Genomic DNA, 144,179 nt, shown 5'->3' with positions numbered 1-144,179 from the left:
CATCCTAATCTGCTCTATCCAAATCTGTCTGAGTCACTCCTCTGTCTGACTGGAAAGTGGAAATCAAATATACAGTTTTAAACTCATAAAAACAATAATGCCAGTTATTTCCATGTGATTGAAGTGCATTCTTCTAGATTCGATTCAGGGGTTTAAGAAGATAATTATATTAACTTTTTAGAAATTACAGACATTTTTTATTCTTTATTTTTGGCACAGCCTCAAAATTCCAGCTTTGGTGTTGCTGAAGGATCGCGACAGGGACTGAGTTTGGGTTTAAAACTGGTTGTTTGTACTGAATGTTCTCCCTCAGATGCTTCCAGGACATCACAGTAACACTTAGTGACAGTTAATGAGGGAATGATTCAGTATTTCAGTGCTATAGAACAAAGAAAATAAAGAACAGGAAACTTAAGTCATGTGTTGGAAACCGTGCAAATGTGGCTTCACCGTCACTCTTTATTTTTTGAAACGGTCTGATGTAAAAGGAGTAAACTGTCCCACTGCAGACCATGTCGATATTAAAGAGAGGATCTTCGGTCTTAAAAATCCAGGCTTGTGTCAGACTTTACACATAAACTGAAACAAACAAATCCAAGTTTGAAGAATAGTTTTATTGTTGGTTGTTGAAGTATTTAATATTGATATTAATACAGCAAGTTGTATTTTCAATGTAAAGAGATAAACACCGGACATATGACCTCTACCTTGGACTTCTATTGTGTCATTGCTGTCTGCAGTTCCTGCTTTAATGATGCACTGCAAATCCAATTGCAGTTCCCACTTGGAGCCACTGCATGTGGCCTGCTTCTCCTCTGACCCAGGTCACTGCTTTATTTGAAACACTTCCTGCCCTCTCTTCTTCCCACCAGCATTTAGACTTCAAGTGTGCACAGGTGTACATAGATCTGACTGATCCTAATCTATAGGGCCTTAATCTCCTGTGAGAATAAGCTGAGGGTGCAAGATGCCGAAGCATGATCCAGGCCGGCCCTCTGCAGGGTGCTCAGTCCAGTCCTTCTCTCTGTGTGTAGAATTAATTATTAATTATTTAATTAATGGAATGATTTACTCTTATTTGATTTCTCATACCAAAACCAAATCCTGTCACCACAAGGATTATCAGGCATGTGGTGCAGAATGAACATTGAACTACTGTAATATGTGCATAATGGATGAACACCGACCAATTTACATCTCACAGATACGTGGGTTTTAAAGTCAAAATGAGAATAAACAAAACAAACACAACAGGCAACACAAATCAACAACAAAATAAGAACCTAATTTCAAGGAAAATATGAAGGAAATTAAATTGCAAACAATGTCCAGCTGTGTGTATATTGATGACAGTAAAGATGTGATTACTGATCAGAGGGTTTCACTTTGTAGTGCAGCACACAACGTTCAGTACACAATGTTCTGGCACATTTAGAGCCATGTGCACACGGCCTGGGAACTGATGAGGTGGAGCAGCAGAGAGCAGTGGCGCCCTCTGTCTGAGTTCAGTAGTCCTGCTGCTGACAGTCAATTCAGTTCAATTCCCTTCAGCTTTATTTATATAGCACCGAATCACAACAAAAGCTGCCTCAGGGCGCTTTTACACCTGGGCCCTGTTTCAGGAAGCCGGTTTAGAAAACTCAGAGTGAAAAACGATACGCAGGGTTGAGTAACCCCGAACTGTCCAACTCGGAATATTCGGTTTCAGAAAGGCTGATAACAATTAGTTCAGTCAACGCGGAGTTGCTTTAACCCCAAGTGAAGCGCGCGGACGAGGATACATAAAGCCCTGATCAGTGGAGCACAGATTAAGCGAGTCACCATGGAGACGGAGTGAACGAAGGCGCGGTCAATGTATTTTACAGCGCTTGAGGCCGAAATTCTGATGGCAGCATATGCCGATAACATGCAAATTCCGCGGAAAAAAGTAACACAGCCACAGCTGCAAAAGAAAGAGAGCATGCATGGCAAAACATAGCCGACAGAGTCAATGCGTGAGTGTTAATTTAAACATTGATCTAGGGATTTCCACCCATTTAACACGTTATTTTATTATATGTTATTTTATTTGTTATTTTATACATTTTATTTTGTGACGTGATGTGAGCGCAGGTGCAACCCAACAGGCCCCAAACGTTCCTGGCAGCAAGTAAAAATGAAATATAAAAATATAGTCCAAACAGGTAAGGTGTAATTGTATTATGAGCCATAGTGCTTGGTCTGTTTGTCCGATGTAAATCAATTGCAGTTAGAGGCTACATTAATTTTCTGTCTGTAAGCACTTATTGAAATTATCTGAGCACATTACAAGTACATATTTGCTTACTCTGTATGCTCAAATGTGACCCGTTATAGCCAACAGAAAAAAAGCGGAGGCCCGAAAAACAGGTGGGGGTCCTCCACCACCACCACTCACAGAGGCTGAGCAGTTGGCCCTCAGCCAAAACAGTGGGCGCCCTGTGGCCGAAGGCATCTCTGCGGGGACATCCTCTGAGTCAATAACCCCGCAAGACACAAGTGCCTACATAGGGGGTAAATTCAAAATAATACATGATGTGCATACATCCTTTCTTCACAGTCACCTTTGCAGTGCTACTCATTCATTTGATAAACTCTTTACCATAATGGATTATTTTGTAGTGAAGTTATTTTCCGACTGATTTTGCCTTCCCTCAGTCTTGGTTGTCTTTGAGAGCATAATGACAATGAAGTGTAAGGTGATTGGTATGTTTGTTAATTGCCATTTGGTCCCTTGTAAGTTATAAGTGACCTGTATAAACCTCATATTCTATCAGTTGATGGTGATGGTGTACTGCATCTGGTGCAGCCTCCTGTTGAGCCAGACCAACATGCAGTTGTGAGTAATACTCCACAGATTATATGAGTTTACAGTAGAACAGCAATGTTGTTTATTTCTTTACTACAGGAAAATAATGAAGAAACATTGACAGCTGTTACAGAGGAGGAAGCAACAGAGACACTTTATGAGGTTTACATCTTTTAATACTTTGTGTACAGGAAACACAGGCGACCAATAAAGCCAGTTGAACAAAAAATCTGTTTATTCTTCTTTCAACATGTTGAGGTGATGGGTCAAAAGAAATGATTGTGACATATGGTGTCTCTGACTGCTCTTCCATCTTGTATGTCCGTGGGAGGGTCAGGATGTTCATGGTTTGGATCACTGCTGTTTGGTTCAGAAGGACAGTGTTCTCCTCTAATTGTGGCAATGTTGTGAAGAATCACACATGCCACAATAATGTCACATGCCCTTTCTGGGGTGACCCTGAGTCTTTGCAGGCACTGGAACCGGGCCTTAAGCATTCCGATAGTCATTTCAACTCTGGCTCTTGTCCTGCAATTAGCCAGATTATATCGCTGCTGTGGGCCCGGTTCAGGGTCAGGGTAAGGGGTAAGCAAATAGGGTAAACATGGATACCCCCTATCACCAAGCAAGTAGCCAGTGAACTCTCCTAAGACAGAAGGATACACTTCAGTTCAAATGTCCCTGAAGCAATTGGTCTTTATATATTTTAAAGTATTTTCAACTCACCATGTCCAAATTTTGTGCTCAGTGTACATTCACGGAATATTTGTGAGTCATGGACAGAGCCTGGCCACTTGGCTTCCACATTTGTGATAATGTTGGCAGCATCACATATGATCTTCACAGTGCAGAGAACACAAATTAGCATCCATTACTATGATGAAATAATTTGTTAGTTTGAAATGCTACAGGGAACTATGTACCTGTACATTAATGCTGTGGAAAGACTTCCTGTTCACATAGTCTCCTTCATTTACTGAAGGAGCAATGATTGGAATGTGAGTACCATCTGTACAGCCAATCACGCCTGGGAACCGTGAAAATAAATGTAAAATTTAAGTAGTAGTTCAAGTATCACCACATCATAAATTAAGTTTTGGTCATCCTGATACCTGCAATTTTGTGGCATCCCTCTTTGATGAATCTTGTGGGTCTATGACCGGGGAACACCACAAGCGTGTACAGGAGACGTTTCAGTGCAACTGTAACATTCCTGACTGCCCGACAGACGGTAGCCTTGGAAACGTGCTCAGCTTCACCAATATTATACAGAAAGCTCCCGTTTGCAAAAAACCGAAGTGCAATACAAATAATATGTACAGAACTGAGAGCATGTCCGCGATGTGTCACATGCGTAATATATGGCCTGAGGATGTTATCCAAATAAATTATAGATTGTGCTGAGAAACGGTAACGTTCGCACAGACAATCATCAGTAAATGATAAAATGTCCAAACGCGCTCTGATCACTCTCTCCCGGCGGAGAGCTCTGCGGAGAATTTGGGCTTCACGATCTACTGGCTCTTCAAGGAAGGGACACGCCATGTCTGACACTTCCTACTGTCAGGTTTCCGACAAAGGGGCGGAGACAGTCAGGGTTAGTTGTAGTAAACCTGCTAGGGGGCAGGTTAGCTTCACGGCGTGTGTTGTCATAGTGACTCACTCAGGCTTCAGCTGAACTCGCTTTGTGAAACCGAAAACCCAGAGTTTTCGTTAACTCAGGGTATACTTACTCAGTTTTTTCCACTAAACCGGCTTCCTGAAACAGGGCCCTGGTTAAGAACCAGGTGTAAATGTGGGACTAAGTTAGTTTTAACATTAAGACAAACTATGAATTCCTGCCTGTTGGCTATGATATATAAATATATGGGAAGCTATCTCTCTCTCTCTCTCTCTCTCTCTCTCTATATATATATATATATATATATATATATATATATATATATATATATATATATATATATATATATATATACTAGGGGTGCAACGATACACAAAATTCACGGTTCGGTTCGGTTCGATACTTTGGTGTCACGGTTCGATATTTTTTCGATACAAAAAAATGTTCATGCATTTTTAATTTGTCATTTATTAAAATTATAAATAGATATTTTAACTCAAAAGTACAGTTTTTAAATTTAACCCTAACCCTTGTGCGTGTTTTTTATTTTGACAGCGAATGCGCACCTGCGGACCACTTATGTGCACCCCTGGTTATTTAGCTCATCATATTGCAGCCACAGAAATTCTTTTGTCCATGAAACCATAAAGCTGCACTTTCTTTTTGCCTTATAGTCTGATTTGTCATAACTTCTCCGTTTTGTGGTAAGCTTTTCTTTGGCTGTCACTTCTTCACCCTGACCTGTCTTATTTGGCTCTGCAGAACTGAAATGCTTTTACACACGCACTCACATAACGCTCAGCGATTCTCTGCGCGATCAACCTCTCACATGTTTAAGCTGCGGGAGATTTCACTTGTCATGTTTGCATAGTAAGCTAACGATTAATAAGACGATGTCAGAGGAATTGGTGCACAAATTATCATCACTCACAGATCAGTGCTGTCGCTCTCTATACACAGTTCGCACGATTGCAAAGTGAAAGCAAAAAAACAAGCGCAAATTCAAACGCGACTTCAATATGTCACATATTGACAGTGGCTCACCGATGCCAATGACATAATTACCCAGCTACATTTCTGAAAGAATGCAAAAGCATTGACATATATTTTTCCTACAATAGCCCGACGGGCAGGGAAGAGATAGATTTTGGTAGCCCGACTGAAAAAATCGCTAGCTCCGGGACGTCGGGCTAGCGATATTGCGAGCCCTGTATCTGATTGAGGAATCACTCATCTTTGGAAAAGAGAGTTTATTACAGAGAAATGTCTCTTTCCAAAATAAAAGCTATACTATCCGCTTCTTCTGGGCTATATTCTCAGCAGCATAAGGAGAATCACGTGCTAACAGCTGTCTAAATGACTCGGCTAGTTAGTAGCATGCTTGCTTTTTTTTGTCTGCTTCCACTTGTCTTTGCACTAGGATGATGTCGGCGTAAATGTGCAGTCATATTCGTTGTGTTCCCACTAGTGCTTTCAGGTTAATCTCGTTGAAATGACCTTAACGCCACAACACGGCAAATCTCTGTTAACGAGCTACCGCCGATCGCTCCGTGCATGGGGCTAGACGGCCAACACGTTAACGAGTTACAGAGGTCAGTAATTTGCACCAGAGGTACACTTCAACTGTGAGAGACAGAATGTGAAAAAAAAAATCCATGAATCCACATGGTAGGATTTGTAAAGAATTTATTCGTAAATCAGGGTGGAAAATAAGTATTTGGTCAATAACAAAAATACAACTCAATACTTTGTAACATAACCTTTGTTGGCAATAACAGAGGTCAAACGTTTACTATAGGTCTTTACCAGGTTTGCACACACAGTAGCTGGTATTTTGGCCCATTCCTCCATGCAGATCTTCTCGAGAGCAGTGATGTTTTGGGGCTGTCGCCAAGCAACACGGACTTTCAACTCCCGCCACAGATTTTCTATGGGGTTGAGGTCTGGAGACTGGCTAGGCCACTCCAGGACTTTCAAATGCTTCTTACGGAGCCACTCCTTTGTTGCCCGGGCGGTGTGTTTTGGATCATTGTCATGTTGGAAGACCCAGCCTCGTTTCTGTTGTAATAGTAATTTTACAATGTATGTTGAAGAGATATTACTGCCCTCTGTTGGTGTGTCTGTGCATTACAAGCAATAAAAGGTGTTCGTTAAAAACATCAGGTTATGGGCCCAGAGGTCGCCAAGGGAAGCTGCTAACACGTTTTCTTTTGGGATTCATAAACAGAATTGTGGGATTCACAATGGAAGATAGACTGTTTATTGACAAGCTGAGTGGACCGGAGAATTGGGCAACGTGGAAATTTCAACTGGAGCACCTGTTGAAGGCAAAAGGACTGTGGGGTATGGTACAGGAGACGGAGCAGTTAGCTGCGGATGCTAATGCCCAAGCGCGAGCTGAATTTGAACGGAAGAAAGAAAAGGCATTTTCAGTGCTGGTACTGAATGTAAGTACACCCCAATTGTACTTGATAACAAACTGTAAGACCCCCAAAGAAGCATGGGAGATGCTAAAAGCACAGTTTGAAAGAGATACTGTTGCTAACAAGCTATTTCTGAAGAAGAAGTACTTCCGGTGTGAAATGAAGGAAGGAGAACATCTCAATGATCATTTAAGTAAGTAAGTAAGTAAGTAAAATTTATTTATATAGCGCTTTTCACAGATAAAAATCACAAAGTGCTTTACAACACAGAAAATGGGAATATAAAACAATATAACAGTAAATAAAACAATGTAAAACAATAAAACTATAAAAACAGCATAAGAAGAAATTAATCAAATGCTTTTCTAAATAAAAATGTCTTCAGCTGTTTCTTAAAACAATCAATGGAGTCCGTGCAGCGAAGAGACAGTGGGAGAGAATTCCACAACCGTGGTGCCACAGTCTGAAAGGCCCGATCACCACGAGTTTTAAAACGAGTGCGTGGTACCACCAACAGTCTCTGATCTAATGACCTTAAAGCCCGAGAAGATGTATGTGATTTCAGCAGGTCAGATAAATATTGAGGAGCCTGACCATGCAGGGCCCTAAAGGTTAGAACTAAAATTTTAAACTGAAACCTAAAATTTACAGGCAACCAGTGAAGGGAGGCCAAGACTGGAGTGATATGCGATCTTCTCTTGGTGCCTGTTAAGAGACGTGCTGCAGCATTCTGCACAGTCTGAAGACGATTTAAGGCTGATTTGTTAAAACAAGTAAAAAGGCCATTACAATAGTCTAAACGAGAAGAAATAAAAGCATGAATAATCATCTCAAGTTCAAGCTTTGATACCATTAGTCTGAGTTTAGAAATATTCCGTAAATGATAAAAACAGTTTCGGACTAGCTGCTTAGAATGCTGCTCGAGCGACAGCTCGAGCAGAGGATGAAGGAACTTACTGATCAGCTAGGGGCAATAGGTTCTGTAATTGAAGAGGAAGATCAAATTGTCACCCTTCTAGGTAGTTTGCCACCCAGCTATGCAACTGTTGTTACTGCTTTGGAGACAAAGATGGACAGTCTGACACTACAGTTTGTTCAACAAGCCTTGATAAATGAGGAACAAAAGCGAGTGCTTACTGACAACACCACTGTGTCCAGTAGTGTATCAGCGATGTCATCTCAGATGCATAGAAATGAACAGAGTGGATCAAAAACAGTGGGAGCAAACAGCTCCGACTCATGGAGATGTTACAAATGTGGGAAGGAAGGACATATCAAGCGTGATTGTCCAAGCATTAAAAAGAAATACAAGGCCCACAAGGCTAAAAGCGTGGTGTATAAGGACAAAGAGGACTCATATGAGGGAGCTTTTGTTGTAAATGAGTCATGTAAAAGTGATGCACAACAAGAAGAATGGTTAATTGATTCAGGAGCGTCAAAACACATGACATGGAATAAAGAAGCTCTACAAAACTACCAAGAGTTTTCAGAACCACAAACAGTGAAACTCGGTGATGGCAGAGTAGTTGAGGCTTTAGGTCTGGGCAACATAACAATGAAAATGCCATTCAGAGTTAGTAATGGAAAAGATGTCACAATGTATGATGTGCTGTATGTTCCCAAATTATCAATGAACCTTTTCTCAGTGGGAGCTGCTGCCAAGAAGGGAAACACAGTGAAGTTCAAAAGGACTCATTGCTACATAAGAGGAAAGAATGGAGCTCTCCATGGAATGGGAACACAAAGATCTGACCGATTGTATCAGCTGGATATTGAGGGAAACTGCACAACCTGTCATGGAGCGTCAACTGCTTCAGTTCCAGCAAGTATGTGGCATCAGCGTCTAGGTCACACTACAAATCTGAAAAAAGTCAAAAACTTGGTAAAAGGGGTTAGCTTTACAAATGAAGAGGAGGACATTTTTTGTGAAGCTTGTGTTGAGGGCAAATTATCAAGAAAACCTTACAAATCAGTGGGAGAAATACGAACAAAACGCAAGTTGCAATTAGTGCATAGTGACGTTTGTGGTCCTTTTCAAACTGAGTCACTTGGAGGAAAAAAGTACTTTGTGACTTTCATTGATGACTACTCCAGATATTGTAAAGTGTATTTCATAAGAGAAAAAACGGAAGTCCTGAGCAAGTTCAAAGAGTTTGAAAGAATCTTCTCAAATGAATGTGGACAGGGAGTAATAAGACTCAGAACCAGTGATGCCGGTAACGCGTTGCTTAGTAACGCGTTACTCCGAATATGACCACTTTTTCAGTAACGACTAATCTAACGCGTTACTATTTCCATAACAGTAGTCAGATTAAAGTTACTTGTCCAAACCACTGTGCGTTACTATTTTTTTAAGCAAAAAGATTTGGTTTCTTCTTTTCGTCTCAGCGGATGACAAACGCATACGTGTCGTGAAACGTCACATAAGCAACAGGTCACGTTTCCCGCTCACAAGCAGCCAGCGACGTAAAAAAGTGTAAACAACAATGGAGGGAGAGAGATGTTTGTTCTTTAGCTGGAAATATGGTCACTATTTTGAGTTTCTGTCAACTAAAGATTTAAATATTAAGGTTCGTTGTACACTCTGTGTTGGCGAAAAAGTGTTATCTACCTTCAAAAACACTACGTCAAACTTAAAGAAACATTTGGAGTCGCAGCACAGCACAGTCAAACTCACAGAGAGAGTCCCACCAAGTGGTCCGAAGCAGAGAGCCGTGACTTCCGCAGAAGGTCCTACACCCCCCAAACAACAAAAGTTGGACTTTGGTGCAAAACCAGTAAGTGATGAAGAATTGAAGAAGTTGGTCGCACAGTATATTGTAGAAGAAATGCTACCTATAAACACTGTTGACTCGCCCTCGTTTCGTGCCATAATAAAAAAGATCCCTACTTCTGTTAATGCCGAGCTGCCTCACCGAACGACTTTTACTTCTTACTTGGAGAAGGAGTTTACAGAAATGGAGAGAAATTTGAAGGCCACACTGAATGAGATTGACTTTGTTTCAACTACCGCGGATATTTGGACTGCTAACAACAGAAGCTATATGGGAGTAACGCTCCACTGGATCAGTAGAACCACATTAGAGCGTCACAAGGTTGCATTAGCATGTAGGCGAATTCGTGGTAGACACACGTATGATGTCATTGGTACAGAAATCGAAAACATCCACTCCTCTTATGGATTACTCAACAAAGTAGTTGCAACAGTTACTGATAATGGATCCAACTTTGTTAAGGCGTTTCAAGTTTATCATCCTGTCACGGAGTCCGATGATGAGGCGGAGGAGGAAGAGTCCAGCCCCAAAGACGATGATGTCACTTTTTCTGATCTGTCAGAAATCCTCTCGGCTGAGAATGAAAGTGATGGTCAGCTGTCTCTTCCCCCGCACCGCAGGTGTGCTTCGCACACCATCAACATAATTTGCACACGTGATGTGGAGAAACATTTAACAACCAATGCAGAGAGCAGGGCTGTGTATAGGAGCAGCACAGCAAAATGCACAGCTCTTTGGACCAAATCGAGTAGATCTACACTTGCATCAGAAACAGTGGAAGAAATCAGCAAAAGAAAGCTCCTAATACCAACATCCACAAGGTGGAATTCCTTTTTTGATGCTGTAAAGAGAATTGCAGAAATCCCCATGGGTGAGCTGAATACTCTGTGCACAAAGCTAGGACTGAAGTGCTTCAAAGATCAAGAATACCAGTTCCTGCATGAGTACTGCATGGCCATGAAACCTCTGACTGCAGCACTGGACATTTTACAAGGCGACTGTCCATATGGAACTTTACTACCAACACTTGAAGTTCTGATGCAGAAGACCCAGGCTGTGAAAGATGACCTCTCCAGGATGACTGCAGGCCTTCCAGATGCCATTGTACAGGTACGCTCCATCTTGAAATTAGTCAGATTTTTTGCTTCATACAATTCACAAACATGGAACAGAATATTAATTATCATTGAAAAATAAGATTAAAACAATTAAAATGTTTACAAGTAACCTAAAACAAAATAAATCCATAATACTGATCTCATATTAGGCATGGTTTGCAAATAATTCAATAACATAAAAAAATTGTAGGCATAAAAATATCAATTATGTTTTTTAGGCTATTCAGACTCGTTTCGCCGGTGTGCTGGATGACAAAGATGCCCTTCTTGCAGCTGCCAGTTGTCCAAAATTCAAACTCTGATGGCTGAGAGATGCAGGAAGGAGGGAGCGAGTAAAACAGCTTCTGACAGCAGAGTGTTGCACCACTGCTCCTCTGGCAAAAAACCCTGCCAGTGTGCCCAGTGCTACTACATCTAGCAGCCAAGGTGAGATGGACTTTTTCACTTTTGAGGCAGAGCCAGAGGAGGAGACCTATTCTGCAGAAAAAGAAGTCATGGACTACCTGATGTCAGGCTACGACCTTCAGATTCTGCATAAATTTTCAAGCATAAAGACAATTTTTTTAAAGTATAACACTCCAACCCCATCAAGTGCTCCTGTGGAGCGACTTTTTAGTCTGGGAGGTTTGGTGCTCACGCCTAAAAGAAATCGACTTTCCCACAAAAGGTTTGAGAAGCTTCTGTTAATGAGGTACAACCACTGGTTTACTCGCTCCACTCTACTGTTTCCCCCATAACATGCGATGACAACATATACTGAAAAAACAGAGAATGGGGAATCCAATTTAAATAACTATTTACAAGTAACTGAATTAAGTTTATCAAAGTCACTTAATAAACTTATTAAAGTTTTCAAGTTGATTAACTTAAAACAATTACCTGCAAGGAAGTAAGGCAATTTAAGTTGGACCTGCAGTCTCTTTTTTTTTTTTTTCATAAGATTAGTCCAAAGTTACAAAAGCGGACAATAGTGCTTACATGTGGATGGTATAAAAAGTATCTTAAGGGAAGTCAAGAAAGACTCTTTGTTTGTTTGTTTGTTTTTTTATAAAAAGTATTTATGTTAAGTGAAGTAACAAGACTGTCTTTATTTTCATACAAACAAGTATTTCTGTCAGGAAAAAAGTTTTAAGTTCAACTTCAAATGTCAGGAGATATATTGTTGACATTACTGTTAAAATACACTTCTAATAAAGTGAGTATTGGCAAAATCGGTTGATGTTTTTATGTTGAGGCAGTGGGGAGTGTTATTGGCAGCTTCTGAAAGTAACTAATAAAGTAACTAGTAATCTAACTTAGTTACTTTAAAAATAAACTAATCAGTAAAGTAACTAAGTTACTTTTGGAAGGAGTAATCAGTAGTCCGTAATATATTACTTTTTCAAAGTAACTGTGGCAACACTGCTCAGAACTGACAATGGTGGGGAATACACATCTAAAGAGTTTCAAGAATATTTGAAAGCTCAAGGCATCCACCATGAAATGACTGTACCAAACACACCACAGCAAAATGGTGTTGCAGAAAGAAAAAACAGAACTCTAGTGGAATCAGCTAGAAGCATGCTATCACATGCAAAGTTGCCAAACACATTCTGGGCAGAAGCTGTTGCTACTGCAGCTTACACACAGAATAGGCTCCCAACATCTGCTTTAAAGAACGAAACACCCTATCAGAGATGGTATGAAAAAAAACCAGACATTAGCCATATGAAAGTATTTGGTTGTGTTGCTTATGCTCATGTTCCAGACACAGAGAGAAAGAAGCTGGACAAAAAGGCAGTGAAAGTTCGTTTCCTGGGATATGCAACCAATGCAAAAGGCCACCGACTGTGGGATGAGGAAAAAGGAAAAATACTGATTTGACGAGATGTGGTCTTCAATGAAACAGAGTTTAAATGCAAACAAAGTGAAAATGATCTCTGTTTGGGGAATGAGGTGACACTACACACGGGTGAAAGACAAACAAGTACTGAGGAGACTGTCACCAGTGAGGCTGCAAAAGGAGATCAGCGGATCAGAAGACCTCCAAAGAGATATGGATTTGAGGAGTTTGCTGATGCAGCTACAGTTGATCATTATGCAAACATCTGTTGTGTCACAGAACCAAATACACTAGAAGAGGCTATGTCAAGTCCAAATGCAAAGGAGTGGAAAGAAGCAGCTGATTTGGAATATGAGTCACTGCTGGAAAATGGCACATGGGATTTAGTGGCTCTACCAAAGGATTGCAAAGCAGTTGGATCAAAATGGATCTTTAAAGTTAAGCATCACAGTGATGCACAAGTGGGAAGATTCAAGTGCAGACTTGTTGCCAAAGGCTATTCACAGATTTATGGTGCAGACTATGATGAAACATTCTCTCCAGTTGTACGATTTGGTTCAATTCGTACATTGTTGTCATTTGCTGTGCAAAACAATCTAAATGTGCATCAAATGGATGTTGTGACTGCATTCTTGAATGGACACCTGGAAGAGGAAATCTACATGGAGCAGCCAGAGGGTTACATCAAACCTGGGCAGGAACATCTAGTGTGCAAACTAAACAAGTCAATATATGGACTGAAGCAGTCTCCACGTTGCTTGAGCAAAGCTTTTACAGAGTTCATGAAAAGTATTGGTTTTACACAGAGTACTTCAGATCAGTGTGTGTTTGTTAGAACAGGTCAGGAGTTGGAAATATTGGCTGTGTATGTTGATGACCTGACTTTGATTACAGAATCAGCAGAGAGCATGAAGACCTTAAAGGACACTCTGAAGAAACACTACAAAATGAAGGACATGGGTGAGCTATCCTACATTCTGGGCATCTCAGTGGTCCAAGACAAGGACAAAAACCATGTTATGCTTCATCAGAGGCAGTATATTGAAAACATACTACAAAAGTATGGAATGGACAGTGCCAATCCAGTAGTAACTCCAGCTGACACAAATGTCAAATTAAGAAAGAGTGATAATGTCAGTCAACCTGTAAACCCAAGCATGTATCAGTCAATGGTTGGAAGTTTATTGTATGCTGCCATGGCCACACGACCAGATATTGCACAAGCAGTGAGTGTGGTGTCAAGGTTCAATGCAAACCCAAACACTACACACCTGACAGCTGTGAAAAGAATCCTGAGATATTTGAAAGGAATTCTAAACCTAGGGCTCAAATATCAAAGAACAGAAACAGGAACCTTGGTTGGGTATTCAGATGCTGATTGGGCAGGTGATCAGGACGATCGACGTTCTACAACTGGAAACATCTTTCTATTTGCAGGAGGTGCAGTCAGTTGGCTTAGCAAGAAACAAGCAACAGTTGCACTTTCAACTGCAGAGGCTGAGTATATTGCTTTGAGCCAAGCTGCACAAGAAGGAGTTTGGTTAAGACGACTACTAACTGAGCTTGGAATGGAAACCACAGCAACAGTGATCCTGGAGGACAATCAAGGAGCAATTGCAATCGCAAAAAATCCAGTTGATCATGCAAGAACAAAGCACATAGACATTCGTTACCACTACATTTGTGAATGTGTGCAAAATGGACAAATCCAGCTGAAGTACTGCTGTACAGAAAACATGAAGGCTGATATGTTAACCAAACCGCTGCCTAGACAAAAGTTTGAGTATCTCAGAGGGAAGATTGGACTGTGTTCAGTTTAAAAGGGTTATCATATGCTTAACATGCCTATACTATGCTTATGTTAAGATGGTGAGCATTTAACTGTAATGAAGAATAATAGTTTTGTCTAAGATGGACACAGTACATTTTTTGTGTGAGTTCAAAACAAAAGAGAAAATTTTTATTTTCTAGTAACACCGTGATATAGGTGCATAATGTTGTTTTTTGAAAGAAATAAGCAATGGCAGTCAAGTAAGTGAACTCCATGGTAAAATTAAGTGGGAGTGTTGTAATAGTAATTTTACAATGTATGTTGAAGAGATATTACTGCCCTCTGTTGGTGTGTCTGTGCATTACAAGCAATAAAAGGTGTTCGTAAAAACATCAGTTTCATCTTCAAAGTTCTCACTGATGGAAGGAGGTTTTGGCTCAAAATCTCACGATACATGGCCCCATTCATTCTGTCCTTAACACGGATCAGTCGTCCTGTCCCCTTGGCAGAAAAACAGCCCCATAGCATGATGTTTCCACCCCCATGCTTCACAGTAGGTATGGTGTTCTTGGGATGCAACTCAGTATTCTTCTTCCTCCAAACACGACGAGCTGAGTTTATACCAAAAAGTTCTACTTTGGTTTCATCTGACCACATGACATTCTCCCAATCCTCTGCTGTATCATCCATGTGCTCTCTGGCAAACTTCAGACGGGCCTGGACATGCACTGGCTTCAGCAGCGGAACACGTCTGGCACTGCGGGATTTGATTCCCTGCCGTTGTAGTGTGTTACTGATGGTGACCTTTGTTACTTTGGTCCCAGCTCTCTGCAGGTCATTCACCAGGTCCCCCCGTGTGGTTCTGGGATCTTTGCTCACCGTTCTCATGATCATTTTGACCCCACGGGATGAGATCTTGCGTGGAGCCCCAGATCGAGGGAGATTATCAGTGGTCTTGTATGTCTTCCATTTTCTGATGATTGCTCCCACAGTTGATTTTTTCACACCAAGCTGCTTGCCTATTGTAGATTCACTCTTCCCAGTCTGGTGCAGGTCTACAATACTTTTCCTGGTGTCCTTCGAAAGCTCTTTGGTCTTGGCCATGGCGGCGTTTGGAGTCTGACTGTTTGAGGCTGTGGACAGGTGTCTTTTATACAGATGATGAGTTCAAACAGGTGCCATTCATACAGGTAACGAGTGGGGGACAGAAAAGCTTCTTACAGAAGACGTTACAGGTCTGTGAGAGCCAGAGATTTTCCATGTTTGAGGTGACCAAATACTTATTTTCCACCCTGATTTACGAATAAATTCTTTACAAATCCTACCATGTGGATTCATGGATTTTTTTTTTTCACATTCTGTCTCTCACAGTTGAAGTGTACCTCTGGTGCAAATTACTGACCTCTGTCATCATTTTAAGTGGGGGAACTTGCACAATCGGTGGCTGACTAAATACTTTTTTGCCCCACTGTATGTGTGTGTGTGTGTGTGTGTGTGTGTGTGTATACTTTTCTTCCCCTCTCGCCCCTGTGGGCAGTCTATCCTTCAAGCCTGGGTCCTGAGAGCTTGAGTCCTGTGCTATTCTGGACAGAGATCTCCGATGTTGTTTATATATATATATATATATATATATATATATATATATATATATATATATATATACACACACACACACACACACACACACACACACACACACACACACACACACTTTATTTCTTCATATGTTGTCACATTTATGTCAGCTGCTACTTGGACTGTGTAAAATATAAATTAGTGTTAAATAATCACAGAGGCTCACAGAGTTTATTGTGAAATCTAAACTGGCTCTAAGTGGTTATAAATGTATTTGGCAGCCAGATGACTTTAATGTCACAGTGAATTAAAGTCTTCTGACTGACCTGGTGGCCTCCATACGGAATGTTTCCGTACTGATAACTCTTTGTCATAAAGTACCCCCTGGTGGCTGAGTGTTTAATGTTCCCTGTTTGGTGGATATAAACCTTCATGTTTTATGGTACAGATATTGTACCAGATGGAGTTTCCAGAAAGGCCATACAAAGAAAAGTACTAGTGAACCGATGGATTTAAACCCATCAACCTGTTGCATAATAACATGGTTGTTGTACCAATGTTTGTCTAAATCCACTCCACAAAAACGAGTTTGAAACAATGAATCCAATTCTTTGTCACCAAAGTGTTTTCAGTTAAAACTACATAAGAATGTAGTTTGACTAAAGAATTTTTTTTTAAAAATATACCTGTAAAAATGTTTCCGTAATACAGACAAAACAAGACTAAACAAAGCTAAAGACAAACAAAGAAACGTGTTATTAATAGATTTACTTGTTGTTTATCTTTTCTCTCATGTAATTTTGTTCTGTCTATAAAATGGAAATGAGCTGCATTTTTTCATTTGGAAGGAACCGTAACTAATTTTGGATAGTTATCACTGTCGGATCATAAATAAATGATAAATGTTTAGTAAGTGCAGAATAACAGTGACAGCCAACATGTGCCAGTGGTATGATGTACATTAGACTGAAACAAACATATACAGGGAGTGCAGAATTATTAGGCAAGTTGTATTTTTGAGGAATAATTTTATTATTGAACAACAACCATGTTCTCAATGAACCCAAAAAAACTCGTTAATATCAAAGCTGAATGTTTTTGGAAGTAGTTTTTAGTTTGTTTTTAGTTTTAGCTATTTTAGGGGGATATCTGTGTGTGCAGGTGACTATTACTGTGCATAATTATTAGGCAACTTAACAAAAAACAAATATATACCCATTTCAATCATTTATTTTTACCAGTGAAACCAATATAACATCTCCACATTCATAAATATACATTTCTGACATTCAAAAACAAAACAAAAACAAATCAGCGACCAATATAGCCACCTTTCTTTGCAAGGACACTCAAAAGCCTGCCATCCATGGATTCTGTCAGTGTTTTGATCTGTTCACCATCAACATTGCGTGCAGCAGCACCACAGCCTCCCAGACACTGTTCAGAGAGGTGTACTGTTTTCCCTCCTTGTAAATCTCACATTTGATGATGGACCACAGGTTCTCAATGGGGTTCAGATCAGGTGAACAAGGAGGCCATGTCATTAGTTTTTCTTCTTTTATACCCTTTCTTGCCAGCCACGCTGTGGAGTACTTGGACGCGTGTGATGGAGCATTGTCCTACATGAAAATCATGTTTTTCTTGAAGGATGCAGACTTCTTCCTGTACCACTGCTTGAAGAAGGTGTCTTGCAGAAACTGGCAGTAGGACTGGGAGTTGAGCTTGACTCCATCCTCAACCCGAAAAGGCCCCACAAGCTCATCTTTGATGATACCAGCCCAAACCAGTACTCCACCTCCACCTTGCAGGCGTCTGAGTCGGACTGGAGCTCTCTGCCCTTTACCAATCCAGCCACGGGCCCATCCATCTGGCCCATCAAGACTCACTCTCATTTCATCAGTCCATAAAACCTTTAGAAAAACCAGTCTTGAGATATTTCTTGGCCCAGTCTTGACGTTTCAGCTTGTGTGTCTTGTTCAGTGGTGGTCGTCTTTCAGCCTTTCTTACCTTGGCCATGTCTCTGAGTATTGCACACCTTGTGCTTTTGGGCACTCCAGTGATGTTGCAGCTCTGAAATATGGCCAAACTGGTGGCAAGTGGCATCTTGGCAGCTGCACGCTTGACTTTTCTCAGTTCATGGGCAGTTATTTTGCGCCTTGGTTTTTCCACACGCTTCTTGCGACCCTGTTGACTATTTTGAATGAAACGCTTGATTGTTCGATGATCACGCTTCAGAAGCTTTGCAATTTTGAGACTGCTGCATCCCTCTGCAAGATATCTCACTATTTTTGACTTTTCTGAGCCTGTCAAGTCCTTCTTTTGACCCATTTTGCCAAAGGAAAGGACGCTGCCTAATAATTATGCACACCTGATATAGGGTGTTGATGTCATTAGACCACACCCCTTCTCATTACAGAGATGCATATCACCTAATATGCTTAATTGGTAGTAGGCTTTCGAGCCTATACAGCTTGGAGTAAGACAACATGCATGAAGACGATGATGTGGACAAAATACTCATTTGCCTAATAATTCTGCACTCCCTGTATCACATATATCATATATCCCAGGATCCAAATGCAGGACTCAGAGACAAAAGATAAACTAAAGGAGGCAAACTATATTCAAGATGGCGCCTGTGTGTTCGGCACGCCGTCTATCGCTCTCCTTTATTTGTTTTGTTTTATTGTTTTTAGTTAACTTTGTGTTACATGTGTGTTGTACTTTTTCCTATGATCGCCAGACATTATTGGAAATAGGTTTATCCATCCGGATGTCTGACCGGCCTGAATATGACAACCAAGGCTTTTTTCCTCCCTATCTGGAACCAATACCACCGTACTGGCGTTCCCTACCACCGTCACCAATACCACCGTACTGGCGTTCCCTACCACCGTCACCGGATCTGCGGAAGCGACGTAGGAGACGGGGTAACCGTGGAGGTCGTCTTGTGAAGCTGAAATCCTGGATTGCTCATTTTCCCCATGAGCTCCGCTGCATCCGCCGCTTTTGTCCGCAACTATTGGTGCCATTGCGTGCCTTGGATCCGGTGGACTCCTGGCTGGTTCCTGTTGTTGGGTCTTTCGAAAATGGTCCAGCAAAACTCTCTCCTCTACGGCATATGCGCTGGCGCGGAGTTGACAAGAAAAATCTTCGACCGGTGGATCTGGTTGCTAATACCTCGGAAGTTTTGGACCCAGTCCCTCTCAGGCTGGGTCTAATAAATACCAGGTCGGTGGTCAACAAGACCTTCATATTGAAGGATTTTTTTCTCTCTCGTGTTCTGGATTTACTCTTCTTGACTGAAACCTGGATATCTCCCGGTGAGTTAAGCGCTTTCATTGAACTAGTACCCGCTGACTGTACCTTTTTTAATGTTCCGAGAGCTTCTGGTCGCGGAGGAGGGCTTGCTGTTGTTTTTAAGGCTCACTTGGACTTGAAGCAGCTTTTCCCTTCGTCTCGCTACACCAGCTTTGAACTCTGTTTATGTAAACTGGGCCACTCGCCTTCGTTGTTATGTGCGATTGTTTATCGCCCGCCGAAATATAACAAGGTGTTCTTATCAGAGTTCTCCGAGTTTCTTGCAGATTGTGCATCACGATATGACCAGATCCTCCTGCTTGGTGATTTTAATATTCACGTTTGCTGTCCGGGGAAGCCCCTGGCCAAGGACTTTCTGGACTTAGTGAACTCTTTTAATTTTGTCCAATTTGTTAGTGGTGCCACTCAAGAACGTGGTCACACACTGGACTTAGTTTTATCTCATGGTTTATCTGTTTGCAATGTACGGGTTGAAGATGCAGTATTTTCTGATCATATGCCTATCTTATTTGATATTGCTCCTTCTAACGCTTTTGCAAATCAGACTGCACCTGCTCGATGTTATCGTGCCTTTGGCTCTGATTCTGCCGAACGGTTTTCTATACTGTTTGACAAATTAATGTCTTATGCCCCTGAGTTGCCCACTGCAGATGACCTACTTTTGTATTTTGATTTTGCTTGTAAATCTGTGCTTGATGTTGTTGCCCCTTTGAGAGTAAGAAAATGTAAATCAAAGATTAATCCTTGGTTAACAGATCATACCCGAGCTATTAGAAGACAATGTAGGAAATGTGAAAGACAGTGGAAAAAAGACAGATTGCATGTCTCCCTGGAAGCCCTAAAGATTAGTTGGAAAACTTATCAGAGGGCAGTTAAGGCCGATAAACACTCCTACTTTTCTCAACTTATTTCGGCCAACTCTCATAACCCTCGTGTTTTATACAATACGATTAATTCTGTACTTAACTTGGAGGGTTACAACCTTTTGCCGTCCTCTGAGGTTATGTGCAATAAGTTTATCACCTTTTTGTGGACAAAATTGCTAGCCTGAGGCCTCTGATTCCACCTATTGTTGATCCGGCCATGCATTCTCCTTGCTCAAGCTTATTCCCTGCTTTTGCACCGATTTCTCTGCGTGACTTAGAGGAGTTGGTGCTACATGCTAAGCCCTGTGGCTCCCCAAATGATGTTGTTACTCCCCGCTTTCTCCAAAAAGTATTTCCCATCCTTGGACCTTATATCCTGAAAATTATCAATACTAGTCTGTTAACCGGTCAAGTTCCTAGTGGGTTTAAACATGCAGTCATACACCCCTTACTTAAGAAACCTGGCCTTGATAGTTCTACTATGTCAAATTTTAGACCTATCTCCAAACTTCCCTTTTTAAGCAAGATCTTGGAGAGGATTGTACATACCCAACTGTTGGATTATTTGAGCGACTCGCAATTGTCTGAAATTTTCCAATCTGGTTTTAAGCCCTTTCACAGTACGGAGACAGCTCTTGTTAAAGTTATGAATGACATTCTTGTTGCTACTGATCGTGGTAAATATGCTGTGCTTGTCTTATTGGATATGACAGCTGCATTTGACACAGTGGACCACGACCTGCTGATCTCCCGCTTACATCACTGTGTGGGAATTTCTGATCTGGCATTGTCATGGATAAAATCATATCTTTCCGAAAGGAGTTTTTGTGTCAAGCTGGGGTTGGCCGCTTCCTCTGTGGCCCCTCTGCTTTGGGGTGTGCCCCAGGGATCTATCCTTGGGCCATTACTTTTCTCGCTGTATTTACTCCCCCTTGGTGCGATTTTTCGTAAACACGGAGTGTCATTTCATTTGTATGCCGATGACTGTCAGCTTTACTTACCTTTTAGTCATTTGGATACCTCCCCATGTCAATCACTGCTTGACTGTCTTAGCGATATTAAATTATGGATGGCAAATAATTTTTTGAATTTTAATGGTCGCAAAACGGAAGCAATTTTATATGGCCCGCATCGTTCTACTGATTCTCCAGATGTTGATTTTGGTGATTTGACCTCTCATCTGAAAAGTTCAGTCACTAATCTTGGTGTTAAACTTGATTCTGCGCTTACTTTTGAAGGTCATGTAAGTGGGGTGGTAAAATCAGCTTTTTATCACCTCAGACGCCTGTCGAAGGTTAAGCCTTTCCTTTCCAAACCCAATTTGGAAACTCTAATTCATGCTTTTATCACCTCACGTCTGGACTATTGTAATTCCCTTTTAATAGGGGTCGGGTCGGGCACCTTGTCACGCCTGCAGTTAGTGCAAAACGCGGCGGCGCGATTTTTAACCGGTAGTAGGAAATTCGATCACATCACTCCGGTTCTGGCTTCCTTGCATTGGCTTCCCATTGATTTTAGGGTTCGTTTTAAGGTCCTTTTATTGGTTTTTAAATCTTTAAATGGTCTGGCTCCTGTGTACTTAACTGACTTGCTGAAGTCACATGTTCCTCCTCGCTCGCTCCGTTCAGCTGAGCAGCTGCTGCTGTCGGTCCCTAAGTCGCGGCTGAAATGCAGAGGAGACCGTGCCTTTTCAATTGCGGCTCCGATGCTCTGGAATAACCTTCCCCTCCAAATTAGACAAGCGTCATCAGTGCAGGTCTTTAAGTCCAGATTGAAAACCTATTTTTATTCCCTGGCTTTTAACTCTGTAGGAAACTGACACCTTCTTATTTATTTTATTGTTTGTAATGATTTTATGGTATTTTTAATTTGGTTGTTGTTTTGATCTGTGTTGTTCAGCACTTTGGTCTGCCTGGTGTGTTCTTAAAGTGCTATACAAATAAACGATGATGATGATGATGATGATGATGAAATTTAATTCTGTTACTTAGAAACTCAAAAAGAAATATAAAAATACCAAGGGCAGGGCAGGAGGAAACTAGGAGGGGAAATATGGGACTGATGGACTACATTTGAGAGGACAACATGATAAAGAACAGAGGGAAGCTGGGGACTTAAATACATAGACAGACTAACAAGAGGATGGACAACAGCTGGGACCACAGCTAGGGCTAATTACAGACCAAAGAGACAGAGGAAGCAAACTGAACACAATGCCCACGGGATGAGAGATCAAAGTAAAACAGGAAGTAACAAACACAGAGACCAGGACTACGACGTGAACACTGGGGCTGGGGATGAACAGGCATGGAGACATAACAGACAGGGGACAAACAAAGAGAGACTGGACATACGAAGGCCCCATCATCATGAGCAACCAAGAACTAGAAGTAAAGAAAAACTCAGAAGCACAAAGAGACGATATTATACTGAATACAAAATAATACAGACGGAACATAAATCATTTTTAAAAAAACAATAAGAATGAAATACACACACATCAACAATAGATATTAATATTTGTCTAGTCTCAGCTCAGCCCTTATAACCTGAAATAATTATGTCAACAATAAACTAGCAGGAATAAAATGTTATAAAAACAATAGCTTGTATTATATGTTACAATATAACCAATAAAATTATTATAATCAAACAGAACAGCTTTTTGGTGTTATCAATATATTATTTTAGTAAAATAAATATATTCATAAGTTGTCAGTGACTTCAGTTCTTATAGCCCGACGACTGTACAATCATATTTCTTCTCTCCATAGCCTCAGCCATCAAGAGCCGGAGTCATGTGACTGTGTCCTGGCAGCACCAGCTACAGCTGATTTGGGTCCCTAATTTACTGTTTACAGGTGATGGTATCAGTCTTCTTTATGCACCTCCTCTGCATTTTTCAATTGTGCTTCTTTTGTGTTTTCCTCTTGTGTTACAACTGGGTAATGTCAAGGACACCAGCCAGTGAAGCTCCTGAAGGTTGAATAGAAACTACACAATAGAATGACAGGAAGCTTGGATGGGTTGTGGCACTGGCAGGATCCGTCTGGGAACAGGCAGGAGAGGTTGGAGATCTGGGTAGGATGCATTTAAAGCTTCAAATAAAGGTGAAGTCGACAAGATGAAGCCACTGGAGAGATCTGTCTTAGATGGGCCATCCGTGTTAGAGGGGTAGAAGAAAGACACAGGGAGAGCTCAGCTGGAAGTAGGCTCGCTGGGCTCAAGATAGAGCATTGCTCCAGCACGCTCTTGTCATGCTACTTGTTCATGTTTGCAGTATCCAAAAGTATTCTAAATAGTATTTTTTCCCATACAATAGTGTCTTTGGAGTGGCTCTCCGGTGCATTCAGCAAAGTATGAACGAGTGTAAATGTTAGATAGAAAGCACTTACAAAGAAAAAAGTGCTTGTGTGAATGGGTGAATGAGCCAAGTAGTGTAAAGCACTTTGAGTGCTCAGAGTAGGAAAGTGCTATAAAAGAACCAGCCCACTCAGCTCAGAAAATACTACAATAGGTACTCAGTTAGTTATTAACTCACCAGCTAGTGAGGATTGCACTATTCACCACTCGATAGTGGTCTTCTACATGATTTGTTTAAAATGAGGTCCTGGATGTGACGGTATCTTCTGGTCAATGTCAGTTTTAAGAATTGAACTTTATGGTTTTAATGTTACTATTACTGAAAGGCAGCAGTGTAATGAGATAAAATAGCTTATGCTCCATAAAACATACGTACTTCTTTGTACTCTCCACAGTTGTTTTTTAGCCTCCAGTCTGCCTTCCTGTAACTTGGTGGCTTGGAGGGAATCTTTTGACATATTTAGGCTCCCTAAGAGCAATTACATGTGTCTCTTATCTTGACAAGGCATGAGTTTTGCTATTACTACAAATTCATTCTGGAATGTTTATGTTTGAACAACTGTACCATATTTCTGCAGCTACTGTTTATATAGTTGCCTGTTTGATAAAACAGAAAGATATGTTCACAGTGTGTTTTAGACTAAGGGCTAAAAATATTGCAAAATAAACTATAAACCCTGTGTAATCCCAAAAGGACGCGACACGACTGCTGTCATGTTTTGTGGTTTTTATCGTTATCTGCACACAATCTCCTTTGTCACTCTGGCACTTTGCAGGTTATGCTGCCCTGGCTCCGATGCTCTCCTGCAGCAGCAGCCTCCTTCTCCCCGGCCCGGCTGCTACTGAAATAAGGAAGGCATGATTAGAAAATGCTCACCCCTGTCCCGTCTGTAACAACTGAAAATAAAATAAAATAAATAATAACAACAAAGGTCGATCAAATGGACCAATACGGCAAGGCCGTGATGATCCTTTTGGCAAAGTAAATCCATTGGGTATCCTTGTTGGTCTTCAGACAACAATTCTGATGGCTAAAGAACCAAATGGGCCAGGCAAAAAAAAAAGAAAATGCTCACCGGCTGTGAGACACCAGCTTCCCTGACACCACACCCTGAACCCGTTGCTCCATGCCTCCCCTGCAGCCGAGCCACCAACCACACCCTGTTTTCTTTTTTGTTGTTTCTTTTTACACTAGGTCTTGTAATATCGGCAATATTACTTCTCAGTTATATCTTAATGTAAAAGATTGATGTATATGTGGCTGTAGCTCAGGAGGTAGACCAGGTCATAATTGGGAGGTTGGTGGTTCGATTCCTCCAGTCTGCATGCCAAAAATCCTCGGGCTAGACACTGTGAATGTGTGTGAATGTGAGAATGAAGCAAGATGTATAAAGTAGAAAAGCGCTCTAAAAGAATCAGTCCATTTGTAAGGCATTACAATTTGTGTGTCTTTCGACATTAAAATAACAACATACCGCTCTGCATAATAGTATCACGCACAGAGGGTTTAGCTGGTGGTGCTACAGATGTCACAGTGCCTGTCATGGTCCTGAGTCTGGGGACCCAGTGTTTATGTTTTTGGTTAGTAATATTCTTTGATTCAGTTAGTTTCTGGTTATATTTCTGGTGATTTCTCATTCTTTAGTTTTGTCTCTGTGTCTCCTTGTGTTACACGTTTCTTGCCTAGGAGAGCCACCTCCATGGGACAAGACTCAGCAGTCCATCTGTATCTAAAGGTCAAAGGTCACATTTTGGACAGATGGTTTGAAAGAGGAGTGGCGATGCCATATCCTCTGATGGAAGGATTCAGGTTACTGCGTTATACTGAGTTACACTGTGGCAGCCACTGAAGTGCTGTTTAAAACTGTATGCTTTCATTTTGGAAAATGAAGTTTGATGAATTAACTACTGGTTACTTTTTGCTGTGTAGCTGTGGAAATTCTGACAGTTGTCACTGGATTATTTTATAGTTGAAGAAATCTTAGAAACTGGAGGATTCTAAGTTCTAAAGCCTCTGCGCTCGTGCACCATCAGTCTGATTTAATGTGATGCTGTAAAGTTCAGGAGCCACTTTAAGGTCAGGCTCTCTCACACCCCAGCCCGTGCTGGGGGGCAGAATCCCTCACTCCAAATCTGCATCAACAACCGTGAGAATTTCACCACACCCGTGTCTTGCATAGACGACAAAGGATCAAAATTTAAGCATGGATTTTTGTGATCTGACCTGTGTCCAGCTACTGTCCAGGGATCTCATGTGCAAATCAAACATAAATGTGATCTCCTGTCATAATGGCATCACCAAGCTGTAAACAGATTTGGACTATACAAAGGTGAAATACAGCCCTGCCATCCCAGCTTTTGCTTATGAGTGGAAGCTGGGAGACGGGTCTGTGGCAGAGCACTTTGTGCAGGCGGTGAACCATTGTATGTCTCCAGATCACTGCTTCATGGCTGTTGGAGACCTCCACTGTATGTTGCATTACTCCCCACAAGGCCCTGATGACAGATTTGAGGTAGTATGGTGCAACAGAACCTGCGACTGACAGGCTACAGAGGACCCCACAGTGTTATTCTCCCTAGACTAAATACTTACAAGAAATTTTTGTTGTGCACATTTCATTGTGTTTGCTCAGTCGAACTGGTGGACACAACGGCTTCACAATGTTTGGTCCAAACAACACACCCTCCAGACTTTATGCAGTCTCACCCACTGCTGGTAGAGGTCCCAGATGGACTGGGCCTCGTTAAAGTATGATATAGGATTGATTAAGATTACAATGGGCTGAGGAAAAGCCATCTGTGGGAACCTGGGAGTTCCTGTCCAAAAGGATTGCCGCATGTCAATCCAGACCAAAAATGATAAACAATTGTTTTTTCTTTTCAATTCAATTCAATTCGGTTTTATTTATATAGCGCCAAATCACAACAAAAGTTGCCTCAAGGCGCTTCATTTGAGTGAATGTGTGTGACTGGACTGATGATGTGGACTAAAGGTTTGACTGACTTGACACTGAGACAAAGACTGGACCAAGTTTAGGATTAGTAAATGTTGATAAACAATTAACCAAGTCGGGAAGAGAAGGGGGAATGCTTTGCTTTGCTTTGTTTTGCTTTTGGCAGGAGCAGGAGGAGAAGAGAGACCAGAGGGGAAGAGTGTAGTTTCACATGAGTGTGGAGCTGCAGACTTAACCTTTTGGCTGCTAATTTTGGGTTGCTGATGTTTGTTTTAAGAAAATTCTGTTTTATTGACTGGGTTTATATTATGGTATTACATTATATTGTTGGGGAAATGCCAAATGCTAATGGGGAGAAAATTTTTGATATAACTCATGTTACCATTAACCAAAGCAGGCCACTGTAGAAGTCAATGAAATTTTATAGAGGAAAACAGTTAGAACCAAAGCAAAATTTAGGAATTATGTAGGGGATTGGTAGAGTTCTTACACTGAAAATACAGTTAGGGGATAACAAACACTGGTCCAAGGGACCGAGGTTTATTCACTTTAAAAAAGTAAATTATTGAAAAGAGTACAATTGGGAAGGGTATGTGATACTAGCTGGCACTGGAGGAAAACAGGAGCAAAGTAAGGAAAGCAAATTCATTTTGGTAAGCTCCTGATTACCATGACACTCAGAGGATCAATGTGAAATTAAAATACAGGAAATTTTGCATGAAGCACATGACTGATAACTGTTCTGTTTTAAGTTTTGTTTCTTATAGCACAGATTGGATCACAGTGAAAGAAGGACAGCCATCCATTGGACGTACAGCATACAGCTTATTGCACCAGCATGCATCTGCTCTTATATAACTATCATTAGCTTACAGCTTTAAGTGTTTAAGGTATGTGCTAACTAAAAATAAAGACAGGATGATAGTTTATTACATTTTAATGAAATTTTCAGATTGTTTCGGTGAAGTTTAATAAACTCCTTGCTATCTAAAATATAACAGGACACCGGAGTATATTCTCGAGCATCTCACACTTCTGATAATCAGTTGTCTGCTTGATGTTTATTCAGCTGTGTAAAAACTATAACTTTAATCTCAGCCAAACCGATTTACTCAGGAACAAATAAAATACTAAAAAAAAAAAGCCAAATAACATTTTTAAGTTATCTAAGTGACTTATATATGTTTAACCTGAGTAGCAAAAGACGGCGGTGGGTTTGAAAACGATTTGCCGGGAGTCCGGTGTTCTCAGCGGCTCTAGTGAGCTTTGCCCCCGGCTAGCTATCGAGCTAGTGGGTAACAGACGTCTCCGAAAACGTCGGAGCGCTTTTGAAAATATGTGGTGTCTTGATAAACTGAGCAGATATTTGAGGTTTACACAGCTACATTCTCGCCTGAAAATGTTAAACGTTTATTTTGTGACCCAGAAAGAATAATAAGAGTAATATTAAAACTAATTAGCTGCCACCATTGTTGGAAACTGAGCTGGGCTGCGCTATAAATTCTGGGACACAGCTTCTTCTTCTTCTTCGGGGTTTAACGGCAGCTGGCATCCTTGTACATGCAGTGCTGCCATCTTCTGTTTCAGTCCGTTATTACACTCTTAAATCCTACTACCTGCATCTTTTGGGATCTTACAAAGCTTCAAACGACGCGTCGACTTTTAAATCAGTCGTCGACGATTTTGATAGTCGAGGTAATCGTGACCAGTCGACTAATCGTGGCAGCCCTAATGCACATGCGCATGTCAACCAGACCTCCAGCACACCTTAGCCCCTACGGGGTGTTGTATGGACGTCCTGCCAGAATGAGGGCAGAACCCCCACAATGGACAGGCATGTCCACCCAATGGCGTAACAGTGAAAGCAGCCCTGCCCAGACCAGAAGAAGGACCTCTACACCTGTTTAAACCAGGCGACTGGGTTCTGGTGAAGGACTTCAGGCTGAAACACTGGAAGGCGAGGTGCGTCCCTGCTGATACTGCTGGGAGCAGCCCTCTGGTGGATGAATGTGGTAGATCCCAAGCTGCCCACAACACCAGACAACAACGGGCCCAACTCCACACTCACCACACTCACTCCTTTGGAGCCCAGTGGTTGGACAGCAATTCCCAGAGTGGGTTGCTCCTCCACACAAGTGCAGCCGTATTTCTCACTGACCAGAGCTCAGGTGAGACAAGACGCAGCCACAGGAAAGGTAAACCCATTGATTCTAACAATCAAAACTGCAACACAAGTTCGTTTCACGACAGATTGCCAGAACAACGATCGAACCTACTTCATCCTGGGCATGCATTTATTACTTCTAGGTTGGACTACTGTTATTGGTATTATCTGGGTGCCTTGAAAAACTCCCTAAAATGCCTTCAGGTGATCCACAATGTTGCAGCAACAGTACTGATGAAACCTTTGTGTCAGAGCAGTTAGTGTAAATAGATCTTATTGGACATTATTTATCAAGTTCAGATCAGAAAGTTTAATAGGAAAGAATATTTTTTAGGCCTGTATAAAATAAACAGAGCTGTATTTTCCTGCTCTAATCCTTCATGTGTTGGCCTTTATGTCCAGAACACATAAAAATGATGCTTTACATTCATCTGGAGAGACTATAAGCCTTTTTGATTTAGGATGTGGCTAATCTTCTGCAGGGCTCCAACAGCTCCCACAGATGGTATTACTTTATCCTCAACCCAAGAGGATGGAAGGATGTTAGATGTCAGTGTATTAGAGGATGTTATTCTGTTATTTTCAATTACTTAACATAACATAAAATCTTTTGTAAATGTTGATTTTCAGTTTCTGGTGAGAAATCATCTCTTTGTGTTGCCACTGGTAAAGATAATCTCATGAATAGAAATAGCTGTGGCCTTTCTTAATTTTCCTCATGGCATATTATCATGTCAAGGTTTAGCTGTATCACTTTGACACATTCGATCTAACCTGGGAAATTCTGGAAAGAAACTGCATTTTCTCTCCAGTGCTGAGGAGCTCTCCAGTATCAAACACAAAATTATCACTGCAGCATCACCACAAACCTCATACAACGTACAGCTCTGGGGTACGTATGAAGTGTTGGGATACTCACAAAAATCATCTTTGTATTACATGTTAATTGTTAATTTTTTAAAAAGTAATGGATTATATTATACAATTTTTTTACCTTACTTTTTCAATAACGTGGCACATGCATCGTCACATATTTTCTGTTTTTTTCCTTTCAGCTGCTTCCTTTAGAGATTGTCAATTCAACCTAGTTTTATACTAACAGCCAGCCAAACAACATGGCAAAAATGCTGTTTTATTTGGAGCTATGTGAATAAAATTGAATTGACTTGGCTTGAATTGAATTTAAAGTGGTCATAATCGTGTGGAAGGAATCATCCAAGGACCTCCTCAATCCCACTGACATGAGACTTTGCCTCCTCCTGTGTCTTATGTTTTACGGAGTCGTGGCTCTGCGAGGACATCCTGGACAGCGCGCTCAAGCTGGAGGGCTTTCATCTGCTGCGCGCGGACCGGCAGGCCTCTCTCTCTGGTAAGACCAAAGGTGGAGGTGTCTGCTTCTACATTAATAGTGGCTGGTGCACAGATGTGACAGTGATTGCTCAGCACTGCTCTTCCTCTCTGGAATACCTTTTTATTCACTGCAAACCGTTTTATTCTCCGCGGGAGTTTGCTTCATTCATCCTGGCTGCTGTTTACATCCCGCCAGATGCGGATGCGCAGGCAGCTCAGTGCGCACTCGCGGAGCAGATACTCCACATGGAGCGGACATTCCCGGACTCTCTCATCATTGCTCTTGGGGACTTTAACAAAGCCAATCTGAGCCATGAGCTTCCCAAATACAAGCAGTATATTAAATGCCCGACCAGAGAGGAGAGGACATTAGACCACTGTTACAGCACGATCAGCGGGGCCTATCGTGCGGTGCCCCGCGCTTCACTCTGACTTTCTGACCACGTCATGATCCACCTAATCCCCGCGTACAGACAGAGGCTGAAGCTCTCCAAACCTGTCGTGAGGACCAAAAAACTGTGGAGCAACGAGGCTGTGGAGGAGCTTCGCACGTGTTTGGAGTTTACAGACTGGGACACAATGAAGGCTGCTTCTAACAGCTTGGACGAGTTTACGGACACTGTCACCTCCTATATCCACTTCTGTGAGGACAGCATTGTGCCATCACGCACCAGGGTGAGTTATAACAATGACAAACGCTGGTTTACTCCTAAACTCAAAAAGCTGTGGCTGGAAAAGAGAAAGGCGTTCAGAAGCGGAGACAGGGACTGCTACAGAGAGGCCAAGTACAGGTTTACTAAAGAAGTGGACGTTGCTAAACATCAGCACTCTGAGAAGATGCAGCAGCAGATCTCAGAGAATGACTCGGGCTCTGTGTGGAAAGGTTTTAGGAATATCACCAACTACAAGCCTAAAACCCCCCACTCCACTGATGACTTGCTCTTGGCCAACACCCTCAACGACTTTTACTGCCGTTTTGACGAGCCATCAGGCAGCCTTCACACCTCCAACGGCCCCAACAATAGAGACACTTTGGACACTCATTCCCCCACCTCTCCCCCCTCCATAGAGCCATCACCACCTTCAAACACTTCACCTACAACACCCCCCTCCTCACCCCACACAAAAGAGGATTTCACACCACCTCCTCCCACCACAACTCTTCATATTCATGAAGCAGGTGTGAGGAAGCAGTTTAAGAGTCTGAATGCTCGGAAAGCTCCCGGCCCAGACGGTGTGTCTCCTGCCACCCTCAGACACTGTGCAAACGAGCTGGCCCCAGTGTTTTCTGGCATTTTCAACTCCTCACTGCAGGCATATCATGTGCCTGCCTGCTTCAAGTCCTCTACCATAATCCCTGTCCCCAAGAAACCTAGGATCACTGGACTAAATGACTACAGACCCGTGGCTCTGACATCTGTGGTCATGACCCTCACGGCCCCCCTCCTGGACCCCCTGCAGTTTGCATACAGAGCCAACAGGTCTGTAGATGACGCCATCAACATGGCCCTACACTTCATCCCGCAGCATCTGGACTCCCCAGGAACCTACGCCAGGATCCTGTTTGTGGACTTCAGCTCTGCCTTCAATACCATCCTTCCAGACCATCTCCGAGGCAAGCTTTCCCAGATGAATGTGCCTGATCCCATCTTCCGGTGGATCACTGACTTCCTGACGGACAGGAAACAGCACGTGAGGCTGGGAAAGAATGTCTTGGACTCTCGGACCATCAGCACCGGCTCCCCTCAGGGCTGTGTTCTTTCTCCTCTGCTCTTCTCCCTGTATACCAACTGCTGCACCTCCACCCACCAGTCTGTCAAGCTAATCAAGTTTGCAGATGACACCACCGTTATTGGACTCATCTCAGACGGGGATGAGTCTGCCTACAGGAGGGAGGTTGAACGTCTGGTGTCCTGGTGCAGCCACAACAACCTGGTGCTGAACGCCCAGAAGACAGTGGAGATTACTGTGGACTTCAGGAAGCACACAGCCCCACTCCCCCCCATCATCCTGACTGACACCCCCATCACCTCTGTGGACTCATGCCGCTTCCTGGGTACCACCATCACCCAGGACCTGAAGTGGGAGCCCACCATCACCTCCGTCATTAAGAAAGCCCAGCAGAGGATGTACTTCCTGAGGCAGCTGAAGAAATTCAACCTGCCAACACGGACGATGATGCAATTCTACACTGCAATCATCGAGTCCATCCTCACCTCCTCCATCACCGTGTGGTACGCTGGAGCCACTATCAGGGACAAACAGAGACTGCAGCGTGTTGTGCGCTCTGCTGAGAAGGTGATTGGCTGCAGACTCCCATCTCTGCAGGACCTGTACACCTCCAGGACACTGGGGCGTGCAGCTCGGATCTCAGCTGGCCCTTCTCACCCTGGACACAGTCTGTTTGACCTGCTCCCCTCAGGCAGGAGAACCTCTCGCCATAAGAACAGTTTCTTCCCCTCTGCTGTTGGACATATGAACAATAATCGTATGACTGTTCCCACCACTAACACATGACCCTACGCTGTGTTCACTGCATCATTCCATGTTTGGCACTGATCACCACCTGCACTCATGTATATATCTATCTACTTAGCACTTTTAATTCTTATTCTTATTTTTATTTATTTATTTATTTTTCATGTCTATTTAAGCGTAATTTATGACAGTATGTTTGCACTGAAGCACCGCAGCAATTTCCTAATGTTGTAAACCTGCTCAACATTTGGCAATAAAACCCTTTCTGATTCTGATTCTGATTCTGATGTCCTCTGTAAATGAATCAGAGTCTGGGGACGAGGGGAACGACTCTCCCATCACTAGGAGCGAGGTCACTGAGGCAGTTAAATAACTTCTTGGTGCCCAGGGCACTGGGGTAGATGAATTTCATCCTGTGTTCCTAAAGGCTCTGGATGTTGTAGGGCTCTCCTGGTTAATATATTGCTACAATATTGTCTGGAGATCTTGGTGGTGCCTCTGGACTGGGAGACTGGGATTGTGGTCTCCATCTTTAAGAAGGGGGACCAAAGGGTGTGCCCCAACTACAGGGGGATCACACTCCTCAGCCTCCTTGGGAAGGTCTATGCCAGGCAGTGTTGGGAAGGTTACTTTTAAAATGTATTCCATTACAGAATACAGAATACATGCCCCAAAATGTATTCTGTAACGTATTCCGTTACGTTACTCAATGACAGTAACGTATTCTGAATACTTTGGATTACTTAATATATTATCATGCTTTTTACAACAATGTGAATGTACTATTACTGTGTGATTTATTACTATTACTGAAGGTCCGCGACTCCGAACTGTAGTAAAGGGACCTCTGACTAATACGGCGGGGTCCCTGTCGGCTTGTAGCCGAAAAATAGCTTTACTTTGTTGTGTGGGTCAACTTTTCTTGCGAGAGACAGAGAGAGGCATTGAAAGACTGCTCCAACGGAACTTATTGTTTTCGGAGGAAAACACGAACACGGTGTACAGTCGAGTCTTAATAGCTTACTTACAACTGGGCTCGTCAGGCTCTCTTCTTGGCTGAAGTGGTTATTATTATATTTACATGCTTCCAGCTCCCGTTTTTCCTCGATGACAACTCGTACCTTATTCCATTCCCCTTTTTCTCCCTCCTCGCGCTCACAGACCCATAACGTGTATGGCAGTCCATTCTCCCTGCAACACAGACTACACTGCCCATGATGCTACATTCTTTAGAGCTATGCTTGTAGCATTCTGCCTGTTAGCTTAGCACAACAACAACGAAAAGGCGCTCTCTCACCCAGGAAGCACACAGTCGCAGAGAGAGAGAGAGAGAGCGTCGCCCTGTAACCATGGCAACCGTAACGCTGCCGCCTGGAACAAAAGAACGTAGCTGTCAAACAAAACCCAAACAGTCCTGACCTGCGACAAAATGAAACAGGAAAGTACCGCAGTGTAATCCATTTATTTCAACAAAGTAAATGTATTCTAAATACCACCTTTTTAAACGGTAACTGTAACGGAATACAGTTACTCATATTTTGTATTTTAAATACGTAACGGCGGTACATGTATTCCGTTACTCCCCAACACTGATGCCAGGGTACTGGAGAGGAGAGTTAGTCCATTAATTGAACCTTGGACACAGGAGGAGCTCTTTTCACCACTTTTCATCCTGGTTGCAGGGTTTGAGGGTACATGGGAGTTTGCCCCTACATGTGTTTTGTGGACTTGGAGAAGACAACCATGTTCCCCTGAAAATCCTGTGGGTGCTTTGGGAGTATGGGCTGTCTATTGCTAAGATCTATTCAATCCCTGTATAACCATTGCAGGAGGTCTGCACTGCAATAAGCTGGACTCATTCCCAGTGTGTGTTGGACTCTGCCAGGGCTGCCCTTTGTGTTCATAGTTTGTATGGATAAAATTCCTGTGTGTAGCCAGGTGTTTTTTGGTGGCCGCAGAATCTCATCTCTGCTTTTTGCAGATGTTGTGGTTCTGCTGGGTTCATTAGGTGGTGGCCATCAGTCTGCGCTTTTCACAGCCAAGTGTGAAGCAACAGAAATAAGAATTAACACCTCAAGTATGAGGCCATGGTCCTCAGCCATAAAAAGGTGGAGTGCCCACTCTAGATCAGGGACGACATGCTCAAGCGGAAAGTAGCCTGTTGAAGTTGCTCGGGAAACTCACAAGGATGCCTCCTGGGTGAGGTGTTTTGGGCATATCCAACTGGGAGGAGGCCCCCGGGACAGACCAAGAGAGGGATTACTCTTGGCTGACCAGCTGCAGGAGGTGGCTGGAAAGAGGGATGACTGGGCATCCTTATTTAGGCTGCTACCCCCTCAAATAAGCAGAAGACGATGGATGGATGGATGGATGGATGGATGGATGGATGGATGTATGGATGGATGGATGGAAGGTATAAAAATGGTTATAATTTTTAAACAGTAATAGAGTACTTTTGTTAAGTCTCTTGAATTAAAGTTGAAAAATGTGACTTCAAATTTGCTGTGGTGGCGTACAGAAGCAAAGTTCCAAAAAGCTATGGATCTAACTTTAACTACATGACCTGATTTCAGTACTTGCTTCAGTTATAATTAATAAAACTCTAAAACTCCATCTGTTCATCTTGCCCTGGATTAATCCCTCTTTCTATGCAGACGTCTTTGCAAACCCAGAGACCCAAAATGTGACAGCACATGCGTTTCTGTCCACGGAGTGTCTGCAATACCATACCGTTTGCCTGGAAATATAATTGACTGTGCTATCCTGTTTCTCATTCATTCTCATTCACCAACTTGTAAATAAACTTTCTCTCCATTTATGTCAGAATAGACCTGCTGACACCAGCCACTGTTCTGACCCCATCTCCCCATTGAAAGAACAGGTTGAAAAGCACGAGTCAGTGTTTAGTGGCCTTGCCACAAATCAGTACGTTCTCCTTCCAAAGGTAAGAGGCTCAGCAGAATGCTTCAACTTTGTTTTGGACAATCTCAGCCGCTCCCCACAACGTTGCATGCAGCTTTCTGTTTGCTCCATCTGCTTTGCCTTCTCCTTCACCTCAATTTTCTTCAATGCAGCATCCTAAGTAACTTTACACATACAGTGTGTATGTGGAGGAAAAAGATCTCTATTGGGGTGATAGTGCACTATAAGGTCATTAAGTTCCCCCATGTGTCATTTCAGCAGGTCAGTTTGACTTAAGTTTGTTTGAGATTTTGTTAATTGTTATCTTGAGTTTATTGAGTTGACCTCTTTTATTGGTTTGCCTGTTTAAGTTTTTTGGCTTTGTTAAATATCTTCTCATATTTTGGGGTCAATTAAACCCCTTTTTTAAACACCTGTGTCCTTTATGCCTTACTGCTTGGTCCCTGACAGTCTGGTTAACAAACTGATAAAAAACAAAACATGCTTCAGATGAGTCAGTATCTAATCTGTTATGTCTAGTCAAGTGGTCAGGTTTCAAATTAACTGTGGCTATTTACTGTTAAATAAGTTGTTCAGTAACTATGTAGCTGCTGAGGCTAACTGGACGGAGAAGTACTGCAAAGTCAGCAGAATGCCAGGAGTTAAAAGTACTACAACAGTGTGTGCACCTCCCGAATGATTGTAGCTCTAAACAACTGCATAGACAGTTTATGCCAGTGGTTTTTCAATCATATCTATGTAATAGATTCCAGTTTGATCATGTAAATGGAGAGTCCTCTTCACACACTGAGGTTAATTATGGATTTCCACAGGGTGCTAGGAATGATTTGTTTACAATATACATGCAGAGCATACGTTTTCACTGCTATGCAGATGACACACAATTTATTGACCCATTCAGCCAGATAACATACACCAAATATTGAAATTGCAGGAATGATTTAGGATATAAAGATCTGGATGGACTCTAATTTTCTGTTTTAGTTTTACTTGCTTTGCAGGTAAAACTGACGTTATTGTACTCAGCTCTAATAATCTTAGAAATAAGGTGTAACTAGATGCTTACTGTGGATGACATGCAGCAGCATCAGTACTGACAGGGACTACAAAGAGAGAGCAGATTTCTCCCTTATTGGCTTCACTTCATTGGCTCCCTGTTAGATCCTGAACCAAATTTAAAATCCATCTCATCACATACAAGGTTTTGAATAATCAGACCCCATCTTATCTTAATTATGTTTGTAATTTCTCTTGGTCTGTGTGATGGTAAGCTCCACACCTCACCACCAGTTAATTCATTTTAGTTTACTTTGCAGTCACTACTTTAAATATATTCTACTTATTGTTCAATATCGTTTCTTTATTACATTTATTTTTCCATCACACCTTCCAATGTTTGTATGGTGTGCACACATATTAACACTGCAAGTTCTGTTTTATGTTGTATTAATACATCTTTGTTTGACTTTCCTGGGGTTTGGCTTCTCCTTCCTGTCTGGCAAAGGCTGGGAGAGCTGAAGTACCACCGACTAATTGGATGAAACCACATGCTTTATTGCCTTGGGGGTGTTTCAAGTTGTTTAATTGTTTTGTATTAGTTGGTTATGTGGCAGCCATTTTGTTTCCCCCATGTGTGTCATTTGGTTTAGCTAAGCCGGTATTTAATAACCAAACAACCTTTTTGATTGCCTTTAATGTCTTGCTTTGGTTGTTTGTTGTTGTTTTGCAACTTAGAATTGGTTCTTAATTTTGAACAAATTAAATTGAATAGCCACAGTTTTTTTTTTTTGTTTTTTTTTTACAATTTTCAGCTTTACTTGCTATTTGCTTGCCAAATCAAGGCACAAGAACATCATGTATAATTTAAAATTAGACCTCTGCCTTATGGTTTATGTCTCTGCATTTCTTAGTTGCTGTCTCCACTGTGCCAAGTTCACGTCTCTGTGTCATACTTCCTCTTTTACTTTGAAGGTCCGTGTCTTATATGAATGTGTCCTGCTTTGCTTCCTTGTCTCGTCAGTCCTGATTTCTCCCAGCTGTGCCCTCCTGTGTCTCATTCCCCTCGTTACTTCCCAGTGTATTTAAACCCTGTGTTTCTCTGAGTCAGTGTTGCGTCGTCCCTCATGCCGTGTGGATCTCCCTGTGAGTTTAGTGTGTTATTCCCCAGTTTAATTTAATTTCCTTTGTATGCTCGTTTTTCTGCGGCCAGCAAATAAAGCTGTGGTTTTGAGTTCGTCCCTCGAGTCTGTGAGTCCTGCATTTTGAGTCCTCATCTCCTGCCTGCCACACAGCGTTTCATGACAGTACAACGCAACCAGACATGGACTCAGCAGGCTCCTCCCGGGAAAGCTATTTGGCCCGCATCTTCAGCCTGTGGAAGCGCGTTTCCCACGCCTCGGACACTAAAACAATGTCACTGGGATAAATGCCATCGAGGCAATTCTCAAGGGGAATCCCCATCTTCGCGAGCTCAGGATTTTCGGGCCTACTTTCCAATCTGCATAAAGCCAAGGAGGCAGTACGAGCTCGCGAGCTCGCCATGCTGCAGCAACAGTCGCTAATGGAGCTCGTCATACCGCAACAGCGACCGCCACAATCGGAAAACATTTCCACGCCGCTGCCACAGAACTTGTTTCGAAGGAAGGAAGGTTCAGGGCTTAAGCAATTAGCGTCATGGGCTCATCCGGTTAGAATAAGAATAAACAGCCATCTAATTCAGAATTATTCACAGGGTTCTCCTTTTATTCTCAACTCAAATCAATAAGGCAAAGAAGGAAGGAAAGAAAGACACATGGACTGCTCTCTCTCAGCTGCCGCCCCATGTGGGAGTGAAGAAAGAGTGAGGGGTAGGTGAGTGCAGTCCTTATATAACGAGTGACAGGTGAGTGCAATTAAGGCCAAGCACCACACCCAATCAAAGGTGAGGAAAAGAAACAAGGTGCATCTGGTGAAGTGAATGTGCTAGAAGGTGAGCCTTTACAACAGCTGCCCCCATATTTCTACTGAGAAATATGTTCAAAGGATTAAAGATGCTCCTTTTCACAAAGCGGGGGCAGAGGAATTAGACATGCTACAGGTCTACTATAGGTTCAGGGGGTCGACCTAGAGATCGACAATGCAGGCTAGACAGTTCAGGGGGCCGACCATGTAACCAGCGGTGACGGCAAAGCAGGTCCAAATGCCAACCGCGTGGGATGCAGCGGCAGGCCCAGACCTGCAGACCGTTGGGCAGTTTTGCAGGTGCTGGGGGCAATGTACGGGGCTTGGCTGAGGCAGGACCAGGTGATGCAGGAGCAGGCAGCGCCCTGACCACTGGCGGAATGGCAGCCACAGGTGGTGGAACTGGTGATAGTGGCACTGCCGGTGACGACATAGGTACTGCTGATGGTAGAGTATGAGGTGGCTGAATGAATTCAGAGCCATCAGCGGACACAAGGATGTGCTGGAGCGGTTCTCCTGAACCTGAACTGGAAGATGTGAACAAACATTGGGCATGCGTGGAACTGCTCTGGGGTTGGAAGTCTGTGATTGGACCTTGGAGTGTCCATCCTAAGCGGGTTTTGACTGCTGCAGGAGATCCAAATGGTCCATGTCTAACTGGTGCAATAGGCGTAATAAGGTGGGTATGATCAGAGCCTATGAGCAGTAGTGGAGCTGCTTTGTTAATAAAGGTTAATGGGATACCTTGAAGGTGCTTGTATCTCCGTTGAAGAGAGGATACGGGGTAGGTGTGGTCTGAAAGTGCTAAGTGACTTGTAGTGAAGGCATTGTTAATTGTGTAAGTTTTCTCTGGGTGTGCGATGGGTGAGATTTTGAAACTTACAGAAGAACCTTTAATAGTTTCAACTTCTTGATGGACAGTTCTGAGTGATAATTTTTCTGCTTTCCCAGTGAGGTTGAGATGCTGTGCAGCTGATGTTAGAAGAATGGTACGCTGGGAGCCATCGTCAAGTACTGCATATGTTTCAAGGGTTCTTTTGCCGTTTCGCAGGAGCACTTTCACAACCTTTAAAAGGACACTAGGACAATCACTAGGTCTATCAAAGTACAGTGTCCTCACTACAGGATTAGTTTCAGTTTTAGATCTCTTATTTACATCACATAGGATCTGTAGATGTAGTCCCATACAGGTGGCACATGCTTTCCTCAGGTCACACTTTGCAGCCTGATGAGTCCTAGCACAACGCCAACACCATTTGTTTCTCCTTATCCAGTTTATTTTCTCATCCTTTGTCTTGTTAATGAACTCAGGGCACTTGCTAATGTGGTGTTCAGGTGAGCGGCAATATGCACATGTTGCCTTAGTTATGATCGGTTGTGCTGCCTGTACAGGATCATCAGATGTATTTGCTTCATGTAATATTGTTGTAAGTGGAGAGGTGTACTTACGGGCAGGTCGTGGCTGGTTAAAGGATGAAACAGGACTGTCCTCTCTTGGTTGACACTTGCATTCCATTTGCAACCAGGATGAGAACAAAGGTAAGTCATACATCATATCTCCTTGTTCCCTGTAAATGTGCCGTTTGAAGCGACTGGAATGCTCTGGGGGCAACTTTTCAAGTAGGCGATCGACATGGGAGCCACAATTTAGTTCTGTCCATCCTTGATCACCCATAGTGCTAAGCAAACCAACTAAAGCTTGCACACGAAGAGCAAAGTTATCCAGAGTCCGACCATCACCTGCTCTGATAGGAGGAAGCTCCAGTATATTCCGTAGCTCTTTCAATGCTAGCTGTCTTGGTTGCCCATAACGCTCATCAAGAGCTTTGATGGCTTGAGTGTATGGGTCAGGAGCGTAGGAAAAGGCAAGAGCTAATCGTTTAGCTTGGTCTACTTTAAGGTGATCAAGAAGGACATGATATTTGAAATGCTCCGTCTCATGAGGGTCAAGCAGGTTAGTAAGGGCCATTCGTAACAGCCTATACTGGATTTCATCTTCTCTGGTAAGGTCTGGGAAAGAAGGACCCTCAAGTTTATACACATGTGTTCTAGTGCTAACAGGGTGACTAGAACTAGCAGTAATGGGTACTGAAGGGTTTTGTGCATGCAAACCATCAGATGTAGCTGGTTGCTGCTTTAAAGGAGGGTGCTGCCTTGGTTCTGGAATGCAAACAAGAGGTTGAGCGGGGTCTTCATCTAGAGGAACAGCAGGTTGAACACATGAAAGCTGGTGGGGACCTTGCAGTGGCGTGGCCAGGAAATTAAAAGGAGTCTCGTCTGGTGTAGGAAAAACTGGTCTAGGCAAACCACTTGAAGGAACAGCAGCATCTAATATTGTTGAATTAGGGAAAGGAGGGCTAGCAGCCAGAACTGCACCAGAGTGACGGCTAACCTGGGGGGGCTGAGAGGGTGATTGACATGTTGCTGGATCAATCACTGGGAACTGCTCATGTTGCTGATGTGTTTGGGGAATGGCTTGTAAACCGCAAACAGAGGATTTGCTTTCATCAGAGACAGTGTGAATTGAAGATCTGGGGGAACTGCGAGAATGGGGAGGAGATAACTGAATCATGAGTTGCCTAATCTCCCTCATTGTCATCAGGATTTCCCTCATCACCTCATCTTGATTGGTGGGTAAAGGAGCAGGGGATGTCTCTGGTTGTCTTTCTGACTCTCCGACAGGATCCTGCAGCCCATGTGTGTCTGTGTCACTATGTTGGCATTCTGTTTGGCTCTCTGTCTCACATGTAGCTCTTCTAGCTCCAGGATACTGAACGTCATACTGCTGCAGGTAGGCAGGAGGTTGACTATCACGACTGGATCTTCTCAAACCTTCAGTCAATGGCTGCTTTGAATCCATGACGCTAATACCACTCCGCCTCGGAGGACCATGTTTCGAAGGAAGGAAGGTTCAGGGCTTAAGCAATCAGCGTCATGCGCTCATCCGGTTAGAATAAGAATAAGCAGCCATCTAATTCAGAATTATTCACAGGGTTCTCCTTTTATTCTCAACTCAAATCAATAAGGCAAAGAAGGAAGGAAAGAAAGACACATGGACTGCTCTCTCTCAGCTGCCGCCCCATGTGGGAGTGAAGAAAGAGTGAGGGGTAGGTGAGTGCAGTCCTTATATAACGAGTGACAGGTGAGTGCAATTAAGGCCAAGCACCACACCCAATCAAAGGTGAGGAAAAGAAACAAGGTGCATCTGGTGAAGTGAATGTGCTAGAAGGTGAGCCTTTACAACAGAACTCCTCTCCATCCACCCTCCGCTCTGACTGTCACTCACCCGCTGCTTTTCTCGCAGCAATGTGGTCGGAGGATGAGGAGCCGGCCGTGACCTCTCCGTCTTTGCCAGTTTCCTCCATCCCCGCACCTCCGGCTTCCCGAAGAAAACGGCATTCACGCCACCGACACCCACAGCCGGACCCCGAGACTTCTGAGGTACCAGCTGTGGTGAGTGGAAGGGACAATCAAGATTTTCCTGACTTTGGGACTGTTTATTCTGGAGCTGTGTTTGCTCACTTGGCTGCCCAGCCAGAAGCTCACTTGGCTGCCCAGCCAGAAGCTCACTTGGCTGCCCAGCCAGAAGCTCACTTGGCTGCCCAGCCAGAAGCTCACTTGGCTGCGTCTCCTGTGTCCCCGCTAGCACAGTCATCAACTCCACTCTCACCACCACCGTTACTACAGACATCAGTTCAGTCCCCTGTGCCAGTGCAGACGCTCTCAGTTCAGTCTCCCGTGCAGTCATCTACTTCACCACCATCAGTAGCTCAGCTCCCCGTGTCTCCAGTGTTTGAGTTTCTTGTTTTCTGTCACTCTGTATTGTGCATTATGTTCTCATGGTTGGTCTTTTGTTACTCCCTCGAGTCTAGTTTCTTGTGTTCAAAGCTTAGTATTTCCCTCTGTGTATTTTGGTTCTTAGACCTCTGCCTTATGGTTTATGTCTCTGCATTTCTTAGTTGCTGTCTCCACTGTGCCAAGTTCACGTCTGTGTCATACTTCCTATTTTACTTTGAAGGTTCGTGTCTTATGTGAATGTGTCCTGCTTTGCTTCCTTGTCTCGTCAGTCCTGATTTCTCCCAGCTGTGCCCTCCTGTGTCTCATTCCCCTCGTTACTTCCCAGTGTATTTAAACCCTGTGTTTCTCTGAGTCAGTGTTGTGTCGTCCCTCATGCCGTGTGGATCTCGCTGTGAGTTTAGTGTTATTCCCAGTTTAATTTAATTTCCTTTGTATGCTCGTTTTTCTGTGGCCAGCAAATAAAGCTGTGGTTTTGAGTTCGTCCCTCGAGTCTGTGAGTCCTGCATTTTTAGTCCTCATCTCCTGCCTGCCACACAGCGTTTAATGACAAACCGTGATCGCCTTTCCACAGAGTACTCACTCAAGGTCAGAAAGTCTGGTTGTCTACCTAAAATATTCAGCTCCACACAGAATCTAAAAAAAAAAGTCTCCTCGTTTCATCAGCCCTTTTGAAATCTTGTCTGCTGATTATCCCCTAAACCTTCTGGGTTACAGGACAGAAAAGGCTTTGCACCACATTCCTAGTATATGCTAATGAGTGTCTCATTTCACAGGCGAGGGCATCTTTACTAATTAACTGATGCAAATGTTCTGTCCTCGTCAGTGATTGAGGGTAATGGGCGACTGAGTCACTGTGCCTGTTGTGAGCATTGGCACAGTCTCATCAGCTGGCCTGGTCTGCAGGGGTGAAGGACATTTAAAAGGTCTGATAAGAGGAGACCATCACAACAAAGGCAGAGGACTGCAGATCACAGGACAAAGGGGAACACTCAACGCAGCTCAACTGTAATCTTGACTGAGAGCACATGAAACCAGTAATTAAGACTGCTGTGCATTCACTGGTATTATTAAGGTGGCTAAATATAATTACGATTGGTGAGATGGTGTGGACAGAGGAATATGATATGAAATGAGTTGCAGTGTAAACATGGAAGCAGAGAACGATTACCAACTAGCTGCACAAACAGATATTGTAACTTTTCTGTTAAAAAAAATAAATGAACGTTTCTGGTACTTTTATGGCACCTTTCTACTCCAATTGTGCACTCACAGTTTTCTATTGCAAGTGCTTTGAGTAGACAAGAAAAATGGAGTAGTGGTAATTTTACACTTTGATTGCAGCACTTTCATTAACACGCATTCATTGATATACTTGGTGCAACTGAAGGTTGTGCCTAAACATGAGGACTGGAGGAGTCAGGGCTTGAGCCACTGCCCATATTCCTGACAGATAACCCACTCTACTACCTGAACCACAGACACGTGGAGCTGATTGAGGCAAATAGGTTTGGAGATTTAAGCTCCGTGCTGATGGCCCTTCTCCACCAGTTCATCAACAACTCTATGTTGGTAACCAGGCCTCATGTTTCATGCTTTCTATCCCAAGTGCATTACTTACCTTGTTGTCTTGTGCTCTAGTTTCTTCCGGAAACTCCACGGCTCAGAACTACTCCTCTCTTGGATTCTGGCTTCCTTACCTGCTCTCTGGAAATCTTTCAATACCTCACCTGCCTGCCCTCCTGTAATCTCACAATCTCAGAACAAACAGAACTCACATCAGCCAGTTCACATCGTCAAACTCACCCGGACCTACACCACCTCTCCCTCAACCCTTCTGTCACTCGTCCTGCAAAGTAAGCTGGGAAAAACTATTATCCTCCCCTTTTCTGGAGCTCACTGCTGGTTGCATTCTAATTCCATTCTCCTCTCTCCTCGGTATGTACCCGTCACGCCCTAGTTGCCTTCCCGGTCTTGTTTCTGTTTTGCCACAGCCACGCTACCACGGCATGTTCACCAAGCCACTGTATATTTTGTCACTGCCAAGCGTTAGTTCTGAAATTAAACATTGTTAAATCGTTCCTCCCATCTCTGCTCTGGGTGCACTTCAGTTACCGGCCTCCGGCCTTTTAACAGATATTGCTGTTGTTCTTATTGCACAAATAGACAAGTGTGCAAAGGTAGAATGCATACTGCATCAAGGACAGAAATAACAGCCTTATAATGCTAACACAACTCTCTCCCCTCTTTGCAAGCATCTCTGCAGACTTCATGCTAACAAAAAGCTAGCCAAGTAGTATAGCAAACTACTTTCTTAGGTGAGTTATTATCTGAACATGCGCAACACAATATGATTGTGTTGAGAATATGGCCTCTGGAGTAAGCACAGATCTCAAAGGTGTTCTTTGGACTCTGTATCCTTGTCCAGTGTGTTATGGCATTAGTGATATGCCCAAAGTTAAAATCTGCTTCTGATGCTTTTGTGCCAATGGGAACTACTCTACAAAAACAAAGTAAGAAGAGGTGAGCGGGAAGTTCTGTCCTGAGGCAGCTAAAGAGAAGTGTGAAATGACCGGACCCACACAGCGTACAATTAGCATGGTGTAAGCTTTATTTTTGGCCACAAGCACTCTTATTGAGTTCGACATTGTCTCTCTGCTCTGTCTGTGGCTTCCTCCGGGGCTACATCTGGCCGAACCTACTCACCTTTCCCCTCCCCCGCGAGCATGAGAGGAAATCAGCCACAACCATCTTTGTCCCTGGCCTACAGACCACCTTGAACTTAAAGAGCTGTTGGCATCCTTCATGCGGTGGAACCACTGCAGCGGGGCGTGGTCTGAGCAGAGCATGAATGAGCACCCTAGGAGGTAATAGCACAGCCAATCAACTGCCCGCTGGATCACCAGAAACTCCTTTTCTATGGTGCTGTATAACAGGTGTGAATAACAGTGGCTCCCCACAGAGAGCCTCTTTGACCCGCACAAATGCTGCCTGGCACTGCCCTGTCCACTAGACCAGATCTGGGGCACCGTTACAGGTGAGATCAATCAATCGACTGGTCAGGTTGACGAATTTTGGCACGAACTGGCGGTAGAACCCTGCCAGCCCCATAAGCCGTCTCACCTCCCTTTTGGTCTTGGGTTCGTAGGCAGGATGTGATTGTTGCTGTTTTCTCCACCTGTGGGTGCACCTGCCCACCCCCCAAGTGGTACCCCAAATACTGTACCTCCCTCCGACCAACTGCAAATGCCCATGGTCTGCGTGCAGCCCGTGTCCACCAAAGCCTGGCGTACACCCCCCTTGACACCTTACCAGAATGCGGTACATCCTTCCTGGGCTGAGGGGAGGGTGAAACACCTTGCCCACCTCCATCAGCGGACACTCCCGCCTCAGTTGTCCTGGTCATCTGCACTTCCAGCACTCCTGTGACTGTGCCGCTCCCAATGGCTCGGGGTGTAGTGCCAGGCGCTTCCAGGGTCTGGAAGGGAGAGAGACAAACTGGTTAGTTGCACTCTCCGTCTGCGTCTGATCGACCGGGGCTGGGCCAGGGGGCTTCCTCTGAGGGTCCAGGCTGCAGCCACCTTGCAGCTTCCGCACCCAGGAGAATGGCTGTTCCTCTCCGGACATCCGACACCACCGATGGTCTTCCATGGAAAGCCCTAGACGATGGAGCACAACACGGCAGATGTCATCAAACTCCCTTCAGGATGCCGGCGGCAGACTCAGGGCTGTCATCTGGGCCTCCCCCCGACAGCAGCCGCGGCAGCCATTCCACCGCCGGCCAGCAACACGCCTCCAGTGTGGCATGGAACGTCTCCAAAAAGACCGCATGGTCAGTGGCGTTGTTTTTGTTTTTTTTAAATTGTCTTGTTGACTTGTAGTAATGTCTTGATGCCTTTTGTTTTAATAAAAGGTTATTGAAAAATCTAAAATCTCTCTGTCCCTTGGCCTCTCTCTCTTTTTCTGTCAGTATTTAGTCAGTCAGGACTTTGTTTACTTTTTGTCTGACAAATAACAAAACCTCTATTAACACACTCACAAATAAGCGCACAGCTTTCTCCATGCCCTTTATTACAATTTATATATATTTATATATATATGCTGAAATGCAGTTTGTCTGGCCACCTTAAAGTGTGTTCAGTTTCTGTTCAAACACCTATAAAACTGTCATCAAATAAAATTTTTCTAAACCATCTTGTAAGTTGACCAAAACCTCCAGAACTTTAAACAATGAAACATATCATAAGGATAGTCAACAGGGTCATACTTACTCCTTCAATAGTGTGTTGACAGACGGCCCCTTCTGATGTAGCCACAAGAATGTGATGTGTGTAGTTGGTGAGTTGCACTTTCAGAAATGTACAGAACAGTTTGCATATAAAGAAAACAATAACAATCCCAAAACGCGATTCCCACAGCCATGTAGGCCAAATCAACAGGTGCCAGTAACTAATAATAATAAAGTTTATGTTGACAGTCTCCACAGCCTCTGGGTATGAGCAGCTCTTTATCCGCTTCAACTCTCTGGGAGTTGTTGAGGATGTTACAAGTAATTTCAAATCATTAACACTGTAAGAATTGTGTGTTTGGTATGAAAGACTGGTGAAAATTTCTTTTATCTTTAGTGCTTTGAGATGTTTGTGTTCAAACATTGCTGCAAATTTCAGTGTCTGAAAAAATGGTTTGAACATGAGTTGGCCAACCATAGTTCAAAAACTTTGTCTTGAGAAGTATTCAAAATATGAAGATACAATTTCACTGCACTTATTATATATGTTTAACATTTGGACCATAAAACCTTTATGCAAACCGATTAAGCAGAAAATGCTCTAAAGTGATGAGAGGTAGAATGATCCGCTCAGTCATGAAGCTCTGAGTGGAAAAAAGCTGTTAGTACTTTTATTTCTGTATGCTGGTGTAAATACTGTTCAATCAAAAAATCAATTTGGTTTCAGTGCTCAGTTTGTTTTTTCCACCACATGTTCTGTCACCCAGGTTTATTGGACCTTTTAAGATCACCGATCCACTTACCTGCTCCATGAATATTCATCTCATCTTTCACGTTTCTCTTCCAGCCCTCACAGTTGGCCTGTTGCATGTGCTCCTTAATCCTACAGGGAGTGCAGAATTATTAGGCAAGTTGTATTTTTGAGGAATAATTTTATTATTGAACAACAACCATGTTCTCAATGAACCCAAAAAACTCATTAATATCAAAGCTGAATGTTTTTGGAAGTAGTTTTTAGTTTGTTTTTAGTTTTAGCTATTTTTGGGGGATATCTGTGTGTGCAGGTGACTATTACTGTGCATAATTATTAGGCAACTTAAAAAACAAATCTATACCCATTTCAATTATTTATTTTTACCAGTGAAACCAATATAACATCTCCACATTCACAAATATACATTTCTGACATTCAAAAACAAAACAAAAACCAATCAGCGACCAATATAGCCACCTTTCTTTGCAAGGACACTCAAAAGCCTGCCATCCATGGATTCTGTCAGTGTTTTGATCTGTTCACCATCAACATTGCGTGCAGCAGCAACCACAGCCTCCCAGACACTGTTCAGAGAGGTGTACTGTTTTCCCTCCTTGTAAATCTCACATTTGATGATGGACCACAGGTTCTCAATGGGGTTCAGATCAGGTGAACAAGGTGGCCATGTCATTAGTTTTTCTTCTTTTATACCCTTTCTTGCCAGCCACGCTGTGGAGTACTTGGACGCGTGTGATGGAGCATTGTCCTGCATGAAAATCATGTTTTTCTTGAAGGATGCAGACTTCTTCCTGTACCACTGCTTGAAGAAGGTGTCTTGCAGAAACTGGCAGTAGGACTGGGAGTTGAGCTTGACTCCATCCTCAACCCGAAAAGGCCCCACAAGCTCATCTTTGATGATACCAGCCCAAACCAGTACTCCACCTCCACCTTGCTGGCGTCTGACTGGAGCTCTCTGCCCTTTACCAATCTAGCCACGGGCCCATCCATCTGGCCCATCAAGACTCACTCTCATTTCATCAGTCCATAAAACCTTAGAAAAACCAGTCTTGTGATATTTCTTGGCCCAGTCTTGGTGTTTCAGCTTGTGTGTCCTGTTCAGTGGTGGTCGTCTTTCAGCCTTTCTTACCTTGGCCATGTCTCTGAGTATTGCACACCTTGTGCTTTTGGGCACTCCAGTGATGTTGCAGCTCTGAAATATGGCCAAACTGGTGGCAAGTGGCATCTTGGCAGCTGCATGCTTGACTTTTCTCAGTTCATGGGCAGTTATTTTGCGCCTTGGTTTTTCCACACGCTTCTTGCGACCCTGTTGACTATTTTGAATGAAACGCTTGATTGTTCGATGATCACGCTTCAGAAGCTTTGCAGTTTTGAGACTGCTGCATCCCTCTGCAAGATAGCTCACTATTTTTGACTTTTCTGAGCCTGTCAAGTCCTTCTTTTGACCCATTTTGCCAAAGGAAAGGACGCTGCCTAATAATTATGCACACCTGATATAGGGTGTTGATGTCATTAGACCACACCCCTTCTCATTACAGAGATGCACATCACCTAATATGCTTAATTGGTAGTAGGCTTTCAAGCCTATACAGCTTGGAGTAAGACAACATGCATGAAGAGGATGATGTGGACAAAATACTCATTTGCCTAATAATTCTGCACTCCCTGTATTTGAGCTTAGATATCAGAATCAGAATCAGAATACTTTATTGATCCCTGGGGGAAATTATTTTTTGTTACAGTGCTCCATTTTAAACCAACATTAAGACAAGACAGACAATACACTAACTAAGAATAGTACAATATATACATATATATACATACATACATACATACATAAGTCACTCATAAATAAATAGTTGGAAAAGAAACATGTGTAGTTGTAGCAGCAAACAGTGTGTTAAGTGGATGCGTTGTACAGGGAGATGGCCACAGGCAGGAATGATTTCCTGTGTCGTTCAGTGGTGCTTTTCGGTAATCTCAGTCTCTCACTGAACGAGCTCCTGTGACTGACCAGCATGTCATGGAGTGGGTGGGAGGTGTTATCCAACATTGTCTTTATCTTGGACAGCATCCGCCTCTCCGACACCACCTTGAGGGAGTCCAGCTCCATCCCCACAACATTGCTGGCCTTACGGATCAGTTTATTAAGTCTGTTGGCATCTGCGACCCTCAGCCTGCTCCCCCAGCATGCAACAGCATAGAGGATCGCACTGGCCACCACAGACTCATAGAAAATCCTCAGCATTTTCTGGCAGATGTTGAAGGACCTCAGTCGCCTCAAAAAATAGAGACGACTCTGGCCCTTCCTGTAAAGTGCTGTGGTGTTTTTAGCCCAGTCCAGTTTATTGTCAATGTGTACTCCAAGGTATTTATAGTCCTCCACAATGTCAACACTGACCCCCTGAATTGAAACAGGGGTCAAGTGTTTCCTGGTCTTCCTGAAGTCCACGATCAGTTCCTTGGTCTTTGCCACGTTGAGCTGCAGATGATTCTGCTCACACCACGTGACAAAGGAGTCGACCACAGCCCGGTACTCTGTCTCATCATCCCTGCTGATGCATCCAATCACCGCAGAGTCATCAGAAAACTTCTGAAGATGGCATGTCTCTCAGATATGACAGTTTCTCCATCACATGAAACATTTAGGTCGCATTACTGAACACCTAAGTACTCTACTACATTTGAACAGGGGGTGGTTGTTCAACCTGCTTTATATCAATTTGTAGAGCAGACTTTTTCATTTCACAACCTACAGCTTTGGTGTGGATGATTTATGTCTGACATATCTGCTGTTTACCAAGTCAGACCCACGTCAGTACAGCCTCCTCCTGTGAGACTGAAATATTGAGATTCAGTCATTTTTTCAGAATTCACATTTCTATCCTAATAACAGGTTTTTGTCTAATTAAAGTCAGAATTCAACTGAAAGCTAAAAACCACATAAGTATAAAGTAGTATTCCTGATAGTGTAAACACTTTCAGAGACTATTCTAAGCCAGTACTCCTCAACCTTCCACTACAAGTTATGAGATTTATTAAAATCCAAAGCACTAATATAATTACATTTTTGAAGGTACCACTAATGCTTGACAGCAGCTACTTAAGCAATTACTTTTTGATTGAAAATTTTCTTTAGTTTGTTCTGTATGTTCAAACAATAAAATAAAATAAAAAATCTTCTTAAGTACAAAATAAGCAGTTGGTGATAAAGGATTTGAAAATGTCCCAAGTATCAAAAAGATCCCTGTTTGAAATAAAGATTTATAAGTTTGCAAGGTGCCATGAATTTAACTCCATCCATTTGCTTCTGCTTATCCTTTTCCAAGGTCGCTGGAGCCTATCCCAGCTGTCATAGGGCGAAAGGCGGGGTACAACCTGGACAGGTCGCCAGTCTGTCGCAGGGCTAACACATAGGGACAGACAACCATTCGCACTCACATTCATTCGCACCTAGTGACAATTTCAATTATCCAATTAACCTATCCCCACAAGCTGCATGTCTTTGGACGGTGGGAGGAAGCCGGAGTGCCCGGAGAGAACCCACGCAAACACGGGGAGAACATGCAAACTCCACACAGAAAGACCCCGGCCTGATGTTGGAATTGAACTCAGGACCTTCTTGCTGTGCGGCAACAGTGCTAACTACCGTGCCACCTGAATTTAACTCATTTAACTAAAAAAAGCTAAAACTATCTAAATATTGGGAGGTCTGTTGACTGCCAAAACCCGGAGTTCCTGAAGTCGGCTCTTTAGGCTGACTTCAAAAACAAATTAGTCCTCAGTCTGATGAAAACATTTATTACTCTGCAAGCAACAACTAGCAGGTATCTGTCTGCACTGTGATGGCTAGTCTTAGCTCATAACTTCACCCTAATAATTAAATAGGATTGTTTTTCTAGAGAAGCTGGCATGGCAGTGGACAAATCCTAAATGTCAAAGTGGAAATTAAGTTTAAACAGGCTTTTATTGCAGACTAACAGAAATCTGCTTCCTTGGTCAGCACTAGACTAAGGCTATTCCTGATTTAGCTAAGCTTGTTTCCTGAAGGAAGATTAGAGCTAGTCTAGGCATAAATTAAAGTTTAAATGAAACCTCCCAGCAGGCGGGTTTAACTTCAGATTAATGTTGTTTGCTGAAGAAGACACATGAATCACTTAGAGCACAGGTGTCAAACTCCAGGCCTCGAGGGCCAGTGTCCTGCAGGTTTTAGATGTGTCCTTGATCCAACACAGCTGATTTAAATGTCTGCCTAAGTGCTTTCATGCACACTCCAATAAAGGCATCTCTGTCCTCCTCAGGAATACTGTCATGCAAACTGGAGCAGCGTTATTTAGTGTTGGTTCTGCCAACACTTCAGATTAGCATCACTTGGTTGACTAAATTTAAATTAAAGATATTGAGAGTTAACATGTCACATAGAAGCTCACACTCAAGCCTTTTAATTCAGCTGTATGTTTTTAATGAATACATTATAAATCGATCCATTTGCTTATCCTTTCCCAAGGTCGCTGGAGCCTATCCCAGCTGTCATATGGCAAGAGGCAGGGTACACCCTGGACAGGTCACCAGTCTGTTGCAGGGCTAACACACAGACAACCATTCACACCTATGGGCAATTTGGATGAATCAATCCCTACAAACTGCATGTCTTTGGACGGTGGGAGGAAGCCCGAGTACCTGGAGGGAACCCACACAAACATAGGGAGAACATGCAAACTCCACACAGAAAGACCCCGGCCTGATGGTGGAATTGAACTCAGGACCTTCTTGCTGTGCGGCAACAGTGCTAACCACCGTGCCACCGTGCTGCCCTACATTGCAGATCTGTATTTCTGAGTTGATTCAGATCTTTTTACTTAGAGAGGGTCCCACATGACTGCATTACTGGAGATTAAACAGAATATAAATTGTTTAAAGTGAGCAGTGAGCAGAAAGATATATAAAGATATAGAAATTGAAATCGATACCCAGCCCCAGGACTTGTCGAAAAAAGTGCTTGTACCATACTTTATACAGTTAAGTTACAGCAGGATACAAATAATATCAGGCTGATCCTGCCACAATTTGTTCCCTGGTTCAAACCACGGACAAACATTATCCCACAGCTGTTTATGTTTTTAAACCTATTTTGCACAGAGAGGCATTTTTTGAAAAATGTATTGATAGCAATGTTGAATATTATTACACAGGAAAAAAAACTCCATGTTAAATAATTACACCTTGACGCCTCTGCCTTTCTAAATGGAGGGACAGTAACTGCCTTTGTGTATGTAAGCTTGTAAAACCTGCAGATAGTCAGATTAACAGTATTTTGTCTCTATCTGCCATTCTGCAATTCATCTCATGTAAACAATAAGGTGGCGCACAGCGTGACGTGAAAAAAGGCGCATACCTTTGACGTTGCATGATGAACTCTGTATTCCTTGTTCACACATAAACGCAAAAGGAGTTTTAAAAAAATCTCTGTTTTCGGTGATTCAAAAACGCAGTTTCCGTGTGGACGAAACAGCTGCGTTTTCAAAAATATCCGTGTGGGTGTGGACGTAGCGTAAAAGAGTCAGTAGTTTATTTTATTACTACCTGCAATTTGCAGATTACTTGTATTTGCTTAATTGTTTACTAAATGTTTGAGGTATGACATAAACCGCAATGGAGCAAAATATGGGTGTGTGTGGTTGGAGGATGTGTCTGTGCGCGCGGGGGGGCGCAACATTTTTCTTGTAAAACAAAGGGGGGCGCAGCAAATAAGTTTGGGAACCACTGGTCTAAGGTATAGTGCAAAATGTATTGGTCCCAACACAGAAGTCTGTTCAACATGTGATCAGATATGATTGAACCACTGCAGCTCTAAATGTCTTTAAGATAATACGGTGGTCAGTGGTATAAAATGCTGCTCTGACATCTAGAAGGACAAGCATTAGTCACTAATGCTGTTTAGTAGTACAGCCATACTGGTTATTAACAGGGCAACACATTTAATTTGACCAATGACCATTTGTATAAAGGCAAGGCAAAAATATTTTATGTCTGTTTTTCATTTAGTCATGACAGTAAAATCAGTAGTGTCAGACTGAGGAAAGATGCATGGACACAGGCTGTTGTGATAGAAGAAAAGATTGCACTTTAAGCCTAATTTTTACTACCTCTGGCTTAGATAGCAGCAGAATAAAATGGTCTAGTGAAGTGATGTATCTAACAGCAGTCTGAGGGCTTGTGTCTGTCAGCGTAAATGGAAATGCTCAGTGAGCTGAAACCAGCATCTGTCATGACGACAGTAAATCAACTGATCTGCAGTGTCTGCCTTTTACTCCATGCTTGTTTTTGAGTTGTTCACGTGTGTAGAATGAACCTAGCACTTAAACCTGACATCATGCAAGTGTGTAACAGGCACTCTGGTCCACTGTGTGAATGTCACAGTTTGACTCTATTTGAAGCTTGAAATGTGCACGCGTGCTCAAATCGCAGTAAGCTGCAGTACCAGCAGAGGGTGATATTTTATTTCAAACCAACATGAAACGAGTGATGGGAAAACATTTAAAGGGACGATACAAACACATGTAGATGTATATACACATCAGTCACCTAACTTAATGTTTCTGGCATAGAAGGCCTGTTATTACAATCATTATTGAATTTTCTTATTAATTCTATTGGTTAAACTTACAGATGATTTTATGATCAGTTTGTAAGCAGTTAAGGATAGAATAGAATAGAATAGAATAGAATAGAATAGCCCTTTATTGTCATTGTACATGTACAACGAAAGTATGGGTGCTCCACGCCAACTGTGCAGGAGAAAAGAAATGTATACATATATATATATATATATATGTACACAAAAATAAGACATCCCAGATCTGAATGAATGAAATATTCTTATTAAGTACTTTAAATACTTTGTTTCAAATCACACAAAAATGATCAATGGAAATCAATTGAAGGTCTGGATTTGGAGTCACACCCAAACTCAAAGTGGAAAAACACACTACAGGCTAATCTAGCTTTGATGTAATGTCCTTAAAACACATCAAAATAAGGCTCAGTCGTGTGTGTGGCCTCCACGTGCCTGTATGACCTCCCTACAACACCTGGGCATGCTCCTGATGAGGTGGCGGATGTTCTCCTGACAGATCTCCTCCCAGACCTGGACTAAAGCATCTGCCAACTCCTGGACAGTCTGTGGTGCAACATGGCGGATGGAGCGAGACATGATGTCCCAGATGTGCTCACTTGGATTCAGGTCTGGACGGGCGGGCCAGTCCATAGCATCGTGTTGCAGGAACTGCTGACACACTCCAGCCACATGAGGTCTAGCATTGTCTTGCATTAGGAGGAACACAGGGCCAACCGCACCAGGATATGGTCTCACAAGGGGTCTGAGGATCTCATCTCGGTACCTAATGGCAGTCAGGCTACCTCTGGCGAGCACATGGAAGGCTGTGCTGCCCCCCAAAGAAATGCCACCCCACACCATTACTGACCCACTGCCAAACTGGTCATGCTGGATGATGCTGCAGGCAGCAGAACGTTCTCCACGGCGTCTCCAGACTCTGTCACATGCACATGTGCTCAGTGTGAATATGCTTTCATCTGTGAAGAGCACAGGGCACCAGTGGCCAAGTTGCCAATCTTGGTGTTCTCTGGCAAATGCCAGCACACTCTCCTCTGAGGAGCAGTAGAAGGCCAGCAGCAACTTCTGGTCCAGTTTATTTTTCCTCAGGACAGGGAGGAAGTGCGGCTGCTGCTGGGTCTTCTTTATCTGAGCGATGTTGTTGTGGGTCCAGGTGAGAACAGCAGAGATGTGAGTGCCCAGAAACCTGAAGGTGGAGACAGATTCCACCCATTTTCCATTTATATTCAGAGGAGAATGGACCTGTCTGTGCCTCCTGAAGTCCATTATGAGATCTTCTGTTTTAAGAACATTCAGCTTCAGGAGTGGCCTCAAACTGAGCAAAGAAGTTGTTGAGCTCCTCTGCGAGTTTGAGGCTGCTGTTGGAGGGCTACTTTAGTTAGTTAGTGAGAGTCTGGATAACTCTCCACATCTGGCAGGGGTTGTTGTCAGTGAGGAAGCCCTCTATCTGCCTCCTGTAGGCCTCCTTGGCCTGTTCGATGCCCCTCCGCAGGTTGGCTCTGGCAGTGCTATACAGGGAACTGCCTCTCAGCCTGAAGGCTGATTTATGAGTTCTGATCAGAGCCTGTACTTCACTTGTCATCCAAGGTTTTCGGTTAGGAAAAACCTAGATGGTTTTTGTCACTGTCACATTTTCTTAAAACACTTTATGAAGAAAAGGACAGACTGAGTGAACCAATCAGAACAAAACAGTCCTGTAGTAGAAGAGCATTTGCTCTTCTACTACAGGACTACTATTTATCTGGCCATGTTTTAATGACCCAGATGCTTGGAGGGTCTACTGATAGTTAATAGCATGATGAACTATCAGCAGATCCCTCCGAGTGCTTTGAGGGGTCTGCTGCATTGAAATCATTATAAATTATGATTCTGTGTTTAGCATCTACAACAATTTTAATACCATTTTTCTCACTCAGAATTGTGGATAATGCTGGGTGGAGACTCGTACTATCTTATCTTTCACATTCTTGCACTCACACACACACACACACACACACACACACACACACACACACACACACACACACACACACACACACACACACATCTGCCATTTCTCAAATTGCATTTCTCATTCAACACATTAATTAGATTTATACTTTGATTATATTTTGATTAGAGATGATTTACCTCTAGCAAAAGCACATATAGATGACATCTGTTTTAGCACGCTGTATCATTTCTAACATATAAATAAATGAACTGATTCTTATAAAGCACTTGTCTACTCTCTCAGGGCTCTCAAAGCACTTTGTAACACATGCATCATTCACTCAGGGATATTTGGCCTGCAGACTGGAGCAGATGATTCGTCTCGATGACCTGACCTGAAAGTTTCTATAAACATTTTCTCATGATTATTTCATGTTGGCTTAAAATAAAAATATCTCCCTCTGCTTGTACTGTAAATCCTTGTTAAAAACATACCTGGCAACACAATGGACAATGCCAAACAACAATGCCTTGTGTAACTGGGGCAACTCAGGGTTGAGTATCTTGCCCAAAGACACTTTAAGATGCAGACTGGAGGGACTAATCCAACAACCTTCAGAAAGGTGCACAGCCTGTCATGGCTGGCAGGTACACAGACGTACCTAATTAATTCAATTCAATTCAATTTTATTTATATAGCGCCAAATCACAACATAAGTCGCCTCAAGGCGCTTCATAGATACAGAGAAAAACCCAACAATCATATGACCCCCTATGAGCAAGCACTTTGGCAACAGTGGGAAGGAAAAACTCCCTTTTAACAGGAAGAAACCTCCATCAGAACCAAGCTCAGGGAGGGGCGGCCATCTGCTGCGACCGGTTGGGGTGAGAGAAGGAAGACAGGATAAAAGACATGCTGTGGAAGAGAGACAGAGGTTAATAACAGATATGATTCAGTGCAGAGAGGTCTGTTAATACATAGTGAGTGAGAAAGGTGACTGGAAAGGAAAAACTCAATGCATCATGGGAATCCCCCGGCAGCCTATGTCTATTGCAGCATAACTAAGGGAGGATTCAGGGTCACCTGGTCCAGCCCTAACTATATGCTTTAGCAAAAAGGAAAGTTTGAAGCCTAATCTTGAAAGTAGAGATAGTGTCTGTCTCCTGAATCCAAACTGGAAGCTGGTTCCACAGAAGAGGGGCCTGAAAACTGAAGGCTCTGCCTCCCATTCTACTTTTAAATACTCTAGGAACAACAAGTAGGCCTGCAGAGCGAGAGCGAAGTGCTCTAATAGGGTGATATGGTGTCCACAATTTCTCTGATCATTAATGGGAGCACTGCTGTTAATGGGTGAGGCTAGTAACTGTGCTTAAGGCTACTCAGTGAGTGTATAAGCTCAGCTTCAGGACGTAGGCAAATAGAACTAGGCATGCCCCTCTGACATCGGCGTAATTAAGTCCCTAGCAAGTGATATTTAAAGAGTGACTCTTTAAATGGAGAGACGGTCGAGACTTCTCGTACTGGGGTTACTGGGAATTTAACAAGAGCCAGAGAAATTTAAAAAATAAATAAACAATTTTTTTTAGGTGAATTCTTTGAAATAAATAAATACAAAAATCTAAAAATGTAAAACATACATCTCATTGGTTGATTTGGTGTGAAAATTCTGCCTACATGACAAACGGTGTGGGAAAGAATAGGAAGCATAATAATAATAATACGTTTACTTATACTACTACTACTACTACTACTAATAATAATAATAATAATAATAATAATAATAATAATAATAATAATAATAATAGAGAATTCAGCTGACAGCAACATATAGTGAGATGTATTGCTTTGCAACCAATTACATTTTTTATTTGTTTTTGTTATCACTAGATTGATAATTTCCTGCTTCATCTCTTGTCCTTTTTACAAAAATGTTGCATTTTCCTTTTTATGTTTATCTAGTTTTTTTTTTTAAACTTTTGCACGATCTCATATTATTTGATAAATTGAGTTGCTTCGGGGATGTAACTGACTTTAAAAATCAAATAAACCAAAAACAAAAAAATAAAAACATTTGTTATGTGTTAGGTAAGTGAATGGATGGATGAGCTGACTGAGCCATGAACAGCACTGCTATTTTGAAGCATGGAAGGCTGATAGTCATGTATGTATGTAATTAGAAATGACCATATGCATACAACGTTTTTTTTTTGTTTTTTGTTTTTGTTTTTTGTGGTTCCTGATTTCGTCAGGAATATTTAAAAATAATGCATCATTTTAAAAAAAAAGAAAAAAAAGAAAAAGAAAAATACTGCTACTAAAATAAAATAGTGAGAAACAGCGAGATTAAGTCCGTCCAATCGGCTTCTTCTAGATCCAGAATTAAATTAAGCACTATAAGAAAAAATATACCAGTTTATACGTTTTTAACCAGCATGCTACACAAGCCTTTCAATATTTATTATTTATTTCTAGAATTTAAGGCAGACTACCCAAGAGGCGCTGTTAATCTCTGTCCACGCTGACAGGAAGCTCTCTGGCTGTGGCAGATAAGAAGTACACGCACGTGTTTTTATGACTTCACGAGCTTTGGTAAGAGATAGCTATTTTTAGACAGAATACGTTGTGAAATCTGCTCTCACTCACGCCTGCATTTTACTCACTAGAAAACGTCTCCACTTAAACTATTATTCTGAAAAGCGGAAGTTGTTTTTGTTGTTTGATACACAACGCTAATGATTCGTCTCCCTCGTTCACGGTAACTAAAGATGGAGTCGACAGAAAACCTGCATGGTCCAGCAGTCGGTGTCGCGCAGGATGCTACACCAACCACCGTGGACGTGGACACCGCAGTGTTTCTGCTGGGAGCGGGTGTAACAACCCTCACACACCCGCTGCTGTACGTCAAGCTGCTAATACAGGTAGCCGATGTAGCTAGCTAACAGTCATCATAGAGGCTGAATATGAATATACAGCTTCCGTGCTGTTTTTGGAAATATGTCAACTCATGCTTCTATTTACTCATTTAGCTTAGCAGTGAAATGTAATCGCTTGCTGTGGGTTACATTTATAACCGCTATGGGCAGAAGAGTCTATAGTGTTGTCTTGTTTTCCTCATCGATACGAAATTGCGTTTGACTTTTAAATCCGAGCCTCACCTCAAAAATACTGTAAATCTAAGCAGTTATTTCTGTTCCGTCGAACCATTTACAAATGTACTGTTTATACAGGTGGAAAGCTGCAGTCAGCTGAGACTGAAGATGCCACTAATGTTTCTCCCACTAAAACGTCCAGATGAACAGAATAAACTTTTTAGGATTTCCTTACCTGGATGATGCATCAAGACATTCTGTTGTGCTCATTCTGTAAAACCCTCCAAACTTAGAATGAACATCCAGCATTGTTTTAAACACTGAAAATGTATTGCAAAAGCTGGATGACAGGAAAAACTATAAGCCCAGAGTCTTGTAGTCAAAGACTCTGATGGCTCTACTGTGAGGTCCGTTTTCCATTTTCTCAAAATTTTAAACACACTTGACTTGGAACAAGCTACATCTTTATTTTGGGGCCATGCTTTTGTTTACTTAGCCAGATGTTACAACTTGTTAAGGTCTGCAAGCACCCTCTTTTCACTATTTTGAATAATTATATATATATGTATGTATATATATATACATACACACATGTGTATATGTGTGTGTATGTGTGTGTATATGTATATAGATAGATGTGTATAACTCCCTGCTCCCCCCTGCGGGTGGTCTATCCTTCAAGCTCGGATCCTCTACCAGAGGCCACTTCCTTTATCTGTTGGTGGTACATACCGTGCTGGGGCCTGTCCTTCCATGATTTTATGAGACAGATAATCTCTGAATAATACTTAAATCTATTAGCCAGAACTAACCAACCAAGTCGGTGATGCCATGTGGCACAAGATGGCGCTAAACGTGTTCTGCTTTTGAAAGCAGGTCTCCTAAATGAACCTTTACTCTTGTAGTGTTTCATGTTCACTTTAATTAAAGCAATGTGATTTGTTTGGGGCCTCTTTAATGAAGCCAGTTCTTAAACATAAAATAGCTTCGATCCACTGCAGATGCTTGTGATGGACGACCTGTCCAACGTGCACCTTGGGTGTCACTCTGTGACAGCTGGGTTGAACTGCGTGGACTGATAGTTTTGTGTCACATCTGTAGTTTGAGGATGTGCTTTCAGAGTTTTTACTGTGTTTTACTTTATTCAAATCAAGGTTGGTGATTCCATAACTTTTGATAGGACTGTAGACTGTACACCTCACAGTCATTAGATTTCAGCGATCGCCTGTGAAATATTTTTGAACTCATGTGCCCAACAGCTCTCTTCACCATCTGTATTTAAGATTTATTTAAGTTTTTTTCAGTGCAGACTTTAATGTGAACATGCTGTTCTGGCACACTGATGTCCAAAAACGTGGAAATTTTACACTGATTTTTCTTTTAGCTTGTCATCTGTAAACCACATCACTTAACATGATTGGTCCTTTATTGTGATTTTTGCCTCTAAATAACAGCAAAACAAATTTAGTTGTTCTACACTTTATCTAGTTATTGGTGATTCTGCTTTAATCGTCTTTCAGGCGTCAGAGCAGATGACATTGAAGGAGACATGAATCTGCTGGTTCAGGATAAATATAGATTCAGTAAAATCATAATTCATGTTGGCAGTAATGACACTGATCACATCAATTGGAGGTCACTACAATGAATATTGAATTGGTGTGTAACTTTGCAAAGCAGTGTCAAACAGTTTTTTTTCTGATTAAATCCCTTGAATTAGATTATCTAATGAACCCACTCTGAGCTAATGCTGAGTTTTCAGATCTTGTGAGGAAGAAGGTTGGAGAGACAGTGAGCACAACTGGATCTGAAGATGTACTCATCCTTTTGTTCCGTGTTGATTGGAAATCCAGATCCTAACCCAAACCCGGATTCTTTCATCTAACACCGGAAAAATAAGCAAAAGGGTAAAAAACAAAAACAAGCCAGTGTGCAGGTTCACAGTGTGGACAGCATCCCAACATCCCTTTAGTGTCTTTGCTGGAATTTTCAACTGTGAACTGTTCCAGTCAGCTTAACTGCTTATCTTGCAGAAGACAAAGGGATAAACCCTGAATCTCTTCTTCACCTAATTTTTATACCTCTGTTACAGAATGGCACAGCTTCTCAGGTGACATCTGGCCTCACCCATTGTGACATCCAGTCATGTGGTTGACAACTGATCAGCCACCCTTATCATTCTCTCTCTATCTGTTTGACTTTTCCACATAGCTGATATAAACCAAAGTTTAAACCTCCATCCACCCATTTCCTTCTGCTGATCGAGGCAGCAGCCTAAGCAGAGAAGATCGCACACAAACATTTGTACAGAATACACAGCACACTTACACACTGTATTTAAGAAGTCAGACGTCCTTTTAGATTAGTGCCTCGTTGGTGTCACTCACTCCCACACACGTCACATCTTTTCCACACACACATGAACACTTACTTTCCAAGGTTGTTTCTACACAGCTTCTCAGTAAGAGGACTGTGATTGGAATCATTGTTATAGATTATATTTTCTTATTCATGATATTGGTCAAAGCTACACCTGATTAGACTCTGATTAGCTTTAAGCTATAATTAACTATCAGCAAAAACACATGTGTTATGGTTCAACACCTGATTCAGAGTCACACTGCTGCAGTCGTATGCAGACGCTAATCTGCACGGGCCAAATCTGGATCATGTCTGCAAAAATCCAGCCATGAGAATAATTTTCATACTCAACCCATTTCTCATTTGACATATTAGTCAGACGTGTACTTTGTTTTATGTCTTGATTAAGAATAAAGCTGATTTACTATTAGCAAAAGCACATCCAGATAAACTGGTTTTTATTGAGGGTGGCGTTTTTATTCCAAAAGGCAAATTGATGACACGTTGCTGAGATGGTCATCTTTCTTTAATTTCATCTCATTCAGTGTTTACATTTTTTACTCTTTCATTTTGGCTCATTATGTCTGTTTTTCAAAACCTGAATTGTTCTGTCTGTCACTGATTTAAAATAATGATTTAAATGTATTTTGGTCAGTTGTTTAAGTCGTCCAGTCTGTTCTTGGAAAGCAAACACCCGAAGCTGTAGTTGAATAAAAGAAAATGGTCATGTAGAGAATCTGTTTAATTGAAACTGCTGTTGTCTCCAGGTGGGACATGAGCCTCTTCCCCCGACTGTGGGAACAACTATGTTTGGAAGGAGAGTTTTATACCTGCCCGGCTTTCTCTCTTATGGTGAGTGAAGTGGGATTAATGGATGACTTATCGTCTAACTGGACAAAGCATGAACATTTTACAGGACATGAATTTGTTTTCAGCGCAGCATATTGTGAAGGTGGATGGAAAGAGAGGACTTCTTCGTGGCCTCTCACCACGTATTGTATCCAGTGCCATCTCTACTGTGGTGAGGAGCAAAGTTAAACAGGTAAGCAGGAAATGAGATTAAGATGGTACAAAGGGTACAACCCTTCTTGCTAAGATGAATAAGCAGATGTTTCTCTATAGCTGGATCCATCAGAGGTGCCTGTATAAGTCATTTGAATTAGCAGTTCTGACAGTGTGACCTCCATCAAGAATCTCTGTGATTCAACTTGAACTTAACATTAAACTGTTAAAACTGTTAAAAATTCCCTTTGTTATCTTTAGATTTCAACCTGGACAAGCTGGAGTATTGTATTGATTGTAACTCTTTAAAATCTGAAAGATAAAGAACAAAAACGGAGCTGCATATGTTCTATATGTTCTATTGCAAAGGCTTATACAGAAGCACAATGATGATAGCCAATGATGAGGGCACGCTCTGTACTTTACACAGAGTGTGGGAACCAAACTGTTAAACAGCTGATATTAGACTTTTCCTACCTGCCTTCGTATTAAAAACGAATACGTATAAACACTACACTCTGACTTTTCCCATACTGCAGTGTTACTGAATTATTACTTTAACATGCTGCTGAATGTTTCACGTCACAGTGTTTCAGATACAGCACAGGGTCACTGTGCTTATATTTATGTGGCCCCAGCAGGGCCATGCTGCAAATAAGATTTTCCCCTGTGTATTTAAATGCCTCTAAAACAAGAGGCATTTGCCAAGTGTGTGAAGATTACAGGCACTCGTCTGACACTATACTGCACTAACACAAGTACAGTTTTATGAAATGAAATCAAATTGTCATTGTTTTCCAAAAACCTGTGGATGGAATTTAAGATGATTAAAACTCGAGACATGCCTGTGGTCTCAATGATCTGTAATTGGCTGAAACAGCTCGAACAGGAAGTGATTTATTTACTGCCACCTTATTATTAAAGCTAAATTAATAATATTCAGTGTTGAATAGAAACCTTGGGTTTTTATCGTTCTCCTGTATGAATCACTAACAGCAAGCTCTCCCAGCTTTGCAGGCTGCTTTTGTCTGGAGGAAAGTCTCCTGAATCAGTGGGATGCCATTTCCAGTGTTTGTGTTCCCTTTTTGTTGTGATGTCCTGACAGAGGACAAGTTATTTCAGGTTTCATGCCAATGTTGTGCTAATGTTTTGGGGTTTTTTTTCTTTAAATAATATTTTTAATTTGGTTTTTATTGCTGCTCAGTGTTGTTGTCATTACTGGTTCAGTTTTTGACAAAAGCACATTCAAAGCTTTTTCCCATTCAGTGAATTTTCATAATGATAATAATCCTCTGCTGTCACATTGCTGTAACATATGGATTTTCAGCCAGGGCACAGTTTGATAGCAGAAGTGTTACAATAGGAATCAATTTCAATTCCTTTTTATTATCAATTAATTCATTTTTGCCTTTCATGTAAACATGGTCTGTAATTTTCTGTAATCTTGCTGCAGTTTGTAGTCAAAATATTAGTGAAGTTCAAAGGACTTACATGTTGTTTATTTGTTACCAGTTACAAATAAGAACAGCTGATGTGCTTGAATAGGCCTTTGAGAGATGACAGGCAGTAAAGTGTAATCACTGTGCTCACGCATATGATTTTATTTAAAACATGCATAAGAATTTGGTTCTGCAAAAATAAACTTGGGTTTTTAAGTGATTGTGCAGGTGGAGCTGTAGATGATTGATGTTGTCGATGAATGTTATGTTCTTTAAATATCTGATTACACAATAGTGTGTTTTGAAGGGTAATCGGAGTTCTTTGTTCAGCAGATAGACGTCCTGTTTAAGAACGGCGACCAGCAGAATTCACTCAGGAAAGTGGTCAAAGAGGTGAGACAACTCTGTGAGGGCTGTTCTTCACTTCTTTCATTTTGAGTGTAGCTGAACTGATGTACAAATGTTTCCTTATTCATAAGTTGTGAAAAAGACAGAATACGATGATTTGAAAATCATTTAAGCCCTAAATTTAAAGGGTAAATGGTTCAATGATGATCAGTATCAAATGCTGTAACTGATAGATTTGGTTTTATTTGAAAACAATATTGGATCCTTTTTGATTAATCAATGCATTTCCAGAAAATTGTGAGGGCACAGTGTAAAACCTGAAATGTGGTATCATGCCACAAAATAAAAACCTTGCAAAACATCTTAGAACTAGTTACTACAAGTTTTCCACTACTTCCTACTGGACCTGGTTTTTAAGGTTTCCCATTGGTTTCCCAATTTGCAAATTAATGATCAAGAAAAATGACCTCAACGCCCACTGTCCGTCAGTAGTGCTAATTATAGTCATTATAAAAAAATGTAATATTTATAACTTTATACTGTTTATATATGGGGAAACCTGCCGTCATTTGCAGGACCGTAAATGGACCAAAAGCGAGTTGGACCTCCTTTTGCCTTCAGAATTGTCTTAATTCTTCATGGCAGATTTTCAACCAGGTCCTGAAAGGATTCATCAGAGATTATGTTCCTTAAAAAATGCCAAAAAGTGTCTAGAAACAACCTTCATCCCTAAAATACTTTTTTGAGAAACCAAATGTTGGTAGGGACCAGAAATTGTGCATAATTCCTGTTAGGAAGTTCTTATATTTTCCCTGGAATTTCTCTGGGCAAATTTGAGACAGGCAAGTGGTGATCAAGTGAAAAATCTGGAAAGCAGAGGATATTTGTAGACATTGTCTTGCTATTTCTGGCTTTGAAAAACGTTCTCTTTACATTGCTTTGTCTCCCAGACCTCACATGAGATGATCATCCAGTGCCTGTCCAGAGTAGCCACCCATCCTTTTCATGGTATGTCAGCAACCGGAAATGTTTATTCTGCCATGAAACATTTCTTTTGAGTAAATAAAAAAAGCTAGGCAGAGATTAGTAAAATAAAATAGTGCTGCAGTCACCTTACAGGAAGAGATTTCCTGGTTTGAACTCCAGCTCCTGAGCGTCCAATGGGTTCTGTGGCTCCGCCCACAATCTAAAGAGACGCATGTTTGTGAGTCTAAAGTGAATGTAGGTCTGAGGTAGATAAAGTGCTCAAAGTTTATAGAACAAAGCACTCTGTCAACATATGATTAAAATGTGACTGTATTCTAAATAAATGTGTGTCGTCAGTATAACTAAAAAAAGTACTGTGTTCTTTTTCTGTTGTTTTTAACTACTGATTAAGTATTTTCAGTGTTGGGAAGGTTACTTTTAAAATGTATTCCATTACAGAATACAGAATACATGCCCCAAAATGTATTCTGTAACGTATTCCGTTACGTTACTCAATGACAGTAACGTATTCTGAATACTTTGGATTACTTAATATATTATCATGCTTTTTACAACAACGTGAATGTACTATTACTGTGTGATTTATTACTATTACTGAAGGTCCGCGACTCCGAACTGTAGTAAAGGGACCTCTGACTAATACGGCGGGGTCCCTGTCAGCTCGTAGCCGAAAAATAGCTTTACTTTGTTGTGTGGGTCAACTTTTCTTGCGAGAGACAGAGAGAGGCGTTGAAAGGCTGCTCCAACGGAACTTATTGTTTTCGGAGGAAAACACGAACACAGTGTACAGTCGAGTCTTAATAGCTTACTTACAACTGGGCTCGTCAGGCTCTCTTCTTGGCTGAAGTGGTTATTATTATATTTACATGCTTCCAGCTCCCGTTTTTCCTCGATGACAACTCGTACCTTTCCACTCCCCTTTTTCTCCCTCCTTGCGCTCACAGACCCATAACGTGTATGGCAGTCCATTCTCCCTGCAACACGGACTACACTGCCCATGATGCTACATTCTTTAGAGCTATGCTTGTAGCATTCTGCCTGTTAGCTTAACACAACAACAACAACAACAACAACGAAAAGGCGCTCTCTCACCCAGGAAACACACAGTCGCAGAGAGAGAGAGAGAGAGCGTAACCCTGTAACCATGGCAACCGTAACGCTGCTGCCTGGAACAACAGAACGTAGCTGTCAAACAAAACCCAAACAGTCCTGACCTGCGACAAAATGAAACAGGAAAGTACCGCAGTGTAATCCATTTATTTCAACAAAGTAAATGTATTCTAAATACCACCTTTTTAAACGGTAACTGTAACGGAATACAGTTACTCATATTTTGTATTTTAAATACGTAACGGCGGTACATGTATTCCGTTACTCCCCAACACTGAGTATTTTTAATTGAATTCTGTCTTTACTGCGTGCTTTGAAAATTTGTAACTCCTTTTAATGCCTGATTGTGAACAGTGGCCTAAAATGTGAAGGTAGTGATTTGAGTCGTCACATGAAGCAGGAATCTCATGTTGGACTAACAGACTTGTTTACATATTGAACTATTCTGAGGCATCAATCTTTGTTTGCAGTTTACAGTATGTAGCATGTTCCCAGTCCTCATGAAAGTGTTATGTTGTCTGAATGAAATGATCTGATAAACCTTTCTGCGTTGGCAGTTATGTCGGTACGCTGCATGGCTCAGTTTGTTGGCAGAGAAGTCAAGTATGGGTAAGACTTTGGTTTATACATAAATTTCATACAAGTGTTTTGTAGATGAAGAAAGTGGATTAAAAGAAACATTCTACACTCACATCTACATAAAAAAGCAAGATGATATTAAAGGTCTGTCTGATTTTTAGTGGGATGCTCAGCTGTATGGTCAAGATTTTCAAGGAGGAAGGAGTTGCTGGCTTCTATGTGTGAGTCATGCTTTTATTAGTACAGTCTGTCCTGCTCAGATATCGTGATCTTTCACCTCCAACCATCATAGCAGTGTTTGTGTGTTTGCAGTGGTCTCATACCGCATGTCCTGGGAGAGGTTCTGTTTCTGTGGTGTTGTAATCTCCTGGCTCACTTTATTAACACCTATGCTGTGGATGAAAGTGTAAGTCTGTCACCTTTACCTATTTCAACAAGCTTTGACAATAAATATAATTTTATAATAGTACTGTATTTTTATTAGGAAAACTATTGTATGTTCTAGGTGGGCACTTGAAGAGCATGTTCAACACCCGCTCTACCTCCTGAGCCACACCTACCTTTGAGGTTGTGCCTCAGAAGGTAGAGCGCCCTTATTTTCCACAAAGCAAAAAAACAGAATTTAAAATGTAGTCAAAATGCAAAAATTAGATAACATTAAGTGGCTCAAGTGTAATGGACAGTACAGTGCAGTAAGGGGGATTAAACAATGGGAGGTTGCACACTTGACAGATTAACAGATGAATCTCTGTATTATACGTATTATCCTGTTCATGTGGTATCAAAGATTTCCTGTGTACATTCAAAAACATACCGTAAGAGCTACAATGTGACAAACAAAAGAGCTCTCATGCAACTTTAAAATTCCTGTCATAATTTAAAATCTGTTAATATAATCCAATTTGTATCCCTTCAACAAAATAAGACCAGATTCCTGTCAACAGAGCAAAGGCCCGGAAGTACACCGGAATATTATAACACTTAATTTAGAAAGAAATCTAAACTTTATATAAATGATTGCAAATCTTAGAAATCTATTTGGCCAATGCTGCTAATCATACAAAACACAAAATATTTTCTTAAAGTTGACACTGGCTATCCTGATGTGATAATGGACTTGCACTTATATAGTGCTTTTCTGCTCCACTTGGCCCATTTCCACACACACAATTTTACAAGTACATTTTTCTATGTCTGAGTGCTTTCTATAGAAAAATATATTTTTGACATCTGACGTTATTAGCCATTTCAGGGTCAAAACTCTTCTTTAAAGAGTTAAAAATGGTCTTTTATCTTCTATAAAATGATAGGTTTGGCTGTTCTCCCAGATGTTCCAATCAAATTTAACACTGAGGCATCCATGAAAAAGAGGATTCACAAGGTTCAAAGAAAGTTATCTCACTGAAAATGATATGCCATGTTCTGACTGAAGGATTTATAAAAACAGCTAAAAGTTGTAGCTCTGCTATCACTATGAATATAATACAAGAAACAAAACATTCTCATCTTAATGTAACAGTTGAAGTCTTAGTTAGTCGAGTGGTTCAGGGGGTTGGGAAGCTCATCTTGTAATCGGAAGGTTGTAAGTCTTGGTCGTATTGGTCGTTGTGTCCTTGGGCAAGACACTTCACCTACCACCTACTGGTGTTGGCCAGAATGGCCGATGGCGCGATATAGCTGCCTTGCTTCTGCCCCAAGGCAGCTGTGGCTAAAACTGTAGCTTGCCTCCACCAGTGTGTGAATGTGAGAGTGAATGAATAGTGGAATTGTAAAGCGCTTTGAGGATCTTGAAAAGCGCTATATAAATGCAATCCATTATTAGTCTGAGAGTCCTTTTTTTTTTCTTTTCTTTTCTTTTTTTAAAATTTCAACATTCAAATATTTGGCGTCTAGCGGACTGTGAGCCCATGGATTCTAATTACATCGTAAGGTTTCAAAAACTGAGCTTAAAAATGCAGTGCACATGAATAGTGCTAATAAAAAAGCAGAGAGGCCTACAGTGAACATAGATTATTTTTAAGGGGTTTTTTAGTATTGTTTGTATTAAAACAAAATACAAAGCATTACAATACATGAAAAAGACAATAGCATTAAAAAAGGAGGAGTTTGGACCCAGAGGCAGGGTTGTTACATCATCACTTAACAAGTGGATAGTCTCATAGACAAAAAGCTAAGCTAGTGTTTATGGCAGAGGTATTATTATCATCATCACCAGCTAGACAAAAGCCTGGGCTAGGCTAATGACAAAGTTGCCTTATTGCAAATAAACAACATACAGAAGAGGCACACTTGATACATGCAGACCATTAAGCAGTGTTGGAACACACTGTGGTACCATACGCTCGAAAGCATCAGTTGAACAGAAAGTAGTGTGATGGTACAAGAATGGTGAGAAAAAGGTGATTAACAATGGAAGAGAGACAGACCTTCATATAAATGTCGGTCTGTCCTACAGAGAAACTGCAAAGAAAGTCAAGGTGTCAGTGAGTTTAGTTTCCTTCAGCATCCAAAGGCTCAGAAACAAACTGACAGGAAGAGGTCTGCAGACCCAAAGACACGACTCAATCAGAGGACAAGTTTCTGAGAGTTAACAGCTGTGTGATAGGCGGCTGACAGGACAACAGCTTCAAGCACAGCTTAATAGTGGTCGTAGTAAGAAAGTCTCAGTTTCAGCTGTGAAGAGAAGACTTTGAGCTTCAGGTTTGACAGGACGAGTTGCAGCAAGAAAGCCAGACGTCAGAATAAGACAAAGAGGCTTGGCTGGGCCGTGAAACACCACCATTGGACTACTGAAGACTGGAAGAAGGTATTATGGACTGATGGATCAACATTTGAAACCTTGTGTTCATCACACAGGATCTTTGTGGTCGAGTAGGTAAAGGATGGTTCCACAGTGTGTGGTATCAACCGTCAAACATGGAGGAGGAAGTGTGATGGTCTGGGGCTGTTTGCTGGATCCAGGGTCGGTGACTTGTACAGAGTGAGAGGCTCCCTGAACCAAAACACGTACCACAGCATTGTGCAGCACCATGCAGGACCCTCTGGTATGAGCCTAGTTGGTCAAGGCTTCATCCTACAGCAACATAAAGACCCAAAACATAGATCCAAGCTGTGCCAGAACTACCTCAGGAACAAAGAACAAGGTGATGAGCTTGAAAACATGGAGTCCAGCACAGTCTCCAGACTTAAACCCCATCGAGCTGGTTTGAACTGGACAGAAGAGTGAAAGCAAAGCAACCTACAAGGTCCACGTTTATGGGAACTAACCCTACAGATATGGGAGAATATTCGATTTCTATTGTAGAAAGAAGCCACGACTGTCTTCAGCTGTTATATCTGCCAAAGAAGGCTACTCTGATGGGTTAAAGGTTAGAATACACTTTGGTCTATAAACTGATTCCATGATTTCTTTTTTAACTCCAATTACTTATTTGTGCTATGCTTTCATTTCAGAGTGCAATCAGACAATAAACTGCGTAATTTTCAATAAAGAACTTGAAAATGTGGTGTTCTAAAACTTGTTACTGGTAGTTTATGAGGATTGCTGTGAAATTTTAGCTTCATATACTAGTTGTCTTTTGCATTTTACCAGATAGGTTTATTTTTTCATTTTTTTAATTACCCATTACTCAGACATTTTTATATATGTCTCCTATAATACATACAGTACATCTGGAAAGTATTCACAGAGCTTCATTTGTTCCACATTTTGTCATGTTACAGCCCTATTCATTGTTCACTGCAAAATGTTAAATACAATAACCTATAAAAGCAATTGCTTGAAATTCTTGCAAATTTATATTCATAAAGAGAAAAATATAACAAGTACTTAAATATTCACAGCCTTTGCTTAATACTTGAAACACCTTTGGCAGCAATTACAGCCTCATGCCTCTTTGAGAGTGATGCTACAAGCTTTGCATACCTATTTTTGGGCAGCTTATTTCCCATTCTCCTTTGTGGAACCTCAGCTGGGGAGCAGCAGTGCACAGCCATTTCTCTCCAGAGGGTTTCAGGCAGATTTCAGTCTGGGCTCTGGCAGGGCCAGACATTCACACAGTAGTCAGGCAGGTTCTCATGTGTCTTTTACTGAGAAGTAGGCTTCACCCTGGCTACTTGGAGTACAGGAATGGTTGTTTCTGAAAGCTTCTCCTCTCTCCACAGAGCAATGCTGGGAGCTCTTTACTAGAGTGCCCATCGGGTACTTGGGCATCTCCCGAATAAGGCCCTTTTACCCAGATCATGTAGATTGACATGGTCAGACAGTTCTGGTGGTTCCAAACGTCTTCCATTTACGGACAATGGAGGCCACTGTGCTCATTAGAACCTTCAGTGCTGCAGAAATCTTTCTGTAGCCACCCTCAGATCTGTGCCATGATACAATCCTGCCCCTGAGGTCAATTCCTTGGTCTTTATTGATTACAAAATCATCCAGTGATCTATAGTATCCGGGTACCATGCACATGTTCATATGTCTTATCAATATTTCATTCCTCTGCAGCCCATCCTGTGAGAGTGGTGGTCCCACAGTAAACCCACTTAGCTTTTTCATGCTGATCCTTGCCAGGCTGTGAGCTCAGGCTTGGCCAGCAGACGTTCACCCATAAGCCTCTATCCTGTTCCTGGTGACAGGGTAGGATCCCCGCTGACCCTGTCCCGAGCAGGCTACATTGAACCTTTATTAGATTTATTATACTGCGTAGGGTGTCTGGCTCCTCACCCAGGACCAGTTTGATTTCGAAGACCCTACCAGTAGCAAATTGCACTTGACAACAAAGCTTCTGGGATTACTGGAGCACACAAACCCATCACCCTCACACACCAAAAACGAAAATGATGAATGAAAGAAAACGTGTAATACCGGTGTTTCAGAGACACTTGTATATGCTTACATGGTAATTTGTTGTTTATTATACAAACGATTGTAACTATTGAACTTTAAGTGCATTAGTTTTAGTTTCTGGAAACATGTAAATTCCTTCAATAACATTTCCCCCTCTCTTTACATTTCTTTGCAGTTCAGTCAGGCCTCTGCAGTGAGAAGCTACACTAAATTTGTGATGGGCGTAAGTTCTCTCTTCAGACCATGAAAGGTTTCTCCTGTATGTCATAATTCAGTAATAATGCAGTGTGCGTTTTGTGCCTCATTAGATTGCAGTAAGTGTCCTTACATATCCATTCATGCTGGTTGCTGATCTTATGGTGGTAAACAATTGTGGGTGAGTCATTAAGCTAAACACAGTTATGAACTTAAAATGTAATATTGATTTAAACCTGATGCCGTAGACTCTTTCAAGGTTTATAATTAGCTTTTTATCGCACTCATATTAAATGGTTTCAGCGATTGTTTTTTTTTTTTCTCTCACCAACTTGAAACATGATGCTGTGATTGCAGGTCTGTGGAATACAAAAGAATAAAAAGACAAAAGTTGCACAAACCTTCTGGAAAAGGTTAAATTTAGTCAACAAAGATTAGAGAAACTGGAGCTCATATCATTTATAACTTTTTAAGGGTAATTTCAATCAGATGGCAGTTGGATTCCTGATCTCATAGATTTTTTTCATACAATGATTAAGAACAAAGTGGTGAAATTCTAAATGAGGAACTTCCTGTTTTTCATATGACTGCCACATACATGTTTTCTAGCAGCTTCGATTTATATATATATATACTACGAAGGAAGGGCTTTAGTATGTGCTTTCCAGGTTATGTCCAATAATTTCAGCAGAACTGAAGTTGTAGAAATATTTCAAGGACCACTGGTAGACAAAGGACAAGCACCAGTGCTCATAACAAAAGTTAAAGTTTTAAATATGTTTACAGATTCCTCCATGAACTGCTCTTGTGTTACCATGTAGGCATTGATTGGAGTCTGACAGCATTTCCAAATCACTAAAGATCTCGAAATCTGACTAATGTGAGGCTCATACAATAAATGGTTCATCATTTTTACACTTGAAGTTTGTCTCCAGAACAGGGGCTTTTTGTGCTACATTAAAGTCTTTATTATGTTTACAGTAAATATGCTTTTAATATTTTTTTGCAAAATAATCGCTGATGCTTCAGTCTGACTGCTGAGCTTTGTCTTGTCAGACTGGCTGCAGGACTTCCTCCTCTGTCGCCCGTCTTTAGCTCCTGGCTGCACTGCTGGAATCACCTGAGCAACAAGGTACACTCACTATGTCACATGGCATTTGATTCCTTAATGCCATTTTATTATTCCATGACCAATTCACTGGAACTCAAAATAGAGGTAATAGAGATGCTGATGGATGCAGAAGCTTTAGGAATGTTCAAATTAACAATCTGTAAAAGAAGGAATGCACTGGCTGGTTCAGCAACACCAAAAGGCCTAAAGAGGTAGAATTTTTCCTTAGATCAGAAAAAACATTCACAGTATGTAGCCATGTCAAGAAAGGAGGTAGTCGGTCTATCACTGTCAAAATCTATAATCAAGAAACACCTTTGTGAAGATAAATGCAGAGGGTTCACAAAAAAGTGGAAACCACTTGTACACTACAGTAGGATAGTGGAGAGTAAGCAGGACACTGCCTGTCAAATAGGGTGGAGGTAGTGATGCAGCATGTGCATGTATGGATGCTAAGGGAACAGGTCACTTGCTGATAGAAGTAGCAGGGTGAACTGCGACGTGTACAGGCCTATGCTCTCTGCTCAGGCAAAGCATACTGCAAAAGCCAGTCAGAAGACCAGAGCTGGAGTTCCCCAGTGCACTATATATTTTCCTATATTCCTTCTCTTTGTCTCCCTCACGCCAGGGTCACCTCTTTAGAGGATCCAGTTTCTTTTTCCGCCGAGTGCCCTTGACCTCCATCGAGGACTAACATGGTCATCGCCACCACCTGCTGGGATGTTCTTCACCTTTTGCTCAGAAACATTTTCCAAAGATATCGATCCCTTCCTTTGTCATCAGCCTGCTGTATCCATCCAGACAGCTGGAGCAGCAGAACCTTTTTTGAAGTATGAGAAGCACATTCATTGTTATGATTATACCAGCTTCTACTCCTTTCCTCCCTGCTTCCAAACAATGCACCAACTATGGGCACCGTTTTGTTGCTGAGACTCACAAAGACATTTTAGAAATGATTCTCACATGAAATGATTTATTTGACTGACTTGCAGTGAGAACAGTACTTCCAAATTGCACCAATATGTTTGTTGGTACCTCTGCTATAGTCTGCAGCACTTTAAACATCTCTGGTTGTTTTAAAACTTGTCATTTTGCTTGATTTTAGATGTTATTAATCCACTCCAGTGTTGCAGCTGAACAGATGATCTGTTTTCAGTTTCTTTGCAATTAAAAACCTCTGTCTTTTTCTTGATGTTGCTCTTGCAAACTGAGTAAAGAGGTAATGCTATTTTTTTAAGTAAAAAATATTTTCTTTAAAAGAGGTTGGAGAAATGTATGAAAGTCAAGAAGCTCAAGATATTATATATGCCAGAGTCTAATAAAACGGAGAAATATGATTTTGAAGTTTGTACAATGTTTTCTTTTTTATCAGTCAGCCTTTAAACCTTTAAACCTGCCAATCGAGTGGTTTAAAAACCTGTTAACAGTCTGTTAGTTCTGAAAGCGTCCATGTTCGCTGATACATGTGACTGATAAATGAATTCTGCTTTATGTGTGTGACTCTAGTAACAACCCCACCTGCCTGTTTTTATTGATAAAAAATAAAATCTTTGCCACAACAGTGTTCACTTCATATTCAAAATGTGAAATATTATATAAGTTGTATACTGATGCTTTAAGATCCAATCTTAAGCAGTAAATAAGAACATATTGAGGGTTACTAGATATAGAATAGTAGATATAGAATAGTAAAGAATAGTTCATTGCCTGGGCCACTTTTTTTAACATGAATAAATAACTCACCGTTTTTCTAAGGCGACAAGTTTACATACTTTTTGAAGTTCTCTGAACTAATGAGGTTTTACAGTGATGAGCAGATAATCCATAGGTAAGTTTAAATTAACTATTCATTAGCTTTCTAACAGCCTGATATTCTGAGGCTTTGTAATATAAACACTGTAATAAAGGTTGCGAGCTTGAGTGCTACAGAACATCAGAGCTGATAATAAATTACGCCTGTAGTGTTCCCCCAACACAGGACGGCTCTGTTTAAAAAGTCCCAACCTCTGATCAATCAAGACTTTATTCGCCACATGCAGGTTGCCCTGCAGTGAAATGGGACCCCCCCCCCCCACACATACACACACACACAACACATATCACATGGGGTTACAGGTCGGAGATCGGTAGCGTTACAGAAAAAAACACTGAAATATACACTACAATGGGAAAGTACAAGAGGAAACTCCAGAGGAGCATGAGAACAGGAAACAAAAAAACTCCTCTGCACAAAAAGAAGCACATGAATGTCCACAGCACAACATTATGGAAGACGTGACAAGCCACAGGGTTGGGTAGGGGGTGAGGAATAGTTCGAAGCAACGCAGCAGCCATCCTGCCCAGCGCTACCATTCCAGCGCGGGCTCAGACCCGCCGTGTTCCCCAAGAGGGAGCAAGCATCGAAGGCGTTTGGAAAGGCAGGGGGATGAGTGTGTCTGCGATCCTGTGGGACTTGAACAGTAAGTAGTATAGAGCCTGATGGAGCCCAACATTTACTACCTCTGTTGTCCAGTCGTCTACCCTGACTCGTCTGTTAAGAAAAGAAAAAGCCAGTAACACCTGTTCACTTGGTAATTAACTGGGCCCAGTTTAGTGGCCTGAACAGCAGGCCCTGAGGTTCTGTAACTTTTAAAAGGCTCCAGTAACCTGTAGGAGCTATTTAAACTGAGGATGAATATTCAGGGTTTGCTGTTTCACAAATGATTAAAAGGAGAATGTCTACAATTTAGACTTTGGTGGATATTACAGGATATTTTATTAAAGCAGTTTGGCATGAGCAGAGCAGAAGCAGAGTCAAATAATAATAAATAATAAGCTGTTTGCATCATGGTGTTTCATATCCATGTTTTTAATCACAAGCTGGAGAATAATACTCAGACGAGACCCAGACACGGACAATGTCAAGGACTGGAGACTAGTTCGTGACATCGGTCATTCGACCATGGTTCTTCTTAGAAAGAAAATAACGACAACAACAGTGTTTAAGGGTTTCAGCACCTTTGTGTTTTTTGCATTTGACAGTGTTGTGATGGCTGCCTTTACAGCAAAACAGCACTCCTGCTTCCCAAGCTCTTCAAATAGCTGCACAAGCTGTCAAATTGTATTGTTTTGGTTTCAAAGAGACATGAAGCGTTCTTTCCAAAGTCTCACCTGCATCACCCCATTGTGTTCAGAGTGAAGGTAGGGCAGGTAGGTGATCTTTCCGATCCTTTTTGGATTTCCAGTGAGCAGTGGATAGGCAGCAGGTGAGTAGTAGCAGATAGCAGACCAGCTTCAGACAATCTGAGGAAGTAACAGGTTAGCGTGGGGAGTGATCCAAAGCACCGGTGACAGGAGACACAAGGAGCAAAACACTTAGCACAGAAAGTTACGAGGAGTTTAAAGCAAGCATAGAGGCCGATTTAGCAGTACAGAACATCTGACGACCTGGCGAACGTCTGAGGAGGTCCTAAATACATCCAGGGTGACTGCTGCAGATGACCAGGACTATGACAGATGTCACTTTGAGACAGATGCCCTCGATCCGTGTGACAATGATTGAAAAGATTTTAAGGTGCCAAATCTATAAAGTTCTAATCTCAACAGGTTTGTCCAATAAGAAAAGATAGTTTCATAAGAAACTAAATTCACTTCCAGCCCTATTTTATTGAACAGGAAGCGTTTTCACAGGGTTACACATCCATAAGATAGGGGGTGTTTGCCGTGTGATGGAGTGATACTGTGGTTTAGTCTCAGGTCATACTGCTCATTGAACAAAAAACACACAAATCAGGTGTTAAAATGCTAAACCTTGGGTTTTACCTCCACTGAGAAGTGAGGAGCAGCAGTTTTGAAAACTGAGCTGAATGTTAGCGGGAACGAACATCTCCAAAAACGTTGGAGCAGTTTTACACATGGAGTCTGTCTTGTTAGACTGACCAGAAGATTAGATCATTAATTTCTAGACTAGAAAATATTCATTAATATGAATTAATAATTAATTGAATGTTTAATAATAAAATTAACTGATATTTATTTAATTATTTATATATACTTTAATTGATGCCATATTTAATTAATACTTCATGATGTATTTATTTAATTCATTTTGGCACACATGGCCCTCTGTATTTGTCAGCCTGGCTAAAGCTCTGAAAACAAAGCCGGGGTTATTCCCATCTTATCTTTTTCAAGATATGTATTTACGAGTTACACCAGTACTTGTGATTTGTGGATTTCTTTGTTAGTATCCAGATGTATGTAACACTAATAACACAACAGCTGACCTCTGTGAGAGCAGAGTTGAGGTGGCTGCTCTGCACTGTGTTGGCACATGAAGAAGATAACACTGGAGGGATTACATCCATACACTCAGTTACAGCACTTTCAAAAAGACATCTCCTATAATGTATTCCCCGCTGCAGTGTAATTCATTATTGTAAATTTAAAGTTATTAAGAAGTGATTATGCAAAAGACGGTTTTCAGGAAACACTGTTAAATATTCAGTTTCTATCAGAACGAGAGCCAGAGTGTGATCGGAGAGGTGGGTGGGCTAATTTACACTTTGAGAGAGGCCAAGTGAGTCACAGTATGTTCAACACTGAGGCTGTCATTTTCAGCATCTACGTGTAACTATTTTATCTGAACTGTTCACTAAATTAGATAAAAGACAGATGGAAGAGTAAAAGAGTTCCTCTGTGTCCACTGTGAGTGTCCATCATTGAACAGCGCGGCGGCTGACCACACCAGCTGTCTGCCACTTACAGTGTAGTTTTGACCTTAATAGGTCACATGACAGGGTGAGGCAAGGTCTCACAGTGTTTTCACCTGAAACCTCAGGTGATCATTACAGACGCCTTTTTCACTCCTTGGCTCAAGTGACGAGGCTCGTGATTAATAGTGGGCCAACAATCCTCTTAAGAGACAACCCCCACTAGGGTTTTTTTTTTTAAAATTTAATTTGTATTTACATTTTTTTAATCATCTATAAGAAGATGTACATTGAAAAAAATGTGTGAATAATTTCATTTTTTAACTTATTAAATGCATCTAAGACTAAATCAGTCAGTGAATGTATTACAGCTCTGAGACTTCAGCCCTAGGATGTCAACATCATGATAGTGCTGCTTTGCTGGGACCTCAGCAGCTCATTAAGATCCACTTAGTGCTGACGTCACTAAGCTGCTTACTGCTGCAGGTGAATGGAGGAAGGAACTGAAAAAGATTTGTTTACACTGATTTAGGACTCAAGTCTAGCAGGCAACATCATGAGCACTGTTTTATTGTAGATAGTAAATTACCTGACTGATTACTGACAATCCGGATTTTGGATTTTGTGGGCTGCCATGGAGTGCAGTGGCAAGGTAACTGCTGCTTGATTCATACAGGATGAAGATTTTGTTTGTTGAAAAAAGAAATAGGTCAGGAATACAATTAAAAGGCTCCAGTGTTTAATCCATTATGTGGCAGCACGTTTTCACAGCAGACACCATGTCATAGTGAGTGAAACAATAACTTCAGATATAAAAATTAGGATGTTTTAATGGTGTGTTTGACCTAAATTCAGCAGCACAGTCAGGACTTCTACTCCTTTTCTTACAGCTGTAAGCAGTGCTTCCATTTTCTTATTACACCGTGAGATAGTAGCAACAGAAGATAAATTTAGTCTTTGTCTTACAAATGTTTTGCATAAACACTGTTTTACAACAAGTGATTCAAAATTTATGTAAAATAATAAAGTTTGATCAGTCTTAAACTGTCAGTAAAGAAGTAAAATTGATGCATTAATATGTGGATTAGTAGTTTTTTAAGATGGTCTGCGTTTAAGGATTTAAGTACTTTTATACAGCATGCCATGCAATCTTGTGTAAAGTTGTGTTACACATCATAGGATCTGTGTACATTCGTACTATATATGCTGATGTATTTGACTGTACAGCAGAAGCAGCACTCCTGACATGACAGGGATTAGACTTTAATTTTATTACAGGCTTAGCTATAATAATAGTTAGCTTAGAAGCTATAGCCCTGCAAATGAAAGAGCAAGCACACAAATAAATATAAACTATATAAAACAAACTTTATTATAATTACTATTATTATTAATTTCTTTCCTTCACCCTGTCACATACACAATGATACAATGCTTTCATCTACACTGATAACACTTTGAAAACAAGTCAAGAAACACAGGATGTCATATTGTTAAATGGAAGGTAAAAGTATCAGCCTACAGATGGATGAGATCAGTGAAAACAAATCAAAGTGAAAAGAACAGGGCACCACTGAAGTCACTGGTTGGTGGGAGACATTACTGGCCTTCTGGTGGTCATTTTGTAGGACTATGGCAGCACTCACCCAGTTCCTGCTTGCAGAAAGAGGCAGATACCAGTACTGCTGATGGGTTTTTACCTTCTATGAACATGTCCAGCTCCCCTGTATGCTCTTGAGTCTGTTCAGGGAGACACAGCAAACCTTGTTTGCCTTGTTTGTACCATCCTGGAGGAGGTGAACTGCCTGTTCAACCTCTGTGGGGTCCAGGTTTCCTCATGCTACCAGTGGTTGCACTGACCCTAGGCAAATGTAAAACTAATCAAAAATAGTCAGAGAATATGAAGAGGGACAGATGTATTCATATTTTGGGAGTTGTCTCAGTGCTGCCCCTCTAGTGCACCTGTTGTTAATTTCATTAACACCAAAGTAGCTGAACCTGATTAACCACCCCCTCTGCTACTTAACTAACCAGATCAATAGATATATTTACACATGCCAATCGATGCATCAGGGATTAATCCATCAACGATAAACATCCTGCATCCATCCATTCAAAGTTTACACAATATTTCAATTAGAACTACAGTGCAATTCTTCTGCATTTCTTCTAATAATCCAAAATAACCTCTTTGTTCACCTAAAAAGTCTTGAAGCCATGTCTGAGTGTCAGCATCTAACTGCAATACTTCAGTCCTCCATGAAACACTTCTGTCACTCTGATGTGCTCTCTGGGGTTTGATCAGCTCACTAAGTTTGTCCATTTTGTTAAATATACACCTCACATTCCTGATGATGCTTGCTGAAACAGCTCGATTGAAATCTCATTGTTTGCTATGAAGTTCCTCCAGGATTACGATCCTCATTCTGGGTACCACAACAGTCAGAGCAATCAGCTGTTGCTGATTTCTGTTTCCAAGAGAGTACGGGAAAACGAGTAGCAGCCTGGTAAAACCTGACTTAACCAGTCAAGGTAGTGCAGGTTTTCTTCTAAATGGAAGATTGATGCTTTGATCCCTTGCTCCTGGGCAAGATACTGTACACCATGTTTCCACAATCCATCCATCAGTGAGTGTGTGAATCGTAGACAAAGCAAAGGCATATATTGAAAATGCTGTGCTGATGCATGAACGAGTTTTGCAGCTAGAGAAATAAAGTGCTACATAACTACAAAATATCAAAAGAAAATGTAACTTTTGCATGAATCAAAATGATCGAGAGAAATGAATGTTATCAAGTGATAAAGTTAATAGAATAAAAAATTGCTTCAAGAGAGCTCCAAATTTGATCTTTTTACCCACACACAGTTTTAGGAGGGTTGTAACATGATTAAAAAGGGATTTTTCCTCTTCCAACAGTAATTATCAATCTTCTCTTTCTGTCTTATAACAATAGGTGACGCCCCAGCTGATGATCACAGTAGGGACAGCTGTGATTGGCTCGCTTCAGTTTGGCTACAATACTGGCGTCATCAATGCTCCTCAAAATGTGAGAGTTTCATTGTCTGAATGAAGAATGTAAAGGAGGAAAAAATATACATATTTGAAAATGTGTGAGAACAAATGGAATTAGAATAGCGATACAGTAGTTAGTTTCACTGATGAAGATCAACTCTTTTTTTTTTTCAGTTAAGGTTTTGAAGCTGAATCCATGTGGTATATTTACTGTTTTCACATGTATTAATTTATGTGGCTTAAACATTCCCATCTCAAACAAACGCGTCAGTGTTAAATGCTGTTAACACATAGTGAAAAGCTCCGATGACTTAAAAGAACATTTTTATGAAATCACAATGCCAGTTGCACTCCACACGATGACTTCAGCAGGGTTAGCAGTTGTCCTCTGAGACCCACCACCCTGCAAGTAGATAGCCAGTGGTCACTCCAGCCTCTGCAACTCTGCTGCCTTTAAGCTGTGGCATATCATAGGCCCTGGCCTGCACAGAGAGACAAAATAACACCTCCACTATATAATTCATAGCACAAAACCCATCCATCCCAAATATATCCGGTTTCATCACATTACATACCTGCACAGAGAGACAAAATAACACAGCAGTGTTTGTAGTGTGGGCTATAAGTAGACCAGTGTATCAGTGCAATCAATTACACCTGCCTAGTAGTCCAACCACATTACAGCCATTGGCTCACCAGAAATGTGACACACACACACACACACACACACACACACTCCCAACCCAGTGCAACTTCACACAATAATATGGAGATGAATTAAAACAGGCACATTAGTGTACCATGTTACACTCTGGGTCTCTCCTGAATGACTGAACTTCTCACCTTATCTCTAACGCTGATTTCAGAAAACTAATTTTTACTGTGTGTATCTGCAATCCGATTCTATCGGTCATTACCCAGAGCTTGATGCCATCAGTGAGAGTAGGGACATAGAGTGACCGGTAAATTGACAGCTTTACTCAGCGCTCTTCATCTCAACAGACCAGTAAAGCACTCAAATCTGCAGTGGTGTGGAATCTCATTACCTCCCCCCTTACATGTGACCAAGAACCAGAAATACTTAAACTTCTCCACATGAGCCAACAACTTCCCGACCCTGAGTGGGCATTCTACCCTTTTCCTGCTGAGAACCATGGAGTCACATTTGGAGGTGCTGATTCTCTTTCCCGCTGCTTCAAGCCACCACCTGGTTAAGGCAAGAGAACCATGTCATCTACAAAAAGCAGCCACAAGATCCTGTAGAAGGCGTCTACCAAAGTAGAAGCCTGCTGCCACTTGGCTCCACCTACAAATTCTACCCATAAAAATTCTGAACAAAGTGGTGACAAAGACTCACTGTAAACAAGTCAGACTGAATTCAATCCCAATCATATAGCACCAAAACACAACAGTTGCCCCAAGGTGCTTCATATTGTAAGGTGAAGACCCTACATTAATACAGAGAAAACTGCAATGGTCAGTAAACCCACTTTGAGCAAGCACTTGGCAACAGTGGGAAGGAAAAACGCTTTTTAACAGGAAGAATTCTACAACTGTGCAAGAAAGACAGATAATAAATATAACTAAGGATTAAATGAAGAAGAAGAAGTATTCCTTCCATACCACTGATTTTACTGTACCACTGATCCTCGGTTGAAGTCCGCGGTGCCTATACTATACAGTGTGAGTAGAGCACCCCTCCTGAGTTACCTGACATTTAGCCAGAACTGCTTTAACCTCCTAGAACCCTGCGTCCACATATTTGGACATCACATTTTGGGTTATTTAGACCAAAATACTCAATTTTGCTCTACAATGGCCTGATATCCACTTGCAAGGACATTATACTGCCACTGTTCTATCGAAATTTTAAACGAATATCCTCATTTGTGGCTCTCATTTTTCTTAGAAACAAAAATCAGGTAAAAAAAAAAAAAATCTGGTAATTCTTTGTTTTTACATTTATCGGGCCCCAATATGCCCAAATATCAAAAAGAAATTAAAAATGCATGCTGTGGAAGACTTTGGGTCTTAGGAGGTTAAGGCTGAAGAAAAATCATCTTTAAATTGTCACTGGGTCCCAGTGTTTGTGAGTTTCTTTGTATTTTGTTATTCATTTGTGTTCTTCATTTCAGCTTATCTAGCTAAATTCTGCCACACCTAGGTTACAGTTCATGGTTTATCAGGTTCCCCTTGTGGCTCACCCCTGTGTTTTAGTCTCCCTTATTGGTTAGTGTATCTAATCTGTCATGTCATGTCTGCGTCTTTTTATGGTTCCTGTTTTACTTTGAGGGGGTCTTGGGGTCCATGTTCATTGTTTTAGTTTCACTTCCACTGTGGCATCATTAGGTTCATTCTTGTCAGCTGTTTTTCCATGTGCCTCCATTTCCCCTAATAACCTTATGTGTGTGTTTAAGTCCTCTGTCTTCCTTTGTTCTGTATCTGTATTCTGCGTTACCTCCATCATGTCACAGTTCTCATAGTCATTATCTTGTTTCAGTCATAGTAAAAGTCATGGTTTTCCCAGTGTGTGTTTAGATTTTCCCTCATTTTGTTTGTTGTGTTTTATGTTTGTGAGTTTCAACCCCAAAATAAAGGCTCGCTTTTTGTTCAAGTTTAGTTTTGGCTCCTCGTCTGCGTCTGCACCTAGTCCTCCTCACACACTCCACACGGTCTGCCTTTGCAGGCCGTGACATGAATGTAGCTACATACATGCGCATGAGGTATCATGTTCACCAAGTTAGAATGGTATCAGAAGGATAATGACTGACTGTATTACTCTTACATATGACCTGTTGATGAAAGTTCTGGAGAGAAAGTTAAAGACCACCCAAGTCATGAAGTCTGAAAGAGTTGGAAATATTAGACTCTGGAAATTAAATGACAACGCAGTGTATCCAATATTTGTCTTCGTATTTCACCCTGAGCGTAAAGTATTAAATCACCAAGGGTCACTAAGCAAAAGTTGGGATTAAAGTGCTGTTGTGTACATAAGAGCTACTTCACTTTAATCTGTCTTTATGTGTCTTACAATAAGACTGTTACTGCGTACTGTTTTATGTTTTAGATCATTGAGAGCTTCTACAATGAGACATGGAGCAGCAGGTTTTCAGAGCCCATCCCTCAGACCACTCTAACAGCTCTGTGGTCTCTCTCTGTGGCCATCTTCTCTGTGGGAGGGATGTTTGGCTCCTTTTCTGTCGGTCTCTTTGTTAACCGCTTTGGCAGGTATGACTCTCTCCGTTGCTAACAAGATCTATATACATCCATATTTTTTTTTAAATTAAATTTAAAAATTAAATTTTTTTTAAAGTTTTCTTATTAAAGAGCATTTATGGTAAATTATTTTTTAAAGGAGGAACTCCATGCTCATGGCCAATGTGCTTGCATTCATTTCTGCAATATTTATGGGATTCTCCAAATTGGCTGCTTCCTTTGAGATGCTCGTTATTGGACGTTTAATTGTGGGTGTCTATTCTGGCCTGTCCACTGGTTTTGTGCCCATGTACATTGAGGAAATCTCACCCACATCTCTCCGGGGAGCATTAGGAACGCTGCATCAGCTTGGTGTAGTGATCGGCATTCTCATGGCACAGGTGAGAGCCTTACATTTTTAACCACAAATACTCCCACCATTTACCAGTTTGAGTAACAGTTGATTAATAATGCGTATAATCACTTTCATAAGTTCCTAGATAATGACATATTTTTTGTGATTTTTGCCTCTGTACACTCTGCACACCACCACAGGAGAGTCCAGTGTTACAGGGCTATACTCTGCTCACATTCAGCTAAATGCTGTAAAAATATTCATTATCCACGTGCATTGTTTCGCAGTGTAGACCGCAAAAGCCACCCAAGTGTTATTCAAGGCAAAGAAACTGTATTCGCTATGACCAAGAGAGTCACCTGATTTCAATCCAATAGATTGTGCTTTCTAGTTAATGAAGACAAAATGAAGGCACAGATGCCAACAAACAAGGCAGCTGCAGTGAAGGCCTGGCAACGCATTGACAACACTGCAGTTTCTACAGGATAAGACACAACTATACTGTAGATAATTTTAGTAACTTCCAGGTAAACAGTAGAACAGCACCACCAAGGTTGGAGATGGGACAATACTGGAAGAGCATATGGGAGAAGGACGCAACACATAGCAGCAATGCTCAGTGGCTAGTGGATCTAAGAGAAGACCACAGCAACCTCCCTGAACAGGGTCCAGTAACCATCACACTGGCAGACACCCAAGATTCTCCAATATGAAGAGTCAGACAGCACCGACATAGTTCGCGCCTACTGGCTGAAGAAGCTGACTGCACTCCACAAGCGTCTGGCTGCAGAAATGAACCAGCTGCTAGTGGATGAGAGACACCCAGAATGGCTAACCGAAGGCCGGACAGTCCTGATCCTCAAATACCCCCAGAAGAAACCAGTCCCATCCAATTACCAGCCAATAATCTGCCTCAGTACCACATGGGGGTTCTTGTCAGGCATCATAGTGGCTAAGCTGGATAGGCACATGGGTCAATACATTAGCAGGGCAGAGAAAGGAATTGGTAAGAATACCAGAGGCACAAAATACCAGCTACTGGTAGACCGAGCAGTCAGCCAAGACTGCAAGACTGACCAACCTATGCACTGCCAGGATTGATTACAAGAAGCCCTATGACTCGATGCCCCATACCTGGATCCTGGAACTATACAAGATCAACAGGACCCTAAAAGCCTTCATCAGGAACTCAGTGGACAAGCAGAAGAAGACAGCTGTAGTGATAGACGTAGAGATACCAAATGACAGCAAGATTAAGAAGAAGGAACACAAGAAGCTTGAGAAGTACCAAGGGCTCAGAGAAGAGCTGGAGAAGATGTGGTCCCAGTGGTAATCAGAGCACTACATGCAGTCACTCCCGAGCTCGGCGAGTGGCTCCAGCAGATCCCAGGAACAACACTGGAGATCTCTATCCAGAAGAGCACAGACCCAGAAACAGCTAAGATACTGTGCAGGACCCTCAAGCTCCCCAGCCTCTCGTAGAGGACCCGAGTTTGAAGGATAGACCGCCCGCAGGGACGAGAGGGGAATTTAATTTTTAAAAAATATATAAATGCTGACACTTCAAGCATTTGATGTCGTTACTAATTTACTGTTGTGTATATTCCAAGTCTGAAAGGGGCTTTCAAATAAGGAGTCTATTGTATACATTGTTTAGATTTTTGGGCTTGAATCCATCATGGGGAATGCATCCCTATGGCCCCTCCTACTGGGTTTTACTCTGCTACCATCTGTGCTGCAATGTGTCCTGTTGCCTCTCTGTCCTGAGAGCCCCCGATACCTCCTCATCAACTGCAACGAGGAGAACAAAGCCCGCGGCGGTAAGATGAACACACTGTCATGAGAGACGACGAAAAAATCAAATGCAATCAAACAGGAACATTTGGGGATTATAGATTACAGTACAAAGAGGCAGGCATGTTCTCAAATGTCCTGACTCCCAATGTCTAAAACTAAAAATTGCTATTCATTAGAATAAACACAGAAGAATACACACATAGACACTCAAATACACAATAGAGACTCATTGTAAACAACACCTATATCTCAAGTTACACAAATAAATCTTCTTTTATCCACACAATTTCTGCCAAAACCATCTAATATACTGCTAGACAGTTGTAACATAACATCATAGAAATAACTACTTTCTTCCAGTCCTAATTAAACTACGGGGTACTGATGACGTGAGTGAGGAAATGGAGGAGATGAAGGAGGAGAGCCAGCAGATGATGAAGGAAAAGAAGGTGACCATCCCTGAACTTTTCCGCTCCCCCGTGTACCGCCAGCCCATCTTTGTTGCCATCATGCTGCAGCTGTCACAGCAACTGTCTGGTATCAATGCTGTAAGTCAAATGAGCAAAAGAGAACTTGTGCATTCTATTGTAGTGAATGCCATCGAGTATAAAACAAAGGGTATAAGATAAAATGTTTTACATCTCTTAAGCTACATAGATTACAAATGACCTAAACAATAACTTTAACGACCATTAAGTAATGAGATCCTATTTAGTAACATGAACTACTGCTACTACTACTGTACTACTACTACTACTAAAATGATTAGTCATAACTCGTGTTCTTGAAATCATTATTCATTAACAGTGCATTCGAGTTGAAGTGGAAGGTGTAGAGAAGAAATTCATGCACAGAAAGATATAAAGTTCAAGTATCGCACCTGTGTCTTGTGTCTGTCATCTTCTGTAGGTGTTCTACTACTCAACTATGATCTTTGAGCGAGCAGGCGTGTCCCAGCCTGTCTATGCAACTATCGGCACAGGAGTGGTCAACACTGCATTCACAGTTGTTTCTGTAAGTTGCAAAAGAACAAGTTGAAACAAAAAATAAGCTCTATGTATATATACATATATAAATCCTATATATATCCTAGGAACAGCTAAAATACTGCACAAGCTCCCAGGCCTCTGGTAGAGGACCCAGGCCTTAAGGATAGACTGCCTACAGGGACGAGAGGGGAATTTTATATTCCAGAATGAGAGAATCTCGGTCGGAGGGTAGGCGGCTAACAGAGGTGTGCAACAGTATCATTAGAAAACAGGTCCTGTATGAATAAGATACATAACTGTACATAACTGAGGATCTATAAACTGCCAAACAAAATACCAGAGGTCAAAAGAATAAATAGCCTGTCCTCCAAAGACCTATCCAGGGTACAGTCCCAGCTGCATGGGAACAATAGTACAAGAGCAGACCCATGAAGAGCTAATACTGAGCAATGTTGGAAAAACACACAGGAGGAAGGAATTCTCGTGGAAGACCTAAACCAATACCAGGTGGATAGCTGGGAAAAATGATTAAGGAAGAGAAAAGATTTTGGTATACCGCGGTGTTCTTTTTAGCCTCCAGAGCTGTAAACTGGCTACATTTATTAAATGTATCATTTATACTAAGGAAGGCTGAGTACCTAAACATGTAACACACTGAGCAGGAAAGTGCAGCTAGCTAGTTGGTTATGAACTAAGCTAAGCTGACAAATCCCTAAAGTCACAGTGAATGAATACTGTGAATATTAGATAGATTCAACAGAGAGTGTGCTTTGAATAAGGCACATGAAGATTAAACTATAATAATAACAATAATAATAAAAATACATGTTATTTAAAGGCGCCATCCTCCTGCAAGTCCACCACCCGCAGGAGGCGCCATAGGGGGTCGTGTGCGTGGTGGGCAGCGGCCAGGAGTGGAGGCCCTGGTGGACTGATCCAAGACTGGCATTTGGGACATGGAATGTCACCTCTCTGGTGGGGAAGGAGCCTGAGTTAGTCCGTGAGGTTGAATGTTCCTGGCTAGATATAGTCAGGCTCACCTCAACGCATGGCTTGGGCTCTGGAACCAGTCCCCTGGTATTTTAATATCTCCTTGGCTTACTGCCTGTATGTTGGGGTTCCTCCCGGTGGATGAGAGGGTTTGTTCCCTGCACCTTTGGGTCGGGGAACAGGTCCTGACTGTCATCTGCGCTTATGCGCTGAGTGGCAGCTCAGAGTACCCAGCCTTTTTAGAGTCCCTGGGTGGGGTGCTGGAAGATGCTCCGCCTGTTGTCCTAATGGGGGACTTCAATGCTCACGTGGGTAACGACAGCGAGAACTGGAGGGGCGTGATCTGAACCCAAGTGATGTTTTGTTATTGCACTTCTGTGCAAACCACAGTTTGGCCATAACGAACACCATGTTCAAACATAAGAGTGTCCAAAGTGCACGTGGCACCAGGACGCTCTAGGCTGCAGGTTGATGATCGATTCTGTAATCATATCACCAGAGCTGCGGCCATATGTTCTCGACACTCGGGTAAAGAGAGGGGCTGATCTGTCAACTGAACACCACCTGGTGGTGAGTTGGATTAGACGACGGGGGAGAACACTGGACAGACCCGGTGCACCTAAACGTATAGTGAGGGTGTGCTGTGAACGCCTAGCAGGCTGTGCTAACTGTGCTGTGGCTAGGGTTGCCAACTCCCTGAAAAATAAATAAGGGACACCTCGTGGCCAGGGCCGGGCGACCCAGTTGTCTTCACCCTTCCCAGTGTGGTGAATTTTCTAGCTCTTTTTTTGTGTGTGAAATTATTTTTTTTAACCCTTTGACTTGAATTTGATTTAAGTAGATGTGTATTCTTTGTGATATGAACACATGTGAAACAAATGATCATTTAGCCTTTTATTTTTAGCTCAAAATGACAACATTAACACAGTAAAACAGGTCTCTTTCTTAAACAGAAGCCTGTCATGCTTAACTTTTGAGAATATAAGTAAATCTTTCTTTAAAAGAACTGTCCTGCTTAACTTAAAATAATAGAAAACAATAGAAAGAAAAATATTCTTGTAACAGTGCACATTTAGTGCATTTAGTACAATTGGCTTCAGCTGAGGTATTATTTCAGCTTTTCTAATGCTAATCAGCTGCTCCCGTTTGAAAACCCGCTTGTTCCCATGATTACGCATCTTAACTCATCATCATTATTCATCTATGTATTACTTTTATGTATTAGTCATCTATTTGTTGTAATCATCTATCCTTGCAGTCGTTTATTACACAAAATAAATTATATTATCACACTTCTGGCCACATAGCGCTGATATTCACTGCACATGCCCATATTAACTTTTTCCAGCCAGGTGTTTTCCTTTTCCCATTATTCCCTTTGTCTGAGGGGAACAAACATTGCTGCTCTAACGCTGGGCTCACACTGTGCGGTTTTAGGCCCATTTTGAGCCGATTTTTGAGTGATCGGACCGATTTTGGCCTTCATCGTGTAGTATACGTGGGGTAACGAGAAGTGATTAACACCTCACGACCAGCTCCCGATCATCAATCGCTCGTGAGCCGCTCACACTGCTCGCGCGCAAACACGTAAACGCCGTGAAAAAGATGGAGCAGCACGGCTGTGCAGCGTGTGATCTGGACACAAGCGATGGAGGCACAACTTGTAGAACTTTGGAAAGCTCATCCGAGCCTTTTCGATGTGGCATCACAAAATGATCACGACCACAACAACCGTGAAAATAGTTGGATCTGCATCGCTGCTAAATCACAGCTGCATGATCATGTTTTTCATTAGCAATTTAGCAAAGTTGATGGTGGTGGTGTGTCTGTGTGAGTGAGAGACAGAGAGCAAGCGACAGATTTTCTGTTATAACCTTAATTTTATGGACGCACAGTGTGAGCACTCAGGTCGCATCAGAGCATCGGGCGGTATAGTGTGAGACCTGCATCGTGACCTACCAACTTCTAACCCCTGCGAGTCAATCGTGCAGTTTGAGCAGGAGCTGAATAACGCGACTGAAAAAATCGCACAGTGTCTGCCCAGCTTTAGGTGTACTGTCGTCCGAGACTTGCACCGCAGTGACGGCGTTTGTTTCCCTGTTGGCCATGCTTCTTGTTGTGGTCATCTGTTGTCTTCCGGTATTTTCTCCGTAAGCGACCTTTCCTCGACCAATGAGATGAGCGGTAATCTGAATTGTCATACTCGAATTGTCATAAGTGTGCTGTCAGCTCATTGGTCACAAAGCAGGAGAGGGGCTGGGAATTATGTTTTCAAACAAAGCGTTAATTCCATTAAAAGTTATAGACTACTTTTGATTCTCACTGTATTACGGGACAAAGTGCGTCCCTTATTAGCTCAATACGGGACGTGTACTTTTGTTTCTAAATACGGGACGATTCCGTATTTTAAGGGACGGTTGGCAACCCTAGCTGTGGCCGCAAGGTGGTTGGTGCCTGTCGTTGTAACCCCTGAACCAAATGGTGGACACCAGAGGTGAAGGGAGCCACTTGGCTAGCCCAATAGGACAAGTGGAATGTGGCTCCGGCAGTGGCTGAAGCAAATACTCAGGTGTGGGAGGAGTTCGAAGAGGCCATGGAAAAAGACTTTCAGACTGCCTCGAAGAGATCCTGGCAAACTGTCAGGCGACTCAGGAGGCTGTATGCGGTACTGCGTATAGTGCTGGTGGAGCGCTACTGACTTCGACTGCGAAAATTGTTGGGCGGTGGAAGGACCTCCTCAATCCCACTGACATGTCTTACGAGGAGGAAGCAGAGTCTGGGGATGAGGGAGGTGACCTGCCAATTTTGGGGGGTGAGGTCACTGAGGCAGTTAAACAACTCCTTAGTGGCAGAGCCCCTGGTGTGCATGAGGTCCGCCCTGAGTTCCTGAAGGCTCTGAATGTTGTAGGGCTGTCCTGGCTGACACGCCCCTGCAATGTTGTGTAGAGGTCAGGGGCAGTACCCCTGGACTGCAGACCGGGGTGGTGGTCCCCATTTTTAAGAAGGGAAGAAGGTAACTGGAGATCAACAGATGGATTGGTGCTGCGGCTGCAGTGATGCAGATGCTGTACCGGTCTGTTGTGGTGAAGAGAGAGCTGAGCATAAAAGCGAAGCCCTCAATTTACCGGTCGATCTACGCCCCTACCCTCACCTATGGTCAGGAGCTGTGGGTAGTGACCGAAAGAATGATATCGCGGATACAAGCAGCGGAAATGAGCTTATTCTGAAGGGTGGCTGACTTCTCCCTTAGGGATAGGGTGAGAAGTTCAGTCACCAGAGAGGGGCCCAGAGTAGAGCCGCTGCTCCTCCACATTGAAAGAAGCCAGTTGAGGTGGTTCAGGCATCTGACAAGGATGCCTCCTGGGCAATGTTTCCTCTAATTTAACTAACTCCCTGAGCGGTCCCTTGGACCACTGTGAGCAACATTAGACGTGTGCACTGTGGACACGCCGCATCGAATCCATCCAAGTTACATGGTTTATTAAAATAATCAAATTACAGCATTTACATTTATGTTAGACTACTTTTAATTAACTGCTTTAGTCCACTTACAATGAGAATTAAAAAAAATCTTGTTCATGACCTGTGTAGTATGTTAACACTATTACAAGTAAAAATAACTTGAACTCCAATTTTGAAAACAAAACTTTCTTTCTTTCTTTCTTTCTTTCTTTCTTTCTTTCTTTCTTTCTTTCTTTCTTTCTTTCTTTCTTTCTTTTTTTATAAAGCTCTGACTTGTATTATGAGTCTGTGGTCTGGGAGAGAGTCCTGTAGCTCTCTGTCTGCAAAATACAGCATATTCAATTCAATTCAATTTTATTTATATAGCGCCAAATCACAACAAACGTCGCCTCAAGGCGCTTCATAGATACAGATATAATGAGCAATGCTGGGCAATTAATTATATAGTTACTTCTTCAAAAAAGTAACTGAGTTATGCAAACAACAAAGTTTTTTGCAGCAGTTTACCTAAAGATGCAGCCAAGGCGTTTTTTAAAATAAACATTTTAAACTATTTACAGAACAATCAGCTGTTCTGCATCAAATTTGATGCCACACAAATTATTTGTGTCACTCCAAAAATAATTTCTGTCCACTATGAGATAAAGGAGAACATCAAAAGCCTGATACCTGCAGGCCTGACAACAGGAGATGTATCACTCCTGTAACACCTGTAACATTCAGTAGTCGCCGTATTGTTCTGACACACACAACAAAACTATTTACTACACTACACACTAACTGCACAAGATTTTCCCTAAATGTCGCAAATCTCTCACATCTCAAAACACCGCAGTCACTCCTAAAACTTCCCCCTCCATAAACAACTATGTGCCATGTTGCCATAACATTTTCTGATTGGTCGACATGGTACATTTTACGACCAATAGGAAAGGGTGGGGGTTTTTCTTGGATTTGGCTTTGACCGTTTCTTCCCGCAGTAAATATAAACAATGATAGTATTCAGGAAGAAAACCAAACATTGCATATATTTTTATCTTTGGTTTTACGTGGCCTATCAACACAATTTAAAAACTGGTAAAGTCAACACATTTTCCGTCAATTGTTCTGTCTGTCCTGCTCACATCTCCAATAGTTGTACACGTTGTCATTTACGTGGCTTCACTCCACATCAGCCACGCCGCTTTGCTATAGCTAAAGCACCGGTGTCGGCACATAAGGACGCTGTCATAGACGAAGTTGATTAGCTGCCTATATACGTATGTGAATCGCATAATTGGCTGGACTATGGGATAAGGTGACATCGTTCTAATCCCATACTGGAGCAGCCAGTCACTCACTGACTAACACTGCAAAACAGAATTGTTAAAGTATTAATTTTAATTTCAATTCAGGTTAGATTTTCTGTGCGCAGAGACCGTGCCACCAGTGCGCAATTATGCATGCGCGCAGCTTAGAGGGAACATTGCTCCTGGGCGCCTCCTGGGTGCGGTGTTCCAGGCATGTCTCACCGGGACGGGACCCGGTGCACACCCAAGACACACTGGAGAGATTATATCTCTCGGCTGGCCAGGGAACACCTTAGTGCAGCGGTCCCCAACCTTTTTTGCGCCACGGACCGGTTTATGCCCGACAATATTTTCATGGACCGGCCTTTAAGGTGTCGCGGATAAATACAACAAAATAAAACTAGTACCGGTACCGAAAAAAAAGAAAATTTATTCATAACACACGTGAAAAGACCCAGGAAAACAGAGTAAATGATAAAAACGATAACAAAATAACGCTGAAAACCGATAAAAACCCTGAAAACTATACATTTCATACCTGAGCCTCAACTCTCGCGGCCCGGTACCAAACGACTCACGGACCGGTACCGGTCTGAGGCCCGGGGGTTGGGGACCGCTGCCTTAGTGTTCCACCGGACAAGCTAGAGGAGGTGGCTGGGGTTGAGGGAGGTCTGGGCTTCTCTACTTAGGCTGCTGCCCCGCTACCAAGCCCCGGATAAGTGGAAGAAGATTAATGGATGGATGGATGGATGGATGGATGGATGGATTGATGGATGGATAATATGAAATAAGATGTTATCTAAAAGTTTCAATGAAATGGGCTACACAGATAAACAACACAAAACACCACTGTGCATTGCAACAGGAACAGGAAGTGACACTGTGTCGCAGAGAGAGCCAACACCAAGTGAAACTACCCAATGAATAAGAGAAAGGAAATCTGATTTTATTAAATGAAATATGGCATCACAGAAGTTCTGGCACAATCTTGTGCTTTTAATGTGTAACATTATAACATATAATGGAGTCATTATATGCTGGAGTCAGTGTCCGATGACCTCGAGTCACTGAGCGCAGCACAGGCATGACATGTCCTATCTGTGGTTTGGTGAATTAAGGTTTGCATGAAGCCCAAGTCCACTTGTGGCTCTCGTGAACCCCCTTGGCATCTTACTAGAACGCTATATATTCCTCTCAGCAACACAGAATACTGGACTGAACGTAGCATCTCAAGCTGGTGCTGGTTCACCACCACCTGCTCTGCTGCATAGAGGCTAGCTCTGCTACCATCTTTGCCAGTGCCTGGACTGGCTGCGTGGGTTGTGGGTACATCATGTTGCACTGAGTTTTATGAGTTTTAAGTTTTATTCCATATATTTTGGGGGATTTTTTAAGTACTGTTGAACAGTAGATGATTATATTACTGTTTTTATGATGGTTTCCTTTGGGCATTTTAAATATTAAATTTTTTATTAATGGATTACAGTTATGATCCATTGATATTGCCTCCACTGTGAATACTGGTATTATGTTTGGTTTATGTTGTCATTTTGTAACATCTGTATGTCTTGTAGTTGTTTGTGGTGGAGCGTATGGGCAGGAGACCCCTTCACCTCATTGGTCTGATGGGAATGGCCGTTTCAGCAGTTTTTCTAACCGTGGCCATGGCATTGTTGGTAAGTGTTTGTGGTCACCATTACTGAAAGCAGGCCTTTTGAATTAAAGGGTAGGAGTGCTACAATGTTACTGTAGATCAGGGGTCCCCAATCCCATACCACGAGGGCCGGTGTCCCTGCAGGTTTTAGATGTGTCCCTGATCCATCACAGCTGATTTAAAGGCTAAATTACCTCCTCAACATGTCTTGAAGTTCTCCAGAGGCCTGGTAATTAACTAACCATGTGATTCAGGTGTGTTGACCCAGGGTGAGATCTAAAACCTGCAGGGACACCGGCCCTCGTGGACTGGGATTGGGGACCCCTGCTGTAGATCAAGAGTAATAAAAATCTGACCATGTAAAAAAAATAGACCATGAAACTGATCATTTTCTGTGATATGCTTTGCTCTAAGGACCAGCTAAAGTGGATGTCTTACATTAGCATTGTGGCCATCTTCAGTTTTGTAGCCTTTTTTGAAATTGGCCCTGGCCCCATCCCATGGTTTATTGTGGCTGAACTCTTCAGCCAAGGGCCCCGTCCTGCTGCCATTGCAGTTGCTGGTTTCTCCAATTGGTCTGCCAACTTCTTAGTGGGGATGTGCTTCCAGTACATTGAGGTAAGACAGCTTTTATTTAAAATTTTGTTTGTTTGTTTTGGGGCTCCTATTTTCAGTTGTACAACTGAGTGCTTTTGCTCCATGGATTAGACAACAACAGATTCAGTTGGCTACAGGTATAATCCGGTGAACATAAAAACTCTGTAAATATGCACTCTAACAACAGAAGATCCAATCAGAATTCATAATTCAGTTTGAATTGACTGCCCTTAAAAGACAAAGAGCCAATTTTTTTTTTTTAAATAAATTTGGTATTCAAGCAATACACTCTCAGCACCGGTCTAGGAAAGTCCTGTTCTGTGAGTGTCTTGCGGACCATTTGTATTTCAATTTCTATAGCTCCAATTCATACACACACACACACACACACACACACACACACACACACACACACACACACACACACACACACATATATATATATATATATATATATATATATATATACACACATATATATATATATACATATATATATATATATATACATGTGTATATATATATATATATATATATACATATATATACATATATATATATATATATATACATGTATATATACATGTGTATATATATATATATATATATATATACATATATATATACACATGTATATATATATACATGTGTATATATATATATATATATATATATATATATATATATATATATATATATATATACACATGTATATATATATATATATATACACATGTATATATATATATATATGTGTGTGTATATATATATATATATACATGTGTATATATATATATATATATATACACATGTATATATATATATATATATACATGTGTGTATATATATATATATATATATATATATATATATATATATATATATACACATGTATATATATATATATATGTATAATGTAATTATTAGCTTGTTGTCTGCAACAACAACAGAATTGAGCCTTTCCCTTTAATCCAGCAACTCTGTGGCCCCTACGTCTTCATCATCTTCACCATCTTGCTGCTCGGCTTCTTCGTCTTCACCTACTTCAAGGTTCCAGAAACTAAGGGCTGCACTTTTGATGAGATTGCAGCGGGCTTCCGCCAGACAGCAGGTCAGGGATCTGACAAGTACTCAGCTCCGGAAGAATTCAACACCCTGAGGGGGGATGACCCTGATCTTTGAAAGTTTGTTCATGTAGGGACCACTGTTGTCCATGTTTTAGATATTTCATCCATTAATGTTAGAGCCAGTAATCCACAGTGTAGGGGCTTTCACACAGAGTTACCATGGGCTTGATCTGTAGCACAGCAAACTGTTGGTCACTAGTAAAAATGACATCCCAGTAGGCATTCAAAATGAACCAAGTGTCATTTTGTAACAGAAAAAAGCCGGGTTAAGTATATGGAATCACTATATAGAACCCTCTCCTTATTTATTACAGGAAATAGAGTTTTGAACCTTTTTTTTCTTTTTGCCCACACGTCTCTTTCAGTTTTGGAGTTAATGATATAAAACATTAGATGGACTGTTTCATGTTTGATAGGTGACAGAAAATCTTGGTTGTGTGCTTTTTTATATACATTTGATTTTGTTTAATAATTAAGACTTTAGTCAAACGTAATATGTTAGAACTACAAATGTGTTTACATGTGTGTCAAACAGAGAAAATGAAACTTAACAAAGTTTAATAATTGATTTTTTTTGTCTTTCTGAGTTATTAAATTAATACCTATAAAATGGCACTGGATGTGATGTGACATACATGAAGCTTGACTTCTGCATTGTGTGGCCTCACTGCAAATGCATGTTAGTGTTTCGTCTCCCTGTACGCTCCCGATGTTCCCACTCTGCCTGCAGAATATCTTTGGAGAGTCTCCAATGCTTTTAAATGTTTTTCCTTCAATTCAAGTAAAAAGCATAGACGAAGAATCTTGTTGAAAAGAAGTTAGTCTTCTTAGCCTTTGGTTTATATTGAAAAATGGATTTTACCCTCAACTATAATCTCTGGGAAACCTATCCAATTATTTTGGTGCCTAAATCTAACCACACACATGTTGTTCAGCTCCATGATGACAAAGCTCTAACTATTCCAAACATTAATACTTTAATCAAACATTCAAAAAATAGAAGTGCTAGATCTCCATCACTCATTTTCCAATTCAGTCTTATTTATACAGTGCCAAATCACAGCAACAGTGATCTCAAGCCATTTTGTATCCTAAGGTAAAGACCCTTTATTAATACAGCCAGATGGCCACCTCTGTTCAAGCACCTTTGCAATAGTGGAAAGAAAATCTTCCTTTAAACTAGAAGAAACCTTTAGCTGAACCAGGGTTCAGGGACAGGGTGTCTGTCTCCCGAATCCAAACTGGAAGCTCGTTCCACAGAAGAGGGGGCTGAAAGCTTAAGACTCTGCCTCCCGTTCTGCTTTCAAATATTTAAATAATATCATTAAATATACCATACTAACGTTACAGGACCAAAACTTGTGTTTCAGTTTCTCTCCTCTATGTTAAGTACATTGCTCCCTTTATCTAGAAAATAGACATAACAGTGAAAACACCACTATTCTCATGCTAACACACGTTAGCATGTTGGACACACTGAGTGTGAAAGTCAAGCATGCTGTAGAGGTATTTTACAGTTGTCAGAGAAAACACTGCAAACATCAATGCGTGTGGGAAGGAAACTATTTACTGAGACCACTAATCTACATAAACACATTAAACATCTTTTTCAGCAACATTATCTTACCCATATCGTATATTTAGACATTCAAATAATATATTTGGCCCATTTAAATGTGTTTATTTTATTATAAGTGAACAAATAGACCTCAAGCATGAACTGTGAAAATGCCTGAATATAGGCCTTTTGTGTTAACCAAAGTCAAGTCACTGTCATTTATATAACATTACGTGTATAATTACATGGTTCACATGCTGCTCCAAGGCAGAGCTGAGCTCTCTGGAGCTGCACGGCTCCCCCTGCTGGTCCTTAGAGCTTCTAGGGGCAGGGGGCCAACCACAGCAGAAGTATACCTGATGGGACCTGTAGTTCTTTTGATGGGCCTGGACACGGTGATTAGAAACACTCATCACTCATACTTGTTGAACAGGTTCAGTTAATGAAATACTGGGAGTACCCGGAATGGGTAGACTGTACAATTCACATTCATCTCACATTATGACCACAGGGTATGTATGTCTGCATTTTACCCAACTCCTCAGCAAGTGGGCAAACGAAAACCAATTATTTTGTCCTTTTCTATCATGCTCAGCATCCTCATGCAAGGGCGATGTTGGTTTGTCTGTTTGGATTTGTTGAAAGCGTTACATTCAGTGTGTGTCACCTGTATGCAGTTTTTGATACGGGCGACACGGGCGGTTGCCCGGAGCGGCATCGTGGTGGGGGGCGGCATCACGGGCATCGGCAAAAAATAAAAATAAAAAAATGCTCGTACTCATGCTGCCCCGACGTCAGCCAGCACATATTGGGAATGGTACAGGCACCAATCGGTTTTCTATTGCCCATTTGCTGGCAGTAAGGGCGCCCTCCGTTTGCGAGGTGCCTGCTGCTTGCGGCACAGGGAGGAGAGGGCGGGGCGGCGGGGGATTCTCTGACTGGCTGGAGCAGCGTCTAATAACCAACTCGCAAAGTAAACAAAATAAAAACAAACCAACAAACACAAACACACCAGACATCATGATACAGATTTATAATTTGCTCGGTGCGCCTGCTCGCTGCTGAAGTCAAAGTAAACTTTATTGTCATCTCCGCTACATACAGTCCAGTATATAGAGAGACAATACGACGAGGCTCCAATTACAGCAAGAAAACAATAAATATAAGAAGAGTAAGAAAATAAATATACACTTTAGGACTCGGGGTAAAGGGATCAATAACAATTTAAAATTTATAATTTACAGTTTGATGATTTAAGGTCTCACACACAACCCGTTGAAAGGGGAGGGGGGGGGGCTGCTTTCAAATAGAGCACATTTCATTCATAATGATGTAAATCCAAGCCCATTATGTATTCACGATTTGAATCCTGGGTTGTGTGAAATCCCAGAAATGCACCTTAGACAAAGTGAATCTGTGAACTAAGGTGTAGGTGTGTTAGGTTATGTTGTGGTGATCCTCGAGTTGGGGGATGGCTGTTCATGGAGTGTAAAATTAAAACCAATGGAAGATGGACAGGAAAAGTTCAAAGCCATCAGGTGCTCAGTTTAGAAAAAATAGAAAAGGAGGAGAAACGAGCAAAAGATACAGGTAAGCAGATGTGTCATTGGATTATGGCAGCTCATCCTGAAACAATCAGTCAGAATACTTTATTAATCCCTAAGGAAATTATGTGGGTTACAGTTGCACCAAGAAGAATTGGTAAAAATAGCAACAGTTACAGAATAAACTCCAAAAAAATACCTTATGTTACAGTTTTTAATATTAATTAGTCATTGTTAATTGTTGATTTGTCCTGTTCTCATTGTATGACGAATTATGATGGCTTTTTGGTAGCCGTTTGCATACCATGCATATCTGTCTCTCTTCATATGTGTATGTTTCTCTGGTGAAATACAGTATGGTTCCAACAACAGTTTTATGTTAATGTACAATCCTTAATAAGGTGTGTGTGTGTGTGTGTGTGGGGGGGGGGGGGGGGGGGGGGGCGCCAGAGGGAGTGTTCGCCCGGGGCGCCAAACAGGCTAGGACCGCCACTGCCTGTATGTTACTGACCAGTCAACATTTATATTTGCAATAGATTTTGAGTAATCACTAAAAATGGAACGTAGATTTAGAAACTACACTGCAAGCTAGTGCTGATTATTCTGACACCCATTCTAACATGTCATAAAAGCTTATACAGATACAAGAACCCAGAAAACTAACTTAAACTGGACTTTTAAATAAAAAAAAAAAAAAACTCACTGGAAAATACATTTTGCAAAATGATAGAAATTTTAAACTTTAATTGCTTCTTCCATTACTAATATTTTTTGCAGAAATACAAACTATACTTTAAACGTGTCTTCTGCTTGGCTCAACATGATGTAGGTGATCTGGTCAATAAGCTGTGACATGTACATTTACACGTTGAATTACTCAATATGTGGAAAATCCCCACATGCCACTTGGCTGCTGGAGTGTCATGTACTGTATGACCTGGACTTTGAACTTGACGTTAGCACTAGCACCTAATAAAGCCACTTGTCACTACAGACCAGCGTCGATGCCCAGCTCCATACCTCCCACCCACACAGTTACTGGACAAGTTACGTAAGTGAAGGAAAAGTATTTAATAAGTATTATTAATCATGTACATAAGGCAGCAGGTGCTTTAAGTGTGACTCTTGTCATGACATCAAGTTCATCATAAGGTGTAAGATTTGCACACATCTTACATATATTTGATCACTACACTAGGTTCTCACCTATAATAACACATTAATGCTCATTCTTACATGTAGGCCATCTGAACTCTTTGTAAGAGTAAAAGTGAAATGTTCACAATTCATGTTCTGAGGTCATCGTTTGGAGGTTTAGTTGTTTAGCACAAGTTTCCCTTTGAACAAATGATCAGCTCCACATATGTAAAAACAAAACAGGTTAATCTGCCTGACAGTGACATTACTCATCAGGAGCCAACATGACCGCACAATTTCATTGATCATTGTTTCCTATTCACTCAAAGGTTTGAAAAATCAATAAAAACATCTTTACAGTTTGATATTCATACTCTGTAACGTTAATGGCATTTAAAAAAAAAAAAAAAAAAACTCAACTGTTCTTAGTGTTTTCTTTTTTTTTCTTAAAAAAAAAAAAAAGACTTTATTCAGACAGTTTCTTCACTGTGAAGCTCTGGAGGAGCGTCGAGCAGCTCAAACATGTCATCGATGACTTGCCACAGGCAGTTCTCCAGAGGGAAGTCATTGTCCACCAAATTGACGAGGAAGTAATTGTCATGGATATATTTAATTATCATCCGAGAAGGAGACTCGTCTTCATAGAGTTTGCCCCACTGCTCAATCCACAAGGCAAACGCCTCATCCTGAGAAGATATGAGAACATCTGGGTCAACACAACATGCCAGAGCTTTTACATCACACTGCACTCTGTCTTTAAAGTTAAAGATTATACAAAAATACAGAGAAAACAAACAATCAGATAAGCCCGTATGAGCGAGCAGCTAGTGACAGTGGGAAGGAAAAACTCCCTTTTAACAGGAAGAAACCTCCAGCAGTACCAGCAGCAAGGAGGGGCGGGGCCATCTGCTGCGACCGCTTGGAGCTGGTTCCAGAGCTCCGCCTCCTACTCTACCATTAAACGCAGTCATACTTTATTATTACCCCTTTAAACCTTAAATATTTCAGTCATTTAAAAACACGACACAAGGTTTAACATTCCCCAAACTGTGGACAGAAAGAAGACAGTGTCTCACCTTCCAGTACATGAAACTAACTGGGTCCACTACAGTCGGCTGAACAATCTCCCTTCCGGCGAAGATCCCCCAAGTCACAGCATTTGGTTGCATTTCAGGGGCGTTGGTCAGGTTACGGCCCTGCATGCAAAATGTTCACCATGACCAATGTTTACACACACACAACCATGGAGTGACTGATGCTTTGTGAACAAACTTACATTCACATTAACAATGTGATAATTCACACGGGGCTCGTACTTCTTCAGTACTTTAAGAAGAGCGGTCACATTTTCACTGGAGGTGAAAAACTCCAGATAGGCCTGTCGGTTGAATAACATCCATATTAACAATAGCAGACTGAGTATCCCATCTGAAGGTACTGAAAATACTGTTAGTGTTTGTACCTTCTGGAAGACATAGCCCCCTGGAGGTCCCCAGCCCACAATGGGGTCTGTGGAGGGTTTGCCATTGATGTTGGGCTGAGAATTGATGGTGAGGACTCCTCGCCTGTTCACTTTCTCCAGTTCATCCTTCAGAAGGTTGGTCTCTGGGGCCAGAGGCTCGTCATTCCAAGGCAAACACATCACCTACAGCAGAAGAGAAAGCCTTAGCCTGCTGTTACTGCTGCTATATACAGAAGACTTGCTGTGGAAGAACGAGTGGCTACGTGGGGTATGGTTAAAAACAAAAACCTGTTCTCAGAGTGAGTGTCAGTGTTTCCAGTGCACTCAGGACAGGATTCATTTAAACAGAGTAACAATGGCACACCAGCCAACCACAAGGTTAGTTTTCACACTTGACTTATCTAATTTAGCTGGAACATACAGTAGACAACAGCTTTGTATACTTAAACCAAGGACAGATATAGGAAATCTGTGGTGCCACAGGCTGGGAAAGCTACGAGTGACCGAGCTCCGTGGTTCATCCTGGATACCTTGTGTCCGCAGCGATTTGGCTGAGCTGTAATGTAGCAGGTAAAGACTTCGAAGACGCTCTCCTCATTTTGTAGCTCTTCACCCCACATTTGCAGCAGTGCATCTTTAGATGATTTGCTCTTCAGGTAGAACAGGTAATAGTCATTCAACTCCCCAAAAGCTGGAGACGAGGAATTTCCCCTGAGGACGAAAACAAGACTCTGAGCTAAAGTTCAATAAAAGCTGAACGAGGTTCCAGAAAGTGATTAGATTAAAAAAAAACAAGAAACAATAATAATACAATTTAACGCGTGTGCACATTTCATAGTGTCAATGTGAGCGCTCGAGCAGAGTAGGAAACAACCAGTCCATCTGAAGAATGAGTCACATATTTAACCTCCTAGGACCTGGCGTCCACATATGTAGGAATCACATTTTTGGTTGTCTAGACCAAAATACTAAATTTTGCTCTACAAGGGCCTGATATCCACTTACGAGGACATTATACTGCCTCTGTTCTATTGAAATTTTAAACAAGTATCCTCATATGTGGATCTCATTTCTTAGAAACAAAATCAGGTTTAAAAAAAGTTAACTCTTTGTTTTTACATTCATCAGGTCCCAATCAGCCCAAATATCAAAGATAAATTAAAAATGCATGCTATGAAAGCGTTTGTGTCTTAGGAGGTTAAAGGAGAAATGCATAAACAAGCAAGCAACAGGGTCTTCTGATGGTGAGCTTTTGAGCAACAGCGAGCCTAAAACCTGCATCATACTTCCCACGTCTGCCAGTCTGCCAGGGTCCACTCAGCTCAGAGTGATGGCAGTTTTCTTGTTAACACACAGTGAATACAATGGTCATGAGGACATCAGTGTGTTTGCCGGTTTAATACCGAAAAAGAAAAACTGCAGCTACAAGAACACACATTAGAAAACTTATCACATAGAACAGCTGTTAATGTAACTCCAGTATGCACTTAACAGAGTCAAAGGCTGGAGATGAAGGATGATCCCTGTGGACAACAGCACGACTCACAACTCGTATGCAAGTTCTTACATACACTTATGCAATAATTTGCATAAATTGAGGCATTCAACAAGAACAGCCCTCATTTAATGTCTGAAATGCAACAATGAGGACATCGTGATAAATGAACCCTACCATCTGCCATTGGGGAAGTCGTCCCAGTCCTGGGTTCTGTAGATGTAGCTCTTGGGCCTGGAAGCCCAGAAGATGGGTCGAACATCTTCTACCTTCCGTTTGGGATGGGCGCTCACTGCCCAGGGCAGAGGCCGCCTGGCACAGAAACACACTGTCAGCCTCTACAGCACTCTCTCAGGGCAGGAAAAGAAATAAAGGCCTGCTCTACAAAAGACACTGCTCAGTGAAATGAAGCAAATACTTTGGTCACTACTTTGATCACACATGAGCTCTTGATGAACGAAGCATTCAAGCTGAAATACTTTACTCATGTAACACTGTAATGTAATGATAATAAAATTGTCAGTGGAGATGTAATAATCAACCTTTTAAGCAGATTCAAAATTACACCTAAATTGGAGTTAGAACTTACAGTTTGATTCAACACAGTGTTAGCATGTCAACATGTGTCACGAAAGTTGGTGTGAGGCAGTAATGTTTATGGGAATCTCCTCCCAGACTTTGAAAAAGGCATCAGTGAGCTCCTGAACAGTTAATACAACTTGAGCAAATCTCACTGTGGAATCAAATTCCACCCAAGATGACTGGTATAATATCCTATTAGAGCGATTAGAACATGCTGGTAGGTATTACAGGTACTGCGCTGCAGTGGTTTGTATCATATCTATCTAATAGACTCAGATTTGTTCATGTAAATGGAGAGTCCTCTTCACACACTGAGGTTAATTATGGTGTTCCACAGGGTTCAGTGCTAGGACCAATTCTGTTTATATACATGCTTCCCTTAGGCAGTACTATCAGAAGACATAGCATACATTTTCACTGCTATGCTGATGACACCCAGCTCTATCTGTCCATGAAGCCAGATAACACACACCAATTAGTTAAACTGCAGGAATGTCTTAAAGACATAAAGACCTGGATGGCTGCTAACTTTCTGCTTCTTAATTCAGATAAAACTGAGGTTATTGTACTCGGCCCTGAAAATCTTAGAAATATGGTATCTAACCAGATTCTTACTCTGGATGGCATTACCTTGGCCTCCAGTAACACTGTGAGGAACCTTGGAGTCATTTTTGACCAGGACATGTCCTTCAATGCACATATTAAAAAAATATGTAAGACTGCTTTCTTCCATTTGCGCAACATCTCTAAAATTAGAAATATCCTGTCTCAGAGTGACGCTGAAAAACTAGTTCATGCATTTATTACTTCCAGGCTGGACTAGTGTAATTCATTATTATCAGGAAGTCCTAAAAACTCCCTGAAAGCCTTCAGCTAATCCAAAATGCTGCAGCAAGAGTACTGACAGGGACTAGAAAGAGAGAGCATATTTCTCCTGTATTGGCTTCCCTTCATTGGCTCCCTGTTAAATCCAGAATTGAATTCAAAATCCTGCTCCTCACATACAAGGTCTTAAATAATCAGGCCCCATCTTATCTTAATGACCTTGTAGTACCATATCACCCTATTAGAGCACTTCGCTCTCGCTCTGCAGAACTACTTGTTGTTCCTAGAGTATTTAAAAGTAGAATGGGAGGCAGAGCCTTCAGTTTTCAGGCCCCTCTTCTGTGGAACCAGCTTCCAGTTTGGATTCAGGAGACAGACACTATCTCTACTTTCAAGATTAGGCTTAAAACTTGCCTTTTTGCTAAAGCATATAGATAGGGAGGATTCAGGGTCACCTGGCCCAGCCCTTAGTTATGCTGCAATAGACGTAGGCTGCCGGGGATTTCCATGATGCATTGAGTGTTTCCTTTCCAGTCACCTTTCTCACTCACTATGTGTTAATAGACCTCTCTGCACTGAATCATATCTGTTATTAATCCCCGTCTGTCTTCCACAGCATGTCTTTATCCTGTCTTCCTTCTCTCACCCCAACCAATCACAGCAGATGGCCGCCCCTCCCTGAGCCTGGTTCTGCCAGAGGTTTCTTCTTGTTAAAAGGGAGTTTTTCCGTCCCACTGTCGCCAAAGTGCTTGCTCATAGGGGGTCATATGATTGTTGGGTTTTCTCTGTTGTATTATTGTAGGGTCTACCTTACAATATAAAGCGCCTTGAGGCGACTGTTGCTGTGATTTGGTGCTATATAAATAAAACTGAATTGAATTGGTGAACACTGAGGAACCCAGCATGCCATAATCATCATTTTACGTGACTGGAGGCCTCTCACATAAATCATCACTTTAAACAGATGACATCATCTTACACGGTGCAAACCCCGTCTCGGCAATTCTCAACACACCAACTCGATTTGGGAAACTCTCAGGACACAAAATTAATTTTAGTATATTATTATTATTTATTTATCATATTACAGGCCCAAACGTGTCATATCGCATAGACGAGGATCTGTCTGACAGAGGTGAAGTATGGCTGCGAGTCGAAAAGGCAAGACAGTAATGTGCTTTGGGGAGTCTATCGCCATATCCTCTCATTATACCCACATGGTCAGGGTTTGATTTCCAGTCTTTAAAGTAGTAAATGCAGCATCATTCCAGACTCCTTACAAGCACGTGTCAAACTCGAGGCCGAAATCATTTTATACAGATTTATTATTAGTGTTATGCATGGTGATATGAGGTGCTAATAACACAGAAACTACAGATCCCATAATGCAGCGCTGCAGCCTCCTTGCCGAACGCTAGGCTAACTGGGAACATTCCTGCGTCAATCAAGTCAAACTTCTGTTATTACAAAGCTAGCCACTCACAATGGCGAAGCGAAAAGTTGATTCTGAAAGCAGAGCCTTTCAGCACCGGTGGGAGGCTGAATATATGTTTACAGACATTGCTGGTAACCCCGTGTGTCTTATTAGTGGAGCTAATATGCTGTAATTAAAGAATTTAATTTAAGACGGCACTATGACAAAAAACATCAGGATTAGCTGAAAAACCTAAATGCAGAAACTACAGAAGGTAGAAGAGCTAAAGAAGAATCTAACATTTCACCAGAGAAAAATCACAAAGTGAAGCTGTTGTGAAAGCAAGTTTTATTGTAGCAGAGGAGATAGCCAAATCAGCCCGGCCATTTATGACTCTGAAGAGCTGCATGATGAAGCTGTGCGACGTCATGTGTCCAGACAAAACGCAGATTTTGGCAAATGTGAGCCTGAGCAGAAACGTATGTCAAAGTGTAACCGACATTAGGGATGGGCCATATTATACCGTTCACGGTAATACCGGTATAATGTTAGGCAACGATAGGAAAATGAAATATCGCGATAGAATATGAGTAAAACGCGCATGCGCAGTGCCTTTGTTTTCATACGCACATGGCCGATTGTTGAGTGAAACAGATGAACCAGAATTGGTTTGTAAAAATGGTGCAACTTCAGTGATGTGGAACTGGTTTGGTGTTTGTCCACAAAGCACATTTTTTTGCAGAACATGCAAGCGGCCGTCGGACTAAGATGCCCTTAAATCTGGGAGTAATCTGGGTCCTAAACTCCGTCTTTTTCAGGTCAAACGAACACTGCAGCATCACTAAGAGTTAAAAACTGTCTAAATTCTTTCATCTTTAATAAAACGATCAGCATTGCTGCTTTACCAGGTGTAACTATGAAGTTTAACTTCCAGGCATCCATGAAAACAAAATGTATTACATTTAACGGAGTTAGAAGCTAGCAGGAAGCTAGCGGAAGTTAGCTCGCTAGTTACCTAAGCATGATATTGCATGTTCTGACTGAGAGATTTCTGAAAAAAATCAAACGTACAGCTCTGCTATCACTTCCAACATAAATGAAGACAGGAAACTAAACAGCAGTGACGTTTGTAGGGTTACTGAAGTTGGGCTAGCTGGTATATAATGATGTGCTACGTGATCGCTAGCGACACAGCTATGTTAGCATAACATAAACAGTGAAGCTGGAGGACGAACACTAACACTTTTCCACTTATAAAAGTTAACGTTAAGGTTCCTCATGGTTAGAGACAAATGCAATCGCATGGCAGGATGCTGTAAAAGGACCAATCTTCAGTCAGGAGAACAACTGAGATAATCCATCCACAATATGAGGTTAGTCATTAATATACTGCAACAACATGGGAATAGAGCCGCTGCCAGAGAATTCAACATTAATGAATCAATGGTACAGAAGTGGAGGAAGCAAGAAGAATGAGTTTAATAAAGTTTGATTTATCTGACTGCTTTGTTTCGCTTAATGTGCCTTATAATCCCGTGCACCTTATGGTCCGAAAAATACGTACTGCACACTGCAGTTTAATGTTGCAAAGCACCTCTTTTTAACTTCAGTGGATATTATACATGGTTGTGCTCAGGATATGTCAGCCCATTTCTACTGGAAATGCCTTTTGGTTAAACTTTCAGCAAGGAATTTGCATTTGCACTGTTACATTTTTATAAAGCTTTAATGTACATAAAAACCAGCTTCTTGTTTAAGTGAAAATAAATGATAGGTTGTCTTTTTGCGCTAGTAATGTTGTGGAGTTGTATTTTGTCTCGCATCAATTATATCGTCAGTTATATCGTTATCGCAAATTTTCAAATATATATCGTGATAAATACTTTTGGCCATATCGCCCTGCTCTAACCGACATGAAACTGCCCCGGGACAAACAACAGATCTCACTGTGTTGTCGTCAGGATGCGAGTAAAGATGCAGGAGAACTGTATCGGCGAGTTAACAGCATACTGCATCACACACCAGGAAAGGCTGTGTGGTAAAGTCCTAAAAATGGAGCATGTAATGATCACCGTAACGCAAACCGTAAATTTTATCTGAGCTAAAGGTTTAAATCACCGTCAATTTCAGTCTTTTATGTGGGAAATAGATTCAGAGTTTGCTGACATTCCTCATCATACAGAGGTCCGTTGGCTGAGTTGGGGAAAAGTTCTCAATAGAGTTTTTGAGCTCAGCAAGGAAATCTGTCAGTTCATGGACATGTATGATGTGGTGAAGGCATTTCAAGTGAAGCTGTCACAAATGCACCAGTGCAACCTGCCCCACTTTCCCTGTTGCCAAGTAACGTTGAACCAAGTCAGCGGACTTTGCTGATAAACTGAGCGCACTGCGCACGCCCGGCGCTTTGGTGACTTTGAAGCACAAAAAGAGAATTTTGAGCTGCTTCGCAACTCATTTACGTGGAAACTGCACCTGTGCAGATTCAGATGGAGCTGCAGTGTAATGATACACTCAAGGCAAAGTACGACACTGGATGGCCCGCACAGTTTATTAGTTCCATTCCTGAAGCAATGCCCCAGCTCCATCTACATGCGGCTCCAACCTTGTATATGCTTTCATTTATTTTTTCTGTGGTTTTTGGCAGCATGTTCATATTTCTAACTTAGAATCGGAGTTAATATTGTGTGGAGATGGTTGACGAAACTACATTTTCTTATTAAACTCGACTGAATCTCACTTTTGCTCAAAGCACTGGTGTTTGATTGACTGACCTGGGGTCTTCTATCCACAGGCCCAGCTGTCGAAGCACCTCCATGGTCGCAACTTCACGGTTCAGCGTGTAAAAGTGGACACCTGGCACCTTGCCACTATCCAGCAGCACACGGCACATCTCCACTGCTTGCTGTATCCCATAATTACGGATAGCAGCATCGTTGTCTTTGATAGGCTCGATGACTTGGGTGATCTCCTCTGGGACCTCAAGCTTGGAGAGCTTGACAAGCTGACGCAGAGACTGGTAACCCTGAACAACATGAACACACGAAAGTTGAGATCCACTCCTGTGCAGCTCTAACAGAACGTACTGTTATCCAGCAGCTTTACGTGTGGTCAGGACGCACTGCTGTCACTGTGAGACTGCTAATGCTACAATGTCTGTCTGAAACATTAGCTCCATCGAGTCGTCTTTCCCTGTGTGGAAGGCAAAAGGGAAATCTGGACCATGACGAGTACATTTAACACTCTTTAGTATCACTGCAACCAGCTACCCCTTTGACTGCTCCATGGTTCAGATGACGAAAGAGGAAAGCACAATCACAGGGAGTGTAAAGAGTAACAGAACACAACACTATCACTTCAAAGAGGAGAAAATTGCTTTGAAGATAAAGATAAGAGGATTCCTGTTCCTAGAAGAACTTAGTTACCTGAATGGGGAAGATTCCTGGTAAGATGGGACATGTGATGCCAATGGCTCTGCAATCATCCAGGAACTTGAGGAAAGTGTCGGGCCTGAAGAACAGCTGGGTGATGACAAAGTCTGCTCCAGCATCCACTTTCTCCTTCAGGTGCCTGAGATCAGCTTCATAGCTCTCTGCTTCAGGGTGGCCTGTGGGGTAGCCTGGACACACACATTTAAATTAGCGACAATCCACTCAAACTGCATCCTGCTGACCTCGACGGTGAGAACATACCAGCGACGCAGATGTCAAAGTAGTCATCAAACTCTGAGCGGATATGTTTGACAAGGTCGATGGCATAGTTGAAACCATCCTCCTCTTCCTCCCAATCTTCTCCTATTGGGTCTGTGAAGATATTTGGCACATGCCTAAGGTTTAAAAACATGCACAGCTGGATGAGACAGGTCGCATCCTTGTACAACAAACTAGATGAGCTTTGAGCGCCGATTAAAACAAAGAGGGAGATCCATTAGTTTGTATGAATCGGGGAAAGTGCAGCTGAATCGAGGACGTGTTACGGTGAAGGAACGTCTCCACAGATTGGGAAGCATTAGCAGTGGGAATGCATCGATTTTAATTGCCAAAGAAAAACTCGTCCGTCAGCGATCAGATTGTTGACATTCAGCCATCAGCTGATTCAGATGTAGCGTGTGACATCACTCGCTGCATGTAGCATGCCTGCTAACGCAGCATTTAAGTGCTTTTATGGTTGTGACCGATGATTTTAACAAAGTGTCACAGAACATTAAACAGGACATAAACTGTCCGCCTCTGCAGAGCACTGCTCGTGCATGCGGCGCTGTGTTAACAGTCCATTGTAATGTCTTGATGGATGTTCAGTCATCCAGGTAAAGAAATCCCAAAAGTTGATTCTGTTCATCTGGACGTTTTCAGTGGGAGAAACGTGTCGTCACTCATCCAGGTGACTTCTTCAGTCTCAGCTGACTGCAGGTTTCCAACCTTATAAACATAATGATCATTTGCCTGAACTGAAACTAGCACCACTGAAGGAACAATGGGCCGGGAGGTCAGTTCCTTAATCATAATTATGCAAATTCTCATGAGCATTGATCAGCAACCATCAGGCCAGGACTCTGCAGTCTATTTACACCTACAGGCCAGAGGACACTCTTTCAATGATGAGGATGAACACATCCTGGACAGGGAGGAATGCTGGTTTGAGGGCGGAGTCAAGGAGGCCATTTACGTGAAAAGGGAAAGACCATCTCTGAATGGAGGAGGGGGTCTAAGGGTACATCTGTCACCATCTTACAATGCTGTGATAGCTGCCATTCACCAACTCTGTGAATCATACTCATGACCACTGATCAGTGGCTGTTGATCAATGGTCATGAGAATTTGCATAATAATGATTAAGGGACTGACCTCACAGCCCATTGTTCCTTCAGTGGGCTGGTTTTAGTCATTATGCAAATGTACTGTTTATAAGATTGGGGAAACCTTCAGCTGAGACTGAAGAAGTCACCTGGATGAGTGATGAAACGTTTCTCCCACTGAAAACGTCCAGATGAACAGAATCAGTGTTTGGAGAGTCCACTGTAACCCACGCCAGTGTGGAGAACACAGTCCACTGTTACACCGAGCAACTTCACGTCACCTGACATTTGTCTTTACTACATTTTTTAAGCCATTCGAAATCATGCTGCTTGTTGATTTTCAAATATTTTTCTTGCTTGCAGTAAGACCAAAGTAAAGGAAAAAGTAGGTCTGACATTGTGTTTCTAATTCTCGTCTCAGAAGCTGAATGATCTGGAATATTTCAGAGCACAAACGCTGCAGCAGGATGTCTCCATCAGGTTTTACATTTGCAGTTTATTAGGAGTTTTTTTTTTCTTTTTTTCCCTTTTAAATAAATGGTACATCCTGAGAGATTTAGTACATCACAGGCTGTACAGAAAAATGGATGATTCCATTAATAATGCATTTAATTTACGAGTACGAGTGTTGTTGGCGTGCTGCTGTGTGAAGACATGATAAAAATACTCGACAGCCAGTGCTACCCTTCAGTGGGTACGCCTCTCTAAATCCCACATCCTCTTGTTCTCGAGTTATTGCATTCACAGGATGACAATGCCCCATCAACCTTTATGGCTGCTGAGCTGCTGCAGCCCAGGAAGTACAGCGGATCATCTAATGACTGAAAGGTTGATGGTTTGATCCCTGGCTCATACTAACCCCAAGCTGCTCTCCGGTTTATCTGTTGGAGAGTAAGTGTTAAACAGAAGAGTGCTGGTATGGCTACCATCAGCATTACCTCCTCTTAGTGCCATGATATTCTTCAGGCCCAGGTGCTTTGCTTTTGCCAAGTAGCCAGTGATTTTCTCTTTGCTTTGATTGCAGCAGGTTAGGTGGAGGATGCTCTCCAGGCCACAATAGTTGACAGCTGTGCTAGCAATCATCATGGATGAAGTTTCCTTGTCTGAACCCGGGTCGCCTGCTGGGTGCCAGGTAATGTCGATGAACAGGGGCCCACCAGAGCCCATACGGTCAAACCTGTAGAAAAAACACAAAGGCACACTCAAACCAGTGGTGGGAGTGAGATAGTAAAGATGAACACATACATAACAACTACAATCTGGACTTGAGGGCTGGGAGCCAAACCGGGACACGTTTTCCCAGATGGGCTCAGTAAGGTGTTTTCAGTTTTGCAGATAAGATCATAGTGTGTACAGTGTTATGTTTCATGAAGCTTTTATTGTCACACATTTGAGGACGTCTGCTGTGGAAAATTCATATCAATGTTTGTACTTTTTTGGTGGATTGTTAATTAGTCTGTGTTGGTCTGCGTGTTGGGTTTATTAGTCTACCAAGAACTGGATGTGCTCCAGACAGTGAAGAACACTGTTTTGTGTCTTAGAGTTCCCTGGATACATATCAGAGAGATCACATACTTCATAACAGAACAGCTGTCAAATTGCAACCTTCTGTTGATTTTGCTCATAAAAAGGATTTTTGTGATTAAGTTAAAGAAGGCGTGAAAAGGTCCCAATCGCGAAATCGGTCAATTTTATAAGCATTAGAATAAACATCCTGAGATAGTGGATGCTGCCTGTGGACCAAAACATGAGTTAAAATAAATAAATAAATAAAAGCAGGACTGACCGCCATCATGACTTTTTGGGATATGTTACTGCCAGAGTCTGTCACTTCTACTGGATCCCCCCCCTACACACACACACTATCATCTCTCCTGTTGCTATACATAGCCCTACTAGCACACTCCTGCCTTTCCTTGTCCCTCTTCAGTTCCCATCTGCACCACCAACAGCCCCACCAGCGGTCGCTGTTAACCCAGGGACGACTCATTCTTGATGCGTCCCGTTTAAGTTCACATACCGTGATATGAGGTTAACAGCCCCACTGGCTGTGCGTGGAGGGAAGAACTCCAACGAGAACCAGCGGTCTCCGGACTCCATCCTTCTGCGCATCTTGTCCCGCAATCTGTCCGACCGGTACGCATCCAGCACCGGCGTGGAGCACCGGGAGCTCTCCTTGGAGCTGTCCCCGCCACTGTTGCTGGCCCCGCTGGAGTCGCTCTTGCACTGGCAGGTGCCATCCCCTCGCTGAACCTGGTTCACCATGACTGTAACTTACACTGGGAAGAAGAACAGATACGGCGGTGTGTTCAGATTTAATGTTGCCTGCATGAGAAAACGTGTTAAAGCACAACTTTAGCTAAATGTTCTCCACGAAACTTTTCCACATCCCGCATATAACAGCTGTTTCGGACTTACCACTATAGCAGGCAGCACGGCACTCACACACTCCTACCTCTGACCCTTTACATCACGGGTTAATTATGGTCTGACTGAATGGTGACCGACGGCTGTGATAATGTCGGTTGCTTAACAGCGACGCGAGCGGCTCGTTATAGCTCTTGCGCGCACGCGCTGCTTAAGCTAGCTGTCCGGGCTCAGCACGTGCTCAGGCTGCATTCACACGTAAACGCAGAATCGACACATCGAGTCAACCGAGTGCGCCTAACGCCATCGTGCTGGACTGATTTACACTGGTGCAATGTGCAGATAGTTTATACCACCTCCTCGGTCCTGCTGCCTTTATGCCCCTGAGCTCCCATTCGTCCACAGCCACAAAAATAAGCACTGCTACAGCTGCTGCGAACTTTACGCTAAACTGCTTCCTCTTTGGAGTTTTCCAACAGTTTGCATCCTTTACAGTTGCAATACTGCCCCCTTCTGTTCTTAGTGCTCATTCTCCAAATGGTCTGCAACACAAAGCGCTCTTCTGAATCAGAATTCTGCTACACGATTTGGTCTTTCGTGTAATTATCAGCTTTATGTTGATCTTTCCAGATTCTGCTGCCTCCTTTCGATTGATCCCATCCTCCTCCTCCTCTCCACATGCCCTCCTTCACTACATCCGAACTTTCAGAGGTCTTCCTCTGTCCCTCCTGCCTGGCAGCTGTCACGTATCCTCTCTGCACGTGTCCAAACAATCTCAGCCTTGCATCTCTAACGTTGTCTCCACTGGCAGCTAAGGAGAAGAGGCTGAGGAAGAATCAGTAAGGGCCAGCTCGTCAGTTAAGGACTGAGTGAGACACGGGTGGAGTGGAGGATTTACCCAGAGGACAGGTGCATTATTACAAATGATCCCACTGCATAAACTAGAATGTGTGACACCTGACCGTGGGCTGTGTGGAAGCACACCAAACATCATTTCCTATCCCGAGCCCTCTGTCCTATGTGCTTAAACGCGCGTGTTATTTATGGTCCTGTCACATCATCAGCTGTGGCATGTAGGCTCAGACACGGAGAAGCTCATAATCGCTGTGTACTGAGAAAAGACGTACATACCTGCAGAGACGCCACAAGAACCCGAAACACACTTCCTCCTGCTGGGCTTCAATACAACACGGGAGGCCTGTGACCCTTTACTGGGATCAGTGAATCTCCTTTTATTACCACGTTAACGTCCCCACAGTGCCGTTGGGACTGCGGCCACTCCTGCTGCACCTCTCCATGGCTGATGGGCTCAGCCTATCAGGCCTGGTTGTTGCTGGTACTGCTGTCCACGGTGCAGCAGCAGCCACCCGACAGCTAAAGTGGCGCTTAATTGGACACATACAAACAAACAAATGTGTGTGTGCTTTTTTTCAGGTTCTGCCGTTAATAATCTTATAAATCGCCCTGGTGTGTTTCATTGTAATATTCTCCTCCCGAATAATATCCGTGTCTGCGCCTCTCTGTCGTAAAACTGACGCTGCGTGTCTTCTTAAACCCGAGCGGGAGTTTTTAAAAAGGCTCCCGCTGTCGTGTTAGTAACAGCAGATGACGCCATTATAGATTAGAGTCACAGGAGAGCCACAGCAGGCAACCAAGACACTTTTAAAGTGAGCCTATGAAGCTGCAGCGTTTAGTTTAAATCTGTGCCGTTCGACTCTGAAGTCTGTCGCAAATCCATCACACGGCTACCACAGACGAACAGTCGCAAAACGTTCATATTCAGTATGGCCAGTTCTGTGTACTGTCTGTTACAGAGCAGACATCAAATATCCGAGGTTGGCACTTTAAGAGGAACTGTCACTTTCTAATTTTCTACGGGAAGCAAACGCAACATTGTCCTCACGCGAGACTTGCGTTGTTGCGTTTACTTGTCATCGGAAATCCGCAACTCAAATTTACTTGGAACGTTATTTGTTATGAATACATTTTAAAAATGTAAAACTTTAGAATTCAGCTATATTCAGATATGTTCGGTTATTTTCTCCGTTCTTTGTTTTACATTGTTTATTCTACTGTATTTTCAAAGTCGTCTAAAACAACCTTTACTTTTTATGACAGCCCCTGAATACAGCATGACACAACAACGAAAATGGCGTGCTGTGGAAGATGTTTTTGTTGCCAGTGTTGTTGTAGAGAGGGAGAGACACGGACCCCAGAAGAGCTGGTAAAGAAAGACGTGATAACAAGCACAGGAAGCATCATCTGCTTATGTTGTGTTTACTTTGGGGTTCTTAGGATTTCCTCTGAGCTATTCTAAGCGCTTTATTCTGGCTGAGCTGCTCCACCCCGCTGCTCACTATGTTCTCTTGTCTTGGTTCTTTTGCAGGAAAGCGAGGAATACTTATTAATGCACATTATCGTTAAGTCAGCTGTAATATTGCTGCTTACAGAAGAGAGAGCTTCCCGTTTTTCCGTGTGACGATATAGTCCGTGGACCAAACTCCATTTATAATTTCCTCAGATTAAGCAATCTTCTTATTTTAATCAATTTAATCTCTGCCTCATTTCATATGGTTTTAATCTTTCAGTAGGTGTGGGAAGCTATTGTGCAATGCGGCGTGTTTGTCGCGTGGAAAATAACCTCTTTCTATTTATTTCCCCACATTTTGAATGTTGTGATTACACCAAGCAAAGGCGTAGTCTTACAGGACCTCCGAGAAGTATACTGCGAAGGCAGTATGGACATAGCCCGGCTTTATTTGCGTTAGTTAAACATGTAACCTGGAGTTTGTGCATTGAATTGAACGCTGCTCTTAAGTAAAGCTGTGTAATTCTAACGGGACAGCTTGACATGAAAGCTCTGAAACTTTCAACTACATACATTTAAAAAGTAAAGGTTACTAATCGCTGTAGTTTGTAACCACAGCAGAGTAAATGGAGTTTATTGATGGACTAGGAGACCTACTGTGGAGACAATTACCTTCCAACTGTAACTGTTCTAGTTCCACAATGTAAAACAGATTTAGATCAGATTACAACCAAATATAAAAACTTTCATTGATTTTCTGTATTGACAGTTTAATATATGCAAATTCCAGCAACAGTGCTGCTTATGTCTTCATTTTGTGGTTTCACTGAGGCACAGCTTCACATGTTGCACATATAAAACATATTCCATGTCTAAGAATCTGTGAACAAACTGTTGCTTCTCGCTGGTTTTAAACCATAAGTCTGAGCATCACTTCCTACAGGAACTAAGTGTGTCCAGTGTTGGATGCTTTGGATGGTGGTGCAGGAGTCAAGTACTAATTCCACACTCATTTCTTTGTTTATTTCCTCTATTTATTTGTTATTTATTATTTTTTCCAACATGCAGGCGCACACATTTAGCTGAACTTTTAGTAGGAAGCTTAATTTGTGGTCAAATATCCTTGTGTGTATATGTAAATACATACATAATTATTATTGTTATTTGTTTGTTTGTGTGTTTGTTTGTTTACCCCCCAGACAATCCTTGGGGAAATCCCAGACGAGGAACAGATTCTACCCAGGAAAGACTATGAGGTGAGACTTGCTGGAGAAAGCCTTCAAAGAGATATTATATTATGTGTTTAGAGCAGAAATGCCAGAGCAGATTAATTTTTTTCAGTACTGGACACAATCGATGTGTGAGGCAGGAAATAGTCACACAGTGTTTTGTGTCCACAGAGCTTGGATTATGACCGCTGCATCAGTGAGCCTTATGTGGAGGTCCTGGAGGGGATGGACAACAAGGTAAGACAGGTTAAATGTGTCATCTGCTCCTGTGTGGATGACGCCTGTGCAAAGGCTGTCACCGATGCACGTTTATTGTTTTACATCACATGATGAGATCACTGATAGTAGGACTTGTGCCAGCAGCTGATCTGTTAAACTGTATGTGATCTGTATTAAAGTTGATTGTTCCACAAAGCTCTGTGTTTTTAATCTTGATCAGTGTTACTAATCAGCTTTTCATATTTGATTGCACAGACACACAGAAACCACTCTATTATAAATATTGAGCTAGCTCAAATATTTTAATATTAATTTGAACAAACCTCCTTTTAAAAATGTTTCCTATTTTCTAAAAGTTGTGAATGATTCATTATCAGATTAAGGAAACATTTTCTATGCAGTGTTATGTTAGAACAGGTCACGTGGGATCTGTCCACTTTATTGGGGCAGATCTCAAAATCCAAAGAAATATGACTGTAACAGTAGTTTGAATCTAGAAGTCACGTGGATCGTTGATGGATTTAAACTTAGACAGCATCACGATCTTTTAGCCTCCATTTAATCAAAGTTTCTGTAACATGTCACGGTCACTGCAGTGATAATAACAGTGTTCCAGGAATTAGGAAACACAGCAGAGAACAGCACTCACCTACAGCTGGGAGGAGGTCAGGGATGAAAGCAGCAGGGCCGTTAGGATACTGTCAGACAGTACTGCTACACATGGCCACAAGAATATCAATGAAGACTCTGAAGAATTACTGTGAATTATTTGTCAGCATTACGTTTCCATTTATCCAGTCATAGAGATATTGATGCGACTGCCCTGGAGTGCCACTGTTACGCCTTCCATACCTGCAAACGTTCTAGAGCTACGTCATTGTCACCAAGCTTTATTCTTCGGCCCTACATTCGATGTATGAGGCATATACAGATGGCAGCATTTGTATACAGATCATTGAAAGTCCTGCGGGCTGTACTACGAAGCACGATTAGCATGGTTAGCTAAAGTTAGAGGGGTTTTCTGTATCACTACAGTGGCTCTCTTTTTACCTGCTAAACCACTATAGTAGCTTATGCTGAACACAGCCTGGTGACAGGGAGGTTCTGTTCCACGTCTCCATCACTTTTATTTACAGCATTTTTAATCCTGTATAGATTCAATGCTGGGGGAATACATTTAGTATGTGGAGCTTGTGAACTCTCACTAAAACCACAGAATAAAGCACAAACTGTGCGACTGGGAACGTGTGTGTATTATTCATCCAACGCAGAAATGTTTTTAGACTCTTTTTAGTCTCTTATATATGAGAGAAAAAAACTGTTTTTTATTTTCTTGTCTGCCAACAGAAAGCCAAAAAATATGAGGCGGTGCATTGGATGATGGTGTTTGCGATCGGGGTCACAGTGGGCCTGGTAAGGTGCATTCTGGGTCTTCTTTTTGTTTTGCTGGATTTCAGCTGCTCAATAAGAAACGTTGCTCTCTTTCAGCTGGGCCTGTTTGTGGATTTTTTCGTACGCCTCTTCAACAAACTAAAGTTTACTGTGGTTGGTGATTGTATCCTTTAACATGACTCTGTACGTGGAGGATGGGCAGATACCAAAGCAGCTAAATATTGGGCAGAAATGTTGTGCCTTAGAAGATCCTCGCACAGAAGGAGAGCATTTGTAAAGTTGCACAAAATATTGCATTATTTCCTTCAGAGATTGCTGACAGCAGGTGTGCATTTTTATGCCCTTTTTCTTTTGTGTTTGTTTGAACATTGTCCAGAGTTGGTCCAAACAAATGTCAGGTCTATCTTTTTGTTCTAGAAAGAATTCAGAGTGCGTTCATATGATGCAGATGCTGTAATAATAGTGTGAAGTAATGTTTGGTTCATCCTGTGCTGTATATGTGTGTTTTCATGCCTGGGTTTGATCCCTTCGCTAGTATCTGTCATATGGTTTCTATTTACTGCCTGACTCTTCATCTAAAGAGTCTTACTGTGTGTAACCACACTTTGTTTGTTGATGTGGTGATTCTACTTTAACTGAAGCCTCCAGCTATAGAGAAGTGCAGTGACAAAGGCTGTCTGTCTTTGTCCTTGCTGGAGCTCCTGGCGTTCAACATGACCTTCGTCTTCATTGCCAGTGTACTCGTCCTCATCGAGGTAAACATCTCAGCTGCAGCTGACAAACTCAGGAAAGAACTCCTGCTTTAACAGTTAAAGTGTGCAAATTCTGCGGTCCTTGCATTTGAGACCTGTCTACCTGCATCTCTACCTGTCCAAGTTTGTTAACTGGTTGTAGCATGTTGTTTCATTCTGGTATGTTTGTGATAGTAGATTACACACTGACCTGCAGTATCGTGTTTTCAGCCTGTGGCTGCAGGATCAGGGATTCCAGAAATCAAAAGTTACTTGAACGGAGTGAAGATTCCTGGAATTGTTCGACTACGAACTTTTCTCTGCAAGGCTGCTGGAGTCCTGTTCAGTGTAGCTGGAGGTAAAGTGCGTTTGACTCCCTGACATTTACTGTACGGGGCGATTGTGGCTCAAGAGTTGGGAGTTCGCCTTGTAATCGGAAGGTTGCCGGTTCGAGCCCCGGCTCGGACAGTCTCGGTCGTTGTGTCCTTGGGCAAGACACTTCACCCGTTGCCTACTGGTGGTGGTCAGAGGGCCCGGTGGCGCCAGTGTCCGGCAGCCTCGCCTCTGTCAGTGCGCCCCAGGGTGGCTGTGGCTACAATGTAGCTGCCATCACCAGTGTGTGAATGTGTGTGTGAATGGGTGGATGACTGGATATGTAAAGCGCTTTGGGGTCCTTAGGGACTAGTAAAGCACTATATAAATACAGGCCATTTACCATTTACCCAATAATAATATTATCAACAACCCAGGGTAGATGCACACACACAACCTCCTCCTCCCTGGCTACTACTGTTGTTTCCTTCCTGGAGGCGCAGGGTAGACTCTGTGTAGAGTTTTCATGTTCTTGGGCTTGTTTCTGAAAGTTGTGTAAAATATGGACGTCACAGATGCCCTGCGGTATTCCCTGCGTGATACTTGTTAAGCATCTACTTTTGTAACCTGCAGACACCACAGGCAGTCCTGTACTCTGACAGCAAAGCACTTTATTGGAATATTTTGTGTTGTGATCATAATGACTTCATATGGGAGGTGCAGAATTGGGAGCAAACATAGAAGAAATATCTTTGTGCTCCCGGTGGTGTTTTAGGTTAACTAAGGCAAAACAAGATCACTAATGAGGTTTTATACTTTGAGTCAAGCAGTGTCAGCTTCTGTTAACTTTAGAGCAAAATGATGTTGATGATGAATGATGAGCCAGGGTCAGAAGGCTGATGGACTGACTCTGTGTGCTCAGGTCTCTTTGTGGGGAAGGAAGGTCCAATGATCCACAGTGGAGCCATCGTGGGAGCCGGCCTTCCTCAAGTACCCCAAAGCTTATTCTAGTTTGCTTAGTTCTAGTTGTTGTTGTTGTTTTGTGAAACATTTTGGACACTAAAAATAGCACTGGTGTTATTCTTGTGATTTGTCTGGTCGTACTTGTGGATATCAGACCTTTTCTCTCTCCATCAGTTTCAGAGCATTACTTTCAGGAAGATCAAATTTGACTTTCCCTACTTCCGCAGCGACAGGTATGTGACAGTAACGATCCTGAGTCAAACTAAAGTTGGAATATGATGTAAATGTAAATAAAAACAGAATACTAGGATTTGCTCAGTGCTGTGTGATACACAGCAGACCTTGATATCCTGAAAACTTCAGGGACCTGCTGGGGACCTACAGATGTAAATCTTTACTGATCTGTGCTGCATAATTGCCCAAAGTTAAACCAGACTCTTAAACTGGACCCTGACACTGACTGGGAGCCAGTATAACTGCTTTTGCAAGGGTGTGACATAAGTTTACTTAGAAGCCTTGTAAGTGACGAACTTGCAGATTGTGGTCCGTGGCTCAGCTGCAGGAGGCGTGGAGCAGTGGACGCATCGTTGGAAGAAGCTGACCGACACAGCTTCATTCAAGGAGAGTCTGTTGAGAAAAAAGAACAGGGGATTAATAATCTGGATAAGATGAAACATGGGAATGATTTCTAATACAGAGCATGGTGTGAATTCACAGCTGCACTCTTGTCCTCCTTACTAATCCTCTGCAGTTCCTGATTCACTGACTTTGCTCCATCCGTCCTCTCTCTTCATTCCTGAGCCCCTCACAGCACTCCTACCATCTTCTCAACACACTCTCTCCACTTGTTAGTAGATTTCAGTTGTTATTGTTAACCACACTAACCTGCTGTGCATCCTTTCCTTTCCAGCTCATTTTCTCTTTGTAGACAATCAGTACAAGTCCTTTTGTCCTTCGTTATCATCCAGCCTCGCATCCACATCCTAACCTCGCCTGTGCTCCCGGCTGCTTTGTTCATCTTTCTGCCTAGGCCACATTTTCTTTGACTATTTCCTCATCTTTCTCTTCTGACTTCTTCACTCACCTCTTTTCACTCTCAGTTTGTTTATGCAAACCACTTTGCATGTAATCATTAGTTACTACTAAGCTTTGACTCTTTTCCCCTGCTCGTCTTGGGCCCTGTCTCCTTCCCTTCACCCCCAGCTGGTCGCTGCCCCTCCCTGAGCCTGGTTCTGCTGGAGGTTTCTTCCTGTTAAACAGGAAAAACTTAACAGGAGGCCAAGTGCTTGCTCACAGGGGATCTTCTGAGTGTTGCGTTATTATACTTTCTTTACTGTACAATATAAAATGCTTTGAAGCAACTGTTTTTGTGATTTGGCACTAAATAAAACAGCATTCAACACCACCCCTTTAATTTCCAGCTTCAGGCTCATGATCCTGTATGACGCTGTCTTCACCTTCGCATTATTTATGTGTCCTCTCTTAAAGATTATCCCTACTCTGGTATAACAGAGACTCTCCAATATTATCGACCAGCTCTCTCTCTGTACTATACAAAGTCTATTTTTAGTTGTTCAAAGAGTTTGAATAATCTCCAAAGTAACGAATTTTCTTGTAATTTGTAGTTTACACAATGTTCCAACTTTTTGGCACAAACACTGTTACTGCCTCCTAGCAGTGTAGCATGTGTGACATGTGACTGACAGTTTTCTTACCTGTTCTTTAGGGACAAGCGAGACTTTGTGTCAGCTGGTGCTGCTGCTGGAGTAGCTGCTGCCTTTGGTGCGCCAATCGGTGGCACCCTCTTCAGTCTGGAGGAGGGCTCGTCATTCTGGAACCAAGCCCTTACATGGAAAGTGGTAGGTCACCCTTTATAGTTACTTCACCACAATTTCTTTGATAAAGATGCACGGATACCTCTTTGGATATCATATTTAGGAGTTACACTGAAATGCTATAAAATAAAAATTCATTCTATTCTTCTATTTCTATTTTACCTGCTTCATTTGTCATCAAATAACAAGAGAACAAGCTTTACTTGCTCGTCAGTCAATTGTAAAATTGAGCTCTGAAAATGTGCAAAAACGTCTTTAAACCTAAACAGTTGATGGTTTTGACCTAAAGCTGAAAGTTTGCACGACAGATTAATGTTTGCTTTGGATCAGAAGTACACCAAGAGGATAAAAGTACATGAAATTTGATCCTGTCATTTTTCCCTTATTTGCAACAACAATCCATCTGCTTTATAGATATAGCCAGGTAGACCAGGACACAGTGCACCATCCAATCTCTCTGACCTTTACTGACCAATGAGTGTGATTAAATGTTCCTCTTGTCTATCTACTGTTTTAGCTCTTCTGTTCCATGTCGGCCACTTTTACTCTCAACTTCTTCCGTTCGGGAATCAACTTCAGCAAGTGGGGCTCCTTCCAGCTGCCTGGCCTCCTGAACTTTGGAGAGTTCAAGGTTAAGAGTTTCTTATCTTGTTATTCCATGTGGTACAAAATGTATCTTCAAAGATTATATATAGTATTTTATTTTTTATATAAAGTATGATGCTGAAATAACAGACTTTAGGTCTACACAGTGACTCATTGTATTGATTGACTCATTGATTTGATTTTGAGGACGGCTCCAAAAGCAACATGCCAACCCTGTGGGTAGGGAAACACTGATCTGGGGTGACTAAACTTTACCATATGGTACTTTTTTATGTGGTTTCTTCCTTTAAAAAGGGAGTTTTTCTTGTCGCCAAATGCTGTTCACAGGGGCTCACGATTGTTGGATTGTAGGGCTTTACCTTACCGTATAAAGTGCCTTGAGGCACCTGTTTTTGTGAGTAGGTGATATGTAAATAAAACTGACACAAATGAAGTTAAAACATCTGAATCTCAACTAATCTGTTCTGACATGTTTACATATGGATTTAACAGAGTCTGTGGGGTCACCATTAGCCCAACTGTTCCACCATCTCACCTCATATCTGCTCCTCACATCATCGTTACTGCCTCTTCCTGTCTGTGATATCTCTTGCAACCGACCCAGTTAATACCCGCTGTGCAGAGCTTTCCAGTACTCGATAACAAAGTTGATGTTGAACTGATGTGACAGCTGCTGACATGACTAAAGATCTGCAGGTCATGCACCACTCAATTTATGTAACCTGGCAGCTGTGTTGAAGACGCGAGTGTCGGATTTCGCAGGTCTTTAGCCCAATTTTAATGATGTGTCAGTATAGATGTGCAGAGATTGACAGATTCTACAGAGGGAGATGTTGCAACACTTTGCAAAGATTAGACTTTGTAGAAAAAAACTTGGAAAAAGAAGCTTGGTGATTCGTTTGCTTCCAGTTTTGACTTTTCCTTCTGTACCCACATGATGGCACCGGTTCTGACATAAACGGTAGTAACCAGACCGAAAAGCAGCGCACATTTCGGTGCTTTATTTCGGTGCTTTTTTTTCCCTGAGCTGTGATACACTTTAGATTCTAGCCAATCGTTTTACGTTTCCGAGGATAGTAGGCGGGGCCAGGTACGTACGTTCTTTTAGAGCAGAGCTACAGATTAAAAATGCCCAAGGCAAAGCGGTCAAAAGTCTGGCTGTACTTCACAGCAAAAGATGCAAACTCAGCAGCAACAAGAGCTTTAAGGTGATACTGTGATACTGTCAAAGGAGGTAACACCTCAAATCCGATGAAACACCTGGCGACGCATAGCGGGGTTTTTTTAAAGCCGAGAAATGCACCGTATTTGATAGCTTGCTGCGAGACCTCACACCAAGCACATCTACTGCGGGTGGGTTGCCTGTTATCGGACCCGGATTTAGCAACATCCCCCAAAAACACGGGTCAGTGTAGCAGAAATGATGAGGATGATGATGCAGCAGCAGCCGTTCTTCTCTGCGTGAGTAGCTTAATGTTGTCAGTGGCGTGTCCAGCGGGGTGGCCTGGGGGGGCACAGGCCACCCCCCCAACCAGACTGGCCACCCCAGGTGCCACCCCAAAGACAAAACAATAAAATTCAATCAAATATCAAATGTCCGATTATGTTTTCACGGTGAAGCTCAGATATCCGAGTGTACATGAATGCAGCATCGGCTTCTGCGCTATGTGCATCACGTTAGCAAAGGTAGGAGAGCCAAGCACGAAAGACGGCACTGCAGGAAACAATTTTTCGGTGAAAGAAAATGAGGACAGAATAAATGTCCCGGTAAGTAATATTAAGTTTGTTGAGTTTAGTAAACTTCGGTGAAATTAGAATCCCAAGGAAAAAAATAACACTTAAAGAATTATTGCAGCCGTGGAATATATCAGACAGTATGCTACTGAGGGCAGCTAACATAAGAGTTATGAGTTATAAGATATAATCTAAGTCGTAACATTGCTGTATGGAGCTGCAGATTTGGTTGCAGGTTAACATAGCTGGACTGGCCATCGGGCATACCGGCATATGCCCGGTGACTTATTTTTTATTTTTTTTGTAATGGCATGAACAATGAGAGGTGGTGGATTGGCCAGATGCAGGTCGATGTGTAAAAAATAACTCAGTTGTTTGGTGGTGGCTATGACGGGGCTTCCACAGAGGCCAGCAGGTGGATGAGGGAAGGGGAGGCAGGAGGAGAGACCCGAAGCAGCCACCAGTCCGAGTGTCAGGTGAACTGAACTTCAGGTAAGAAGTTATGACCTGCAGTCTATCTGGGTCAGATATAAACCAAGTTTAGGTGGAGTTTATTTTCATTGTGCTGACTTTTTACCCTCAGTTGCAATAACTCGTACTGCGATCTAGCCAGCTTGATGGAGTTTTTAGGTGGGTGGATGCTATGATGTTACTGATAGTGAACTTTATTTTATTCATAAGGTTAGTTAGTAGAGTTGCCAACGGCTCCTTAAAAAAATGGAATGGTCCCTCATTCAGAGAAAATATTACGTGTTTGGTATTGAGCTGAGAAGAGACACAGTTTGTCCCGGACTTTAGCTAGAATGGAAAAAGACACAAAGCTGGAGTTATTCTGTCGTTACGCTCCACAGCTGCCTCTTCTTCTCTCATTCTCTCCTCTCCTGTTTCTACTTCAATCATAAAACTGATCAGTGATCAGCATATCGGCTTTTCTCTCTTGTTTGTTTATCGCCCACTTTGCGCCAGAAAGAGGAAACCAGCAGATGTCGCGCTAAACAACAGCAGCACGTTTAAGCTTGATCAGCTGTTGTTAGAATGTATTTAATATTAATTTCTAGTATCAGCTGATGTTTGCTGGAGCCACAGCTGTAAAGCTGCTGGTCATGATGTCGGTTTGTATATCTGGTGAGAGGGAAACATGAAGATGAAACCAGGAGATGTCCTTACTGAACCATCAGAGCTGAGCAGGTGATGGAGAAACAGGTTTACCTTTTAGGTGACATGAATGAGTTGAAGTTATGAACTGTTTCTGAGAGACAAATAACACCAGGATCCTTTTCTAAGTAGCTGACAGCTGGTAACTGTGCAGGGGCGGGTCTAGCAAAGTGTTTCCAGGGGGCCAGGTAGGGCATTAACAGGGAGAGGGGGGCACAAAGAAATACTTTTCTTTCTTATTCTCATTTAAAATATATAGCTTTTATTAAATAATTATCTAAATCGTACAACCAAAGTTTTTATCTGATGTAAAATGTATAGAAATCATACATATACCAACAAGACTGTACATCACTGTCACAACAGGGTTTGTTTTCATTCAAAGTCTTTATGGCTTTAACACCTGTTGGGCCGGTCTGTAGTCAAAATGCCCGATTTTCTGTCCCAGTCCAGTCCTGCAGGTTAATACTGGCAGTGTCACCATGCCAGCTGACTGTATTTCATCATAAGCCAGTGTTGCTCTTGATCAATATTACCAAAGTTTACCATAAGGCAGCATAGAAAGTATTTACTTGCTTTCAGGTTTCATTCAAATGTTAGTCTTTTCAGTTGTTTCCCCACTTTTTTCCTATTTCAAAATCAAACACCAGTTTGTGAGAAGATTATCTTCTTTTTTTAACAGGCAGAGAAAGTTTTACATTGGAACTGGCTAATTTGTCAATTGTTTGTTACAAATGTTCGTATTTTAATATTCAAAAATGTTTTTGCCCAAAACATATGTGCACTATATGTCAGTAAAAATACTATGCAAATATTGTTGTCCTTGAATGCTGAGTAAACACTGACTGATTGTATCTCTTGTACTTTATCAACGCAGTATCTAAAAACTTTGCACCGTAGTGGTTAAAATCTCATTCTAATAAGAGTTAAAAGCGCATTCGGTTATTATGTTTATAGGATTATTGAATTATGGTTAACGGTTGGTAGAATCTGCCAATTACATCTGCCACCCTTCTCCAAATCTGTGCCCCTACCTGGCCCCCCCAACAAAAATTTTCTAGACACGCCACTGAATGTTGTTCATGTGTAATTTACGTTGAGTAGGCTAACCACGTTATTACATGAATGCATGTAAGGTGAACTAGCAAACACCGTCGTAGTTACATGCAGCTGTCTTCTTGTTTGATGGCAGATACTCCCTTCACCCTGGCCAATAAGGCTAAAATGACCAAGGAAAAAGTGGAAAACAGTTAAACATGAGAGGTTTTTGGACAAAGTTTGTGTTTTTTCCATTGTTTAAGCACTGCTTCCAGCCAAGAGTGATACCATATATGCCCCATAGCTGCAGAAAAGGCTAACATTGTTATCTTTTTACAAAAAACAGCTGAACATGAGAGGTTTTTGGACCATTCTTTAAGCACCGTTTAAGCACCGGCACAGTTTCAAACGCACCGGTTTGGCACCGGTATCGGATAAAACCTAAACGATACCCATCCCTAAATATCAGCCTGATGTAAATATTATTATGGTTTTATTCCTCTTGCTGACCAGTGTCCAGATGGAGACAAGAACTGCCACCTGTGGACAGCTGTGGATCTTGCCTTCTTTGTCCTGATGGGTGTGGTGGGCGGCCTTCTGGGGGCGCTCTTTAACTGCATGAACAAGAACCTGGCCAAGTATCGCATAAGACACATTCATCCTAAGGCCAAGTTTATCAGGTGAACTGTTTGACCATCTTTGATCCCATCTGTGCTTTTCATGTTCATCAGACTGTGACACTAGGACGCGAGCAGTTTGGTGTAAGACAAACATGAACTGAAGTGAAAGGTTTTTAAAGTGATCAACTGATAATGCATAAATGTGTGAACAGCATCTACAATTCAATTTTATTTATATAGCACCAAATCACAACAAGAGTCTCAAGCTGCTTTATATTGTAAGGCAGACCCGACAATAATAATGTTATCTCAGAGCCAAGCTGCTGTTCACAGTTGGAACAAACATAACAGGGAACGTTCAGAGCAGGACAAACGTTAGAAAGGCAAAGGCTTTATTACAAACAATTCCTCAGTAAATTCCTGAAATCTGTGTATAACAAGCTGGTAGATGTGTGGTTGGTCAATACCCAGAATATTACCTGAACGTTCCTGTGTTACATCATAGCATAAATAAGCATACCACTGTCATTTTGTTGCATGGAGTATAAAGCTGCATGCAAAGGAATGGAAGAAGTCTCACATACTGACATCTGTAGAGAAACAAACAAGGAAGCCTAGAATGGGCCATAAAGCCTAGATACGAAACCTGTGTGGCGCACACACACTGTTCCCTGTGTGCCTGCACGGTTCCTCTCCAGGTATTCCAGTTTTCTCTCACAGTCCATGCAGCATGTGTAATAGAGTCATTGTTCAGTCTAATTTGACCATGCATCAGCAAGTGGATCGAATAAAACTCTGTATGAATGTATGATTAGATGTAAAGAGGACAAGATAATATATCGTCTGAAGCACTTGGTCACATGGTCAGTAAGACTAGAAAAGTGCTTTATAAGTACCAGTACAATGATCTCCATGGTAACATATACAAAAACCTGGAAAGTAGAGCAGGGCGATATGACCAAAAATATTTATCACGATATATACATTTGAAAATTTGCGATAACGATATAACTGATGATATAATTGATGTGAGACAAAATACTTTACAACTCCACAACTTTATTAGTGCAAAAAAACCCATCAATGTATTTTCACTTAAACAAGCAGCTGTTTTTATGTGCATTAAAGTTATATAAAAATTAACAGTGCAAATGCAAATTCCTTGCTGACAGTTTAACCAAAAGGCATTTCCAGTGGAAACTGGCCGATATAGCCTCAGCATAACCATGTATAATATCCACAAAACTTAAAAAGAGGTTATACACACACAATACAGTAATATTATGTTGAAGCGCAGTGCGTATCACTCTGCGAGGCTCCTGCCTACGATAGTCGTAATGCTCCGACAATCCATCAAGCGGTGCGGCTTCGTAGCTTAGCAAAGTTGTACTAAAACATTTGACAGATTTTCGAGCACCGTGTGCCACATAAAATCGTTTCGAGGTCAGTAAACACAACCAGAATTCATACATAAGACACACGGGATTATAAGGGGCACTGTTGATTTTCAGAAAAATCAAAGGATTGATTTTAAGTGTGCCGTATTTTCCAAAAAAAGGTAATAACGACGGCCCGCTAGCATGCGCTACCAAAAATAGTGCTTTGTTGTGTATCTGATGGACGAAATCTAAACCAGTTCTACACCACTGGAGTTGCAGCATTTTTTAAAACCAATTCTGGTTCATCCGTTTCATTTAACGATCCGCTTTTGCCCTTCACATTCTCCGTCGCCGCCATGCTTTTTCCGCCATGTGCGTATGAAAACAAAGGCACTGCGCATGCACGTTTTTACGGAGCCCCGCAGGGGACATGGGAGAAAAAAAAATTAAGACGGACTTTTGCGAGATCTCGCAAAAGTTTTAGCCACATTCTTCGGATGCCGGCTCGAAGCCGACCGGGAGGTCGAGGCACGATATGCGGTGTTCCTCCCGGCTGTAGTAGGTCTCGACGCTAACGGGAGGTTGAAGGCCAAAGAATGCAGCTAAAACTTTTGCAAGATCTCGCAAAACTTTTGCGAGATCCCGAGTTTGTTTTGCGAGATCTCACAAAAGTCCATCGTAATTTTTTTTTCTCCCATGTCCCCTGCGGGGCTCCGTACGTTTTACCCATATTCTATTGCGGTATTTCTTTTTCTTATCGTAGCCCAATATTATACCGGTATTACCGTGAACGGTATGATATGGCCCAGCCCTACTGGAAAGTCACAAACCGCTCTGTTCATTATGGAAAGTAACTGAGTTGTGTTTAGAAACTCCTTCTTGGGATCCATGTTATGTATCAGGACCAGGAACATGCAGAACGGGTCTGTAAACATTTGGACCAAAGATTTCACTGTTGTTTCACTGCCACAGTGGTTAGAGTGACACTGCCCTCAAAGCTGTGATACATCCACATTTTCCACTGGAAAATACATTTCTGTTCTCAGTAGAAGCTGGCACAGATATGTCAGACTCAAACGAGATTCGTCTCCTTTACAAACAGCACTGTTAGTAATGAATGAGCTCCCGTCCCAGTTTTCTATCATTTGTTTAAATAGATTCTTCCCTAAAATCTGCGCACTGAGAGAAAGATGATGTATTCTGCTGAATAAATTAACGAGGCGCTCCTTTTAATTGATAATTTTCCAATCAGTTACTGTAATTGTGTTTCTTTTTATAAAGGTGCAAACTGTCGTTAAATATGTGCCTAACTTTGTAACCAGAGGATAATAAACGATTGTTCTAATGTTCCAGAGTTTTAGAGAGTCTGCTGGTTACCATGGTGACAACAATTGTGATTTTTGCGGCTTCCATGCTGGGTGAATGTCGTGACCTGTCCACTCCCACAGCTCACAACACCACGGTAAGAATTTTAATAATCTTTGCATTACTCAACAAAAACACCACAGGTGTGTTTTCACTGGTCTAAACGTTAAACGTATGTTATGATTACTGTGATATTTTAGCTTCAAATACTCTTTAAGATATATTTGTGTGAAAAACAATCTGTCAGCCCACTTTCAGGCCTTTTTTTTCCCTCAGATTGAAATCTGTCACACCATTTGAATGTGAATAATTCAGAAACTATTAATGACAAAAGCCTGACATTTCCATGAGCCTTTCTTACCATTAAAATGAACCAGGATCTGTAATCTGGGGCCGATGTATCAAAAAGACACTGGCTAATTAAAATATCAAAACTAATTCAAGAAGTCTTGCAAAGTTAGCATTAAACTACATGACAGTTTTTATTTAATATTGTACTGACGTCTTAATGGTGCATAGTTAAATTTACTTTACATTTCAATGTTCTTGCTGGATTGAGCAAATATGAAAAGTTGTACCACAAAAATAAGACTGTCCTGTTCAAACAGAGCAGGATTCTTGAGTTTTCAGATGCTTTGCTAACAGAAAATACTTTAGTTCAATATGTTTTCCTTTTTCATTCCATCTGTAATCATCAAAGTTTCAGAATATTTTCTGCTCAAATATTTACTTAAATATTTATGAACATGTACCGTGAATACCATCTTCAATTCATTGGCCAACATGGTAAATGGACTGGTTCTTGTGGCACTGGTCTACTGTGCTGGAGCATGTAAGTGCTTTCTATCCAAAAGTCTCACACATTCATCAGAGAGTATCTTGGCCCAGGATATTTGGCATGCAGACAGGGATCAAACCTCTGATTAGTAGGTGACCTGCTCTACCTCCTGAGCTGATGCCACCCCCAGCACAGCTGCTTGCTGTTGGCTAGAGAGAAGCCTCAAACCATCAGACGGCCTTTTCAGCTTTAGACTGAGACTCACACACGCATCAAGAGAAGTTCCCAAACCATATGACACCAACCTCATTGAGGCCAGATATGGTACTTACAGCTATTTCTCCCTGAAAGAGTCCTTGTAGTTAAGCTTACAGTTCCCTGTGAGGATCGTGCTGGAAGAAGCAAACAAATGCAAACATCCAAAGTACCGAGAACTTGTAGATCAGTGCCGGTGGAGAGGCTGAGTACATGTGAGTGACTGACTATAAGTCCATAGAAGCGGGATCCCGAGGTTTTCCTGCCTGCTCCCTGTGTACGACCTACGACCTTTCTTGGACTACAAGTGTTTCTACCATTAAAATAAATGAGGATCTGCAATTTGGCACAGATGCATCACAAAATATGAGTATTGGCCCACTAAAATATGGAAATTATTTCAAGCTGTCTGGTAAAGACCCATACAGTATTAAACTTCACATTTTAATCAGTGATGATGTCTGAATGATATATAAGCTTATTAATTTTTTATTTATATGTTTAAACTTTAAATCATAAAAGTTTTATACAAATCAGGTGGTCAAGCAGAACATCTCCTAAAAATGTGCTGATTTATGACAGAACGATATATTAAAAATGACAACACAGCATTTCATCTGTTATTAGACTCAGTTGGCTTCTGTCAAAATGTAAAAGAACCCACCCACCACTTTAACCACACTCCACATCTTGTGTTAATATATGGAATAGAAACTGAACATTTAACAGTGTTTCCTGAAAACCCTCTCCTGTCTGATCATTTCCTGATAACATTTATATTTACAATAATTGATTACACAGCAGTGGGGAGTAGACTTTATCACAGTAGATGTCTTTCTGAAAGCGCTGTGACTAAGTTTAAGAATATAATCCACCCACTGTTATCATCTTCAATGCCCTGTACCAACACAGAGCAGAGCAGCTACCTGAACGCTAGTCCAACAGAGGTCGATCATCTTGTTAATAATTTTACCTCCTCACTACGTACGACTCTGGATACTGGAGCTCCGGTGAAAAATAGAGCCTCACTATGTGACCATGTTAACCTGTGACGTATGTTTTTTAGCTGGCTGGCAGTGAGGACATCAACTCAACCATTCGACAGTTCTTCTGCTCAAACAAGACCTACAATGACATGGCAACACTGTTCTTCAACCCACAGGAGGCAGCCATCCACCAGCTCTTCCATCAGGATGGTTAGATGAGTTCACACATGATTCATTCCATGCATTACTCATGTACCCCGTACAGTGAAGTGGCATTTTAGGCCATTTTTCAAAAATCAAGTTCAATTCTATCAATAAACTGGTTTCTAACTCTCCCCCTCAGGTACCTTCAGCCCTGTGACTCTGTCAGTGTTCTTCTTCTTATACTTCCTGCTGGCCTGTTGGACATATGGTGTGTCTGTCCCCAGTGGCCTTTTTGTCCCCTCACTGCTGTGTGGGGCAGCTTTTGGACGCTTGGTTGCCAACGTGCTCAAAGTGTAAGAACTAATTAGAATATGCTTTTTCTCACTTTTTCTCTGTCACAGCCTTGTGTTGAGCTGAACTGAGAGCAGTCACTGTTGATACAAGCACTTTTTTCTGCTCAAGTGTTTTCTATCTAAGGCTACGTTCACACTGCAGGTGAAAGCACATCAAATCTGACTTTTTTGACCCTATGCGACCCATATCCGATCATGGTATGACAATGTGAACAGCACAAATCCGATATTTCAAATCCGATCTGGGTCACTTTCATATGTGGTACTGAATCCGATACATATCTGATGTTTTAGAAAGCGACTGCTGTTTGAATGGTCATGTCGCATTATATCCGTCTTTTACGTCACTGACACAAGACAGACGCCAATTATCAGCGCCGGAGAAGACAAACGAGAAAGCATGGCGGCCATTGTTAAAGCACGGCTCTCTGTTTTCTCAGTGTCCTTCTTTCTCTAATTAATTTGTCAAAATTCTGTCGGTTACGACTGTGCAGAAATTGATAGACTGCTGCAACAACACCTGCTCACTCTGTAGCCGCCATTTTAACTTCCGTAAACAGAGCGCGTTGTCTGTGACGTCTTCTTTTGCGCATGCGGCCGCTTTGAGGGCCGTGAACCGTTCACACTAGAGCGCGTTTGCTGTCACATTTTATTTGTAGTGTGAACAAGCAGAGAAAAAAAAATCGGATTTGATCAAAAAATCGGAATTGAGCATTAAGACCTGCAGTGTGAACGTAGCCTAAAATTCACATCTATGGGTGGATGCACCAGAGAGCACCTTGGGGTTAGTGTATGGCCCAAGGATATTTAGCAGGTGTGATATTTAGGTATCAAACCGTCCAGCTTCCAGTTAGTTGGTGCCCCTACACTTTATATTACACCCCAGCCTAAGACAGCCAGAGAATACCATAGAAGTAACTCCTTGTTCCTCACTCCCAGTGCTGCGGCAAGATTTGCACTCCAAACATTTTGGTGTATTTTCCACTTACAAAAGGTCAGGGTGGGTACAGCTGAAACTCACAGTGTTCTCAGGGGAATTACCCCAAAAATAAACAAAAGCAATGCAGGACTCTTACATCCTTCGCTAACAGAAACAGGAGAAATGTGTTTACCTGGGCTATTTGTAGAGAACTGACAGTACATACAAAGCTGCTAATCCAGCTCTTCTAGATTCAGACATTTCTTGATTCAGAAACACGACACAATCTGTCTGGGAGTCAGGAAGAAGGTGGAGCCAAACTGGTCTGGATGGGTATCAGTTAAAAGGTGGTGCATCCAATCTCCAACAAGCTGCCACCTGCAGCTTACATGATAGAAAAGACTGAACAAAATGAACAGACATTATCGACCTTATCAGAGTAAAAACAAAGCAAACTGAGTCGTAACACTTTCAGTTGTCACATTCTCTCATAGTGGTTATACTGGTTCTTAATGAGTCTGTCCTCTGTTAGGAAACTGGGAATGGACATCTACTCAGGAACCTTTGCTCTCATTGGAGCTGCTGCCTTCCTTGGAGGTGTGGTCAGAATGACCATCAGCCTCACTGTCATCCTCATTGAATCCACCAATGAAATCACATACGGGCTGCCCATCATGATTACGCTAATGGTACACAACCATGTGTTTTTGCACTTTGCACTGTTCGCCACTGTGACCTGAGTTCATGTGCAAATTCTTTTGTGTTGACTGTCAGGTTGCCAAGTGGACTGGTGATTTCTTCAACAAGGGCATCTATGATATACACATCCAGCTGAGAGGAGTGCCTCTGCTCGAGTGGGAGACTGAGGTAGAGATGGACAGGTAAGAATTGTTGTTGGCAACAAAAAAGGACAGTTGGCCCTTGTGGTGGATGAACTGTGTTGTCAGCATTGTCAGTAGGCGTTGGTATCCCTCCTTAGCCCAGAGCAGTTCAACTCTCCAGATCAATGCAGCTGCCAACCTCAAGTATCTATTCGTTTTTTTTCTTCTGTTGCCTACATCATTGAACTTCTACAGCCTTATGTTCCTAGCAGGTCTCTGAGGTCATGTGATCAGGGTCTTCTTGTCATTCATCATACAAAGCTGAGAACTAAGGGAGACAGCTTTTGCCACTGTGGCTCCCAGACTGTGGAACTCTGTCCCACTGAGCATAAGATCTCTGGACTCAGTAGCTTCTTTCAAAAAACAACTAAATCACACTTTTTAGAATTGCATTTTGCTAACTGTTGTCTGTTTGTTTTATGCTTTGTTATCCTTGTGTGAAGCACAAGAAAGGTCTAGAAAGGTGCTATATAAATAAAGTTTTACTTACTTACTTGCTTACACAAAGCACAGGTCTGATACTTCATTGTTCCATTCAATGCTCGTCTGGGGTCGGATTGTGGAGCTAGCACCCTAAAAGCAAGAATGCCCAGAGCTCCAGCTTATCTGCGGGAACCACAATCCCATTCTTTCGATCGCTACCCAGAGCTTGTGACCACAGGTCATGTAGGGATGTAAATCGATCAGAAAAGCTTTACTTTTATGCTTCGCTCTTTATTTACCAAGACGAATCGGTACTGTAGACGCAGCATCAACCCATGTGTTAATCTGCCTCTCTTCTCACTTGTGAAAAACACCCTGTTATGACCCGGCTTGAAAGCCGCAACATAAATATGGAGACGAACACCAGAATTTCAACAAGAATAGTTTTTTCTAAAATTACATGGCAAGTTGGCTAAAGTAGCTGGCACCACCAAGGCAAAGACTAGTGATCCTCCCTGAAAGCCTGCCTCAGGTATGCCTTTATCCACACCTGACTAGGTGTGGTCAATTAGCAACAGCTGAACACTCTTGCACTGTCACTGCAAAGAGATTAGGGACTGCAGAGGGGCGTAACACACCCTGAGACCCCGAGACACAATGCTCGGACCTTTATGGCGCCTCCTGCAGGTGGTGGGTCTACAGAAGAGAGACGGGCTGAGTCCGGCCAAACCCCATGGGCTAAAGCCCACCCACCAGGCACTCTCCATCGAGCTACCTCCCCAGGCCTGACTCGAGGGTGTGGCCCCAGTAATCCTGTCCTGGGGAGGGTACAAAACGAGCCTCCTCAACCTAGCATCACTGGAGCACACAAACCCCTCCACCATGGTGGGCAGCTGAAGGGTTAAGGTGGAAATTGAAAAATGAGGTGGTTTATGACAAGACTTTATATTGCAGAGCTGATCTGTCAGGGGATTTGATGTTGCCTTTCATCGGTGAATACACGCCTCAAACGGTTTAGATGCTTGAGATTTTTGCAAATAGTTGAAAAAAATGTAGGTGAAAAATGAATTTAGTCCATTTTGGTGAAAGGCTGAAGCAGTGTCAAAGCTTCCTCGATGCACTTCATCAAAAAGACAAAGCTGTCAGTCTCAGCATTAGCATGAGAGGCTCTGTCTCGTTTTCTGCCTTTACAGATTCTAGGAACCCCATAATAAGCCTGCAGTGTGAGGGTGAGGTTAAAAACCCAAACTGTGTGATTCGAGCATGGTCGCTCTTCCTGTGGACTCAGGTTGTCTTTATCTCTCATTTCTTCAAGGCTGACAGCCAGTGATATCATGGAGACCAACTTGACTTACGTGTACCCCCACACCCGAGTCCAGTCTCTAGTCAGCATTCTGCGCACCACGGTCTACCATGCCTTCCCCGTAGTTACTGAAAACCGTCAGAATGAGAGGGATTTCATGAAGGGCAACATCCTGATCAGCAACAATATCCACTTCAAGGTATGTCCTGCTCTTTTACAGAGCTCAAGCTCAAGCTTCCCGTCCAAATGGTGATTAAGGCTCCCCCCACCAGGGGCAGCAGTGACTTTGAAACATTTCTTTAGTGACACTGTAGCCCCTCCAGCAATGTCCTTCAGGTTGCTTCTGCTTTTTTCTTCGTTTTTTCTAATTCCTCATTGCTCGTCCCATAATATAGTTTTGATACAGACACGTCATCGATTTAACAAAGAGCATGCAGACTTTTACAGCAGTCAGTAATTTGTATAATTCTGAAAAGAATGTGGATTTGTTTCCCTTCCAAGATTAAGAATTAAACAACAGTAGAAACTATGATTGATTTGGTCAGCTCTATTTTGCCGTGTCATTCATGCAAATTGATCCTCACAGTGTAAACCTTTGGTGTATCAGTCTGTCCAGTAAGGAAGCAGAAACCAACATGCATCAGTTTTATCTGCTTGGGTGCAAATGAAAGTGTGAACATGAAGAGAACGGGGAGCCACCGGTGGTCTCCACATATGTATGTGCAGCCTGAGTGTGTCTGCAGTGCACTTGTTGTCACTTGTGAAGCAGATCAAATGGATTCATACGGTTTGTGCTTCCTAACAGGTCAGACTGTGATGATCGAGTTTTCTGTCACTGGTTCTATCATTTCGATGGTCTGTGTTGAAGTAGTGTTTAACAAAACCTAGAGGCAGCAGGAAATGTTACTGAGCTAAATAAAGTATAAAAACCAAAGTAACATCAGCTACCGAGCTTGTATTTTTGTCTCCAGGGAGAATCAGTGGGTTTGAAAGTGCGAGCCCATAGGTTTGGCTCTGTAGTGAGCAAAGCTTTGCAATATGTTGATGTGCAGATAATTATTTAAGAATTTCATGTTTCTTTATTTTTGGATGAAATCATTGTTGTGGTTTTTGAAGGCTGTGTTTTCTTCTAACCCTTGACTGTTACATGTAGAAATCCAGTGTTGTGTCACGTGCGGGCGAACAGCGACGGCGCTGCCAGTCCATGAAGTCGTACCCATCGAGCGAGCTGAGGAATGTTTGCGATGAGCAAAGTGCTGCAGTCGAACCTTCAGAAGAGGGAGAAGACCTGCTGCAGCAGATGTTAGAGAGGAGGTAGGCCAGATAAACACATCCAGACAGTCTCTGAAGTTTTACCTCTAAATTTGATCTCAGTGGATTTTAAATCAAACAATCAAGTTGTGATTAAAGTGCAGACATCAAGCTCTAATTCAGGATGTCTGATAACAATACGGCAGTAACTATTAATACTTAGACATTTATAGTTTCAGAGGGCCAGAAGTAATTAGACAGCTGACTGACGAGCACTCGGCCTAGTGTAGCATAGCAATAACAGAGTTCAGGGTCACCTGATCCAGCCCTAAATATGTGTTTTATGAAAAAGGAACGTTTTTAGACTAATCTTAAAAGTACAGACAGTGTCTGTGTCCCAAATAAAAACTGGGAGATCCACAGACGAGGGGCTTGAAAGCTGAAACCTGGATAAAATGGGGCCTAATTATTTAAGGTTTTGTATTTGGTAAATGGACCGAAAACACAAACATTTATACCGGAGTTGGTCAGGCTTAGCATCTTGCCCAAGGTATGTATTTGTCATGCAGACTGGTGCAGCCAGGGAATCAAACCACCTCCCGATTAGGAGATGACCCGCTGAGCTACAGCTACAGCCACCCCTTGAGAGGAAAGATTTAAAATTCAGAGAAGTTTGAATGTTACAGATTTGATTACAATCTCTTGTCATCATCAGTGTCAGAGGTTTGTTTTTTGTTTTTTGAAGTTTGTCCGAAATAATTCTTTAGACCAAGAGGAGGCAGTATAACCAAGGGGACCCAGAAGCAGCGCTCAGGAGCAGGGGTGGGAACTCCAGGGGCCGCTGTCCTGCAGGTTTTAGATGTGTCAGCTGATTTAACCCTCTCAGGCTCAAATTAAGTTTTTGTTGCTAATGCACAAAAGAATACCTGCAGTGGTACTTCTGAGTAAAAAAAACCTCATAAAATATGTATGTGGGGTAATCAGGTTGTTAGCTTTTAACTGTTGCAAATCTGCAACGCCTGCCTTGAGAGGGTTAAATGGCTAAATTACCTCCTCAACATGTCCTGAAGTTCTCCAGAGGCCTGGTAATGAACTGAACATTTGATTCAGGTGTGTTGAACCAGGGTGATACCCAAAACCTGCAGGACACCGGCCCTCAAGTCCTGGAGTTCCCACCCCTGCTCCAGACAGATGACAAATGACCAGAGAAGCTGATGTCGAATGGCGTAGTATAATGAGTTGAACTGCTAATATTTACCACAAGTTTTTGAATTTACTCCTGATGCTGTCAGTGCACATAGTAACTACAAGTATTTGTAACACTGCCTTTCATTCTGTCTGTGTTTTCTTTGTGGTGCATAATAACTGCAAATAAATCTGGCACTCCTGTGATTTCTGTGCTGCAGGCATGCTCCCTACCCTAACCTGTACCCAGACCAGTCTCCCAGTGAGGAGTGGACCATGGAGGAGCGCTTCAGGCCGCTAACCTTTCACGGTCTCATCCTTCGCTCCCAGCTGGTTAACCTGCTCATACGAGGGGTGTGCTACGCCGAGAACCAGTCGGTCAGTCATTGACACACATGTGTAGATAATAAATGAGATGACTTTTTCTTATACGAGCAGTTTCTCTGTACCCTCTGACGCAGAGCACCAATCAGCCTAGGTTGTCGTATGCAGAGATGACTGAAGATTACCCACGCTACCCTGACATCCATGACCTCGACCTCACCCTGCTCAGCCCTCGCATGATAGTGGTACGTTCGATTTACCCGACTGAGACAGAAAATAATCAAGCAGAAAACTCAGATTCATTAACAGGCCGTCCTTTCTGTGTACCCAGGATGTCACCCCCTACATGAACCCGTGTCCCTACACTGTTTCACCCAATGCCCGCATCTCCCAGGTGTTTAACCTCTTCAGGACTATGGGCCTGCGACACTTACCCGTGGTTAATGCTGTTGGAGAAGTAAGTGATTTGGGCTTTCATGCCTCTAGTAAACGTGTGAGGAAGCCACAGAGTTGTTGTGTTATGTTGTCCTCACCAACTCAACTCTTTTTTTTTTTTTTTTTTTTTTTAGATTGTGGGAATAATCACACGACACAATTTAACCCACGAGTTCCTGATGGCCAAACTGCGACAGCACTACATCACCATTTGACCCAGCTGCCTCCCCTCAAACCTCCTCCATCCCTGATAGCGTTCTGACACACACACATGCACATACATCCTCTGTACAGTAGGGGGCGTTGTTATCCAGGTAACGAAACCTTTCAGCTGTCAATCACTGCAGTCTTTTTGGTCTTCTTCAGTCCAACCTCCAGTGTGCTAACACACACACACACACACACACACACACACACACACACACACACACACACACAATAAACCATAAACCACAGATATCGATGCTGATTATTCAAGAACACTTGCTGTGCATTCAAGCTGTGAGCCGCAGAGAGTCATCCTGCCATCTGATGAAACAGCTGCAGAATGATTGATAGCATTAAAAGCATTACACACGTTAATGCGAGATTCTCACTAGTATTCCGATAATTCTCAAGGACATTATGTGTTCCCAGAGGAGGAACAGGTCCATGCACGTCCACCTTCCTACAAATATTTAACTCTAGAAGTGACTGCAAGGATTTTTCTGTCATATATAAACATGAAGCAGCTTGTTTATCCAGTGAGAATGCACCATTAACCCTGTCGTCAGTACATTTGGTGAACATTGTATCATCTTAATTTGTCTTTTGTTTTGCTGAGCTTCCAACGTGTCTCCACTGGTTAAAGAGTTGATACTAAAAAGAAAGAAAAACTCAAAGACCCTACAGTACTAGAGGGAGAACCCCAGCAGTCAGCAGCAGCAATGGTAAGAAGGAAGAGCCCCCTTTAAACGGGAGAGATCTTCGTGTGGTTTGAGGGGGAAACCAACCGAACAGCTCTTAGACAGAAGCAAGATCTGCATCTTATAATAAATTCAAACTAGCATGTCCGTCTCACTCTAATCATCTAAAAGCAGCAGTGGCTTCAGTGCGTTGCTGATTGTTTTTCTCGCAGTTTGACGCACAGGACACAAACTTCCAAAATGAAATGTCATCTACTGAGGATTCCCGAATGGCTTCATGACTGAATGTTGCTTTTGATGTTTTGATTTTGCTTTATCACTATAGCACTTTTAATTTTGTCTGTATATTATTTGAATCTTTGTGATGAACTGGATATGTGCACTAAAAGCAGGCGGATGTCCCCACGGTCTGACACTAACCCAGAGCTCAGCAGTAACGTTGTGACCTTGTTGCACATGCCGTACTGTAACATTTGTAACCACTTGAGCTGTCTGTAAATCCATGTTTGTGTTCACAGAGTTCAGTGTTGGACTTGTGAGGGCTGTGATGATCAGGTTTCACTGACCAACGTGTTATGTCATTTAAATATTTTTTAATGCAGAGCCATATTTTAGAAAAACAAATGTCTATTATGTATTTTGTTTCTCATACTATTACTTTTTTCAACAATATGTTTCTAATCTGATTTTCCGGTACATCATTTCACTGTCATTCCTAAAAGGGACTAAAGATGTGAGTAAAGGCAAGTCAAAGAGGTGAAATTCCTTTATGTGTATGGTTATTTTATTATTGGCAAGCACAACAGCACACGTGTACGTCAAACATTTCTTATTTTAGTGTAGCCTCTGCGCTGTGGTTTATTTTTATACAGTTTTATCTTTATGATTTACTGACTCTAGTCTGAATCGCTCACTGATGGGCCGAGGCTGCCCTGGATCGTGGTCACATACTAGAGAACGCGCGATGTAAAACCATTCTTATGTTGCCCTCTGTTCTATGACTTAAATAAAGATCCTTGTTTTGTGTGTTTGTGTTTGTTTTGGTTTAAATAAGATGTACGGTCCGTCCTTTCTGAAAGCATTGGGGCGGTGTGTAAAGCAGAATGTAGTGATTAGCAATAAAGGCATCGTTTATTCAAAACAGAATAAAATCAGAGTTTAAAGTGAGGAAATGTACCATGATGGCAGCAACATGTCTCACTGGACGTTTACTGCCGTGAAGCATCTTCTCTTGTTTTCATTTTTATAGTTCATCTTGTTTCACATTGTGCCAGCTGTCTTTAATTGGTGAAAGATCTGCATTGCAGCCAGGCAATTTCAACACTTTTTTTACTATTGTACTACGAAGCCATGCTGTTATAATAGATGCAGTGTTCCATGTAGTTCAGTTCAATTCTATTTATATGCCACCAAATCACAACAACAGTTGCCTCAGGAAGCTTTATGTTGTGAAGTAAAGACCCAACAATCAAACATCCCCCTTGGAGCAAGCACTTGGCAACAGTGGGAAAGAAAAACTGTTTCAGCATGAGAAAACCTCCAATATGCAGACAGTTTATGGAAGTGAACTTTATGCTATGGACAACAATGCAAAGTGGGGATGAAAGGTGGTTTTACAGTAACATTTGTAGTGCAGAGAACTAACATGGTCCATATAGAGCTTTGTATTTTGCCTGAGAAGCAGTTCTTAAACGGTACCGTTGTTTTTGTTGTAAAATATGCGTGGTTTCTTAATTTCGTGTTCATTTTGGGATCTAAATGGGTAAATCATTTTATTCAGTAATCACAGAAGCTGCACTTTACACAAGAGGGCTTGGAGGGAATCTGGAGGCAACCACTCCAGTGCTGCATGGGCTGTTTTTGTGGGGGGATTATACATCTGTGGGGCAGCTTGGAGGGATGAGGGAGGTGCCTGGTGTTATATATTTCTCCTAGTTCAGTGTTTTATTAGGAGGAGATCTTATTTCAAGTTGTTCACATTTATTTTTGGTTTTGTTTTACTGTATGACATTGATTGTGGCACAATTTATTTTTGATAACCCTTATTTTGTATGGCAGTGGAAATCAATCAGAGACATACATTTACATGACTAATTATATAAGATTTCTCTCCAGGGCGCTGGACCTGGGGTGAAACACTCCATGCATAGTCAGGAGCTTCCTGGTCTTGATATCAGTGGGTTCTATCTCTTCCTTTGGCCAGCTTATTATCCCAGCAGGTTACCTGATCAGGTGTTGATAGCCCGGATCTTGTTCTTACCGTTCAGCTGACTCCTCAGGACTTGCCTGACCCTCTGCAGGTACTTGGTGGTTGCAGCTTTTCTAGCAGCCTCTTCATGGTTCCCATTTGCCTGTGGGATCCCCAGGTACCTGGAGCTGTCCTCTGTGTCTGCAATGTTGCCTTCTGGTAGTTCAGTCCCTCAGTTCTGACTACCTTCCCTCTCTTTGTTACCATCCAACTACACTTCTCCAGTCCGAACAACATTCCGATGTCCTTGCTGTAGATCCTGGTGGTGTGGATCAGTGACTCTCGTTCATTCTTGGCATACAGCTTGATGTCATCTATGTATCCGTAGAGTGTCTTGTCAATGATCTGAGGGGGTTCGGGCCTATGCAGAACAGCATAATTTGCGCTTTGGCACAGTATTACTGTTTGCTCTTGACTGAGTAACTTTGTTGGCATGTTTGTATGTCTCCATTTTGGCCAAAGTTATAATGTTATACCATAACGATGCACACATCCTATCCTGTTTCTCGTTATGATGCTTCAGCACTAAAGTAATCCAGTGGCAGTTGTCAGTATTGCACTGCTACAAACCATAACTGTGGATAGTTAGCAGTTAGCCAAACGTCATTTCCCAAACAGATACAGTTTAAAAAGGCATTTATGTTGCTATTGTGGTGTAACATGTATGTGTCATTATGGTTTGTTGTTTGTAACACTGTCATCCTAGATCAGCCGAGGCTGATGGCTAACCTCTGAGTCCAATTCTGAGGTTTTTACCTGGTAAAACTTTTTTCATCATGGAGATTTCAAATAAAATCACTAGCAAATAATAAAAACATAATATGTCAGTCTCTTCGATGCTATAATGACGATGTGACACTTTATACTCTAACAGACCCTTCACACTTGAACATGATGATGAGAGGTGATGGTATTTATGAGAGGCTCTTTCCATCTGACCTGAGCTGATTGAATACAATCCTGTCATTTACCTCCAGCCATTAAAAAGCGTCACCCGTAACCAGCAGGGTAATCAAAGGATGGCTTATGTAACAGACTTTTTAATAGGAGAAATACAGATTATTATGATGGATTATTAAAATAAGACTAGAAAAATCCTCGTACTGCATGAAAAATGTAGCCAGACTGCTAATGGTGATGATGTGGCTGTAAGCTCTTGTAGAAGAAGAAATCTGGTGCTATGCATCATGTTTGCTTTAACAGATTATTCTGTTTTACATAGATACGGAAAGTGGACTAAAAGAGCATCTTAACCAAATAAATCACTAAATCTGACAGGCTTTCACCATGTAATGACTTGATTCATAAGAACTTCTCCATGAGTGACATTTAATAATTGTTACATTCAAAGATTATTTTAATGTCCTAATTCATGTTAGACCCTGGGTTTCTACATTAAGTGTTGCTGATGTTATCAGGTTATTTTATATTGGAAAATATGTTGAAAAACATATTCTGATTAATTTTAGTGTTTATTAAATGTTGTGTGAAATAACTAGGCAGCTTAGAGCAGATGAAACTGTTTAGTATCATGGTGCAGAAACAATAACTCGTGCTGCTGTCCTCTCAGGGTGAATCACAGACCATGTGTCATGGCTGAAGAATTTCTAGCAGCCTGAGACGGTGCGTAGCACAATTACGAGCTTTGCTTTTGACAACATAAATAAGGCAAAACAAGGAGGGAGAATCACAGCTGACACTACACGTAGCACTGGCAGTCAGGGAGCGTCTGCAGAGGAGAGGCAGGATTAGTGTGGACAGGAAGAGTTGGCTAAGGTTACGGCAGCTAGTGACTCTTACAGACTTCTGAGAACCGGGGAAGAATTTCCTGTAGGAGACTTGTGACTTGGCAG

The 144,179-nt window shown here is 41.9% G+C and overlaps 4 protein-coding genes across 10 annotated transcripts; 3 read left to right on the top strand and 1 right to left on the bottom strand.

Moving 5' to 3' along the window:
* Positions 1 to 58,154: 58,154 nt before the first annotated feature.
* LOC113013105 (mitochondrial carrier homolog 1-like) lies at positions 58,155 to 74,276 on the top strand. Of its 5 annotated transcripts, none has more exons than XM_026153725.1 (13): positions 58,155 to 58,240; positions 58,417 to 58,569; positions 61,869 to 61,953; positions 62,037 to 62,143; positions 63,876 to 63,935; positions 64,841 to 64,898; positions 66,545 to 66,596; positions 66,728 to 66,787; positions 66,879 to 66,972; positions 71,585 to 71,632; positions 71,718 to 71,785; positions 72,661 to 72,736; positions 73,344 to 74,276. In XM_026153725.1, the coding sequence occupies exons 1-13, from the start codon at positions 58,223 to 58,225 to the stop codon at positions 73,407 to 73,409; spliced, it is 945 nt and encodes a 314-aa protein (XP_026009510.1). In that variant the 5' UTR covers positions 58,155 to 58,222; the 3' UTR covers positions 73,410 to 74,276. The 5 variants fall into 5 exon arrangements, with proteins under 5 accessions (XP_026009510.1, XP_026009509.1, XP_026009512.1 ...); XM_026153724.1 differs by having other exon boundaries at positions 63,873 to 63,935; XM_026153727.1 differs by having other exon boundaries at positions 63,873 to 63,935; positions 71,718 to 71,723; positions 73,344 to 73,405.
* Positions 74,277 to 77,891: 3,615 nt separating this feature from the next.
* On the top strand, positions 77,892 to 96,433 carry LOC113013104 (solute carrier family 2, facilitated glucose transporter member 1-like). The gene is made up of 10 exons (XM_026153722.1): positions 77,892 to 78,058; positions 80,361 to 80,453; positions 83,487 to 83,647; positions 83,775 to 84,015; positions 85,627 to 85,789; positions 86,127 to 86,314; positions 86,676 to 86,780; positions 94,071 to 94,172; positions 94,565 to 94,768; positions 95,723 to 96,433. Exons 1-10 carry the CDS (start codon positions 78,041 to 78,043, stop codon positions 95,927 to 95,929), a joined length of 1,482 nt encoding a protein of 493 aa, XP_026009507.1. The 5' UTR covers positions 77,892 to 78,040; the 3' UTR covers positions 95,930 to 96,433.
* Positions 96,434 to 100,561: 4,128 nt separating this feature from the next.
* Positions 100,562 to 114,885, bottom strand: mthfr (methylenetetrahydrofolate reductase (NAD(P)H)). Of its 3 annotated transcripts, none has more exons than XM_026153353.1 (12): positions 114,182 to 114,885; positions 112,704 to 112,962; positions 111,622 to 111,860; positions 109,581 to 109,691; positions 109,314 to 109,507; positions 108,663 to 108,913; positions 103,248 to 103,382; positions 102,106 to 102,286; positions 101,576 to 101,758; positions 101,390 to 101,491; positions 101,190 to 101,309; positions 100,562 to 100,799 (listed from the first exon to the last, which is right to left on the bottom strand). In XM_026153353.1, exons 2-12 carry the CDS (start codon positions 112,946 to 112,948, stop codon positions 100,584 to 100,586), a joined length of 1,977 nt encoding a protein of 658 aa, XP_026009138.1. In that variant the 5' UTR covers positions 112,949 to 112,962; positions 114,182 to 114,885; the 3' UTR covers positions 100,562 to 100,583. The 3 variants fall into 3 exon arrangements, with proteins under 3 accessions (XP_026009138.1, XP_026009137.1, XP_026009136.1); XM_026153352.1 differs by lacking the exon at positions 114,182 to 114,885 and adding an exon at positions 113,407 to 114,155; XM_026153351.1 differs by lacking the exon at positions 114,182 to 114,885 and adding an exon at positions 113,102 to 113,400.
* A 283-nt stretch (positions 114,886 to 115,168) lies between these two features.
* On the top strand, positions 115,169 to 141,104 carry clcn6 (chloride channel 6). The gene is made up of 23 exons (XM_026153350.1): positions 115,169 to 115,274; positions 116,558 to 116,614; positions 116,759 to 116,824; positions 118,154 to 118,219; positions 118,295 to 118,361; positions 118,847 to 118,953; positions 119,161 to 119,287; positions 120,164 to 120,231; positions 120,379 to 120,437; positions 121,931 to 122,063; positions 122,557 to 122,670; positions 127,086 to 127,252; positions 129,925 to 130,033; positions 132,036 to 132,165; positions 132,299 to 132,452; positions 133,904 to 134,060; positions 134,146 to 134,252; positions 135,991 to 136,177; positions 137,132 to 137,292; positions 138,636 to 138,792; positions 138,876 to 138,983; positions 139,070 to 139,195; positions 139,308 to 141,104. Exons 1-23 carry the CDS (start codon positions 115,200 to 115,202, stop codon positions 139,386 to 139,388), a joined length of 2,583 nt encoding a protein of 860 aa, XP_026009135.1. The 5' UTR covers positions 115,169 to 115,199; the 3' UTR covers positions 139,389 to 141,104.
* Positions 141,105 to 144,179: the final 3,075 nt, after the last annotated feature.

The sequence above is a fragment of the Astatotilapia calliptera genome, chromosome 20 (genome assembly GCF_900246225.1).
Source record: "Astatotilapia calliptera chromosome 20, fAstCal1.2, whole genome shotgun sequence".
In the NCBI taxonomy this organism is placed as follows: domain Eukaryota; kingdom Metazoa; phylum Chordata; class Actinopteri; order Cichliformes; family Cichlidae; genus Astatotilapia; species Astatotilapia calliptera.
Note: the sequence above shows the minus strand (reverse complement) of the source record. Positions and strands in the feature narration are given on the sequence as shown.

Bases quoted from the DNA above. Each gene is read 5' to 3' on its own strand.
- mthfr (XM_026153353.1), bottom strand. From the start codon at position 112,948: ATGGTGAACCAGGTTCAGCGAGGGGATGGCACCTGCCAGTGCAAGAGC. The intron at 108,914-109,313 runs GTAACTAAGTTC...CATGTTGTTCAG, and splicing joins CAGGAATCTTCCCCATTCAG to GGTTACCAGTCTCTGCGTCA. The intron at 102,287-103,247 runs GTAGGGTTCATT...TTTCGTCCTCAG, and splicing joins GACTTCCCCAATGGCAGATG to GGGAAATTCCTCGTCTCCAG.
- LOC113013104 (XM_026153722.1), top strand. The intron at 80,454-83,486 runs GTGAGAGTTTCA...TTTATGTTTTAG, and splicing joins TCATCAATGCTCCTCAAAAT to ATCATTGAGAGCTTCTACAA. The intron at 85,790-86,126 runs GTAAGATGAACA...ACTTTCTTCCAG, and splicing joins GGAGAACAAAGCCCGCGGCG to TCCTAATTAAACTACGGGGT.
- LOC113013105 (XM_026153724.1), top strand. The intron at 66,788-66,878 runs GTGAGTCATGCT...GTGTGTTTGCAG, and splicing joins GGAGTTGCTGGCTTCTATGT to TGGTCTCATACCGCATGTCC. The intron at 72,737-73,343 runs GTACACTCACTA...CCCTCACGCCAG, and splicing joins GGAATCACCTGAGCAACAAG to GGTCACCTCTTTAGAGGATC.
- clcn6 (XM_026153350.1), top strand. From the start codon at position 115,200: ATGGCGTGCTGTGGAAGATGTTTTTGTTGCCAGTGTTGTTGTAGAGAG. The intron at 138,984-139,069 runs GTACGTTCGATT...CTGTGTACCCAG, and splicing joins TCAGCCCTCGCATGATAGTG to GATGTCACCCCCTACATGAA. The intron at 139,196-139,307 runs GTAAGTGATTTG...TTTTTTTTTTAG, and splicing joins TGGTTAATGCTGTTGGAGAA to ATTGTGGGAATAATCACACG.